Source organism: Barbatula barbatula, assembly GCF_947034865.1.
Source record: "Barbatula barbatula genome assembly, chromosome: 14".
Classification (NCBI taxonomy): domain Eukaryota; kingdom Metazoa; phylum Chordata; class Actinopteri; order Cypriniformes; family Nemacheilidae; genus Barbatula; species Barbatula barbatula.
The window spans coordinates 19,619,631-19,741,526 of NC_136777.1; the positions used below are offsets into that span (position 1 = coordinate 19,619,631).

The 121,896-nt window shown below is 39.4% G+C and overlaps 5 protein-coding genes across 13 annotated transcripts; 3 read left to right on the forward strand and 2 right to left on the reverse strand.

Moving 5' to 3' along the window:
* Positions 1-9,166: 9,166 nt before the first annotated feature.
* LOC306903616 (uncharacterized protein) lies at positions 9,167-36,783 on the forward strand. 4 transcript variants are annotated; one of them, XM_079472926.1, is made up of 19 exons: positions 9,167-10,010; positions 10,655-10,756; positions 10,858-10,994; positions 11,118-11,160; positions 11,359-11,484; positions 11,568-11,666; positions 17,561-17,782; positions 18,143-18,280; positions 18,362-18,484; positions 18,574-18,687; positions 25,546-25,773; positions 26,047-26,184; positions 26,325-26,429; positions 26,664-26,755; positions 28,533-29,235; positions 29,314-29,760; positions 31,534-33,549; positions 34,115-34,205; positions 35,929-36,783. In XM_079472926.1, exons 1-19 carry the CDS (start codon positions 9,444-9,446, stop codon positions 36,579-36,581), a joined length of 6,144 nt encoding a protein of 2,047 aa, XP_079329052.1. In that variant the 5' UTR covers positions 9,167-9,443; the 3' UTR covers positions 36,582-36,783. The 4 variants fall into 4 exon arrangements, with proteins under 4 accessions (XP_079329052.1, XP_079329053.1, XP_079329050.1 ...); XM_079472927.1 differs by having other exon boundaries at positions 9,169-10,010; positions 26,667-26,755; XM_079472924.1 differs by having other exon boundaries at positions 9,304-10,031.
* Positions 36,784-41,825: 5,042 nt separating this feature from the next.
* Positions 41,826-64,316, forward strand: znf318 (zinc finger protein 318). Of its 3 annotated transcripts, XR_013787585.1 has the most exons (13): positions 41,826-42,272; positions 42,549-42,670; positions 45,031-45,661; positions 50,524-51,733; positions 51,814-51,896; positions 52,027-52,126; positions 52,212-52,498; positions 53,933-54,127; positions 54,222-54,309; positions 58,705-58,823; positions 61,184-63,803; positions 63,892-63,916; positions 64,010-64,316. XR_013787585.1 is itself a non-coding variant. In XM_079473364.1 (11 exons), exons 1-11 carry the CDS (start codon positions 42,066-42,068, stop codon positions 63,596-63,598), a joined length of 5,457 nt encoding a protein of 1,818 aa, XP_079329490.1. In that variant the 5' UTR covers positions 41,826-42,065; the 3' UTR covers positions 63,599-64,316. The 3 variants fall into 3 exon arrangements, 1 of the variants encoding a protein (XP_079329490.1); XR_013787584.1 differs by having other exon boundaries at positions 61,184-63,916; XM_079473364.1 differs by having other exon boundaries at positions 61,184-64,316.
* A 3,120-nt stretch (positions 64,317-67,436) lies between these two features.
* On the forward strand, positions 67,437-96,721 carry ppp2r5d (protein phosphatase 2, regulatory subunit B', delta). The gene is made up of 17 exons (XM_079473608.1): positions 67,437-67,895; positions 68,671-68,754; positions 71,603-71,774; positions 85,801-86,000; positions 89,183-89,293; positions 89,787-89,879; positions 90,643-90,773; positions 90,938-90,997; positions 91,113-91,221; positions 91,719-91,772; positions 91,966-92,136; positions 92,343-92,470; positions 92,594-92,695; positions 92,848-92,920; positions 93,469-93,510; positions 94,332-94,448; positions 94,554-96,721. The coding sequence occupies exons 1-17, from the start codon at positions 67,869-67,871 to the stop codon at positions 94,689-94,691; spliced, it is 1,812 nt and encodes a 603-aa protein (XP_079329734.1). The 5' UTR covers positions 67,437-67,868; the 3' UTR covers positions 94,692-96,721.
* Positions 96,111-98,994, reverse strand: mea1 (male-enhanced antigen 1). 4 transcript variants are annotated; one of them, XM_079473610.1, is made up of 4 exons: positions 98,726-98,994; positions 98,197-98,525; positions 98,000-98,111; positions 96,111-97,297 (listed from the first exon to the last, which is right to left on the reverse strand). In XM_079473610.1, exons 2-4 carry the CDS (start codon positions 98,479-98,481, stop codon positions 97,134-97,136), a joined length of 561 nt encoding a protein of 186 aa, XP_079329736.1. In that variant the 5' UTR covers positions 98,482-98,525; positions 98,726-98,994; the 3' UTR covers positions 96,111-97,133. The 4 variants fall into 4 exon arrangements, with proteins under 4 accessions (XP_079329736.1, XP_079329737.1, XP_079329738.1 ...); XM_079473611.1 differs by having other exon boundaries at positions 96,604-97,297; positions 98,197-98,502; positions 98,726-98,861; XM_079473612.1 differs by having other exon boundaries at positions 96,604-97,297; positions 98,197-98,516; positions 98,726-98,861.
* Positions 98,995-101,374: 2,380 nt separating this feature from the next.
* Positions 101,375-118,583, reverse strand: dlk2 (delta-like 2 homolog). Its single transcript, XM_079473609.1, has 6 exons — positions 118,369-118,583; positions 115,751-115,833; positions 107,172-107,268; positions 105,908-106,038; positions 105,685-105,829; positions 101,375-104,141 (listed from the first exon to the last, which is right to left on the reverse strand). The coding sequence occupies exons 2-6, from the start codon at positions 115,818-115,820 to the stop codon at positions 103,349-103,351; spliced, it is 1,236 nt and encodes a 411-aa protein (XP_079329735.1). The 5' UTR covers positions 115,821-115,833; positions 118,369-118,583; the 3' UTR covers positions 101,375-103,348.
* Between the last annotated feature and the right edge of the window lie 3,313 nt (positions 118,584-121,896).

Sequence of the window (121,896 nt, forward strand, 5' to 3'; positions counted from 1 at the left end):
CAATATGTAGCAATAAACAATGAGGTATCACGCAAATCGAAAGTCCAGTACGATGTACCACAGGGCTCAGTCTTAGGGCCTATGCTCTTCGCATTATACATGCTACCTCTAGGAGATATAATAAAGCGACACGGAGTAAGCTTTCACTGTTATGCTGATGATACGCAACTTTATATTTCCTCGAAGCCTCATGAAACACAGCAATTCCATCGAATAGTGGAATGCATAGTCGATATAAAAAAGTGGATGAGTAGCAATTTTTTATTACTGAACTCGGACAAAACTGAAGTGTTACTTATCGGACCAAAAACCGCCCTACGTAACAACCAAGAATACTGCTTAACTATTGATGGATGTTCCATAAAACCCTCATCTTTAGCTAAGAATCTTGGCTTTATATTCGATAGTACTCTGTCATTTGAGAACCAGCTCGCCAACACCTGTAAAATTGCGTTTTTCCATTTTAAAAATATATCTAAACTACGTCATATGCTGTCACCATCAGATGCAGAGAAGCTTATACATGCCTTTATGACATCAAGACTAGATTATTGTAATGCACTATTAGGTGGTTGCCCTGCAGGCCTATTACAAAAACTCCAACTGGTCCAAAATGCAGCAGCTCGAGTTCTTACGCGTACAAAAAAGTATGAGCATATTAGCCCGGTTCTGTCAACCTTGCACTGGTTACCTGTAAAGCATCGCATAAACTTTTAAATCTTGCTTATTACCTATAAAGCGTTGCATGGTTTAGCTCCTCACTACTTGAGAGAACTTCTAATGTATTATAGTCCATCACGTGCACTACGCTCTCAGGCGTCTAGTCAGTTGGTAATACCTAGAATTTCTAAATCAAGTGCAGGCGGCAGATCCTTTTCCTATCAAGCGCCTAAACTTTGGAACAGTCTTCCCTGCACTGTCCGGGAGGCAGACATACTCTGTCAGTTTAAATTTAGACTAAAGACGCATCTTTTTAATCTTGCATACACTACACTATCATAATATATATATTTCAAAGATCTAGGCTGCATTAGTTAGATCAACCGGAACCAGGGACACTTCCAATAACAACTGATGCATTTGATGCATCAAAGAGTGCAGAACAGTACTCTACTCTCAGCCAGTCTTGTCTCATTGTTCCAAGGTTAGCAGAGCGGGCAGGACGCAGTCCAAGGTTACCGGAGCGGGCAGGGCGCAATCCATTCCCAGACCTAACAAATGCTGGACGAAGGACGTGGCGACTCTACAAAACTTCAGTCGCTATTAGATTATTAATGATAAAATCTAAAAAATTTAAATCTAACTTTGTTTTTTATTTTGCCTTGTTGTGCAAGCACTGTCGAGCTTGTGCAGAGGCAGCAGTTTTTGCCAGAGGGGAACTGGAATCCCCTGGTTAGGCCTGGTTTTTTTTCTCCTCCAATGGAGTTTTGGGTTCCTCGCCACCGTTTGCATACTGTTTTGCACTGTTTGCCTGGCCGGGGGGGCTGCTAGAATTTGATAGTCTTATTTAATTAACTCTGCATATAGGAATTTATTTTGTGTCTGATATTTGACCTGTGTTTTGACTTCCATAACCTTTTATGCTTTACTTATAGTCAATGTTTTCTTGTACAGCTGCTTTGTAACAATGAAAATTTTAAAAAGCGCTATATAAATAAAGCTGACTTGACTTGACTTGACTAGTAGAAATAGATTACACCATGTTAAAACCAGAAGATATGATAGAAAGAGCCACAGGATATGGAGAAAATAATTTGTGGCTGGAATGGATAATTACCACAGCCAGAGAACAGAGGTTAGATGATTGTGTAGGATGTGCTAATGCAAGACCCCATTTATATACTGAGCCAGCACCATTGTACAAAAACGATACATGGGGTTATGAGTTTATGCTGGCACTAACAAGGATGGCCAGACCAAAAAATTGTACTACACTAGCAGCAATATTCCCACCAATAACAAACCGTTCGAAGACAGGTCCATTTACACCACAGAAAGCAAATTATATATGTTATGATATTAAACGTCAATCACCAACCAGCAACCTGGGGGAGATAAACAAGGAGTGGTGTGATCAGATAATAGAAGATAATGGGACAAAAATAGGAACCTGGGCTAGAGCGGGATTGTATTATTATTGTGGAGATCGAAGATTGTTTACTAGGATACCTGAGGAAGCAAAGGGAGTGTGTGCTATGGTAAGACTGGGAGCCCCGATAACCCTGATAGGTGACAGAGCAGTCAAAACGGAACCCATGAATTCAGCAACATTGACTAGAAGACGTAGGAGACACATCCTCAAAAAGAGAGCAATAGGTTCAAGTGTAGATTTGTCATTGAATAGTCCCACGTATATCGACGCGATAGGAATCCCAAGAGGAGTACCAGATGAATATAAACTAGCAAACCAAATGGCAGCAGGTTTTGAGAATATACCAATAATAGCTGCTCTTTTTCCATTCACCCCAAACAAGAATGTAGATAGGATAAATTATGTGCATTATAATGTGATGAGATTAGCAAATATGACAAGGGCTCTGGAGATGCTGTTGGCAGAGAAGGGAGGAGCATGTGTTATGTTTGGTGATCTTTGTTGTACTTACATCCCTAATAATACGGCCCCAGACGGATCAGTAACTAGGGCATTGGTGTCATGATCCTGCCTCTCCTTGTCTTGGTTTTCGAGTCTTGTGGCAGGATCATGTCAGTCCCATGTGTTTTGTGTGGAGAAAGAGCATTGTTTTGGTTCGAGAAGCCATGCTCTCTCTCCGGTGTCACGTCCTTTAGTCCCGCCCCCTTGTTTCCCCGGTTAGAGGTCCATTAGTGTTAGTCTTGTCTCCAGCCCTGATCCATCTTTCCCTTAGTGTTTCAGTCCCCTCACCTGCCTCGTGCAATCCTCCTGTTAGCTTTCCCTTAGTGTTTCATCCATGTCACCTGCCGCCACTCTCCCTGTGTCATCAGTCCTTGTTAGTGTTTCCCCTTATCAAGCCCCAGTTTCCCTCTGTCTCTGGTCGGTTCATTTTGCATTTTGCTCACTTTTGCACATTTACCCTAGTCTGTCTGGATTACCCGTGTTCCTGTTCCTGTTCAAAGTTTGTGGATTATTGATTTATTATTCTAAGGACTTGGTTTGTTTTGTCCCCTTGAGGGAGGCTTTTGTTTACTGTCTTGTTTTAGTTCATGTTTTCCCCATCGAGGGTCTTTGTTTTGAAATAAAGTCTTGTTGTTCGACACATGTCTGCCTGCGCTTGGGTTCTGTCCACAACCATGACAGAATGAACCGACCAAGAAGAACCCAGCAGGCAGCAGTGTTTGCTGCAAGGTCCAGCCAGCCTCGTCCCCTCTGCAGCGTTCGCCAGGATAACTCAGACCTGGCGGACTACCTTGATAGGTTTCTGGAAGCTGCAGGAGAGGTGGTCCTCGGAGAGGAGGAGGTGACCGCAGCATTCATCCACGGCCTCAGGGTTCCCCTATCGCCAGCGGAGACGAGGAGGCTGAGACCGCTGGACTTCGAGGGTGTGCTCAGGTTTGTCATGAGCCGACCGGAGCCCAGGGTCTCAACAGATCCATGTTTTGCATCTCCGTTGGGCCCCATCTCCGAGGGTCTTGCCCTGAAGCTCGGGGTGTTGACAACCGCCGCGCCACCAGCCTCTGCTCCACCACCAGCTAGCCTCCGTGGTAGGCGTGGACGGCGGGAGTCGTGGGACTCCCCGTCCGACTCTTCCAGCACGGAGATAGTGGGGTCCCCCACCGCTACTCTGCAGCCGGCCACACGTCCTGTGAGCCGGTCAAAGAGGAAGAAGCAGAGGAGAGTGGCACCATCCTGTCCTGCCCAGCAGCCGGTATCCAGCCCTGCCCAGGCGTCAAGTCCGGTGGTCCCGTCAAGTCCGGTGGTCCCGTGTCCGGCACCCAGTCCTGTCCAGCCGGCCTCTCAGCCGGTCTTTCTGTCATGCCCTACCCCTTCTAGTTCCTCCCACTCCAAGAGAGGTATCCCTACCATGCCCAGGCCTTCCTACCCCACCCCTCCGCCCAGCTCTAGGAAGCAGGGTCCTGTCCCTCCTAAGTCCCCACCCAGTTATTATGTTCCCAAGTTTGTCCCACCCATTCCACCTCCCCCCTTCCCATTGATGTTTATTTTATTGTCCAACCCCAATCCCTTTTTAGTCATGTTAGCCCTGCCCTTAGTGTGTTCTGTTCTGTGTTTATGGTGTCTGTCCTCCTGTCTGTCTGTCTTGTCATGTTTAGTGAGATCTTGAAGAACTCCTGGAGGAGTTCTTTAAGACGGGGGCTCTGTCATGATCCTGCCTCTCCTTGTCTTGGTTTTCGAGTCTTGTGGCAGGATCATGTCAGTCCCATGTGTTTTGTGTGGAGAAAGAACATTGTTTTGGTTTGAGAAGCCATGCTCTCTCTCCGGTGTCACGTCCTTTAGTCCCGCCCCCTTGTTTCCCCGGTTAGCGGTCCATTAGTGTTAGTCTTGTCTCCAGCCCTGATCCATCTTTCCCTTAGTGTTTCAGTCCCCTCACCTGCCTCGTGCAATCCTCCTGTTAGCTTTCCCTTAGTGTTTCATCCATGTCACCTGCCGCCACTCTCCCTGTGTCATCAGTCCTTGTTAGTGTTTCCCCTTATCAAGCCCCAGTTTCCCTCTGTCTCTGGTCGGTTCATTTTGCATTTTGCTCACTTTTGCACATTTACCCTAGTCTGTCTGGATTACCAGTGTTCCTGTTCCTGTTCAAAGTTTGTGGATTATTGATTTATTATTCTAAGGACTTGGTTTGTTTTGTCCCCTTGAGGGAGGCTTTTGTTTACTGTCTTGTTTTAGTTCATGTTTTCGAGGGTCTTTGTTTTGAAATAAAGCCTTGTTGTTCGACACATGTCTGCCTGCGCTCGGGTTCTGTCCACAACCATAACAATTGGAAGGTTTGAAAGCTTTATCTGTTGAAATGAAGGAACACTCGGGAGTGGACAATCCAATCGGGGAATGGTTAGATAAGGCGTTGGGGAAATGGAAAGCATTAGTGATGTCAATTGTAGGGTCCATAGGAGTATTTTTGGCAATCACAATCACCTGTGGATGTTGTTGTATTCCGTGTATTAGATCATTGTGTAACAGGCTCATTGTAACAGCCATAAAAAAGAAGGCCCGACCCAGTACATCATGCCTTTGTTGTACAGTGAGTTAGAAGGAGAGGAAAATTATGTGTGACCTCGTTCGAGGTAAAGAGAGGGAATTGTGGGAATTAAGATCAATCGATATAGAAATGGATGAGTAATTTTGTTTTAATCAAATGAATTTTCCCACGTGACATGATTAAAGTTTAATAGATATGTTTTAATCATATAACCTTTGTTTTAACCATATTGTGTGCTATATAACCATTGAAATTTTGTCTAATTACATGGACACAGAAGGCAATTCAACTTGCAAACAAAGGCTGGTTTCAGAAGATTTCCGGCCAGATGCTCTTGCAGAGAACGGAACGTGGTTAGCAAGAGTCCCACAGGACCTGATTGGTTGCTCAGGGAATTACGACCCGGAGGCGGAGGGGGAGCAGAAGACATTAACATATTCTGTTTTCTGTATATAATGTATGTGTGAAACTTTCTTTTGTGTTGTTGACTGGACTCGTATGGAGACGGCAACAAACCATCGATGTGAAAACCTTTTAAATCTGATGAATAAACTCTATTACTTTTAAAACAGTTTGTTCCCCTCATCCTTCCAAATTTTGAACACGCAGGACTAGCAAAGATCTTTGAGTCCTACAGGTTCCATAGGGTTCCAAGATTTTCACTACAGTTTTAGCATCCTCTTTCGCACATGGAAATGCTTCTGGCCACTTTGAGAATCGATCGATAATTACCAGGAGATATTTCAGATTACCTATTGGCGGTATGTGCAATTCGAACATGTTGGAATGGTGATTACGGATGTGCTAACGCCTCATTCTTAATTGGTTTGTGCGGATTTACCTGAGCACATGTTAGACATGCGTCCAAAACGAGTTTTGCGGTTTTATGTACATCGGCATGCAATAAAATTGATTAATTCCTTGAACCTCTTTTGCACAGCTGGTGTGAAACAACCCATGATAATGCCTATTTAGGATAATTAATCCTAACTTCGGTAGTGCTACCCTATCCTTTTCATCCCTTACAATCCCTTCTTTATCTGGAGCACAGCCATTTTTGCTCCAATGTTTTAAGTCTGCCTCTGTCGGCTGACTTTGCAGAATTTTTATGTCAATGTCGGGTACATTGGTTATGTGCACTGTCATGGCTACCTGTGTTTCATCCTTTTGATGAAATGGCGATTTAATCTGACCTTTGTCTGCTGCCTTTGCGGCTTCATCCGCCCTTCGGTTACCTATAGTCTGTTCATCTTCCCCCCAAGAATGACCTTTGACCTTCACTATAGCCACTTCGAGCAGAAGCTGAACTGCTTCGGTTAACTGTCGTATTAGATTTGCATATGTGCTATGTGTTTTTACCATCAACTGTTTTGAAACTTCTTGCTTCCATATTTTAGCATAATGATGAAGAACACTCCACGCATACTTGGAGTCTATGTAAATCGTTGCTCGCTTTTCTGTCTTCAGCTCACAGGCCCATATTAATGCTACCAACTCTGCAGCTTGAGCCGAATTGTAGTCTAGAGCAAAAGCTTTTATTACCTCACCTGAGTCAGAAACCAAAGCATAACCACAAAGGTAGACACCATCAGAGGGCTTTGAACAAGACCGATCAACATAAATGTGACCCTCTAGAGGTGTATCCAACAGAGAGCAAAAGGTTGTCAGTTTAAAGATGCAATCATGATCAACATTAAAAGTCTGCCATGTATACCATACCCAAAACACCCAGCAAAGCGGAATTTATGTTTGCTGTCGTCTGAATGCAAAGATTTTTAGTTGCCAGTGTGGGACTTAAGATCAATATATGGATCGATATAAAAATGGATGATTGATTTTGTTTAAATCAGATGTATTTTCCTACATGACATGATTGTGAACAAAAGCTTGAAGCTGAGAGTTCTACAGTTGCTAGATGTTGCCAGAGATCAGAATGTGGTCAGTAAGTGGGGGGTTGCATGTTCTGCTTATGTGTGTGTGTGTAACAAGAACCACATCTTCTTTTTGGGGAAGAAATGTGTACACTGAAGGATCTTATTGTGGTATTAAACGTGCCTTTACATTTAATATGCTTTAGGATTTAATTATTGTTAACCAACTGTGCATAATATGTTGAAAATATAACCAAGTGTGTGAGTTGTGTTAGCCAAGAGTTGGGGATGCTTTTGAGAGTATTTTTCCACAGGAAACCAGTGTGTGTGTAAAGATTAGATTACACATGGATTGTGGGGGCCTCTATATAATTTGTTACAGATGGTGATTTGAAAAACAAGGCAGTGAGCTGATTGGCTGGAGACCAGACAAAGGGGAGAAGAACTGATTGGACCCCAGCTCAAGAAGAGACTCGACGAGAAATACATATAAATAGCTGTGAAACTGTTGCTGGGGGTCGATTCTTTGTGAGACGTTTTTGTGTCTGAGAATCCACCGAAACAGCTGTTTGTTTGAGACTTCTGATCAATAAATTTCAACGTTTTCTGAACTGGCCTCTCTCCAATTTTTGAACGCGCAGAACTTTGCATAAATGTTCATCACCAGCAGAATAGCCTTTGTGGGAATTAAGATCAATGGATAAAATCAATGAGTGTTTTTGTCTTTTAACCAGTGCATTTTTCTGTGTGCCAAAATTATGAAGTGTTTTAAGTTTAATAGATATGTGTGCCAAAATTAAGTGTTTTAAATTTAATAGATGTGTTTTAACTACATAACCATTTGTGTGTAATATAATCATTTATGATTGTGCTTCATTAATTCCGTTTAAGTTTCCTGTCACACAGAGAGTTTATGCCCTGAATACCAAAACAGGAAGCAGATGTGCTCAAGAGGAAAGCAGAAGTTTAGTTTCTTAGGAGTGTTGCAAAAGTTGCAAGAAATGTTGTTTTGCAGAGAACAGAAATGGAGTCAGCAAGAGGTCACAGCAACCTCATTGGTTGCTAAGGGAGGATACTGCCCGGGGACTGGGAGGAGTCAGGAAGAGGAAAACAACGTCAGATATTCTATAAATATGTGTTAGAAAAAAGTATTCCGGGTTGTTGACTCGTGTGGAGAAGGCAACCCAGCGCTGTTGAAAAAACCTTTTACATCTGATATATAATTCTATTACTTTGAACCAGTTCAAAGCTCATCGTCCTTACAAATTTTGAATACGCAGCACTAGTAGATTGCTCAGTCCGTCACCTTGTACCCCGTCATGTGTTTTGTTTTCATGTTGTGTAAAATGGCGCCTGATGTGACACATACAATATTGAAACAAAACAGGTCCATTTGATTTGCGATTCAAATGCATACCTTTGAAAAAGTGTGGTCTTATCCCTGATAAAAATGTTACATTATAAACTGTCATCTGCAAGTGAAGTCAGAGAAAATACACTTTACAACACGGAACTTAATAATAATTAATAAAGTCAAAGGGAAACCTTCGTTATATTTTTGTTTTGTCCGCGATATATTTATGTAATCCTATTTGTTGAAATTCTTGCAAAACAAATCATTCTCCTTTGGTGACTCACCTAGAAATGTGTGTTTTTAATTAAATCAAGGAAACAATTAGTTTTGTAAATCTTGCGAATTAATTTGATATATTATTTCTATTGATGGTACGTTTTGTACATGTCTACACATTTGTCCAAATAATTACGTAATTACTTCAATTTAAAGAAAAGTCTATTAAGAGGAATGTAACTGCAAAGCGCCCATCTGTGGTTATTTAGGTGAAGTAAATCTAAAGTATTTTCCACGGCGGATATAGGAATCACAGAAAAACCTTACATTTGTATTTGCACAGACGTCGTCATGTTTTGTCTGGATTGTAAAAAGAATTTCATAAAACTTTTTTTAAAGTTCTAGTCATCATCTTAGGCATATGTGGCAGTACTAATTTACATCTTATTTAAACTGATGAAATCTAAAATGCCGATATTGTCTAGTTTATCCGCAGTTTTTGTATTGTTTCGCTATGATTGGAGGCCTGCTTTAAGATACGTTGCCTGTTGAGTCACGCTGAAATGCACTCTTATTTTGAAACAAGCGTCACGTCCGCTGGCCTTTCCCCATTCTTTTTTAGCTTGAGGTCTTGTTCAGGCGCTCTGTGGACTCTTGTTTATTTTTGGGGAAAGTTAACGGTCTACACTTCAGTTAGAATGTAGTAAAACACTTCCTCCCATGCGACTTTAGCACCTGCGCGATTTATGAAAAGTGCACGATATCTGCACAGTTACACGTTGAAAGTAACGTGGTTGTGAAACGGACTCATTTGCCACTAAGAAACGTGTGGCTGCTGGACGTCGCTGATCGGTAAGCACCGACTTGAGTAAAATGGGCAGAAACAAACGCGGGAAGGGAAGAGGTCAACCCAAGAAGGGGATGCGTCCTCCAGTACCCCATCAGGCTGAAGAGCGCTGGCCCAGGCCTCCTCCTCCCGGCGGGTTTCGGGGACCCGCTCCAGTCCGCCCGATGGGTCCACATGGTCAAAGGTTTCCCATGCATCCAAACGACTTCGGACCGCAACACAGAATGATGATGAACAACATGGGAGGCGATAGGCGATTTATGGAAGATGAACCGTTACACGAGATTAATTTCCAGGACAGACCCGGATTCTTTCCCTTTGAAAACCGCGGCGACCCTCGTTTTCCCCATCACCAGGGGTTTGATGACAGACCACCGCCGCAACGCTTTTACCCACCAGAGTGCGGACCGCGGTATCGTCCTCCGGATTTTGACGATCGACCTCCAGACTTTTACTCGCCCGAGTTTCGAGGCAGACCGCCGAACTTACACCCGTCTGAGTTTAACGACAGACCGACGATGAACCCCGAATATGAACCAATGGAGTGTTATCGTCCAAGAGACCCGAATTATATGCCGCAGATGGATGCACATGTAAGACAGCTATTAAAACAAGTACATATTTCAATGAATTTTTTTGTGTAATGGCAGTGTTGTTATAGTGAACATATAACAATAGATATCGTGAATGTGCCCATTTACGAAAAATATGGAGTGTTATTGATGTGACAATGTATCTTAGGAAAATAATGCTTTAAAAATAACAAAAATGCCTCAAAATTGACTAAACGTGTTTTTCCATAGATTGTGGTCAATACTTATGTGGTTACCTCATGATGTTTTGTATTTGTGTCTGTGACACTGTCCACCGTCCCTCTACATATGACGCACAAATTGTGATATTAATACCCTCAAAACCTTGCAGAAATTGAGAAACAAGTTTTTTGAATAATGAGTTCTAACAAAATCTAATGTGAATCTATTACAGGTTTTACTGTATGTGCAAAGCTTTAACAGTCAACCAATTAACCAGGTTTTCTTTGGTACTTTTGTTATATCTATGTCTATATAATCTATGTCTAGTCTATGTAATGAATTGTTCAGTGTTATTTTGTCCCAAAATGTTTATCATTTAAGTAAATGGTGACTAACAGCTGTACAGCTCTTAACATATAATAACGATATGACTTGTGTGTTCATGCAGATATAAACATAGTTTTTGTTTATTAATAATATAGGGCAACCCTGCATTTAGAGAGAGAGGAGGGTTTGCTGGACCACCACAAGATTTCCAAAGCCCAGGTTCAGTACCAGCGCAACCCCAGACCCTTAAGGCCCTTGTAAGTATGCCTCTCCATTCAAATATTTATTCACTGAACGGCTGACATTTTATAAGGGTTGTAGATTTGCGATTGAATCACTGGTGTGGATTTTGTCTCAGGACATGCCTCCCCCCAGAAAACCCTGTCCGCCGCCACTGCAGAAGAAAAAAGAACCGGCAAAACCTGAAGAGAATAAAACCGAGACTTCTAAGACCGTAGCATCCAAGATATCAACATTCAAGAATACCATAGCAACGTAAATTCATAATGCATGTTCTGTAGAGATAATTTCTTTGTTGTGTTTCAATTGTTTGAGAAAAATGAAATACAAAGAGAACGGTGAAGTAGAGGTGAATTAATCTGCAAAACATTTTTTCAGTGCACCTCGTGGACGCTCATTTGGAGTCATTACATTTATTGGTGTAAGTACTATTGCTTTCAGTGTTTTATTTAAGAATTAAAAAGCCTTGTTATATTGTAAATATGAATGAATGTGTTCTTATATTACCTTTTTATTAGGTGTCTTTCTCCTCCAAATATGACTGTTGTTAGATAACAGTGCTATAAAAATATATTTAGCCTTTTGGTAATATCATCCAATTTGTTTTATTTTTCCACAGAATAGTTGTGGTTTCATCGAGCGTGATGATCTGAGGAAATTTTCTTTCGCTTTTAATGCCTTTTACGGAATCCAAGCTCATCTGGTGCCTGGGATTAAAGTGCATTTTACCGTAGTAAAGACTTTGGTAAGTGTTTGTGTAACTAAGCACTGTTAATGAAGCATTGAATTGGATTGTTCATGTACTTTAACTGTTTTTGGTTATCTCAGGGAAAAGAAGTGGCGACTGATGTGAAAGTGGCCCCAGGAGGAACGGAGGACATTGAAAGTACGGTGTATGAAGGTGTTGTTATTGCAGCACTTACTGATGTAAGTCACATTACTAGCTACCTGTTCAATGACTATAGCAGGGTTTTATTAAAAACCTCGAGTTCAGATTATCTTAATACTGAATACATAGGGTTATACTTAGTGTTATATACACTAAAATGAATTTGTTTGAGTTGGTCGATATACACTGCTGTCTGCATAGTAAGCTTGTCTGAGACTGTTTTAAATGCACTTATCCCCCAAAGCCTTTCAAACACTGTGATGTGATGGTGAGCGGTAAATATATGCAGGATAATGTTTTCTAGTACAGTTTAAGGCTGTAGCTATCGATTATTTTGTAATCGAGTATTCTACCAATTATTCCATCGATTAATCAAGTATTTGGATAGTAGTTTTTCTTATTAAAGAGAAATACAAAATATACAAGAGTAAATGAGACAAGTCTCTTAAAATGAACAACTAATTTGTTTCCTTTTTAGAAAAATTTACATTTGTATTGCCGAAATTGCATACATATCTGTGAAAACTAAACCCATGTAACACATTCCATTGCCATATTACATAAAAAATGCAATACTATACAAATATATAAATAAAGCCCTTTTCACACAGAGATCCCGGAAAATATACTGACAATTTGAATTCACACGCATCGTGTGAAGATCTCGTATACATGGACCACGGAACGCATCTGAACAAGGCGGGGCCATAATTTCAAGTCACGCGGACGGGGTGGGGGCGCATATGCATTGAAACAGACAATATTACTGATGTATTAAATAACGTTGCGGAGCACTTTATTTTATTCCGACACTACACGGTCACAGCTACAGTACACACATGATGAACACGCACACATGCTTCCTCCGATTAACCCCTCTGATCCCACTCTAACATTCACACACAACAGGCCATGCCTATTTACACATAAACGCACAGATGAAACTATAGCAAACAACAAAGTACATCCAGTCCACAACCAAAACTCATCTTGCTGCCTTGTATCTAAATCAACATCATAGTCATTATCATCACAAGTCAACACTCATATCAGACTGATGTGCAGAGCCGCGCGCTAACACACACAAACACCTTACAACAAAACATGCGCAGCTGCGCAGTTAAATGAAAAGTAATCAACACAACAGGACAACGCCTACTGCAGCCATACCACAGAAAATGAAATGTAGGTAATTTGAAAAAACTGACTTACGTTAGTGGTTCTTGAACTTCCCAAAGACCAGTCTGCGTCGTTCATTTTGCTGGATGAATTCCTTTGCAACAGCAGTCATGTCCACTTGTGCCAGAACATTCCGGTGTATGTGGCTGCACATCAAGTCATTAAGCCGTCTCTGTGTCATATTTGAACACAGGTATGTTTTAATACGGCGAAGTGTTGAGAGATCTTTCAGCTGAAGCTGTAGTGACTGGGATCGTGAAAAACAGTTTCAACAGTTTGTGCACTTCCGATTGTAGTTCTTTAGCCACAGGGATAGCATTCATTGCTTTTTTAAGCCTTACTGATGTTATTTCAGACTTTGTTTGAATCCCTGATGTCTTTATGGTGTCTGGCAACATGCTCAACTGCACGCAGACTGTTGAAGTCAAAATCTTCTGCAAATAAGGATGTTACAGAAGATGGGAGCGTCACCTGTGTGCCAGAGGCCGCTGCGACAAGCAGCTTTTACATATCCGTCACAACCCCGAAGTCACTCTGATCAAAACGACGACTCTGTTCATTATTCAGCAAGTCCAACACCTCAAAGTATTGTTTTCTGTAATACTCTGATGGGCTCTCAAATGCGTGCTCGGTATCCCCGGCCCAAGCCGTTTAGGGAGCCTGTGTTGCCTGGGCAACTGTGGGCATTCTGTCAAATCTTTGGAGGCTTCAATCACTGACTTGAAGAAGCTGTCAAATCTGACCTATGTCTCTGAATAAAAGCTTGCGTTACAGCGACTGTACTCTGCGTCTTGTAGCATTGTGTCAGTGGCTTGTAATGTCTTGGACAGCTGTTCGGTTGGATAGAAAACCAGATAAGCAAGGCGTAGACCAAAATAGGTGCTGACATTTTCAAGCATGGCCAAAATGCCTCCAGCTTTCCGAGCGCATTCATTATGGGATTCTTCTGAAAACTCTTCCATCGCAGTGGCGAGTACAGAATAGTTGTCTATAACTGACTTTAAAGCACCAGTTCTCACTGTCCATCGTGTTGGACAAAGGGTTCGCAGGTTTTGTGTGTCGGGTTTCATTTAGTTTTTTAGTGACTGAAATGCATGGTTTCATTTGGGAGATTGCTTAATCAGGTGTGTCACATCATGCACAATATCCAATGCATCTCGAATCACTTTGCATTTTTTCCCAGCGTCTTGGAGTTGTACGTTTAGGCAGTGTGCCAAACAATGCAGAAATATAGCTGCAGGATTGTGCACTTTAAAGCTCGCAGCGACTCCCTTCAAGTGACCTGACATGTTGGCAGCTCCGTCGTAAGCCTGCCCTCTGCACAACTCAGGCAATATATTGCCCCATCTCAAAATGTCATTTAGCACAGTGAAAATTGTGTGTGCATCTTTTTTCGGTAAATCAAAAAGACCCAAAAAATCTTCACGCACTGTGTATGTGTCATCCACCCAGAGAAGTACAGTCACAAGCTGTTCTTTGTTAGCAATGTCTCTGGTTTCATCCTTGAGTATCGCATAGTATCCATCCCGAATAGGTGACAAATCCTTTCATAAAACATCAAGTGAAGTCAGGTGGATCATCTCATTAACAATGTCATGACACATGTAATTCTTCTCCTTGAGCCACCGTTTGATATCGGGACAGTCCTCATATCTCAGCTGCATCAGCTTATTCAGGTTACTGCACTGTGGGTTGTTACCGTCTATGGCTAAACCTTGGCCGGCCAAAAAACTCAGAGAAGTTAGTTGTTTTATTAGCATCTCTCTGTTGATCCTCTGGTTCTCTTGAAACTGGGTATCCAGCTGTGTGGCCAAGCTGGGCTGCTGTGACACAAACACCTGAAATTGAGCCACACACGCTCCTTAAATGTTGGTATAGCATTTTTTCAGTTTTAAAAACCGTGAATGGTGAAAGCAGGCTCGATGTTTTTGTTAATCAGGCCTTTGCTTGTACAGCAGCGACACTGCGTGCAGTAAAGTTTCCCGCTTGTTTCACACAATGTCAGCCAGTTAAAATCTTTGAACCACTGATATTGAACTGATCTTCCTCGTTGTGAAGACCCAGTCCCCTGTACCTTTTAGGTCTTCATCAGCACAGCAGGCTCGTGAGGGTTTTGTGAGATCCCCCCGCAGCACTCACTTGTACAGTGGCTCTCAGCAGCTTGGCTTGAAGCCGGAGGCGAGAAGCTAAACAGGGCTTGGTAGGTCGTCGGAGTCCGTGGTAGAGATGGACGCCCCGGGTCTGTTGATGAGGCCACAGTGGAAGCTGGAGTAGTTTGCTCATTTTGTTTTGCCTGTTTATTAGTAAAAAAATCCCATATTGACTTCTGTCTCTTCATTGTCGCAGCCTGGTAATGCCGCCAGCGGTTAAACAGGTGCCCGCCTGCCTTTAGCTTGCGACGACGCTCATACATGACAGACGTAGTAACTGCATCGACGTAACGTCGTAGTTGATAAACAATGCACACAAATTCAATTCAAACAATTCAAATCAAAATGCAGCAGTCAGTGGGAGTTTTTTTATCGGAAGCATTTGGTGAGAGTGAGTGAATATGTGTGGTGACAAGTATTGTTTGGCTCGTAAAAACACAGATTCAACTTAGGCTTTTTTTCATATCAGATAGTTTGTCAGAGAACATAAGTTGCCTGTGCCCAGGCCCCCCCGTTTCCGTGGTCTTTGCCCGTATAGTCACGTGATGTAATATACTGCGCTGTAATGTAATGTGCATTTTTTTTGTCGTGAAAATTGTCATATGTAACCAATAAAAGCAAATTGTTTGGGTTTGTTAAGTGCAAATTTACACAGCCTTAATGAAAAAATATAACGGAATTCTGCGAAGTAAAATTAGACAATATTTTTGCCATATAGCCTAACTGCAATAGAAAAGGCACGGTATTATAATTGTCCGGTAACATGATGAACAATATTGTGAGTTTAAAAATAAGTTTTTTTTAAGCATTTCGATTTTGTAACCATTTCGGAATAAGCTCAGGAATAATGGTCTGTGGGGAAAAGCAGTGCTCTGTGTGTACTGTAGTTCAATGTATTCAACAAAGCTTTGAGGCAAAAGATTTCGTTCCAGCCATGGTACAGTTTGTTGGGGAAAATAAATTTAATTTTTTCTAATAGGATGAGTCTGTATGAGTTCTGTTTATGCATGTGTGTTGGCCTTGAGTGATAAGAAAGATTCCAGGGAATGGAAACATTATGGGAACGAGCGATATTGTGACAGGTGTTTTTTTTTTTTTACATGCTCCTTGTTAGTAAATCACCGGCAGAAAATTCCACTCCCATCTGTGCTTTTTTTTAATTGTGCTCTTGTGCTATTTTGCTCTGTGTAGTAAATCTGTCCCTTAATCCATTTGTGTATGAAATCATGTGTGCATCACACGTGCATGAAATTCCTCCGTACTACCCAGCTATATAAAAATATAGTATAAAAGCCCCTTTTCAACACTGAGTATATCCTGGTTTACTCTAGGATAAAGGGGCTTTGTGATTCAATATGATGCATTAAAGAAAACTCCCCCCTTCAAGCCAAACCATGCAGTTATCAACAGAACATTTCACAACAAAGTGAACGCCTGTTAACACATTTACAAACCCTGATATGAGCCCTGTTTGTAAAGTGTAATTGTGATCCTGGACCACAAAACCATTCATAAGTTGTGGGTATATTTGTAGCAATAGCCAACAATACATTGTATGGGACAAAATTAGGGCTGGGCATTGATTCCGATGTTTTGAATTGATTCTGATTCACAAGCACTCGATTCGAGAGTCAATGTATATAGATTTAATAAAGAGCCTATAGATATTTCTTAAAATGATCAGTAAATATCACATAACAATGGTGAATTAAAAAAAGAAATGAAAAGCCACAAACCTGTATATTAAACTTTAAACACACTTGGGAATATTGAAACAGATTAGGTTATTTTACATTTATGATTCAGTATAACAAACAAAATTAGCTGTAGAGAGGGGCTGCAATCATATGAACAGCTGCCTTTTATGTGAAGGTGATGTTAAATTCAACAACAGAGGATCTATGTTAATGAAGCAATGAATGAAACATAGCTCCCTGTTCTAGCATCCACCCGTTGTAAAAAGAAAAGGACATCTAGTGGATAGTAGTAGCAATAACATTCACGTTCATGAATGTTCAAAGCGTGCAGAAATATGAATGAAAAAAAATTTATTCCCAGCTTTTGAGAATTGATATTGAATCGACCGCATTTCAAAAATAATTTTTTTTGAGGCCACCTCTAGTCAAAATGATCTATGCCAAAATCATTAAGATATTAAGTTAAAAAAAATATTTTGGTGAGTGGATGCAGCAACATCGTGAACACGCTGCTGCCCATGCTTTACCCCTCAAGTTTGGTATTTACAGTATGTAAAGCTTAAAATTTACGTTCTCGGGTTCATCTACGCTCCACAACGTCAATAGAGAGTGTTAAAACAAACCTGTTTCTTATTGGAATCGGCCTGCTGATAGATGAATGGTCAAATATTGTTGTATCCAAACAAACCGGACATCAATGAAAAGCTTATTTATTCAGCTTTTAGATCATGTATAAATCTCAATTTAGAAAAATTTACCCCAATGACTGGTTTTGTGATCTGCTGCTGAATTGTAGTTGTCTCTCAATAAATCCCTGAACATGTACTTGAAATGCTCACCTAGATCATTTTGCTTGTATTTGAATTTCCTTGAGAGTTTTTCACATTTCTGTTTGTAATTATTCAGGACAACACCAAGGAGCCTTACCCCGGCCGTGTTAGAGCCATTATCTCTGTGGATCCCATTAACCTGGCCTTTGGGAAGACAGACACCAGTGTGACTCTTCTACTGTATGACCGTGTGGAGTTTCACCTGATGTCTAATGTTCTTACTAAGGAACAAAGAGCAACAAACATCAAACCAAAATTACCAGACACTTTTCAGCTCACTAAGGAAATCAGGGAGAAGGTAAGTGTCCCCTCATGACACAGAGGTTTGTCTGTATAAACTGTTAGACGACCATGTTACCATCATGTTCCATTTGCATAAATCCCAAAATATTTTACTGTTACATCGCCCCGAAGTTTGCTGACTTAAGCATGTTGAGGTCATTACATGCTTCCTATCGTGCCATCCGAGTATAAAACTGGGTGTTTCTCTACCTGCCCATTTGTGTGGTCATGGCAGAAGCAAGCTCCAGACACTAATGTGAAAGAAATTTGAACTTTTTCCCTCGCAGGATTAACATATTTAATTTTCTTATATATGCCTTATATAGCCCGATAAGTCAGTTGTGTAGAATAGAATTTTCTATGATTTTATTCACAGGGTGTGATTGTGGAAAAGGCCAATGGAACCCTGACCATTAAGTCAGAGAAACGCGATCATCTGACGGCCTCTGCTGCCGACCGCGTATCTGAAGATGAACTGAATATGAATGATGAAGTGGAATTCACAGTTTTGTCTGTGAGTAAAAGTGACCATACCACCACATCATGCTTTATATTGTATTCAAAACTAAAACTAATACATGAACAATGTTTTAAGGGCAATGACATAAAGAAGGCCATCCGACTGAAAAAGCTTTCTAAGGGAATTTTAAATCAGGACAAAGTGAATAAAGCTATTTCTGAGAAAAACACAGCAGCAGTTTCTCCTGCCAAAGATAGGGTAATTTACATTTTTCATTTTGGCCTTGAGTGTCTTTTGCAGAAACCTGACATGAACTGCTTTGAGTTATCTACATCTTTTATCTGTAGTGGAAGCCATTGACCTCGGAGGCTGGGTGTCAGGAGTTAGTTGTCTCCAGTGAAAATCATGAGGGAACAATTCTCAAAACCGCCTCAGAGAATTCACAAACAGCAGAAAATGAGGTAAGCTATAGCTATGATCAAACGGGATGCTCTTATGTCCGGATGCAAGGGTGTGTAAACATTAAAAAGCACGTTTTTATTTTTGGAAGCTCAAAAAATGTCATCTCCTCCCCAAATTAAACTTTTATCACCCGAATAGGGCTTATCTCAGTCCCAAACCTTAAAAGAAGATTATTTCCTACAAAGATTGACTTATGAGCTACTTTCGCTAGTTCCCCATTTGACCTAGTATCTGTGATGTGTTCACTGTGGCAGACTATTTCTGTTTTATTATTTTATTTAAAACGGTAGGAGATTAACTTGAATGTGTCAAATGACAAAATTGGATTTTTCACAAATCTTGAACATATATACACTCGACTCTTAAATATTAAATCATTTACAGAAGTCTAAAAAGGTCCTTGATATCCAAAAGACCTTAGAATGTTTTGTGGCAACAAGCATCTATGGGAGGATTACTCAGAGCGATGTAGGGGTTCTGCTTGTTGGCTTTGAGTGATAAATGAGATCATGGAGTAACAGACCCTACACTAAAAAATCCAAACCTGCAATATGATTTACTATCAAATCCCCCCCAATCCTACAATATAATTTACGATCAGAAACCCAAACCTACAATGTGATTTACTATCAAACTAATTAATGCAGTATATCAAAGCTTTTATCTAGTTGAGATTTGCAGGTTCTGGTGATCTGAAGCTGCTTTGAACTGTTTTTCATTCTCACTCCTGACACACACACACACATACACTGTTAACTGCCTTATTCTGTCCTTGACTGCTCTAGTCTGTATCTTAGATATGTTGTAAATAGAGCCCGACCGATATGGATTTTTGGGGGCCGATGTCGATATTAACTTGAAAAGAGCCGATTTATAAGCCGATATTTTGATTTTGAAAATAAACTGGATATTAGACCCATTTCCTATAAACTGCACTTACACAACATTCAATAGCAAAATATCTGCCTGTTCTAGGTATGTGGGCTGTATAAACCATTTTCCAGAAGGGATGTTAAAAAAAAGCCTTAGATTACAGTCTCAATGACTAAACAATTGCACATCTAAAGTATATATTTTTCAATGAGACAAAACAGTCTGGTTTTAAACATTTAACACTTTTATTTACTTCCAGTTGAAGCTGGTTTTAACAGTGTGTACTGTAAATAAATTATAAGTTAAAGTTAAAGTAAAAGAGCTATACCAAACAAATTCAATATTCCACAAAACCATAATAAAATTAAAATAAGTTAAATGTATAGCTACATATACAATAAATAAATATAAAATAAATAAATAATACCAAAATATAATTAAAACAATGTAGAATGTTCTCAATATATACAGCACACAGGCAAGAGGTTCACACTTTGCTGCTACATCGTCCTCTTTTTTCAGCCATCTGTTGGGCAGAAAGAGAGACAGAGAAAGAATAAGCATGTGTATTAATAATATCACCATGTATCATTACTTATGTCATCATTACAATTATAATAATAATAAACAGGGATATCCTACATGGGCAAAAATGAGAAATATTTTTTGGTTTTTATTTGTCAAGCAATAGGTATTACCTATTACCTATTTATATTTAACAATATTATTACAACATTTTCCTGTTATGTCTGTGAAGCTGCTTTCCCCTAACGTTGTAACCTTTAGATAACGTTACCTTAACGTTCCCCTAACGTTGTAACCTTTAGATAACGTTACCCTAACGTTCCCTTAACGTTGTAACCTTTAGATAACGTTACCCTAACGTTCACCTAACATTGTAACCTTAAGATAACGTTACCGTAACGTTCCTCTAACGTTGAAACCTTTAGATAACGTTACCCTAACGTTGTAACCTTTAGATAACGTTCCCCTAACGTTGTAACCTTTAGATAACGTTCCCCTAACGTTGTAACCTTTAGATAACGTTACCCTAACATTCCCCTAACGTTGTAACCTTTAGATAACGTTACCCTAACGCTCCCCTAACGTTGTAACCTTACACAACTGTCTGTGCATGAGCAGGAATTAATTATTATATATTGGCAGGAATGAATGAACAGGCAAACTTTAACTTGATTAGCGTTAGAATAACGTAACAGTTGTTTTTTCGAGGCACGCAGTACATAACTTCTAGTCATTTACTACACGTGCCCCCTGCCACAGATACGCGGTCATTATGTGGGAAACACTGCAGATATATTTAGAATAAGTTAAACGCTAACGTTATAGTTTGACCTCTTATTAACGTTCGCGTTCTTCCACTGATAAACATGGTTTTAGTTGGCTTTGTGGCTAATCTAATATAGCAATGCATTAGCGGCTGTAAGTGATGTTACAGAATATTTAGAAGTGATTATGATAGGACCGTTAGCTAGAACTACCACACCGTTTTTATATGCAGTGTATGAACTAAATCTACAATCATTTCACATGACGAACGACAGACTCACCGTCAAAACAGTATCTCCATGCCGGGTGTAATGCTGCCACTGGCTTGCTGAAAGCTTTCTTCTGTAGTGGATTTCTGGCGCTGTTGTCAACTGGGGAGTTGCAGACCGCCCTCTGGTGGGCAAACTATGCAACACTCATAACATGAGTGAAGCATGAGACTCTTGTTTCTCATGTTTTATCGGCCGTTATAAACGCCGATGCCGATTTAAATGCCATTAGCTCATATCGGCCGATAATATCTAGTTGTAAAGCTCTTCTCTCAATACAGAAAGGAATCTCCCAAACGGGCTTCAGTTGCTGGTTGATGATTTAGCAAAATTACTTGGCAAAAGTTCGACAAAAGAAGTGGTTAGTGTTAGGTCTAAGGCCTCATTAAATGCGCACACATATAAATGGGTCAAAGATGTTAATATGTCTGCAGTGATTTTGTCCTTTTGTAAGCACATTAAATGTATGTAAAATGTCTACTTTGTCGCTAGGGGCCTCCACCTCTCTTAACCTTACTGAAACTTTATTGAATAACGGCAGTAGAAATGAAAGAGCTCTTCTGTCTCACCTAGGCTGTACGAGACCTCGGCTTCTAGAGACTCCTCCGAGAAGTCGGCGAGGACTAAGCTGGCCACCAATTCAGCAGTTCTCTCACGAGCAAACCCTTTCCCATAGGTTTTGCCGTGTGTACATGCTGCATAATTCAGCTGTTTTCTCACACAATGAGCAGACCCTCCCCTAGGTTTTGCCTTGTATATATGCGTTGTCAGTCAGCCATTTTTCACACAGGGAGCAGACCCTCACTTAGGTTTTGCCTTGTTTATATATATATCGTGTAGTTCAGACGTTTCTTGCAACTATGAGCTGCTTCTCTTACACGAGCAGATCCCGTGCTTAATTTTCACATGTGAGTGGGCCCCTATTGTAATGGTGGCATGCCATGTCAGCACATGTTGTGATTATTCTTTCACATGGGTGCTGTTTACGCATGTGCTACATGCATTTGTGAGGTGTCCCCTGTGGGACAGTGGTTAGAGCCGTTCAAAATGGCGACGAGCGTTTCCACGCATGTGCTCTGCATTGGTGAGGCTCCCCCTGTAGGACAGAGGTCTGAGCCGCTCTCTTCTACACAGAATCCGTGTTCGATTCCAGTCTTAACCATCTCTGTTCAAATTACATGTAATAAGATATAACGCACACGTAAAACACGTTTATTTGCTCTCATCATTTCCGGAGGATGTCAGCCCTCTCGTAGTATTTGGGGAGTTCAATATCCACCTGGACAACTATTGTACTATTGCTCTTTTAAGACATATCGCTTATTGCTCCCTGAACTCTTTGTAAGTCGCTTTTGGATAAAAGCGTCTGCTAAATGACTAAATGTAAATTTTAATCTTATATTGTACGGATGTGAAGCGTCTGTAATGCCTGTGTAAATCCTTTTGCCTTAAAGGGTGCAGGTTTTCCACCAAGTGGCTTGTGATTCTTTCCATGGAAGCAACGCTGCCCATGTGACTTTATGGGTGTCCGCCATCCACAGTTACGGCTTAGCAATGTTCTCTCGCCCCAAGTCGAATGATAGTCACCATCCTGTCCCTTGTCCATCATTGTATGCTTATTACGCGCCTCCTCACTACTATTGGGTCCTCGCTTTTTGCGTTCTTTCAGCCTTATATGAGGTGCTTATCAGACCCCTTGTGTAAGTTGTCTGCCATTAGTGTAATGTGGCGAACAGCCCCAAGTGTAGCGTCTTGTTGTGAGTAGCTAAAGCATGTTTGTTCATAAGGGTGTAAACATATGATCACGCTCTCCAGACTCAGTCACGGTTCAAGCTCATCTGTGAAGGTTCACGTAGTGAACCTGTGGGAACGAGGACTGGTCGCGTGTTGTATACACAAGGGAGCGTTAGCTCCTCTAGGGGGTGTTTTTTTGTACTCTTGAGTGCGTGTATGGTACTATGTAAGACTATATTTTGACGTTAGCCCTTATGACTGCGGTGGCGAGAGGGCTATGGCATACCGTTTCTAATATGGATGTTGTCACGGCTATTGCTGCTTTTTATGCATGAACGTTCAGTAGAAAGCGCATTCAGATCTGTGAGGGTAACAGAATGGCAGAGACCCTTTGCCCTCTGTCCTCTTCTCCGGCCTAAGATTTTGCTTTGAGAGTGCTGGCTCTCCCTCTAGTTGATCCGATGCATGCGATCTGTTGAAGAGGCTTCCGCGTAAATACCAAGCCTGTTTTGCGAATTTTGATTTACAATGCTCTCTGTGCAGTTGAATGTAATGGTATGTCACACACAGACTGCATGATCATGTGCCCATCAATCTAAATGCCATTTCGTACGCAAATGGTATACTCTCTGAATTATGCTTGATCCAATGGCCTCGTCGGACGCCTTCACTCACCATGCACAGTATATATGTTTTGAGCTTGCGTGTTTACGCGACCGCTTCACGCAACGTCCACTATTAGCAGCTTGCTTGGGTAGCTTGTGCAGTGCTCTGCAGCAGCATACTAGCTTTCTGACTATGCTGTGTGTGTCAGCTAGGTTGTATCACTCGCACGAGCCTGTGCTTTATAACTGCATTTTCGCGGTACAGGTTATGACTCGTGTGAGCCTGTGTCTTATACAGTATGTGGCCGTGTCCAGACACCGTTACTGTCTTTGCTGCTTGGGGATGCAAACATACCAGGTCGCACCCATTTCCATCCTCACTGTGTACACCGGTTTCCTCTGCCCTGTGTTATTTATTCTGGCCAGCACTTTATATACAGGGTTTGTTTCTACCTTGCTCGGCCCCGGCACTTGCTGTTTTTAAACTTGTTATTCTGCTATGTGTACTGCTACCCTGCTCAGTGTAGTAGCGTAGCATTCTTTCAAACTATGGTGGTATGGTATTCCCCAGAGTTCAGTGGGAGTTGTGCTGTGTGCTACTGCCAAGGTTTATGTGGTGCACGGTATGGGTTAGCTCCGTTTTTTGCTGTTCTCACGACGTGATTGAACACATTTCCACTGCGTCACCGGAAATTATGCATTTTGCCCAAACATAGAACCGCAGTCGTAAGATTCTGAGGTAATGTGGTCCAGATGGTGTAATATATGGGGTGGCTACCACGCCCCTAAGCGCTGTCTTGGACCACATTGGCCAGTTACATTTTATTTTCTACTGCCGTTATTCAATAAGGTTTCACGCATTGTCTCGTTCCCTCCTCTTAGGGAACTGAGGTTACGACAAAGTTTTTGGAGTCAAAATTTTGGTTGGTTGGAAATAATGTGACATTCAGTCTAACGCAATATTTGTGTACAAATTCAAACAACATGCTTATCATCCTACATTTTTAAATATATAAATGATAAGGGAGCATTTTACATTTTATTGTGCCTTAAATGAGTAAAAACACTTATTGACAAATGGGCAAAACCAAGGATAGTGGCACATTTAAAAATGTAAATTATTATAATATTTTTCAAAATAATGAGTCTTTTAATATGCCATAATCTTGTCAGGCATATTTACAATCAATTTGTTGCACTGAATGAAAATCAGGGAAAAATGTATTATATTTATTTTATGGTCAGAAATACAAATAGTAGGACAAATTTAAATAGTCAAAAGTGCCCCAGAACTGTGGGCATTCCGCAAAATGTTTTCTTTTGTGTTCAACCAAACAAGAAATGTATACATGTCTGGAACAACTACAGGGTCAATAATTCATAAGAATTATCATTTTTGGGTGGAGTTACCCTTTAGCATCATCCATAAACATGATTTCTAATCCACATCTGATTGATTATTAGTGGTGGAGTTGAAGACCGTTCTCATTATTCCATGCTCCTTCACAGCGTCATCAAGCATGTGCCTTTGTTAAAAACAGGAACATTATTCTATGCACGGTGTTAGGAACATAATATTTTTTTCCGGTGCACAAGGCCACAAACCGTTTCCTGTTTTTTAAGTCTGGTACTTCAGTAACTAATTAGCAATTATTTTGTATAAACCATGACTCATTTAAGTATGCTGACGTGAATATTGATATTAAGTTATTGTCTGTCTTTGTAAAATGGATCAACAAATAATTTGAGGATCAGGTGAATAGATGGTGAAATGTTCACAATCCCGTTGCTTTCTCAGATCAGTTTGTGCTGAATCAATATGTGAAAATAATAAGTACCTGGTGATGTTTGTTGAGAAAATTTCTTAATCTTAAAAAATCTTTGGGATACTTGAGGTTTCTTGGGCAGCTTTGGATGAGAGAGATTTCTTTATGACTGTAATGATAACTTTGTTAACTATATGTATAGCTGGAAAAAAATACCTAAGTGACATTTCTTTAATCTTGTCTATTTTTAAGAACAAAGGATCAATGATGGACACTTTTTTTTTAATGCAGTTGTGTTCCAATTATTTTGCTTTGCGCAGACGGGCAAGCAGGAGCCTGCTCTGGGTCTTCTGGTTACTACGGTGGAGGGTACAGACAAAAAGTTGTCTTTCAGATCGGCTGACGTGATCACAAAAGCCACCATGATGGTCGGTGACAAGGTCCAGTTCAACATCTCCACCAACAGCGTCACTAAAGAAGAAAGTGCTGTCAATTTGGTGATTCTTCCCCAGAGCTTCCAGACAGACTCTAAAGAGCAACGAAAGATTGTGAGTGTTTTAGTGGTGGTTTTACTTCAGGGGTAGGTTTTGGCCGATTCACGCAAGATGTTTTGGTGGCTTCCACACTGCAGAGAATTTGTATAGTTTATCTATCAGCGGAAGTACCCACTTTTTGTCGTGTTCGCCTGTTGTGCATTACACCTTAGTAGATCTTTAGAATTTGGATCTAGAGGCAAAACTAGACAACCGCTCCTTTAAAATGTCAGATGTGCGAAAAACTTTGCACATGCTTATGCTTACGACATGCTTTTATCTAAATAGGGTCACGTTATCAAGCTGGATGATAATTCTGGCTTCATCAAGACACAACAGGACCCAAAAATATTTTTTAACATGAGTGAGCTCATGGAAGAAACCAAGCTCACTTTTTTCCAGAAGGTTGAATTTACAATAGCACCGGTAAGTTCACTGCCGCCAAAACATCATGACTTTTGTCGTTTGACATTAGTTTATCAGTAACTACAGGCTGAAAATTAAATAAAGAATACATTTTGTATGTAAATCATGTTTTCGTGGTGTGTTTTTCCTGCTTTATGAAGAATGAAGGAGCTGCCGGTGAAAGTCAAGCTATCAGAATAAGACGGCTGAATGAGAGCATCTTCACCTCAGCATCAAAGCTAGAGCCCGTTGGGGTTAAAGAGAAGGTGCGGTAAATCATATTTCTTTGTTTAAAAGAGTAGTTCATAGACAAATAAAACTTTAAAAAAGCGTTACATTGTATACTCATGCTCTTATTCATATAAAGGCCTTTAAACTATTTAGGCATGATTTGAAATTGTCGTGTTGATACGTTTAATATCAATAGTTGATCTGTTTAGTTAATATGACTTGACGGATCCTAAATGTGGCTGTTTATACCACATTTGCTTGGCTGCCAGCAGAAGAAATTGACCATCAAATTGCTGCAGGATTCAGTGGACAAAATCAAAGAAGAGGTTAAAACAGAAGGAAGTGACTCGAATACTGAGGCGTAAGTAGATCATGAGCATGTTGCTCATTTTAATAGATAAGCACATTCTCTCAAAGCTGTTTAAAATCTTTTGCTGTTTTGTAAATTGTAGAGCTTGTTTTTTTTACAATGCAAGCTTGTATCATCACAGTTTAGATCTTCAAAGAGACACGGAGGCTTTAAGGGCAAGTTATGGTCGTGCATAGGTTACTCCGTAGGCAACGCACCGGTTTCCCTTTTATACTCGTGCATCGTTGTCAGCCACGACAGGCAATGACCACTAGGCGTCAATTTCCATGCTCATGCTGCTTGTGTGACCATGACAAGAGCCGAAGAAGCAGCTCGTTTGAGAAGCATTGGCCGTTTCTCAATATGCGTTCTTCAGCAGTTTTGGTTCCTCGTGTTCTCGCTTTATGACATCAGTAACCATCAATGTCTGGTTCCAATACTCAAGAACACAAGAACAGGGAGCACTTGAAAGTAGGGATGCACCAATATGTCAATTTTGACCGATAATGACAGCCTATGATTCTTTAACATTGGAAGCCCATAACCAATATATTGGCCGATATAGAGTATCTAGATATTGATATATCAATCCCTAAGACTGAAACAAAGGGCAAACGTTTTATGAAAACATTCACTGCAGAAAACAAGGTGACCATTAGTTTAAAATCATATACCAAGCCTACCTTACACTAGTTAAAGATTATTTCACCTTCAAACTTTTCTGGTATATTTTGTATTCAACAAACAAATTATAGATGTTCTTCCTGAGCAGCCCGGAAAAATTTTCTTAATAGCCACAAGTCTAACAGGTCTTAGACTGGTGCCTGAATGCTTTCTGTCTTGAGTCAAAGAATGCTTTTGTTCCTATAATTTACATATTTATAAATACTGTATCTACATCAACAATGTTTTGCTAATAGTGGTAAGTAAATGATCATGACTGAATGACAGTACTGTACTGTATTTGTACAGTGAGCAGCGTGCAGCTGAAGAAGTTTAACCAGAGGAAATTATTTATGATTTATCTATAATATATATGCCTAAATTGTATTATCGGCGGATACGATAACATTAAAATGACTAATTTATCGGCCGATACAGATATGGACGATAATTTATCGTGCATCCCTACTTAAAAGTACCAGGATGTGTTCTTGATTTCAAGGATGCATCAAATGCAGCCTTGCGTGCACAAGGAATCCACTTGAAGTCACTGCGGCATGTCCATCCAAGTTCGTTCTTCAGAGGCTACCTCACAAGACTGCACGCTGTCCGTTCTTTGCATTCTTGGAATGGAGAAACGGTCACAATCAGTGCTAGCGACAAGTCAACAGTCACTTTTGTTGCAGCTTGAGAACAAGAAGAACAAATAATTTATTTGGATCATTTATTCAGAAACGTGAGTACGCTGTCGCAGAGTTTTTTTTACCTGAGGGATGTGTTCAAACAGACCCATCACAGGACTTGTGGTCTGCATTGAGTTGACGTGGTGTTACATTTTCGGAGTGGTGCACTTCAGTCTATATGCAGAGTAATGCACAGCCTGTGGCGAAGGTATGGCATAGTTCCTACGCACGACCATGAATTATGCTTTAGGAATGTATTGGTGTAATTTAAATGCTTGCAGTGAAATTTTGCACTTGCTAAACATAGTTTTGTGTTTGTTTAGTTGTATGTTTATAATATTTGTATTTCAGTTTCGATATTTCTTTCAATCAAGAAAGATTCGGTTTTCCACACGTTAGAATAAACTTTGTAGGGTTTATCTTGACAATTTCTTGAACTTTAGCAAACCAAACACTGGAACAAACAAGAATCCACCATCTACGACATTGACGGGGGAACTGAAGAAGGAATGTGAAATCAAACAAGTAAAAGCAAAAAAAGACGACAGATCACAAAGCAGAGACAGAGATGCTGGTCATCGCAGGCGGAGTTGCAGCAGAAGCAGAGAAGGTGATCGGCGCAGGCGGAGTCGCAGCAGAAGCCGCAGCCGGGACAGATTTGGCAGAGTTCACAAGAGTTCCAGCCATGAGAGGAGGGACAGCAGATACAGACGCAGTCGGAGCAGAGAGCGCTCAGAGAGACGGCGGCACAGTCGAAGCAGAAGCAGAGAGAGGAGTAGCCGAAGTGCCAGGAAAAGAAGCTACAGCCCAGATTACAGAGATGATCGCTCTAAAAAACACAGCAGCAGCAGTAAAGATGCCAATGCCAGCAACAGGAAAAGAGACCAAAGCCCTAAGGAAGATGTAGACGATGAAATATTAAAGAAAAGGAAAGAGCTGATGGAGCTCAATGAGATGATTGCCCGTAAGAAAGCCATTGTCGCTATGGAGCAAAATGCTAAAAGATTTGAGGTCGAGGGAGAAGGACAACATGGAGTTCAAACCTTCGATTACCAACATTGTGAGAACCTGTGGATGCCTGAAGTAAAACCAGTTAAGTCCATTTTGAAGAAACAATCTGAGCTTCACAGCGATCTTGCTCTTCAGGTTGGTTTCCATTCCGATAGTTTTCATTTTGCATCCCCTGTTCTCTTGCAAGTCTCATCTTTTTTATTTTTTTCGAAGGTTTCTGCAATCGAGGAAACTTCTATGTTCGTACAAAGCGCTGGTATCCCATTCCCGTCTCTAGACTCACAAAGGACAAGTGCTTTCAAATCGAATACACCTGTTTACTCTATACTGGAATATGAACCTCAGAACAGTTTGACTGCTGCAGGGTCTAAGAAGATACATTTACCTCATATCCATGATCCAGAACTGGAGAGAAAACAGAAGCAGTTAGATGAACTCAGTGAATCCATAGCACGCAAAAGAGCAATAATTGCCTTGGAACAGAAAAGCCGAGGTGTTCAGGACTTGACTGCGATGAAAAGGGAATTTGAGATCAACCCTGACGTGGATGGAGAACAGTTTGTGTTAACCAAAAAGAACTTATGGAGCGCCGAGATCAAACCCAACATTCAACCGAAAAAGTCCATTCTGAAGAAACGCACAGAGCTTCTCAGTTTTCAGGTTTGTCTCATTTGTCATAAATACGTTGTATAGATGAGCAAAGGAAGAGTAATATAACACCATCTTAAAGGTTTCTTGTATGAAATGTAGCAGTGAGGTTGCGAATAACAACTAAAGGCTCACTCCTCTTTTACCCTCTCTTTTTGGAAGCACTGCGGTGGCTGACACAGGACAAAGATGTCGTCACATTTTTGCTTTTTGGCCAAATGAGATAACGTATTTAAGAAAAGCCCTATGTAGAGCATTACTTCATTTGTGGATTATTTTATGCGTGATAATGTTTAATGTCCCCAACAACCTCTGTAATCCCATTTAGCAACTGGGGTATTACTGGTGTGTTTTACGTCATAGAATAAAATTGGATCATATTTGGTGCTTTTGTTAACCACAGACCTTATTTTGGGATTTTAACCAAAAAACTTTGCGACGATAGAACTGGAAGTGTCCAAAAATGCTATTTTCTGTGATTTCCCTGCAAAAATATGACATCCTTGTGGCACTTCTGTAAAAACAAATCACGTACAAACCACTACTGGGAGCAGCCAACATAACACACAGTACTGTAGACTCATACTGTATGCTATCGTTTCATGAAATATTGTTTATCAATATGAGTAATTCTCTTTCATATTATCTTTAGTTAAAATTATCTTTAAAATTAAATTTATGTTGATAACAATGATAAGCTTGTGACATTTTAACTCGATAGGGATTATTTTTACAGCCAATCAGACAGCAGAAATAAACACAACGTCAATAGCATGCAGCTTTTAACATGCGCGACAAAGTCCATTTCATACTGCACTTGACAAAGAAAACGTGACATAAGGAGGAAATCATGAGACGAAGCAGCAATACAAAAGTGAAAGTAACCTTGAGTTGTCATCGTGTGGTTTACAAAGCCTCTTATTTTTCTTTGCAATCGCTAGTTAAACAACAAACTGCAAATAGTAACCCAGAAACTCACTGCAAAGACAAGCACAAATGTTTTTATCCGTTAACGTGAGTTTGCACATAAAAAAGTAAAACATGCAATCATGTTACATATACACGGTAAAAAAAAATGGACTACAGTTTATGAGAGATGTCTGTAAGGTTCACTGAATGCATTGAATTCCACCAATCGAGCAAGACATTGCAGTGCTGTGTATGTGTGCAGGTGCTGCAGTTCTTCTTTTCAAGGAGACATGAGCCAATAGCGTTACAGAGTCTTTTCATTGGTTGAATGTACTGAATGAATGCACACTTTTCTAAACGAGTCAATTGAGTCAAAATGAGATTGAATGAACTGGTACATGTTGGCCTAATATCCTCCGTGTTGCAACAGTGCGTGTCCAATTAACAAATTATACTGTATTCCAAAATAAATATTATTTATCGATCCGAAATGCCATATGTTAGATGGCTTGTGCGGAGCACCCGGTAACTCATCCCCTTCAAATGTCAGTCTGCTGCAAGTACCATTTTAAATGCAACGGCTGTTATATACATCCAATCAAATCACGGAGAAAGACAAAAGCGAACGGCCACTATTTGTCATTTTAAATTCCATTTCACTCAGAAATGCACACTCACTACTAATTCTTATATCGTTTATTGTGAGGGGGTTAATTTTTTCATTCCTATGTCATGTATGTTGTAAAATACGTAAGATTGGACCCTCAGATTGAACGTTTTGCAGAATCCATAAAGTGGCCAATTGTACATAGGCAGTAAATGGTGCAGAAAGAGATTTTGTATTATTATTTGTAAATGGCATTTCATGTTTTTCAGAGTGACACAACCTCAGTTGATAATTATGATCAAGTCAAGCCAAGTCAGGATGATTCTCATTTTACAAAAGCATCTTTTCAATCAACGGCAGCCTCCCCATTCGTCAAGTCCTCGAATCCACAACCTGTTCGTTCCGATACTTTAGGGTTATTTAACAAAATCATAAATGAATCACAACCCTCCCTGTTTAACAAGTCCGCCATTGTCCCAAAGTCACTTGCGCAAGCATCAAACCTAAGATCTTTACATGACCAGAACCCTCTCGGCATGTCTAAAGCAACCGGTTGTCAAGAGGGTCAGCTCAGGGTCATCTCTTCTCAACCTCATAGCGAAAGCCCTTCTACAAGTCAGACCTCACCCTCCGATCAAAAGCGTACCATTCCGACACAAATGGAGCGCTTTCTAAGCGCTCTCAACAAGGCCGACTCCAGTGTTGTAAGCTCATTGATTCAAGAAGCTAGAAGGGATTTGCCTGTAGTAAGCAAACCGAAGCCCCCTCAGCAGCAGTTAGATAGAAACATACCCTTCATGGATGACATTTACGATCCTTTTCTAGAAGACGACGACAATGATGAGCCGTCCCTTGCAGTAAGAGACGCGGGTAGACATTCCATCCAAAAACTGGGCAAAAGCCTAATGGAGGCAGAAGACCCCAACCAAGATGACCTCTTGCCTCACGAACGAGCCATACAGGATGGTAGTGGCTTTTCTCAGCTTGTTGGAACAAAATATGGTGAACAAGCCACCGCGAAAGCTGAAAGGAAGCTTCCCTACGCTCATCAAATGGCTCGGGATAATTGGTCCGCACATCAAGCAGAACCAGATTGGTCTGAACAATGGAAAGCATACACGGAGGAAAAAAATCTGTATTCGCCTAAACAAAATGCATATGCTGATAAACCAGATCTGTACAGAGAAAGTAGTCAGTCCGCAGAATACCATAGCGCCAGTCCAGACGTCCAGCGTTCTTATGTAAAAGAGATGCCCGATAGCACTTTTGACAAAAGCGTAGGTCGCCAGCTTTCCGAAGAAAGCAACGAGGTTAAAAATGAGGATCAGTTTGAAAAGATTCAAAGTCTTCTTCAAACAATTGGTTTTCATTTAGACACTGGAGAGGTTAGCAAATTGGCAGACAGGACCAGAGAGCGGTTGTATGGCAAGGCGGTGAAACCTCATAGCATGCCGTCTTTTGACCGAAATAGAGAGTCGTCCGTGAGCCGATCTGAGCGTGGAGGGAGTAGCAGGGCAGATTCCTCCGACGCTGAATGCTTACGATCGGTTTCTCCGGCTCAGTCGTCTAATCGTAAGGTTTACATGAGCTACAAGGACTCTGTTAAAAACAAAGACCAACTCAAAGTGGAAGATGTAGACCTGACCAGCATTAAACGGACCATTTTGAATGTGAAGTCGGAAGATGACACGCCAGATCCTGTCACGACGCCAGCCCAGCAGACAGCGGTTTCTCTGGCTTCTTATCAACCTTTGGAGGTTTTACCTACAGCTGAAGCTGCCAGTTCCCAGTATGCTCAAAACACCAACGTTCCAGCTTTTCCGCCTTCACAATATTCTTACTACAGTAACGAACACAATCCGTGGAGTGCTTATTCTCAGTATGCTTCATATGGCACGTATGGCACTATGCCTCCGCCACCTTTTCCTAGTTTTCATATGCCTCCGAATATGATGCCTGGTTATAGTTCGTATGCACAGCAATCGGTCAATCCGTATCTTGTGGCTCCTCAGCACTTGCCAGTTCCCCTTGTGCCCTCTGTATCGCCCTCCAACAACATTGTCATCTCCCCTGTAGAGACCAAAAAAACCCAGCCATCGGTTAGGTGCCTCAAAACTATACAAACTGTTAACATGACCGCTGCCACGGACGTGAATCCTGACGCAGATGTGACAGCTGACACACATCCTGAAAGTCAACACCCGATGCAGACTCCGTCGAAATTAATGATGGACGAAGCTGGGAGATCACAGGTGGTTACCATAACAGAGGAACAGAAGAAACGGGTATGACATCTTTCCTCAAACTTTCTTCAAATGTGGAATCGAAATCATTTTCTGTGATCCTCTGTCAGGCGAATCCTAATGCTCATGTTGTGTTTAACACGTGTTATACTCATGTCTGCGATGTAACTAGGGGTGTCACAGTATATCGGTATTGACGTGATATTGATAACCGTGATTATGTAAATTGTGTTATTACAATGCATATGATAATATTGTAAATAGTCAAGCACTGAAAAACCCCACTAAATATTTAAGATGCATTTGGCCTTGTTAGTATCCTTGTAATCTTGCTATTATATATTTATATAATCCTCGATAGATATCGCGATAATATCAAAATCTTGATTCTTGAAGTATGCGAGTAGTGAAAGTCTGATATTGTGACAGCCCTAGATGTAACAAATGTCTGAGTATATCCAATTCTATGTTGCTATACGCTTGTTGTTTTAATGGTATTATCACATCTGCTTTCTGTAAGATTGTGAACATGTTATAAATGTACTGGTTGCTTTATCACCATTGTGTCAGTGAGAGTTTTGTTCTCATATAATTGTACTCTGGGCAGCTTGAGCAGTTTAACCAGAGAATGAAGCTGAAGAAAGAGAAGCAAATGGAAGCCCAGCGATCGCGTGGACAAAAACAGAATTCAACTCCAGGTATTAGTATTGCCCTTTAGGTTCAAACATTCATTATCTTATTTTTGCAGTGCAAGATGTTTAGGCACAATTACTTGCCTAAATTTTAGGTAAATATTATCCAGACCAATGTTTAGACCAAAACAGCAGAGGTTATCAGAGTAGTTCTGATGAAACAGTCCCTTGTCAAAAGTATCAGAATTAATAGTCTTCAAAGGAAAAAGTTTCCTGGTGACTCAACTGCTGTAATGTTGTGCTAGCATCGGCAGGGTATATTTCTTTGTAAATGTACAGTATTTTTAACAGAATTGCATTTAATTTCACTGTTGCTGGAGTTTAGCCTCAGGTTTAATGCAGATTAGCTGTTAGTGAGCATTCAGTATCATATGCTGCCTTCAAGTGGAGTGGTAAATATTGTAATTACCAGTTCCAAGCACCCACGTATCAACCAAGCAAAGTCCTAAACTAAAACTTAATGGAGTTCTAGATGATACACAAGTTGCTGATTTGTGACATGGTACAGGACGTGTCATGATGGAAAGCAAATCTGTTGTAATTGGTAATGTATTGTTTTGTTATGCTATTCAACCATGGAACAGCTTATGGAAACAAAATATTTATTTAATGCTAATGTATACACAATCATATGATTAATAAAAAACTACTAGGATTCCCATGACCTATCTAATGGGCTAACAATTTTAGCACTTTATTGTATTTAAGTAGTTATATAAATCGATTTGGTGTCAAATATTCATAAAGTCCACAGGAAAACTGTCACATTATCCATATTTTGGTTTAGTTGACAATACCACAAGTACAGTGTTATTTTCTGACTTGAACTTATGTCATACCAAAGGCTCAATGTGGAGGTATCAACATCCAAATGCACTTGAAGGCAGCATTATTTGTTAAGTTTTATAATAATTTGGCTTTTTTATACTGATAGGTTTCTGCCAGTATTGTAAGTATGATGCATCTCTTGCTCTTAAGATATCATGTGAAATGTAGCCCTTATTAGACAGAAAGGTACGTTTTGTTTGCATGAACCCCTTGTATAGTGTTCATATCTATGGGACCTGTGTTTTCAATCTGACATTTGATTCATTTAAAATGAACATGTTTATTTTTCACACATACCATAGATATTTCTTTATACTACAAACACAAATAGCATATTTGTATATATACATTTAAATAAACCGAGGTAAATGACAAATATGAACCATATAAACTTGCTTATAATTGGGTTAAACATCTGTCAAGTATTTTAACATACATTTTTATTGCTTAAATGCAACTATGATGGGTATTAAAGACACGAACACCATACAGAGGGTTAAGACCAAATCCAGAACTCAGTTCATTTTAAAAGCAGATGAGATGCACATTTCAGTTATATGGGCTGTTAGTGCATTCAAAACAGCTAGACATCAGTGGCAAAATTCCTTTTTACAACCATTTTCAACTTGACACAGGCATCAAACTCAATATTGATTAAATGCTAGCAAGGTTTTCTTAGTAAGATAGCATGAATTCTAGATTCTACAAAACTGGTCTGCAAACCCCTGCTCAAAGGATTATGTTGTAGACGCGTAGCAAGCAAGCCACGGGAGGTTTTGTAGCTTACAAAATATTTGAAATACCCCAACGTTGGAACATGATCCGTCCAGTAAAGAAATGTAATTTGGCCACGTCCGTGGAGATTAATACACACCCTATCTATATTGTAACACATTTACAGGTAAAAATACCCCCAGTGAGAAAAAGAATGTGTGGATATGTGGCCACTCTCTGGTTTTTTGGGCTGAGAAGAGGGCAAATTCACTCGAGTTCGGTGGCCAGTTGGGCATGCACCCTAACAGCGCCCGCATCTGGTGGAAGGGCATGCAGGGCCTGACGAGACAACAGCTTCTGCCTTTGCTGCTCGAGCTGAGAGACAGCTGGCCCAAACCTGACGTCCTCATAGTCCACTTGGGCGGAAATGACATCAGCACAACTCCTCCAGACCTTTTCATTAATTATGTGAAGAAAGATCTTGCCTCACTCAAGAACATATTCCCCGGATGCCTGCTGGTGTGGTCTGACATTCTGTCGCGGCAGTTCTGGCGGGATGTAGAAGACAGCAGAGAAAGGGACATGATTCGCATGGGCATTAATGAAAGCATACATAACGTTATTACTAAACTTGGTGGCACCTTTGTGACCCATGACAATATAAGTCCCCGTTCTGGACTTTATAGACCAGATGGTGTTCACCTGTCTGGGAAGGGCATCGACACGTTCAATCTGAATTTGCAGGAGTTTCTGGAGAAGTGGGAGAGTGAGATTGAGATGAAGGAAAAATCGTCAACGGTTAAGGGGCCGCTTCATGAAAAAAAATCTTTTGTTTCCTAATGCGTTTTAAGTTTTCTCTTGTAAATTGAGTTATTTTTTATGTCTGTCTGCTGTTGTAAATTGTGAAAACAGCCTATGTACAATAAAATGTAATCATACTTTTCAATGCATGCAAAGATTTTGAATGATTTAGTTTCTGTTTTTTACATGTTTTGTTTTATACATTCTCTTTAATGTCAAATAAAAAAATGTGATCACCTTACAGTACACTATAGTGCCTTTAAATAAATAAAAATGTATTATACATACGAGAGATTGGAAATTATTATATATAAAAATTTATTATACATATGAGAGATTGGATTATTTTGGGGTTCACAACTGTAATACACTGCTGTAAATTATTGTTTTAAAGGGACAGTTCACCCCAAAATAAAATTATTTTCATAATTTATTCACCCTTAAATATTCTCATTTACGTTCTGCATAAGAAACAAAGTCATACAGGTTTGTAATGAAATGAGGGGGAATAAATGAAATTTCTAAATAAAAATACTTATTTTATTTTGGGGTTAACTAGCCCTTTAAAGGTGCAGTTAACACTTCTGAGAATATGGTATGATATGTGTAATTGTTACACAAACAAACACTCCTGCCATCAAAATAATGAACATTTGTACACACTCCTTCCCTATCATGAGTTTTTAATCCCCCCCTAATGTTGACTGGTTACAAGTGTTTGTCTGGGTCCGTTCATCCACTTTGTTTTTGTCCTTTTTACACAGCCAGGAATATGTGCAGACAGTACTCTGTCTGACACCCGTAGAACAGATGTATAATGTGTTCATGACTAATATAAATATAGGATTTCCTAGGACTACATTTATTTGAAAAAAGGTTTACAAAGGTTTTCTGGGCCTATTAATAAGATTTTCATGCACAGTTGCCATTGAGGATAAAACATACATGAAAGCGTTATCTGAATGTCATTGTCTTAATGTACAGTTTGGAAATCTGGAGCATAGCCTGGATTCACAACATGAACATGTGTTGTCACATTTTGATTGGATTTTTCCCTTCACTAAATAATAGTAACTCTGAAAAACATAGAATTGCGTTTGTTGGGGTAAGTAGTTGTACTTAATGTCTTTAAAATTGATACATGTGACATTCAGGCATTTAGGAGATGCTTTTATTCAAAGTGACTTACAAACAAATTAGGCAACAACAAAGCAATCTATGGTAAGGAGGCCGTAATACAATAACCAACTTGTTTTCACAAAGCCAGAACAAAACCTGTTGAGAGAGAGTAAGTGTTAGTTTTTTAAGAAGTTAAAATTTACCTGTCAAGTATTCACGGAAAATGTGTTTTAATGTGTGTTTTGAATCTTGTGAGAGATGTGATTAACCACTGCATTTGGAAGACCATTCCACCAACGCGGAGAAGTGATTTAGAACTCGATTGTGAAGTTAATACAAGGCACCACTCATTCACTGAATGCGAGGTTATGGATGTGATGTAAGAAGGTGTGAGAGTATGCCGATACAGAGCCAGCGGTAGTTCTGTTAGCAAGCATTTATGACTTAAACCGGATACAGGCTTCAATCGGTAGACAGAGATATATGACATTTATGCATTTGGCAGACGCTTTGACTTATATTGCATTGCCCTTTACATTTGTTTCTAAGTATGTGCAATCTCCTGGGATCGAACCCATGACCTTGGCGTTGCTTACGCAACTAACTAATAACGCTCTAACCACTGATCCTCAGGAAATAATATCACATTGACATGAACACTTCAATGTTTAAGAAATTATTTAATTATTACGGATAGAGATTGCTCTATGGATTGCAGTTAATGCGTTGCCTTCAAGTTATACATTCACCTAAAGGATTATTAGGAACACCATACTAATACTGTGTTTGATCCCCTTTCGCCTTCAGAACTGCCTTAATTCTACGTGGCCTTGATTCAACAACGTGCTGAAAGCATTCTTCAGAAATGTTGGCCTATATTGATAGGATAGCATCTTGCAGTTGATGTAGATTGGTGGGATGCACATCCAGGGCACGAAGCTCCGTTCCACCACATCCCAAAGATGCTCTATTGGGTTGAGATCTGGTGACTGTGGGGGCCATTTTAGGACAGTGAACTCATTGTCATGTTCAAGAAACCAATTTGAAATGATTTGAGCTTTGTGACATGGTCCATGATCCTGATGGAAGTAGCCATCAGAGGATGGGTACATGGTGGTCATAAAGGTCACATGGACATGTTCAGAAACAATGCTCAGGTAGGCTGTGGCATTTAAACGATGCCCAATTGGCACTAAGAGCGCTAAAGTGTGCCAAGAAAACATCCCCCACACCATTACACCATCACCACCAGCCTGCACAGTGGTAACAAGGCATGATGGATCCATGTTCTCAACCCTAGAAATGGTTGTGCGTGAAAATACCAGTAACTGAGCAGATTGTGAAATACTCAGACCGGCTCGTCTGGCACCAACAACCATGCCACGCTCAAAATTGCTTAAATCACCTTTCTTTCCCATTCTGACATGAGTGTAAATTCAACAATACTTTAAGGTAATCAGGTTAAGATTTACAGTATTCCTACAGGAAATATGAGTAAGGTTAGGGGGTTTCAAAGTTTTTTTTGTTGGGGGCTGCAAAACAATTCTATGTTCACTAGATTTCATGACATGATTCATTATATTTTATTACTGTGGTCAATATGCTAATTTTCTGTCAATTCATGAAAAAATTATCTGTTTGAGTTGCTATAGCAAGGAAGTTGAAACTGCTTTAGTAAGTTAAAGGAACAAAAAACATTTGTTGATATGATTTATTGATCACATTTTATCCCAATGAAGTCATTCAGGACTGTATATCAGAGCCAACACGTCAACTGTAAAGCCTCTTATGGAATAAAGGGATTCATTCTAATAGAATGTTGTGCACATGTCTCTAAGTTCAAACACTGCTTACTCATTTATCATCCAGTTCATCACATCTCATGGTTTTTGGTTATTCAATTTCACAATGTAGGTATGCTATGAGTGAAAAACTCAATTGGTCAACCATAAATAACCACATCATATATACAAAAGTAATAGTTTTAACAAGACAAAACATATAATGTTCATTATGAATATATTTTTGAGAGTAAACACTAAATGAATACCACACATTCACAGTCAAATGTTAAACTGATGTTTTTGTAACCTCAAACTTCAAATCATCTCAAATGTGGTAAAAAAATAGGGGTTTAAATGTGAAAATTCTTTAAACACCCTGCACTGTGACTTTGTGATGAACTTTGATTTATCACCACATGTCTTTTTTATAGTTATATAATACTGGGGACAACTTTATAATGTCCATATTTTGCTGTTTTGAAAGGAAATTAATACTAGTAATTTAATTTGCTAAATTGTATTAAACCGATTACATTGTTTATGGAAATAGAAAGAAAAGGCCATGTTTGAAACAGAAAGACAAAGAATTTGTAAAACAAACAGACATTTGTTATGATATTGAAAGTTGTAGCTTTTCACCCCATTGAGGTTTTGTAAGACCTCCTCAAACATAAGGTATGTGCAGAGAGCCATATCTATGGTAAGCATGAGGTGAAATGTCTGGACAGACTGCTGGAATGCAAAGGATCAGCAAAAGTGAAATTGTTGTATGGAAGATTTTGTGCCTTAATGTATAGGAGCATTTTCACCGTACCATTTCGAATTATAATGTCACTAATGACACAATTATCCACTATTGTGCACAAGTACACTATCACATGATGTCACTCATGCACTGTTGTGAATGCACTGTTTTGTCCAATCATACTGAACTAATAATATACCTTGAACATTCTTTCAATATGATATGAAATATACTTAATATATAAGTATATTTACTGAAGCTTGAAGATCATTTTCAGTGTTGATTCACTCTCACTAGAACAGGGCGCCCTAAAGATAGGAGCAGAGCTGTAATGCTGAGAATTAAAACATTCTTATTTACCATGAGAAAAATAAATAAAAATAGTGTTGAGGATGAAAGCATATTCTTAGTTTACCACGAGAAAAAATAATAAAAATAGTGTTGAGGATGAAAGCATATTCTTAGTTTACCAAGAGAAAAATTAATAAAAATAGTGTTGAGGATGAAAGCATATTGTTAGTTTACCACAAGAAAAATAAATAAAAATAGTGTTGAGGATGAAAGCATATTCTTAGTTTACCACGAGAAAAAATAATAAAAATAGTGTTGAGGATGAAAGCATATTCTTAGTTTACCAAGAGAAAAATTAATAAAATAGTGTTGAGGATGAAAGCATATTGTTAGTTTACCACAAGAAAAATAGATAAAAAAAGTGTTGAGGATGAAAGGATATTCTTAGTTTACCATGAGAAAAATTATTCTTGCTAGAGCAGGGCGCCCTAAAATTAGGCCAGAAGTAATATCATTTTGAAAATATTGAAAACATTTTCTTGTTTACCACGGGTTTTGTTTTATTAAAATAAAACTCCTTGACACCTGGAACATTTGCCTTGAGATTATTTTCTGCATTGAAGATTAATGTACTCCTCATAACATGATAAACTAAATGTAATTTAAAAAATGTAACATTTCATACATGTGACAAGTCTTCATTTTCCCTGGGTATTAAACATATGATTTTTGCTGTGTTGGGCCTGGTTTCACAGACAGACTATGCCTTCGTTAAATTAGGATATTTAAGAAAATGCCTAAGTAAAACATTTCTTGAGACAAAGCAATGACACTGGTATATTTTAAGATATGTCAGTGCAAGTTATTTTCAGTTGAGACAAATTTGCATTTCAATCTTGGACTAGCCTTAAGCAATTGTCTGTGAAGCCAGGCACTAATCTACCCTTCTATTTCACAGTGTATTAAGAAAATTCCATTTGATTTCAACTAAATTTTTAGTTTTACATATGTTTTTACATACGAAATTAAGTAGCCTCTTTTTATTTTTCCATAAATCCTAAAATCCTGTTGATTTCAGTGTTGAGTGTTGTTCAGTTTTAGTTTCTTCCAATTAAACATTTACATTATTAACTTGTAAGACCCTTTTATCCAAAGCGACTTAAAAGTGAGAGCGCATTTTAATGACGTTGCAAACGATTTTATATTATTTTATTTATTTATAATTCAATTTTAGGTGTACATTTTTTATTAAATTTCTCGTCATCTTCAACTGTTTAGTTCAATGAACAATCCAGAGCAATTTAGTACAATCTCTCTCAATGGCTCTTGACCTCATGCGGTCTCGCTGCGTTTGATTGGTCTAACTCCCTGTGAGGTCACATCCTACGAGTGTGGACCAATGGCGGCGCTGAAAGCTAACATAGCAAAGAGTTGTTTGTTTTGAGATTGAGTTATGAATGCGGTGTCTTGTATATAAGATTATTTTACGACTGTTTTGCTTGCATATTTTTCCGTTGCAGGAAAGTGTTGCGGTCGGATAAAAACGACTTAATACCTATATAGAGCGAGCGCTTAAGCGTCGTTATGTATCGAGGTGGTAGGCCGCACAGAGGTGGCTATCATCCTCCGCCGTCTCGTGGTTTCGGTACCCATCCTGGGCCCGACCGCGGATATCACGGTCCACCCGATGCCTACCGGCGTCCTTCTCCGCGGAGGAGATATTCATCGCCCGATGCGAGAGATGCGCCTCATGACTACAGAGGAGGAGGGCGGTCTACGAGAGAGCATGGGGTAACAAAACACTGCGACTCAGTTGTCACACATTCATCACAGTAACGTGATTTGTTAGACATGGCATTATGCAAATATTATGGTACTACCCTCTGATAACCGTACTATGGTACCATCAAAGGCATTTTTTAATGCCAATGAGCAGATGCTCGGACTATGCATATCGTTACATTGCTCTTGTAAATCAGACCAATGTAATACACTAGGTAAAGTGTGTGTTTTTCCATTTCTATTGTTCTGTGCACAAGGTAGTTATGTACTTCTTTTTCTAAACAGAGGTACAGCCCATCGCCTCCTCGTGGTGGGCTCCCTGTTGATCACAGTCTTGTCATTACTGTTGGAAATGAGCTGACTGGGCATCCACCGGGCAATACGGGACCAGAAGCTCCTTATGTTCGGTAAGAAACTTCACACATATATATATATATATATATATAGGGTCCCTATAAAAATAATACGCTAAGGTATGTTGCCCATTTATTGTTTTGTAGTTAAAATAATACATTTATCAATGTTTTTCCAAATAATTTAGTTTCGTTATAGCTGGGTATCCCTGTTAAGATATGCTACGTCAGAGTGCATTGCAGCAAATTTTGCTCGTCTTTTTAATGAACCCTGACATTTAGCATCCACGTCCTTTGCCATGTATTTAGGGTATGTCGATAAGCTGTGTAAATGTGTACATTTAGTGTGTTTGTGGTCTTCAGGGTGTATATTGGTGGTCTAAGCCATTTTCAGGTCTCTGCTGTTTCCACAGGGGTTTTGCACCGACATTTGATGTGTAAAACCAGTGCAATTTTTACCTTATTGTTTTACTTTACAATTGTCATGTTTCAAAACTAAAATTGAACTGTATTCGACAAATAAACTGTACATGCGTATTATGGTGTCACAAAACATTAGAAATAAAACAGTTTATAACATATAATTTTATATTATGCATGTTTATATCTACAGTGGTGGAAATAATTATTTGATCCACTTCTGATTTTGTAAGTTTGCCTGCTTTCAAAGAAATGATGGGTCAAACGTTTTTATGGTATGTTTATTTTAACTGATAGAAACCAAATATCAATCAAAAAATCTGGGAAAAATTTTATATAAAATATAAGTGCAATAAGTATTTGATCCCCTACCAACCAGCAAGAAATCTGGTTACACAGATTAGTCCTGTCACTTTAAGAAAGTACTCCTAAATCAGCTTGTTTAGTTTATAAAAGATGCCTGCCAACAGAATCTGTATCTTTCATTTCAACCTCTCCACCAACATCAAGACCAAATACATTTCAAAGGATGTCAGGGACATGATAGTGGACCTGCACAAACATTGAATAGGCTACAGACAGAAGCTTGGTGAGAAGGAAACAAATGTTGATGTGATTATTAAATATTATTTGGAAATTGAATAAATACAAAATAACTATCGATTGCCCCTGCAATTTTTCCCCAATGGGGTAAAGATGACCATGAGAAAGGTTAAAGATCAGCCGAGAACTACTCAGAAGAAGCTTGTTAATGAGTTCAAGACAGTTGGGACCACAGTTACCAAGCAAATCATTGGTAACACGCTATGCCACAATTAATTGAAATCCTAAAGCACCTGCAAGGTCCTCTTGCCCAAGATGACCCGCCTGGCTCATATGAAGTGTGAGAATGAACATCAAAATGATTCAGACAAGGCTTTGGAGAAAATGGTGTGGTCAAACGGGAAGAAAATTTACTCCTGTTTTTGGAGGGAGAGAAATGCTGACTATGATTCCAAGAGCACCGTCCCTTCAGAGAAATACAGTGTTGGAAACATTATGGTTTAGGGCTTTTTCTCTGCTCGGGTACAGGATGACTTCACTGCATTGAGGGGCTGAGGGACGGGCCAATGTACCGTAAAATATTGGGCAAGAACCTCTTAACTAGATCACTGAAGGTGGGTTGTGGATGTTCCTGTAACATGACAAACACCCAAAACGTATTGCTAAGAAAACCAAAGAATGGCTTAAGGAGAAGCCCATTAAATGTCCTAGCCAGTCTCTAGACCCTAGTCCTATAGAAAATCTGTGAAGGAGGCTAAAACTCAAATTTTCTGAGCGACAGCCAAGAAACCTTAAAGATTTACAGAGGAGTGGACTCAAGTGTATCCTGACACATGTGCAAACCTGGTGACCAACTATCAGAAATGTCTTACCTCTGTGCTTGCCAACAAGGGTTTCTCCAGCAAGAACAAAGTTGTGTTTTGCTCGGGGATCAAATACTTATTTCACTGACTGAAATGCAAATCAATTTATAAACTTTTTTTATATTCTGTCAAAATAAACCTACCATAAAAATTATAGAATCAGCAGGGGATCAAATCATTATTTCCCTCACTGTATAATATAAAATGGCACAAGAGATTCATCTTTGTTCACACTACACGACACATTTACAGTATATTTGTTAACTACCAGTTTATACTTCAAGCTTCAATCAAAACATGATTTGAAAGATTTCAACGGTTAAAAGTTCCTTCCCTACCATATAAACTATTTACTGACTGATGTCATGCTGCAGCCTAAACTTTGAAAATATGCATTATAATAATAAGAATATTATCAAATAATATTATAAACATGTAAATGTAAAATCAAGCTATAAGTAACATTATCTCATAGCATAACACTTAAAGTTTGTGCCTAAAAGACATGTTCATGGAGCACACTCGTGCCAATACAAATGAGGTCACTCTTTTATATCAAGTGCTGTTTGTGATGTTTTCTTTCAACAGAGAATACGGTGCTGGAGATCCGCACTACAACAAGCCCTATTATTCCCCACGGAGGTCGAGCTATGAGGGCCAAAGCGATAGGGGCTCGAGACGACGCAGCGTTAGCCGTGGCAGGAGCAGGGGACGGAGCCGCAGTCCAGGTTATCCTCGCAGCAAAAGTCGTCCACGGAGCAAAAGTCGTCCACGGAGCAAAAGTCGGCCACGGAGCAGAAGTCGCAGCTATAGTTGTGGCAGGAGTCCCGAACGGGCAAAGAGTCGAGGGCGTAGCAAGAGCAGACCTCGTGAGAGGAGTTACAGTAGAAGTTGCAGCAGAAGTGGAAGCCGCAGTCGTAAACAGAGTAGAGCTAGGAGCAGGGGGCGGAGCAGAGGCAGGAGTCGAGGTAGGAGCCGCAGCATCAGTCGCAGTGCTAGCAGTGGCAGTAGTAGCAGCAACAGCAGCAATCGCTCCAGTAGGAGTCGCCACAGCTACTCCAACAAGAGAACCAGGCAGTGTGAAGAAAAAGAGGACTTCAGTGAGCTGAAGAAGGCTCGGCGACGCAAGGAAATTCAGAATACGCTGGTAAAGCCTGCAAAGTCGATTTTGAAGAAAAGGGTGGATTCCTCCGAGACAGACTCTCCGATGGTTGCACAGGTAATGATCTTTCATGTGTTAGGAGATTAATGAAAATTCTTTCATTATATATTTAACCTTGTCATTTCAAACCTGTATGACTGACTTTTTTTGCAGAACACGAACATTTGAAAAAATGTTGGTAACCAAACAACATTGACTTCCATTGTATGAACCCAAACCTCCTGAGACATTTCTCAAAATACCTTGTTTTGTGTTCCACAGAACAATTAGTTTTTAAGCACATGAGTGTGAAGAGAAGATGACATAATTTTGGGGGAACTAGCCTTTTCAGTGTTTCTCACAGATTTTTTTTAGACTATGGGGGCTTAATTTATTTTCCTCAAGGGGGTCTAGGGGCATGATCTCCGTAAGAAAATGTAGCATATCTTGAAGGTAAATGCTGCAATCTGGGGCATTTTAATAGCAAAATTAAGTGACTCAATCTATTAGAATACAATAGCTATAGCAGTAATTTAATCATTGGCTCCACATATAAATGGGGATAATAGGGCAACGCATGGTAAAATGGGAGTTCACAAACATGTAGAGCATGAGCCATCAAAAAATTGTGCAAAAAAGTGTTTAACAGTTTAACTAATTTATTTATTATCATATATTAAAACGCGGGCCGGGGAGTGGGACAGTGCCATTGTCCCTCTCCCCCGCATGGCTGTAGCACTTTACTATCCGGACCAGAGCATACATATAATTTTATGATGCGTCGACTGCTTAGAGTTAACCCGTAAGAAAAGCGCATACTTTCTCAGCATAACAGAGTAATGTTAAGTTTGTGATTGATTGTGTTTTCAACTTTATGCACATGTTGCGCAGACCTATCAGTAACACAAGAGCATTTAATGACAGACGCTTTCTCCCGCGGTACACGCCGATCGGTCTGACAAACCAAATATATTGACAAGTTTGGGACACGATGACACAGAGCAGCATGGAATCTTGAGTCACGCACCCGTTTAATTTATTTTCTTACGGCGACAGCTGAAGCTAAGCCTGAGCAACAAACAAAAATACTCAAAAAACATTTTCTAAACTAACCTAATAAAAATATATTTTACCATTAAAAGCAAAACTATTTTAATACTTTTTAACCTTTTATTAATTCTAAACTATTTTAAGTTTAAACAGTGTTATCTCATCATAATTTAAATTTGTGTTCCAGTGCAGTTTGCAATCAAACTATGAGTTCTGCATCTTAGCCACAAACAAAAATAAACCCAAACATTTTTCAAAATGAACTGAATAACGAAATGAAACAAATTATGAATAATTTCCCATTAAAAACAAAAATATTTAAATGTTTGCAGCAATTTCAACAGTATCATTCACATCAATAAAGCCAAATAGCTCCAGCAGAGCTAGCAACAATCAGACTATGCGTTCTGCACCTGGCTGAGCCACAAACAAAAAATACTCCAACCATTTATCTAAATTAACTTAAAGAAACTAAACAAAACTTGAATAATTTGACATTAAAAACAAAAACTATTCTTAACTTCTAATTAATGACTACTATGCCTGTGTAATGTGGATGTCCAAAAAACAGGTTAAACGAAGTACTTTTGGTGCAAACCCCTGATTGCTCTGCAGTAATGTGCCACTGTAAAAAACTACTTGTAAGTCGCTTTGGATAAAAGCGTCTGCCAAATGAATAAATGTAAATGTTTGTACTGATTGAAATTTGCAGTGAATACTGAGACTAGTTAGATTTTACTTACCTCAAAGGATGTTGTATTCAGTATGGCTTGGCGATGTCTCAAGTTCTGGCCCATTCATGTGTCTGCGTTTCAACCACTAAAGCTGAAAAGTAGCGAGTGTGCATTCGTACGTGTGAACAATGGCACAGCAATGGAACAATGGTGCAGATTTCAACGACATTCTAATAAATACAATGGGTACGAAAAGGATTCAGACCCCCTTAAAGTTTTCATTCTTTGTTATATTGCAGCCATTTGCTTAAATCATTTAAGTTTTTTTCTCGTTAATTTTAACACAGCACCCCGTATTGACAGAAAAACACACAATTGTTGACATTTTTGCAGATTTATTAAAAAAGAGAAACTGAAATATCACATGGTTCTAAGTATTCAGACCCTTAGCTCAGTATTTAGTAGAAGCACCCTTTTGATCTAATACAGCCATGAGTCTTTTTGGGAAAGATGCTACATGTTTTTCACACCTGGATTTGGGGATCCTCTGCCAGTCCTCCTTGAAGATCCTTTCCAGTTCTGTCAGGTTGGATGGTAAACGTTGGTGGATAGCCATTCTCAGGTCTCTTTCAGGACCCATTTCAGAAAGCAGGGTAACTGCAAACTCAGTGTAAGTTAACCCCAGAAAACCGGGTACTCTGGGTTTTCAGTTTCAGAACGCTAGGTATATCAAACCCGCGACCGCGGGGTAAGTCCAGCCCGTTTCAGAAATCGAGGTATCTTATACTTGGAGTAACCATAGTAACCTACTCTGTGAACCTAACCTGGTCCGTAGCAGGTTTTATTTCACTATCCTGAGGTTTGTTACAATCGCCAACCCTTTTAGAAACGCGAGCGGTGTTGAACTTGCCTACGCCGTTTGTTTTTTCATTCATTTTCCTTAATCGCACACAAGTTCGTCACACAGACATTAAAATGGCATGTCCGTTTATTCAGGAACCCGTAGAGCTGCATTAATTCGGAGAGAGTTAAATTTACGTCAGGAGAGAATATATGGTGAAGCCCCGTTTGGATGTTTTATCATATCCGGAGGATTTTTCATTTGTGCGATACCGTTTTTCTTTACAGTCCATTAAATATATCCACAATTTGCTTCATCCTTACATCACAAAGCTCATTCATCAGGGTTGCGCTCTTACATCTGAGCAGATTCTTTGTATGGCCTTACGTTTCTTTGCTAATGGTATCTTTCTATATAACACCGGGGATGTAAAACACGTTAGCAAGGCAACTGTATGCAGAGCGGTAAGAAAAGTGTGCATCGCTCTCAAGCACTTTTTATACATTTTTGTTAAGTTTCCTGTGAGAGCCATCAAAGAGGAGTTTCATAGGATTGCAGGTGACTGGTGTACGTCTTTCTGAATTAGGCTGATCAAATAAATGTGGTCTTGCTGCCACCTCTGGAAGTAAGCTAATAATTCAAATACCCTTTAGGATTTCCCAATATGATTGGGTGCACATGTAACCGGTCCCACTCCCCCCGCTCTGCGCGGGCTTTGAACCGACGTCGGTCAGAATTGGAGACGGGCGCTCTAACGAGGAGCCTAAAGTCCGCAGTCCCTAGCGTCTGTCGCTAGAGCGTCTCTGTTGGTCGGGGAGTGAGGCTTACACACTGCACAGCTCTTCACTAGCTGGCCTCTGTTACACATAGCTGGAGCAGGGGCAAGCATGGCCAGTTTTTTGTCTTCTATTGCTGTCCTCATAACTTTTGTCTTCTATAGCTGTCAAGGCCTGTTTATTAAATATATCAAACATTTCCCAGTCAGGCATCCTACTACCAAGAGCATTTAAACTCACCGGACTGAATGATGTTCTTATATTTCATTTTCAGCTGCTGCCATGTTCTTTTTATTGCAGAAGGATTGCACCTACATGACAAAAATATAATTTATATATATATATATATAGTGCCTCCAATTCGACTGGCGAGAAATAAACGGAACGCTCTTTGTCACGTGGAGTTGCCATGGGGAATTGTGTTATCTTCGCTCAATTGATGATGGCTTTTTAAATCCGCGGTGAACACGCGTAACCTAGAGTGAACTTACTCAGAGAGGATCGAACTCATTGAAACCAGCTGTTCTGAAACAGAAAACTCAGAGTAGCGATTATCTGAGTAAATCAACTCAGAGTTCATATTTTAACTCCGTGTTGCTTGAACCTCCTTATTGAAACGGGTCACAGAGGGGCTCAATTGGGTTTAAGTCAGGGCTCTGGCTGGGCCATTCAAGAACAGTCAAGGAGTTGTTGTGAAGCCACTCCTTCGTTATTTTAGCTGTGTGCTTATGGTCATTGTCTTGTTGGAAGGTGAACCTTCGGCCCAGCTTGAGGTCTTGAGCACTCTGGAGAAGGTTTTCGTCCGCATTCATCTTTCCCTCGATTCCAGTTTGGCCGGACGGCCAGCTCTAGGAAGGGTTCTGGTCGTCCCAAACGTCTTCCATTTAAGGATTATGGAGGCCACTGTGCTCTTAGGAACCTTAAGTGCAGCAGAAATGTTTTTGTAACCATGGCCAGATCTGTGCCTTGCCACAATTCTGTCTCTTAGCTCTTCAGGCCGTTCCTTGGACCTCATGATTCACATTTGCTTTGACATGCACTGTGAGCTGTATGGTCTTATATAGACAGGTGTGTGGCTTTCCACATCAAGTCCAATCAGTATAATCAAACACAGCTGGACTCAAATGAAGGTTTAGCTCCATCTCAAGGATGATCAGAAGAAATGGAAAGCACCTGAGTTAAATATATGAGTGTCACAGCATTTCAGTTTTTCTTTTTTAATAAATCTGCAAAAATGTCAACAATTCTGTGTTTTTCTGTTAATATGGTGTGCTGTGTGTACATTAATGAGAAAAAAATGAACTAAAATGATTTTAGCAAATGGCTGCAATATAACAAAGAGTGAAAAATATAAGGGGGTCTGAATACTTTCCGTACCCACTGTATTTATGTTGTTATAAGAAAAAAATGTAGGCTTGTTTTAAGACTGTTGCGGAACAAAGGAGACTATGGTGGGTCGCCATAGTCTCTTCAATGAATGGGAAACACTGCCCTTTAATATGCTGAGAATGAATGTGAGCAAACTATTTGTAGAATGATTCCCCCAAATAGTGTAACCAATCTGACTATTGTTGTTGCATGTCATGTTATGCGTTCCAGAATAGTGATTCTCCTCGAGGAAACCCAGATGGTGGTCTTTCACATGAGGCCGAACAAATTCTCTGTGCACTGACCAAAACTATAGATCCAGACTTGATAGCCTCCATGCTTGGAAAATGTTCAGACAGCGGTGCTCTTGAACAACTTCTTGGCAAAATCCAGTCAGCCAAAGAGGGTGGAAGAAACTTGCTCCCTCATGAGGAAGGAAAACAGGGGCTAAGCGAGTTCCTCGTAATGATGGGAGAGGCGGTGTCCCAACCACAAAATGTAAAGAAGAATCTAAATGAAATTGAAGATGAAGAGAAATTTCTCTACGGTGATGAAGTAGTGGATGAGGAACACCAGGTGAAACGTGCTGATACCAGTTTTCCGAACATGGGATTCCCACAGTCTCATGATGTTCACATAGGAGAACATTGCGAAAAAGATGATGTGAGAGAGAACAGGCAGCCTGACAGGCGTCATTCTTTGGCCACACCTGAGGTCAAGGAACAGCTTGACTTCCCTCCTGGTGTTGGGCCTCAGGATGACAAGGTGAGAAAGGAAGTGGAGGAGTATGAGAAGATACAGGATTTACTAAAGACAATTGGTCTGGACTTGGGTGTGGCTGAAATCAGCAAGATGGCGGTTAGGACACAGGAGCGTCTCCACGGCAAAGGCCCTGTGCAGAAGACCACCACCCGCCGACAGTCTGATAGAACGCACAAGAGCCGCAGCAGGAGTTACAGCAGCAGCAGCAGTGGCAGCCAAAGCTCCAGCAGGAGCCGCAGTAGAAGCTACGATCGAAGCTCAAGTCGCAATTGGAAGAAGCCAGTTTCACCAGAGCAGAGATCGTCACGGTCACAAAGCCAGAGCAAGAATGAGACTCGACCCAGCGTTACGCAAACCGTGTGGCCGACTACACCCCCTGTGGGTCCCGTGACGCAGCCGTTTCCTCCACGACCCCCTGGCCTCCCGCCACACCCGATGCCTCCGTACCCTCCACCAGGCGCACATGGGGTAATGCCACCTGAATACCCTCCACACGGTTACGATCCATATGGCAATTACATTCCGTACATGCCCCCGGGATGGCCAATGTATCCACCTCCAGGTATGCCTGTTCCTCCTCGTGGTCCCATGGATCCCTACGCCCCTCCTAAATTAGAGAGGCCGTTTCTTAAAGTGATTGAAACGGGAGCGAGTGAGGGAAAAGGCGCCGATAAAAAAGGTTAGTTAGGTAAGCAGTTGATAATGTCTTTTAACTTCACACATCACGGTCAAGCAACTTGACGTGATTTGTCCTTTCAGTACCTTCTAAATTGGATGCTGTGGCCAGTGGGAGTCAGAGGAAAGCTTTGGAAGCTAAGAATACTGCCAGCCAAAAACAAAAGGTAATTCCGAAAGTCAGACTGGAGGACTTATTGGGTGAAGAACACCTTTGTTACTGTCATTTCATATACAAAGTTAAAGTTTTATTTACTAATAAACAAAATTTAATACCCCAATAAAATGATTTATTAGGTCATTGAAGAACTTGACAAGTTAAATGAGGAGAACGCAATACGAAAGCAGAAAAAAGAAAACCTACTGAAAGAGGTGGAGACATTGAGAAAGCAGCAAGGTATTTCCCTCTGAATGAAAAGGTCAATGTGAGAATGTCTGTTTTACCTTGTATTACCCTGTGACGGTTTGTTTTGTTCGTACAGGAGAGCTACTTAGGAAGAAGCGTAGAGAAAAGGACGGACACAAGGACCCTGTTCTTATAGACCTCGGTCGGCTTCAGGAAGATGCGATGGTCCAAATCTCCAAACTACGCTCTGAACAGAGAGAGTCGGATAAAAAACACGAAGAGCTGGTCAAAGTAGCGCTTATCCTTGGTATAGACTACAAAGAGTCCAAGAATTCTGGGGATTATGTGCAGCCGTCCTCTCGGAGTAGGAAGGAGTCAAACAAAAGCCCAGAGAAATCGGCGGCCAGCACATCGAATAATAAGGTAAAGGTAGAGTTACTCATGAAGTCACAGGAAAGGTATAAAGTCGGATGCTTTTTTATCCTGACGGATTTGTCCACTCGCTTTTTGAGGATTGACCAGAAGTTCTCTATATGGGATTGACATCTGGGGTTTTCTTTTGCAATAATTTAACATGCATCGGATTACTCTGATCTTTAAACAATAAAAACCACAACAGCTTAAGCAGAAACTTAGCAAAACACAGCATTTAAACCATTGCCAATACGTTTGGCCACGGCTGTAAGGTCTTGTAAAGTGTTATCCTATAGATGAATATCACTTTAAAAGATTTACCTTGTGTCCCAATTTGCATAATATCCTTTCTAAATAGTTTTCAAAATTCTCAAAGTACCTGGATGGTCTAGTTTTCAGTAAAAAATCAAAGTATAGCTGTGAACACTTAAACAACTGATATTACCCACATCTTACCATGAGAGGGTGGAGTTTAGTGATGCTACACTTCATCAATACAATTTAAAAAGTGATGCATCACTAAATTTATAAATATATTAAACAAAAAGATGCTAAACAAGCTGAGGTCACTTAAGCACCAGCTCATGCACACAGGTTGGCAAACGCCTCAAAGACACTTTAGCGAGGACTGCATATCCCCCATTTTGGTAATATCTATTATCTTTGGTTAGATATCATAAACTAACTTTTTTCATTTACCAAATTATGACAAGGTGTCAACCAGTTGTTTTCATCATTGATCATATTGACGTCTTTTTTAAATGCAAAACAACATATTTTGATGAATACGATTAATGTCAGTATTCCTACATATAAGATGAATGACAGGACCTTTTTTTAATGTTAGGTCAAATTTTAATGCAGTATCCAAAAGTATTGCAGTATTTCTGTATTGCGTTTAGATAATTTGGGCTATGATGTGTCTAAAAAAATATGAAATATCTTAAAAAGAAATTGATTTTTTAAATCTTTCTATTTTTGTGCTAAGGACAAACACAGTTAGGTTGTTACTTAGTCTTTATCTTGAAGATGGAAAGAGATGCAACACAAATGTGTTTTAAGCTGTTCTTTATATATACTGTGTGTGTGTGTATATATATATATACACACAGTATATATACGCAGTATATATACAAAAATGGTGTGTATATAATATATATATATATAAAGTTTGAATTGTCTTTTCCAACTCAAACATTTAATATCAGTCAATTAAATTCAAGTAGTAAACCCATGGGTAACTTCTCGACGACTGGAAACGTATGGACTATTTTACAAAGGTAAGTCTGCTATAATAAACTTTAATGATTGGGAATTGGGATTAATAAAATAACCAACAATTTTTTTAAGCTTTTGCTCATTCATTCAACCTCAACAGATTTTGCTCCATCCCCTTTGCTTTCATCTAATGTATTATTTGTTATTCTTCCTTAACCAATCTAGGTTGCCGCATCAAAATCAGCAGCGTCTCCTGAAAAAGTCAAGTCATCATCTCCGTCGAAAAGCCGTTCCCTGGACACCGCTGCTGAACAATTCGAATACTATGACGCAGGAAACCACTGGTGTAAAAACTGCAATCTAACTAGTGGTTCATTGTTTGACTTTTTCACGCATTTACACAACAAAATACATAGAAAGGTATGTGTAAGGTATTTTTTTGTTATAGTGCTTTATATCTGTATGTTGCATTTTTGTTTTAACTATTCATTGATTTCCCGTCCTAACCCTGTAGACTCTAGATCCCTATGACAGACCTTGGGCTAAACCGGAGAGTGACAAGAAACATCGAGGAGGAGAGAAGACATCAAAGCCAGCCAAGGGTAAATCTCAGTATTGCATGTGGTGTTATGTAATGTAGGCAATGGATAGAATACACTGATTTAATTTAAAATTAGATTTGGCAATGCTTGATTATGATAGTGTTGCTCAAGCAACGTTTACATGATGAAAACCTGAAAACTATGTTTCTGAATTTTACATACACAAGACGACGTCATCAAAACGATCTGCGTCTACACGGATTCAATCCAATTCAATTCAATTTTATTTATATAGCACTTTTCACAATTTGCATTGTTCCAAAGCAGCTTTACAGGGGAAAAACGAAAAACCCAAGAAAGGGTAAAACACACTACATGGTGTGTTATATAATAAATCCAATTATTCTAGTAAATAATATCTAATGTCAGCATCTCCTGGTGGTTTATTAAGCATATTTGCTTTACTGAAAAGATGTGTCTTTAATCTAGATTTAAATTGGGCGAGTGTGTCTGATCCTCGAATAGTGTCAGGAAGGCTATTCCAGAGTTTAGGTGCTACGTATGAGAAAGCTCGGCCCCCTTTGGTGGATTTAGATATTCTAGGTATTATCAAAAGTCCTGCATTTTGAGATCTTAGAGAGCGTGATGTGTTGTATTGTGATAGAAGCTCTGTTAGGTAGGTAGGAGCTAAACCCTTTAAGGCTTTATAAGTGATTAAAAGAACTTTAAAGTCAATACGATACTTAATGGGTAGCCAGTGAAGGGTTGATAAATTGGGATTATGTGATCGTATTTTCTGGACCTGGTTAGAACTCTGGCAGCTGCGTTTTGAACTAACTGTAGTTTGTTTATTGATGATGCAGGACAACCACTAAGTAGAGCATTACAGTAGTCAAGTCTTGAGGTCATAAATGCATGAATAAGCTTCTCCGCGTCAGCAACACACAGAATATTTTGTAACTTGGCAACATTTCTTAGGTGGAAAAAGGCTGTTTTTGTGACATTTGAGATGTGATTTCGAAATGACAGGTTGCTGTCTAATATAAGACCTTTTACTGTATTTGTTGGAGTAACGGTACATCCTTCAACTTGCAGTTTATAATCAGAAATATTCGGTTTGCGTGTCTTTGGTCCGATAAGTAATATTTCTGTTTTATTAGAATTTAAAAGAAGGAAATTACAGGTCATCCAATGTTGTATATCTTTAATGCACTCTGCCAATTTGGATAGCTGGGAGGAATCATCTGGTTTTGATGAGATCTATAGCTGAGTATCATCTGCATAGCAATGGAAGCTGATTCCATGTTTTTTAATAATGTTTCCGAGGGGAAGCATGTATATGGAGAACAGCACGGGTCCCAGAACCGATCCCTGAGGTAATCCATAATTTACTTGCGTTAGATGATTCCCCATTTAAATGGACAAATTGATGTCTTTCTGACAAGTAAGATCTAAACCACTGTAGTGCCTGTCCCTCAATATCGGTATAATTGTGTAAGCGATCTAGAAGTATGTTATGGTCTACGGTATCAAACGCAGCACTAAGGTCAAGCAGGACAAGGAGTGAGATGTTACCTTTATCTGATGCTATAAGCAGGTCGTTTGTAATTTTAACGAGTGCAGTTTCAGTGCTATGATTCGGTCTAAAGCCTGACTGAAATTTTTCGTGCATGTTGTTATTTTGTAAGAAAGAGCACAACTGAGTGCACACTACTTTTTCTAGTATTTTAGACAGGTATGGGAGATTTGAAATCGGTCTATAGTTTCCAAGTTCATTTGGATCTAAGTTTGGTTTCTTGATTAGAGGCTTAATGACGGCCATTTTAAAGGGTCCTGGGACATGGCCTAGATTAATTGACGAGTTGATAATGTTATAAATGGGCTCAATTGCAACAGGTAGTAGCTCTTTTAATAATTTAGTTGGTATGGGGTCTAATAAGCAAGTTGTAGGTTTAGAAGTTGCGATAAGTTTAATTAAATCTTCCTGTTTTATAGGTGAAATACGCTGGAGCCTTTGTTTTGGAGCGATGGTTGGTGCTAATTCATAGGGCAGATTTGGAGGTTGAGTTTTTACAATTTTGTCACGAATGTTTTCGATTTTCTCTGTAAAGAATTTCATGAATTCATTGCTACCGAGGTGCGGCGGAATAGCCAGGTCAGGTGGAGTCTGTTTATTTGTTAATTTAGCGACTGTGCTAAATAGAAACCTTGGATTGTTTTTGTTGGTTTCTATGAGGTTACGAAGGTGCTCAGCCTTTGCTGCTTTTAGTGCCTTTTTATAACAATTTGCATTCTCTTTCCACGCCATTTTAAAGACTTCTAATTGCGATTTTATCCATTTGCGCTCTAGTTTGCGAGTTTCTCTTTTAAGGGCGCGAGTGGTGCTATTGTACCATGGTGCAATATTTTTCTCATTAATCTTTTTTGACTTCGTAGGTGCAACAGCTTATAATGTATTAGAGAAAATAGTACCCAATTTCCTGGTCATGACATCGAGCGATTCTTTATTTATTGGTATGGTTATTAAAGGAGTCAGATCTGGCAAGCTCTTTGCGAAGCTATCTTTAGTAGCGGAGGTGATTGTTCTACCCTGTCGATAACGAGTTAAAGGGCTGATTCCTGACGTGCGCAAAGTACCCGTTATAAGATCGTGATCGGTGACATCGTCGCTTTGAGGCATAATATCTATATTGGTTAGATCGGCTCCGTGAGATATAATCAGGTCTAGTGTATGATTAAATCGATGAGTGGGTCCTTTAATGTGTTGTATTACCCCAAAAGATTGTAGTAGTTCTGTAAACGCCAGTGCTAATGCATCGGTAGCGCTGTCTACATGGATATTAAAATCTCCGACAATTAGTATTTTATCAACGTTAACCAATAGGTCCGATAGGAAGTCCGCAAACTCTTTCAGAAAATCAGTATAGGGACCCGGGGGTCTATACACCGTAGCCAATGTAAAAGAAAGCAAAGGTTTTTTACTTTTGTAAGGAATAATTATGTTCAACGCAAGCACTTCAAATGATTTAAATTTATGCTCTGTTCTCTGAGTTACAGTAAGAACGTTTCTAAATATTGTAGCGACGCCGCCACCCCGACCAACCGGACGTGGCTCATGCATATAACAGTAACTTGGTGGGGTACACTCATTTAGGCCGAAATATTCATTTGGTTTAAGCCAGGTCTCGGTAAGACAGAGATATCAAAACTGTTGTCCGTGATCATTTCATTTACAATTACTGCCTTTGAATTTAGTGATCTAATATTAAGTAGGCCGAACTTTATAAATTGGTTTTGGTTGTTTATTACATTGTCTTCAGGTTTAATCACGATCAGATTTTTTCTCTCACTTTTGCCAAAATTTTTACTTTGTGGTATTATTCATGGGACACATATAGTCTCTATATATTTGGAAGCAGTAACATTTATAGCAGTTGAGGCGCGCATACTATGGTTAGAGTTTTTACTTACCTGAGGGAGACTTACCTGTGGGAGACATAGTCAACCGGTGCGTAGCGCCTTCGAGATGTTGTCGGACAGGAGAGCCGCTCCGATGCTGCTGGGGTGCAGGCCGTCGGGGCGGAAGAGCCTAGGTCGCTCCCAGAACAGATCAAAATTATTTACAAAGAGCAGCTTCTGTTCAATACACCATGACAGCAACCATTGGTTAGTCGAAAAAAGTCTACTGAACTTATCATTCCCTCGTTGGTAGGTAGGCAGCGGTCCTGATACGATAATCCTCGCTGTGGGCAATGCGTTGCGCACCGTCTCGATCAGACGCCTGAAGTCCCTTTTCAGGATCTAAGAAAATTTATGAAAACACGGTATTATGCATGCCAGGCCACTAGTCTGCGATGTTACTATGAAAGAGAAACATCACCCATCTGTGCACGTACACATACGCAGTTTTATTCCAAAATATAAACTTGGCTGGAGAAACATTAATAAATATGTGGCACAATCACACATACTCCTGTATGCTACAATTGTTGTTTTGTGTGTGCATGACGTCAGCGTTTTCAATGAGTTGCATTTTTGTAGTTTACACAGATGATAACAGCATTGTTTTAAAAAAACGTTTGCGTTCTCAGTCTCCCAAACATAATTGTGTAAACAAAAGGCCAAAATGCATAAGAAGTTTACCGTATTTAGTTGAAAGCGTTGTCGTGTAAACGGCCTCCGAATGTCTGTATTGAAATGTTATTGCATTGGCTGATTTTGAACTCAAATTCTGTGCCACTCATGAATCTTTGCTGCCAGCTCCTGAGATTACCAACTTTTTTTCATATTTAAACGTTTTTAAGTGTTTAGTTTGCTACTATAGGGAGGTGGCTTACTGAAAAGTCTTAATACAATAGCAGACTCTGACCCAAAATTTCTATCCCTTTTGGGAACGTACTAAAAGTGTGTGATTGTTTAGGTAGATTGATTGATTTCTTGCTGCCTGTTTTCCAGGTTCTGAGTTTTTGATCCCTGTAAGGGGGTTCTTCTGCCAGCTATGTGAAGAGTTCTTTGGTGATCCCATTTGTGCTGAAGCCCATGTTACTACTCATGCACACAATGAGAAATACAAGGTAAATATTATCAAAATTAATCTCAGTTTAAGGATAACAGTGCATCTGGAAAGTATACACAGTGCTTCACTTTTTCTACATTTTGTCATGTTACAGCCTTATTCCAAAATGGATTCATTTAATTATTTCCCTCAAAATTCTACAAACAATACCCCATAATGACAACGTGAATGAAGGTGGCTTGAAATTAGGGATGCACCGATACCAGTATCGGTATCGGGCCCGATACCCAGCTCATGTACTCGTACTTGTAAAAATTCCCAGATACCAAAGACCGATACCTCACGTGTGAGGTAATTGACAGAACGTTCCAGTGCACACAGAGACACCTGCCATAGCAGACACCACTCATAGAGTGTTCACACCTAAATCGCGCTATTCGCGCAAATTTTTGATAAGAACATAAGATTTATTAATTTTTTCATAATATGAGTTGAAGTTGTTAAAAATAAAGATTAGTCTCATTGTGTTGTTCTTAGAAAATTGCCACAAACAAAAAAAACTGTACAACAGGTATCGGTATCGGCGAGTACCAGGGAAAAAGTATCGGTACTCATACTCGATCCTTAAAAAATGGTATCGGTGTATCCCTACTTTAAATCTTTGCAAATTTATTAAAATAAAAAACGAAATAAGCACATGTACTTAAGTATTCACAGCCTTTGCCATGACATTCAAAATTGAGCTCGGGTGCATCCTGTTTCCACTGATCTTCCTTGAGATGTTTCCACAACTTGATTGGAGTCCACCTGTGGTAAATTCAGTTGATTGGACAGGATTTGGAAAGGCACACACCTGTCTATATAAGGTCCCACAGTTAACAGTGCATGTCAGAGCACAAACCAAGCCATGAAGTCCAAGGAATTGTCTGTAGACATTGAAGGTCCCAATGAGCACAGTGGCCGCCATCATCTGTAAATTGAAGAAGTTTGGAACCATTAGGACTCTTCCTAGAGCTGGCCACCCGGCCAAACTGAGCAATCGGGGGATGAAGGGCCTTAGTCAGGGAGGTGACCAAGAACCCGATGGTCACTCTAACAGAGCTCCAGCATGTCTCTGTGGAGAGAGGAGAACCTTCCAGAAGAACAACCATCTCTGCAGCACTCCACCAATCAGGCCTGTATGGCAGAGTGGCCAGACGGAAGCCACTCCTCAGTAAAAGGCACATGACAGGGGATGTTTTTCATCGGCAGAAACTGGGAGACTAGTCAGGTTTGAGGGAAAGATGAATGCAGCAATGTGTAGACATCTTTGATGAAAACCTGCTCCAGAGCACTCTGGACCTCAGACTGGAGCGAAGGTTCATCTTCCAACAGGACAATAACCCTAAGCACACAGCCAAGACAACCACAGAGTGGCTACAGGACAACTCTGTGAATGTCCTTGAGTGGGCCAGCCAGAGCCCAGACTTGTACCCGATTGAACATCTGGACCGCTCGTTCTCCTTCACAGCTCCTTCCTGGTGGAACATTCTTCCTAATGCGGTCCGGTCAACCACATCTCGCACAACCTTCAAAAAACTACTTAAAACCTATCTCTTCTGTGAATTCTCGACAGACAAATGAGAAAAAAAGTACACTAACCCTCTTTCTTCTCTCAACAGGTAGTGGTCTGGCTTTTGTTGAAACAAGAAACTTTGTATTAGCCCCTATCGTACTATTGCTCGTTAATGAGATATCCCTTTTTGCCAACCTGATGGAGCGTGAGAGATCTTGCAAAGACGAATGTGAGAAACTACTCAAAAAGACTGGAGCAAAGGCTGTGAATACTTATGTTCATGTGCTTTTTCATTTTATTGTCAAAAATTTGCAAAGATTTCAAAAAAACTTCTTTCAAATTGTCATTATGGGGTGTTGTTTGTAGAATTTTGAGGAAAATAATGAATTGATAGCATTTTAGAATAAGGCTCTACTTTCCGGATGCACTCTACATTGCTTTTGTTTAGGGTCTCTTTAGTTTTTGTATTAAACTGTTTTTGCATTACAGAATTTTTGTAATTTAAATGATTTTTTTGGACATGAATTGGTCCAGCCTTTTCAGATGGTTAGGGAAGTTATTTTACCCATAAGGTTTAAATTTGCTATCACGCTGCACATTTGCTAAATAGGTGTCAGTGAACCTCTCCAAATATCCATTGAGGTGTTATATGTGATTTCATCTTTAAGTGCATTCTGTCTTTTACAGTATCCAGAGAGGAAATCGTTTTCTTCTGTTAGACTATCCTGACAGGAGTGAGGTTATAATATAAGAAAAAAATGAAGTTGATTCGAGGATGAAGTGTTGCTTTACTGAGTTAATGTTATATATTTGTTTTTTTATCAAGATGAGATTGGCCTTACTTGTGTTGATTTCTTCAACAGGCAAAAATTTACGAGAATCCCCTCTATGAACAAAGGAGAAATCTGGATCGTCAGGCTGGATTGGAAAGCCAAAAGAATTCTGAGCACAAACGAAAACGTGAGGATGATGATGATCAAGAAAATGTGAAGAAATCTAAACACTCCAAAAAGGGTGGGAGAAAAGGTGTAGAAGAGGTCAAATCACAATACAGCAAGGACGAGGATTACAAGAATTTCAAAGAGAACGAGAACAAACTTAAAGAGGAGCGCTTGAAATATAGAAAAGATGATGTTTATAAACACAAATACATAGAGGATGATGAGAGAATTAAAATAAAAAATGAAGAGGAAGAGAGAACTAAATATAAAAAAGAGGAAGACGAAAGACACCGATTTAAGAAAGAAGATGAATACACATACAAGTACAGGAAGGAGGAAGTGGAAAGATCTAGGTACGAAGAGGACAGATACAAAAACAAGGATGATGAACGGTATAGATATCGGGAAGAGGACGACAGAAATCGCTTCAGAAAGGATGACGATAGAGACCGATACAGTAAAGAAGAGGAGAAGCCAAGGTACGGCAGAGAAGAAGATATGAAGTACAAATACTCTCGGGAGGTTGAGGAGAAAAAGTCAAAATACAAAGATGAGGAGTGGGTTAAGTGGCCAAAGTCAAAATGGGAGGAAGCGGAGGAAAGTAACGGGAAATACGGAAAGAAGGACCAGAAGGGCAAAGCTGGGTTTTGCAAAGATGACAAGGAAAGCACTGGAAAGCCCAATGCTAAAGACTCGAAAGCTGAGCCGGAGAAACCCAGTGAGCCCCCCAAAGTCTTATGTGGGCCAAGCCCGGCCTTGCTGGCTAAACTTCGCAAGAAGAACGAGGAAGGTGCTGCTCGATCCGGCTTTGGAAAGTTCAGTTTGAAAAAGCCACAGAAGACAGCACTGGAGAAGGAGGCTGAGAGAATAGCTGCACAATTCATAAAAGAAGAAGAAGAAAGTGTGTCGACGGTAGATGATGATGACAGAGACCCGTTTACCAAATCTGTGGCAGCGGCTAAGTCTATTGCAATCAAATTGTCAGGAAAGTCTGTGCTCCCCCCCTCCAATGAATGGCTAGCTTACAACGAAAATAAAAGTAGTCCAAACTTGCCTTCTCCAACTACTACATTGGTTATTCGAAAGTCCTTCACTGGTGTGCAGAATAAACCAATGCTGCCTAATAAACCACCTACTACTAACGAATCTTCTGGACCTGTTATAGGAAGACAGACTCAAAAAACAGCTTTGTCAGCAGACCTCATCTTAAAGGCGTTTAGTGGTGAAGAGGTGCAATTAAAAAAACAACAAGGCTCCTCTTCTGAACCTGTAGATATGTTCAAGGTTTCTGCTCCACTTTCATCATCCACTGCAGCATCACAACCTGTAAAAACCACTCTGATAAAACCAATCTCCAATGAATGTGTTGTTACTTTCGAGTCTGATGTGGCTGCTCCTGGAGTGCCCGAAGAGGAGCAGAAGCTCACTGTAGTGCTTCGTCCTCCTCCTCAGCTTTCTTCCAATGCTAAAGACCCTTCCCCAAAAATGTTAAAGCCTAAGACTCTTGCAGCAGGAAAAGCAAAAGATTTGTTTGACATTTTCTACAGTGGCAGCACCACTGTTAGAAGTAGTGCTAATCTTAGCGACAAACAAGAATCTGTCTTTAAACCTCAGGACAAGGACTCGAGCAGTAAGAAGGCCTCTGAAAGTAATGAAACCAACAAAGAAAAACCTAAAGGCAGTGCTGATCTGGTCAAAGAACCCTGCAAGAACCAGAACTTGGAAGTTGCAAAGAGTCAGGAAACTCCAAAAAAGCAAGAATTAGAAGTTGCAAAGAGTGAGGAAGCTCCGAAAAACGATGACTCAAAAGTTCAACAAGCATCTGAGGATGTTAACTCTGACATCTCTGAGGTGGATGAAGTAATGATGGAAGTTCATAGTGGGGATATTATCCAAACAAATAATGACCTAAAGGAAAGCCCTGTGGAATCTGAGGGAAACGCTTTGGAATTTCAAAGAATCCCTCTTGAATCGGAGGAAAGCCCTCTTGAATCACAGAAAATCCCTCTGGAATCTGAGGAAAGCCCTCTGGAATCTGAGGAAAACCCGATTGCATCGCAACTAATCCCTCTGGAATCTGAGGAAAGCTTTCTTGAATTGCAAGCAATCCCTCTGGAATCTGAGGAAAGCCTCCTTGAAAATCAGGGGAGCCCTCTTGAATCTGAGGGAAATCTACTGGAGTCAGAGGGAATACCTCTGGATTCTGAGGCAAACCCTCTGGAGTCTCAGGGAATCCCTCTGGAATCTGAGGAACCAATGTCTTTCTCCCCCCTTCCAGGTTCTTTTACTGAGCAACTGAACTTGGACACATTTGAATTCAGTTTCGAGCCTTTGTAAAGGACCTCCCACCAGTAGGTTTAGGGATGTACATGTTTCATCTGAATGTAAATAACAGTGAATTTATTATTTTCTTTTGATCAAATCTGGTTAGATTGTTTCATGTCTATTCTTAACCTTTTGGCAGGTAATGCTAGTGAAAGCGTGGACTGAAAAGCATTCATTCTGAAGTGGGTGCTGGAAAGAGAGTGAAAACTTTCATCAAGTAATGAATCTTAATACCTGTATAAGTGTCCCTATATTCTTGTCAAAGCACCTTGTGTTTAGCTTTTTGTTCCTTAATCTGTTTCCAGCAGAAATCATTCCTTTCATTCAAAGGTAATGTAAAAAAATATGCATCAGAGATTTCAGACTGTACAAAGCGTTTCTTCTGTTCGTTCCATTTAAATGAATAAAGATATTTTAATACAGGATCCACAAAGATCCCGGCTCAAAGGAGAGAAATGGTGGGGAGTTCTGCTTCAAGGACACATGCATATGCTTTCACAACTCGAACCAGAAAATGTCAAGCTTGGCCTGTATAATTCTTACTGTAATGTGTATCGAAATGTTTTCTTTGCCCTTTGTCTTTTAAAAAAAAAATCCTTTGTTGTTGGTACTCTTCATGTTACCCTGCAAGTTTAGTATCTACAGTACAAATACATTCTTGATGTAATTGCACAAGTTTTTCTGTAGCTCAAATAAATCGGCAACCTATTGTGTTTGCTTCTCGTTGCTATTAGATTTTTTTATTGCCTTATCTTGTGGACATACTATCTTTAGGTTTGAATAACACGTTTCAAATATTAATGCAGAGAGATTAATGTTCACATGTAAAGGTAATATCTGCTCTCTTTATTGAACTATAATTTGATTAACTTTTTTGCATTGTAATTGTGGTGTTTGATTGCAACTAGTTTTCTAGCAAAGTGTCTATAATTACATACATTTTACACATTAGCTATGCATAAAGGTTGTTTTTCGAACAGTGTTGAGTGATTTTTGAATGACTGCAATATAACAGCTGAAAATGACATCGGCAGCTAGCAAGAAACTACAAGCAGAGATGAAGCGGCAGGGGCTGATGAAAGGTATGTACTACACTCTGTTTTGGTTATTTAAAGGACATCATCATTAGGTAATAACTAATTGTACAACCTAACTAATCTTAGAAATAGCCTAGATGAAACCATATTTTATTAATAACTAGGTTACAATTAACATAATTTGCCCAAAAAGCAAATTCATATGAAAATTATTTCTCCTTTTTCAAATAAAATGCTTGTGAAGTAATTCATTTGTGTGTGTGTTGGGTTTGTGGTATTTTACTCTTGAGCAAATGTCAAGGCACACTTGCTTTTATGACAGACTATGACACTTTGTATTTGATCACAATGGGCGGATTAAAAGACAAAATTGGACAGCCCCCAAAAATCTCATCCATACTCTCAGTATACATATGGTTATACTACACAAGTAGATGGCGGTAGATACTTCCGTGGGCCTGTTGAATTTTTTTTTTTAAAGATTATTATAGTTCATTTCAACCTTTTAAAGGGATAGTTCACTCCGAAATGAAGATTGTTAGGAAATACTCAACCTAAAATAGTTCCAAACATGTATACATTTCTTTGTTCGATTGAACACAAAAAATAGTGGTCAAAGGTGCCCCAGAACTGTTTGTTTTCCTAAATCCTTTTAAATATCAGATTTTGTGTAAAACGGAACAAAAATATTACACTATATCCTTTCTACTATGGTAGAGTGTGAGTCATTAAAGGCAGAATTGTTGAGTGAACCGTCCCTTTAAATTCAATAAGAGATGAATTCCCTGTCATTCAGTCGAGGCCGCCTTTGTCACTTTACTTATCATTAGGGTTTCGAGCACGAAGTGCTGAAAACCTATTGTTTTTGTAAGGATTTTTATTATTATTATTATTATTTTTCCGCCTTAAAACGCGTCGCCCAGCCCAAACCGTAAGTCCTAGAAACTCGAGACTTTGTCAGTTGGTTGTATCTGTGCAGGTTACTGAACAGTGAACCAGACAAATCGGCCCATAGGTGGCGCTATAGCGATGGCCAATGCGTTTGGGCTCAATGCTCGTAAACCGGATGTCGCACAACAAAGTGTTTGGTGGTGTCATTGGAATCCTTTGGCTCCAAACTTAAAAAATGGCTCTTAATGAAATCTCCCATTTCATTTCCGGTATGCAAATTTCTCCGCTAATTTGCATTTTATGAAGAAAAACAAAAATGAACTAGTCCCTGGATTTTTGCCCGATCGGAACCAAACCAACGCTGATAAATTCTGTGGAGTGTGATTGTAAATATTCATTGAAAAAAAAGTTGAAATTTCGATTCAGGGTCGCTAGGGGGCATCAAAACATCAAAACCGGAAGTAGCCAGTTTCACTAAAATGACCACACTCCAATGACCAATCGGCAGTGCTTGTTCGACTCGTGGTCCTGAAGGTCTGTAAGAAATATGAACTCATTCGGCCACCGGGGGGCGAAGTAACGGTTTTAGGGTGCATAAACAATTGTGTATCACGTGACATTTGACATATACTCTATCTAACTATTTACATCAAATGATAGCTCTTCTCATTCTGAACAACTTTGCCTCTGGACACGCATCTGTCGATCAAACGGATCGTGAGTTATCGCTGATGACGTTAAAAACCTACTTTCGCGAACTAGGTTTTTCAACCGATCGGAACCAAACCAATGCAGATTCTGTGGAGTGTGAATGTAAATAATCATTGAAAAAAGTTTAAATTTCCTTTCACCGTCGCTTAGGCATGTCAAAACTTTAAAATGGGCGGAGCCTATCACATTAAAACGTCCATAAATCCAGAACGGATTAACACATCATCATGGGGCTCGGAGACCATCACTCCGAGTTCACCTACAAAAGAAGGTGGCGTTTGGACACTAGGTGGCGCTAAAACACAGAAAATGGCTAAATTGACGCGTATTTCATTTCTTAAACAATTGTGCATCACGTGATCGTTTGACATTTACACAAACTAATAATATCATACGATAGTCCTCCACATTCTGAACAACTTTGCCTCTTGATCCATTGTTGTCAATCAAACGGTTCACGAGTTATCGGTGACGATGTTAAAAACTTACTTTTGCTAACTAGTTCTTTGATTTTCAAGCAATTTCAAAATTTCCACCACAGTACAATTCTCTGGACTCTCTAGGTCAATAATGATCAAAAACATGCTGAGTTTTTGTTGTTGTGTGACCATTACAGGGTCCTTTATTGTATTAACGTGAAGAATGTACGTTAAAGGTTGCTACTTCTTAATAAATAATCCAACTGACTTGCAATTAAGTAGTACAATACATATGAAGAACCCTGAAAGAATGTTTGAGACCGCACACTTATGAGCTTCGCGTGATTCCCGTCTCATCTACCCGAGGATTGCTGCTTAATCCTGTCATTTTTCTGTGTGTAGGACTTTGATCCGTCGTGGGTGTGTTGGGGAGTGCCCCCTGAGCCTGTTCAATGATGTCACAGTGCCTTGGATGGCTCAGATGACGAGAAACCCGTTACTGCTTGCAGTTATATTTTTACTTTACTTTACTTACCGACTTTGTCACTTTACTTATCACTTTACTTGACATACTCCATGCCTTGCGAGTAAAACATAAAACATTATAATTAGTAGAATTACGTAAGAAAATTATTATTTAATGGCTTGTTTGGAAGTGAATCATAAGTAATTTACTTATAGTCAAACTAATGATCACTCAGTAACTATAATCAAAATCACTAATTAATTTAAGTCATGCGCTTGCAATTTAATACACTCTTCATAATCTGATGACATTTTTCTGAAGCTGGTCCTGCAACATTGCGCACAACAAAGGACATAAGGGTTCAGGAGGACAGGCTACATCATTTTGCTCAAAGCTCCACTTCAGAAATTCTTACATATAAACATGTTGACGGTCGATGTCACCAACACCGTCATCAATCTATTCCTTTAATGTGAGCACCTTCAGACGACAGATAAGACATGAGGCGTCAACAACAGCTGTACTCCCTTTCATCGTCGCAGCCAGGACCCAGTTCAGAAACCTCAAGCTGTTCTGCTGCGGGGAGTGCCCAATAGGACAAATTAATTGCGCTGTTACTAGGTAGTTCTGCCGAGTTTGGTCCAATCAGATTATTGCTGGTGACGGGAGGGCGCGGGGAGCTGGAGGTAACAGAGTGCGCGAGAGCCCGGGTGCAAGGGAAGCCTATCGCGGAGGCACGGCTAGAGAACATTTGCAAAATGCCGAATAAAACAAAAAAGGAGAAGGTAAAGTACAAATTACGTTGCTAAGAGCGTAACCCCTCGTTTGTGTTAAATTAATGCGTATGAGATGTTAGTTCAAGAGTGAATTATTCTGCAACATTTGCTGGTTATGTTAGTGAAGGCCGCGCTAGCCACTAGCCCGCTAAGTGCGCATTTGTGTCTGAGTGTGCTCAGTCAAAATACTGACAGTTATCTAATCATAAATATTTTAATGAAGACAGCGATTTATTCCTGTTTAAACCACAAATGTCATACATGTGTGGAGAATTATTGGTAGATACCTTATCCGGTTTTTACAAATCATTTTTCCTTAGTTAGAGGTTTATGAACGGCCGTTAAAATGCGAACAGGAAGACGCGTTGTCAGACTGCAGTATAAACGAGCGGTATGGACAAACACGTCTCCTGACCCTGCATGAGTCAGTGTTTTAGTGGACAGAAGTATTAGCGGATGAGCTGTAGGCATCGTTGTATAAACGCTCGATACCTAAATGAAGTTTGTGATGCTGAATGGTGTTTAATTCCCAGCACTGTTCAGTTAGTAAATGTCATTGCCTGATTCTGTGTTTAACGTTAGCTGCTGTGTGCCACCACCTGTCATAACAGCCCTGTCGAATGAGTGCTGCATGATTTGGCCTGTGAGCAGACCATCCCATAAGGCCCCATTTTAATATGTTGAATGGTGCATTTGAAAGTGCCGCTCAGTGAGTAGAACAACACTGTTAAATCAGATCCCAGAGGTTTGTTAATTTCTTCTATTTTATTTTTGGTCTTTGCAGGAACCCACCAAATCTGCAAAAAGCAGCACAAAGAACAGTAATGCTGGAGGCGGGAAGGATGCTGGAATTGAAAATTCCGAAGAGGTAAAGAACGAATGTAGTTATTGCTTATGATGGTGACAAAAATTGCTTTCCAAGTGTTGTTGCTGTGCTTTTTTTCTCTTTAGGGTACAAAAAGCAGAACTGTTTCAATTGCAAGGAGAAATTAATTCTTTATGGTAATATGTGAAGTCATCCTGTTTTTTTTATAAAACCTCCAAAAAGCGTTATTTATGTTGTATTACATACAGCTTCCCTTTCAGTAGCAGGTTTGTTCTGACACACTAATGACCCCCGGGGGGGGGGCCCTGCAACTCTGACAGGTTTTCGCTACTGTCAATTTGTGCACTCCCTTTCTGGGGAAATAGTTCCTGTAAATCTGTGTAGCGCTGTATTCGCTATTACAAAATGCAAAAGGCAGTAGTAGACACGTATATCTGCATTCGTCACATAAACTTGTTTTGTAAGATACCATGCATCTTTTCAGTTTGAGTGAACAAAGTGAAAAATGACACCGTAACGAACTGCTCCGAGTTCAATAACCTTTCATTAAAGTTTACTGCAAGGAATTATGGAGTGGATGGGCAAATAGTATACCAGGAAGGATTCAAGATTCAATATACAAAGTTGTGTTTGGCATGCTAGTAGAACTTTGTAATACATGTTCCTTAATGAAACATGTTCATGAAAAGGAAGTCCCAACAATCTACCTGTATTGAGAGAATATTTGGTATGATCCCAATAGCCTTTGCTATGAATTGTACTGGATTTTGGGATAAAACCAGTGAGGTTTTACATTCAGCTCAACCTTCCATTCCAGTAATATTATTTTTGTTAGGTGTCTGATGTAAACTGTTGTGCCTCTGCTTTGTGTAAAGAAATTTGTTTGTAATGTTTTTATATATTCAGCCAAATAGACCTGTTTTGTTCACTTCAGTTCATGCGTTGGGTTGCTGTGTTTGTTCCTTTTTGTTGCTGTGGTATTGGGATACAGTCTAACTTGTTTTTTTAGACCCTAGCAAAGAAGCATTTGATGTGTTGAAGGAAAAGTATCCTCTGCAGTTTTTACATTGTTTTGCTGCCAAAAATGATGTGCTTGATAATTTTCGTGTTTTTAGCTACATGTCAGTATTCAGTTGCATCCATCTATTTCTGTGGTTGTATTGTGATGTACTGGGTGCTAAGATATTAGTGTTCCTCAGCGAGAGTTTTACTGATGGCTGGAACGAGTGGGCAGAGAGTTTGAAGTAGCATAGAGTGAGGTTTATTGATTTGGTCTATTTTAAGCTTCGTCATGCAACCCCTGTTACTGAGGCCATCTCTGCAATGTTATGGGCAGGCCTCGACATGTGTCCCACAGCGGCAGGCTATTTACACATGCATACAACCCCCCTTGCTTTTTTGCTCGGACATTGCCTCCTTTTTTACAGTCTTTATTTCTTAAACAATAAATATTGTTGACCGGTTACATAAACCTTTTGCCTTTGAGTAAAGTCACAAGGCAACATATTGCTTAAAATTACAGTTTGAGTCTTTATGCTAGTAATGCCGTTAGGTTTAGCTTCGATTTTGTGTTTTTATAATAAATGAGACCTCTCTGAGTAATTTGCTTTTTTGGGACCTGTCACCTGATAGTAATGCTGTACTTTAGGGCTGTGCAATTAATTTAATCGTAAATGAATCGCAATCGTCAATTTTGGCCTTCTTCAATTACAAAAACATAATAATCGAGGTAAATGATTATTGCCACCTTCCATTTTGCAAGGATCCTCTCTTTTCTTGTAGTATAAATCCACAGTGCACCCTTTTCTTTACAGTGGTTCAGTAGTGCTATTTCTTTACATTTATTTTTCAGTTAAATTCAGAGTTTAAAAGCCATGTCTTTTATTTTCCATATTGTTTTAAAGGTTAATGAGTTATCGTGTTAAATAATGGGGATCTCAATTATGGGCCAAAATAATAGCGATTATGATTTTTTTCATAATCGAGCAGCCCTACTGTACTTCTTACCTATGGTCAAAATGGTGACACTCATCTTGCATGAACAACGTACATTTATTTGATAGTGTGGCTCAGGCTACTCATGAATGTTTAATGTAGGCTGAATCTAGATATGGTAATAAGGAGGTATGTAGGTTAGGCTTGTGTGGACTCCAGGGATTAGTTTCTTGCAGATTGTTGACTGATGTGGTGCTTTGTGTTATAATCATTTCATTGAGTCATTTATCTGCGAAATTTACAAAATCCAATCCGATATTTAACATTTTGTGCAGTGTTTACATTTAATTAGATTTTTATAGAAAACAAATTGCTGTCATTATAAAACGTAATTACACTGGTAAAAAAACAACATGATGAGTGTTTAGACTAACATGTGCTATTCCATGTCAATTCAATCAGTGTTTGACTGCTACAATGTATTTATTTGATATTGTATGGTTAAAAATATATTTGAATGATGAATAGAGCCCAAATAGCACTGAGTACTGTTTTTTTTGGAGGGGGATCAAAATGACAATTTTTCGGCTAAAATGTGGAGCCAAAATACATTGAGACCAAAACCAAATTGTGATCTCAGAAATTTGGTAACGTTTTGGCATCAGTGTCATAAAACAGATCAGTCATACCCACTCAGAGCTCACATACTGTAAGGATAGTCAGAAATTCCCAGCAAGCACCAGCAGGCTATTGACCATAATGTCTGAAACAACAGTCAAATATTTTAATTGTTACCAGTGTTGTGTTTCTGTATTTAACTTTTTTCTTTTGAAGCGCTATGTCATTTCGTGACACAGATGCATGTGATACATCCTCTGTTACCAAAAATGGTATAATTACATAGAATTGTTAAACATGCCCATTTTCATTCTGTATGTTATGTTTTTTTTTTCAGGCCCAGCAAACTGCTAACAAGCGTCCGAGCAATAGCACACCTCCACCTACTCAGCTCAACAAAATCAAGTACTCAGGTGGGCCACAGATCGTAAAGAAGGAGCGCAGACAGAGCTCATCACGATTCAACCTCAGCAAGAACCGGGAGCTGCAGAAACTCGCCTCACTCAAAGGTAGAAACCACTTCATACACCTTTTCCTGTAGCTCAGTGGTAAGATCATTGCGTAAACAACGCAAGGTTGTGGGTTCGATCCAAGGGGATTGCAGATTGCAGATACCTATGTAAAATGTATAGGATAAAGCTTGGTAAGTCGCTTTGGATAAAAGCATCTGCCAAATGCCTAAATGGAAATGTCATACTGAACATTGCATGAACAGTCCGTGTTCACAAAAAGATTTCTTAGAACTGAAAAATAATGTGTTGTTGTGTATGTTACAGTTCCTCGCAATGAATGCTTCTAATTGTTCTAAAATCCTGGTTTCTTAGGCTGTGTTTATCTTATTACTCTAAAATACATTTGTAGTGCACGCTGATGCATCCCACCATGATTTTGATGACTCTAAATGCAATGTTATAGTGTTTGATGGCCGCAGAATGTGGTTTGGACCTTTACAACTGTATTTTGTGTTGTTCACCTCTGATCAGATTACTTGAGACGTTAATCCCAGGCTCAAGGGCCTCATATAAATTTTTGTTTTCAATTTATTTAAGGCTGCTTTTCTACAGACTAGGTGTAGACATTTTGCTATCTGTGTTACACATCAGTGGTTTTGAGGCTCTTGTGCAAAACAAGTCATTTTCCACACATGATCAGCACATTCTGACTCAGATTGTAACCCTAAACGTTTTTTTTCACTCTTTCAACTTGCTCTTCAGTTGTTTTAAAAAAAAAAAATTCTAAAAGGTGTAGAAAATGACCACAGTGTATGTTGAGATTTGTTTTAAAGTTGTGCCTCCACGCACTTCCACAATAGTCACCAAAATTTCACTACCCTAAAATACTTCTTGTGGAGCCATGACCAATACAAGTTTTCACTTATCTTAGCAGGGTGCCAAACAGATACCTGCATTAGAATAATGTCTTTGTGTGCTGGTTTCTGGCCTAGACAACACTGCCACGAGTTATCTGGCACTGTTTCGTGGTGTTCACATGGCAAACAAAGCTTGGAAGACTCCCTTTTCCTGTCTTTGTGTGTGAGCTATGCTTCAGTCAAGGCAAACGTTTGCCTAGGAACGCTTTCAAACCAATGGTTTTCCCAGTATGTTGATTTTTTTGGTTATCATTCCCGAATCCAGTTTGCGTGGGTATTACATGGACATGTAATGTTTAGAAATATCTTTATCTACCTTTAGTCCACTGATGTATAGAGAATGCAGACTACAGCAAATTAATGCATTAATTTTTAGGGCTGTATATTATAGCTTTGTGAGTAAGTAGATAGATAAATCCCCTGTGAGCTCTGTGGGTTATATAAGTTCTGCGATGGCTTTAGAGCTAGATGATATATTTGTGTGTTACAAGTTTTGCTGGTCATTTTATACAATGATTTAAGACTACCACAATGATTTTTATGTCCGTTAAGAGCATATCATTAGACAAGTTTCACAGTCCTTATGTCACTGCTGCCATTCATTCACTTTTTAAGAATCAATGTCAGAATTTGTTTCTATAAATAGGTGTAGAAATTTTGTAAAAATCTGTTTTACATGTCAGTGTGCCTGAAATGTCACAGGTTTACAGCTGTTAGGTCACAATGTCTTTCACATGATACATATCACATTTGATTAAGATTAGTGATAAACCGATATGTACATTTTGGCTTATAACAGTAACTTATAATTCTGTTGATAACCGATATAATGGTCGATATACAGTTTCTAAGTATTAATATATTTTTTTCTGAGCCTGAGCATGTATTCTTTATTGTTTAAAATTTTCTGTTATAAGTTTTATTTAATACACAAATTATAGAGTCTTCCATTGCAACCCAAAAATTGTTCTCAGTAGCCACAACTTCAGTCAACAGGTCTCAAGACAGAAAGCATTCAGACAGCAATCTGCTTCAAACAATATGCGTTAGTTCCTATATTTTACATGTGCATAAATATCTACATAATGCTATTAGCAAAACATTGTTGATGTATGTATATTAAGTGAATAATCATAACGCATTAATACTAAATCCTGTATAAAGTTTTTTTAATGTTTAAAAAAATACAACTGGTTTCAACCTGCGCGACCCGGTATAATACAAAAGAAACAAAACTCAATGTATATTTACAGTCTGTGATATATGGTTATCTTGTTTATTTAGTTTTACATGTTCTTGATAAGAAAAACAAGCATATAGGTCTATTTTACTCTGGTAAATGTTCCTCAGCCGGTTAACAAGCCGACAGAGCACTGCTCTTCCTACTCCTGGTAACAAACCCAGACCTGACAAGAATATCTGGCTTTATTGTTTATAATGTTGATTATTAATAACGTAAACAGGCTTGATACATTTACATTTGGCAGACGCTTTTATCCAAAGCGACTTACAAGTAGTTTTTTTACAGTGGCACATTACTGCAGAGCAATCAGGGGTAAGGTGCCTTGCTCAAGGGCACTTCAGATATGACCTGTTGGCACTGAGATTTGAACCGGCAACCTTCTGATCACAAGCCCAACTGTTAAGATCTGAGCCATTGTAGTGCTTTTTTCCCTGTTTATTACGTAATCTGTGGAAGATATTTCATCATTATATAAATATTGTTTTCTTTGTTGTTCATGGTCAGTGTTTGTCTTGTTTAGCTTTGCATTGCATAAAAAAATAAGGTAGGCCCATTAATTTCAACTAAGGGAACCAAGGAATCACAGCCCATTATAAAACAAACATAAAAAGCATCGACCGATATGGGTTTTTCCTCTGGCTGATGCTGATTTAAAAAAATAAGGCCAGTCGATGGCCAATATATGAGGCCAATTTTCTTTTTTCCATCTTCACCTCATAAAATCTAATAAAGTAATAAGAAATGATACAGAATATTGCTTAAATTAAACATTTATTTATTTCACTCGTTCATTTGTAAATTGTGTGTACTTCCATTTGATAGAAAGATCGACCGAAACACATCTTAATACCTTATACTTAATATCAAACACAGTAGTACAAATAGTACAAACAGAGTCAGTTTGAGTCACAGACACATTTAAGCAGGAAAGTTACCGTGCACGTTTCAGCCAGAAGTTTGGACTTTTAACAAGAGTTCCATCTCACACGCAGCCTCAGAGGGAGAGAAATTCTCCGGAACAGAAACAGTATTGATAATGTCTGAGTTTATCTAGCTATACAATGAGGACAAACACCAGGTTTTGGTACCCGTGCATACATGTAGCCTAAACTATGTGGTTGAAGGCTCGCTTACAATAGAATTCCAAAAAGTTACTTTGATTCATTGATATGATGCTACTTGAGAATGCATGAAATATACAAGGCTAGATTAAGAATGAAGTATAAAAAGAATATAAGTCTTAGCGTTTTCTTCAGGTAGTTAAAAAGTTAGCAGGCAAACTGGGACATCACAGTGTTATGCCGGTGGTAATCTATTTGCTGCAAGAGGCATCATCGCATGTTCCACAACAAGGCTTAGCTGCTCACAGATGCACCTTCCTATTAATCAGCCTAATTTGCGGCACACTAGGCCAGCCGATCAATCGCGATGACACTATTCGAACTTCTTTGAAGGAAAATTCAGTCTTGTTAGTATGGTAAAATGTGCTAGTCTTATGCTAAGGCCAAATTCATTAACATTGTTTGCAGTGAAATGTACATTTTCATGTTTCAAATTGTTGAAATTAGCATTACTTAATAATTTTGTAACAAGAAATATGCATTAACAAAGAACAACCGCTCCAAACAAGTTATGGTAATAAATTAATTATAGTTAATTAGGACTGGGCGGTATGATGGAATATTCTGCTACCGTGGAATTAAATGTCAACCATAAGAAATATTTCTATTCCGTGTATTACGCGGAATGTAAAGAAGTAGGCGTGGTCAACTCGGGGCTCTGCAAGTTATTCTGAAAGAACAAATTAATTAATCCACCCACAACAAACTAACGTATACAATATTTTTGTTACATTCTTTCAGTATGTAGTTTTGTGATCCACTCCAGTCCGGCGCTTTCTCTCTCATCTGTGCTCTTGCAGAGATCTGTGTGTGGATTTAAAAAAACTCATTCGCACCACGTATTTCATAAGTCAGATTGCTTTGTGTTAAGGCGAGCCAAGGTGAAACTTGCGTTGAAACGCGCAATGATGCTCGCCGCATGAGTACTTTGACGTGACATGGTGTTACACCTGTTTTGGGAGACGTGTGTGGAGTCACTTGAGACTCGCAGTGCAAAGACAAGCGCAAGAAAAAACAAACCTAAAGACAAAGAGTCGCAAAAAACTCACTAAAAATGGAGAGTGAAGAGCGATGAAGACCTACAGTACAGTACAGACCCCATGAACACCAGTTTATAACACCAGTCATATTCTGAACTCTCATTTTGTGAATATATATTCATACTTCATTGTTATACATGTTGTGTATCTTCATTCTGTATACATATGATATAGCCAGAAGATAAATATAAATAAATCTAAACATCAGCACTTAATCTGATATCTTAAGTACAGTTTCATAATTTGCCTACATTTTAACTATGTTGATCATTTAAATGAACTGTAATAAATTAACTCAATCTAAGAAAAATGTGGTATTTGATATAGAATTATAACGGGAGATTGTTACTGTGAAATATATTGTTACCGTGAAATAAAATTATGCATTCCGTGAAATAGATTTTGGGCCATTCTGCCCACCCCTATTGTTAATAATTTCATATTACGTTGGTATTTTTATATGCTTAGTAAGTCATCATGTTAACGAATTCTGTGGCCCACCAGTTTAGAAACATTTTAATATGGTGATGTGAGCCGTGCATATCACGCGATCCGAGCATCCGGTGTGTAAACTTAAAATATTTAAACTAGCTTGCGGTCTGAGAGAACAAAAATTTAGGAACACATACAAATGATTTTGTATATTTTTTGTATATTATAAAATCATTACAGATGAAGTGAAGAAGCGTTGAATAAGAGGTGACAACTCTAAGGTTTTATTAGATTAGATTAGATTAGATTCAACTTTATTGTCATTACACATATACAAGTACAGTGTAACGAAATGTAGTTTAGGTCTAACCAGAAGTGCAGTTAGCAAGTGCAGGATATACAGTTGAAATAAATACAGAATACAATAGTGAGAATATAATACAGTGGGCATGGACTATAAAAATATTTTGCAGTAGGGATGTTCTATGAAAATATGACAGTAGGTATATACTATGAACAATATATACAGATGACTATATACTATGAACATTAATGTACAGGTGGATATGAACAGATAATAATTTAGACCAAAATAGTGCAAGTGACTTAGGTATGCATAAATTATTGACATTGGCTATTAAAGTTGCAGTGCAATAGGTGAGTTAATGCAGTTGCTGAAGTTGCAGTTATTAAAGTTATTAAAGTTACGGTGCAGTATATGAGTTAATGCAGTTATTAAAGTTACTTATTCATTTTCTAATAGTTATTGCCGATGGAATATTCAAGCCATTCCTGCACATCACCAAATTTAGACCATAGTCAACAAGTCCACAATTCAGATTGATAAATACTGATAATTTGCACTCTCAAAAGAATCTTGTGTCTGTTTGATGCTCAGCTGTGGGGTTAACCTTTATCAGTCTGTAGAGGTTCATTCTAGGTCTTAGGGCTGTGTATTGCCAAGGGCCTCACGATACGATACATATCACGATAGATGGGTCCCGATACAATATATCACAATACATTCGATACGATACAAACGTTCGATATATTGCAATAATTTGTTTTAAATAAATAAAAATTAAGAGTGAGCTAAAAATACATGTTGGTGTGTACAATCTATGGTATTCTGGTATGTTCATCACATTATAGTGATAACTCTGCAGACACAAAAGATTCCATTCAATTTTATTAACAAAGCTATTTATAAGAGGTATTTGTCATCTTGCTTACACAGTGTTACTGAACAGCGAACATATAATGTTTAAAGTGCATATTTAGTCATTAAACATTTAAATGCAAATGCCACAAAAAAAAATTATTTTTTTCAGTATGTTGTTAATAAAAAAACAAAGTACATTAAAATCTATTCATAAAACTGAAATTGTCAGTATGACTCTCTTTTATATCCCACTCCACCAGTGCAGTTTTCAGTAACTCCGCAATGTTTATGCCAGTATGGCTCGTCTCATGCATTGCGCGTGTCTGTGGTTGTGATGTAATCCTAACATACGATGCATTGCAAGTCAGGGTCACTCGCTCTACCAAGCTAAGGGATTTTTTTTACCTCTTCGTAAATCCCGGGTACTTCTACGTCCGTTATGTGCCTGCGAATCGGAATCACATAACACAGCTAGTGTTCACCATATGCCCGAAGCCGGGGTTTTCAACCACACTGTCGCAAATCCTTACAAATAAAATACACCACCGACTCTGTTATTTTCTTTGCACAAGCTAAGATATACGGAAGCTTGTTGGTGATATTATATTAATGAATCTACTTTACGCCATTTGCTTTCTCGCACCCGCTTACTTTTGAGACATTGTCCGTATGACAGCGAATCACAGCGACATCAACAGGAACGGAAAAAATGGTTATGCGATGAAACGTCATTTTGAATCCATTCAAAACATGACTTATTTAAGGTATCGATACTATAGGTTGGACTATCGATACACTACTAGGTCTGCTGCGAGACACAATATTATCAACTTCTCTTTGTTGTAAAAGGAAGCAAGGCCTCTGATAATGAGTAAACGGTTACTTGTAAAAGACTGCTCTAAATAAAAAACAGAAGCCCAGTTGTTTATGCCAATATACAATGTCCTTTCTATTTACCCCAAAAATGCACTGAACCACTGCTGTTTTTGTACTATCTTTGTGCCCTGGGGTTACTGCATGTGCTCTTTAAAAGTTGTGAGTGTTGTTTTTGTAGGCCTTTCTCAGAAGTCACATTATAATCTAATTTTAGAGATGCCTTACAGACAGTAAATGTAACTTGTTGTATTTGCTTGTGGCATAACCTAGTTAATTTGTTGACTGTTGTGATCAATTGATTTGTTTGTGTAGATTAAGTTTATCTGGCATGTTATATATTGTGTAAGTTGTTTGCTCCAACATAACTATATTTTGACAGGGTTTTATTTTTGTTATGTTTTTGAAGTTGATGATAGGCTTTTTTTCACATGACGCCACGCATCTTCCGTTCTGCCGCAAAGCAGTGTATTGTTACTTCCGCTAGCACCCCAGAAATGAGTCCCTTGCACAGCTGCCACAAATACTGATAGATGATGTACAATTTCTTACAAACTAATGTTTGCTAATGACAAGATCAAAGCTAGATAAAGGAAAACAAATTCTTCGTTGAACAGTACCTGCTTGATTATGAAGGTAAGTGTTTTGTTTTCTTTTTGCGTTAACGAAGGTGCTAGAATAAGTACTTGAACAAGTGTTCTGTCAGTCAATAGCGTTACAAAATATTAACATGCCTGATACTAAACACAATAATCTCACCGATGTCTTGACCAATCGTGTTTTCATTCACTGTAACGTCCAAAACGGAAGTTCTTCTTCTTGTTTGTTGCAAATCGTAAGTTATGATACACTGCTTTGCGAAAAGGCAGAAGTTGAATGACGTCATTGTGAAAAGGGCCTATTAACGATTAGTGATTAACTAAAAGGATAAAAGGTATAGTAGCATTAAAAGTAAATCTGTCAAACCATTCATCGCAATAAATCACATCCAGAATAAAAGTTTGTGTTTACATAATTTATGTCTGTGTACTGTGCATATACATTTTGTATTTAAAAACACAAACAAACATGTATCTATTAAAGAAAAATATAAAATATAAAAACTAATAAACTTTTATATTTATTTTCAATTATTGGTAAATATAAATAAATACATCTATTTATATACATGTACGTGTATGTTTTTGTGTTTATAAAAACAAAATGAATATGCACAGTACACAGACATATTATGTAAATACAAACATTTATTCTATTAATCGCTTGACAGCCCTAATTAAAAGACAGGTTTCATTGCAAAAGTTACAAGTATTGTTTACCCTTGTCCACCCTATATTTAGTTTACAGATTATTTAGATAGAATATCAATTGGATTAAGCGTGAACAAACTGAACGTATAAACACACACAATGCAGAAATGCACTAGGTGAGCAGTTCATGTTTTGAAACCCCACCTTGGACCAAAAGTAAGTAAGTAAGTTAGTGAGGGTGGATCCCTTCCTTATTAGAAGCTACAGTATCAGTTAGTCATGTCTGTAACACTGTCTGGTACAGGGCTAAATCAGTCGTATATTCATAAGGGCTGTCCCTCCAGTACTCAGATCTGTCTTCCACCTGCAGGACTCGGTAGGGAACCGCAGGACTCATTAACTAATAATCAATAGGCCTGAGCCATGTGTGTGTGTGTGTGTACAGAGAGCGATAAATGGTCCTGCTCCAGTGCTGCCGTCACATACCAGATTGATTCGCTGGGTTGTGACTTGGAGATAATGAAATAGGCCCTGGGTGAGACTTTTGACTGTTTGCTGCTGAATTATCAGCTTTGTGTGGGCAGAGTCAGTGCTCTGTCACAGTTCTTTTTATATACACTAGCTGTTTGCTTTTCCTGCTCTGTCTCTCTCTTTGGTTTATAAAAAGGGTTCCCACTTTTGGGGGAATATGCCAATTGATACTTTATCTTATTCACTGATATATCTTATATCCGATTGGAGATCATCAGTCATGCGTAAAGAGTAAAAGAGTACTTTGTTTCAAAGTCTCTGTGTTTAGTAGATTAAATGTGAAGCATTGCTTTTCATAGCCATCCAGTATGAGAAGCTGCTGGATAAAGACCATTCTCCATTATCATCCGCCTCCACTCATCTCTCTCAGAGCTTCTCTCCATGATTTGAAAATTGCAGACCTGCTGCAGGATGTTGAGGTTCATCACGCATGTATTTCGTACTTGCAGTCAAAAATTTGTTTTTGATGAATGTGGTTTCAGAAAAGGGCATAGGATATTGAGTTAGCATTAAGTTAATGCTAGGTAAAGAGTGTTGCCATTGTATGAACAGGAAGTCGACATGTTCTGATGGAGTGCAGCTCTGTGCCACAGATTGTACTCTTTTTATTCCATCTTCAGCACAGATGAAATTATCCCCCCTTCCACCTTTTTTACCGTCCGCAGTCCACAATGCCTCCTAAGCCAAAATCACTACTGGGTCTTTCCTTTTTTTTAACAAATATCCCAATCATCTTTAGGAGTGCAACCAGAATGATATTATTTATGTTTGTCTGTCTATTGTTTTGCATAAGCATTTACATTTAATCATTTAGCAGACGCATTTATCCAAAGCGATTTACAGATGAGGAAACATTGGAAGCAATTATTACAACATAGGCAACAAAATACATAAGTGCATCAAAACTAGTCCATTAAAGCCTAGCACAGTATACAAAGCTAAGAATTGTGAGGTTAGTAATTTTAAATTTTTTTGGAATAAGAAGGAAAGGGAAAAGAATTAGGATAAATCAACCAGCAACGTGTTGACGGAAGAGATGCATTTTTTAAAGGTGGCAACCGAGTCTGCTGATCTTGTAGCGGCAGGTAGATCATTCCACCAATGTGGAACAGATCCAGAGAAGGTACGGGAGAGTGACTTTTTTCCTTTTTGGGATGGTACCACTAGTCGTTGTTCCTTTGCAGACCGCAGTGATGTGGCAGTAACATAGGTCTGCATTAGCGAGTGGAGATACGATGGTGCGGACCCGGTGGCGGTCTTGTAGGCCAGGAGCATAGCTTTGAACTGTATGCGGGCGGTTACAGGGAGCCAGTGTAACCTGATTAAGAGCGGAGTTACATGCGATCTCTTCGGTTCATTGAAGACCACTCTTGCCGCCACATTCTGGATCATCTGGAGAGGTGATTGTGCAAGCAGGAAGTCCAGCCAGAAGCGCATTGCAATAATCCAGTTTGGACAAGACAAGAGCCTGGACTAGGACTTGCGTAGAGTGCTCTGATAGGAAAGGTCTAATTTTCCTAATGTTGTAGAGGATGAATCTACAGGACCGGGTAGGTGCTGGCAACATGACTTGATCGGTGAGGTTAAGCCGTTCATCGATTACCACCCCCAGGTTTCTGGCTGTGCTGGACGGTGTAATAGTTGATGAGCCTAGTTGAATGGCAAGGTTGTAGTGCCTGAGTGACATCCCGCTTTGGATGAAGGATCATCACCTGCAGCTGAACCTTGCAAAAACGGAACTGCTTGTGATCCCAGCCAACCCAAAGATTCACTACAACCTTGCCATTCAACTAGGCTCATCAACTATTACACCGTCCAGCACAGCTAGAAACCTGGAGGTGGTAATCGATGATCGGCTTAACCTCACCGATCAAGTCCTTGTTGCCAGCACCACCCGGTCCTGTAGATTCATCCACTACAACATTAGGAAAATTAGACCTTTCCTATGCGAGCAGAGACCGTCGGATCTTCCGGTTGAAATGACAAGTAGAGTTGTGTGTCGTCCGCATAGCAGTGATAGGAGAAGCCATGCTTCTGAATGACCGAGCCGAGGGATGTCATGTAAATGGAGAAGACAACTTAAATTTGAGCATTTTTGCTGAAAGCAATTTTTGCTGAAAGATTGTTTTCTCTGCTCTAACACTGCAGTCAGCTTGTAGAGCAAAATTGTGTTGAACAAACGGAGGATATAAATCTGTTCTCAACAGGTGGGTTGTAATCCAGAAATGGTATCGAGTCTGTTCTAAAAGGGGACCATTTGACAGGGAAAAACAATGCTAAATGGGTTAAATCAAGTGTAGTGAGAATAGGGATAAAATGTTTCCCAATATTTATTGTTGTTGATGTCAGATGGTGTGTTTAATAAAGTCAAGTTCATCTGTAAATTGGAAGCTGCCAAATTTCCTGACATAAATAAAACTGTGCAAGGTTAAAGAAAATGACTTAATGAAATGCAGTTTCTTAAGTATAAATATTGTTTGTACACGGCGCATTGTGTTTTGATTCAGCAATTCGGCGGCATTTGCTTGAATTCATGATGGGTTCGTTTTTTTTCTTAATAAAAACACACCTTTATTGCAAAACGAATAATCACCGCACGCACCATGCAAAAATACAGTTTTAAAAACATTCACGTTAAATAAGGTGGCTTTGTCAACAAAACAATTAACCAATACACACATCATGCAACCATCAAATAAGAAATGATCGAATATAAAAAAATTCACGTTAAATAAGGTGCCTTTATCAACAAAACGAAAAATCACTGCACACATCATTCATCAAACAAAATGAAAAACTAATATAAACTATAAAATGTTAAGCTCTCTTTTTTAAAAGAGGTATTAATGGCATACACAGTGCAAAAAATCAATAAGAAACAAATTCCAAAAATAAATGGCAATAGGGAACAAAACGTAATCACAGTGCTTGCATATTCTTACATATTCCTGTCCAGAAAAGCCAACATATTTACGATCTCTGGGTTAAGAAGGGATCTTGTGGGGGAGATTATGTTTCCCATCATGCCACAGCTTGTTGCACAACCGCAAAGATATTTTTTGGTTCGTTTGGCCAACATGGGGAGCCCATTTAGATTTTCCTTTCACCACACCATTTTACATTTAGTCATTAAGCAGACGCTGTTATCCAAAGTGACTTACAAAGAGTTCGGGGAGCAATAAGCGATATGTCACAAAAGAGCAATAGTACATTAGGTGCTAATACAAAGTTACTAGTTTCAACAAAAGCTAGACCACTACCTGTTGAGAGAAGAGGGTTAGTGTACATTTTATTTCTCACTTGTCTGTCAATTATTCGCAGAAGAGATGGGTTTTAAGAAGTTTTTTGAAGGTTGTGAGAGATGTGGTTGACTGGACCGCATTGGGAAGAATGTTCCACCAGGAAGGAGTTGTGAAGGAGAATGAGGATCCTGCTCTCCGTTAATGGAGGACTCAGGCTCCTGAACATAAGCTGCGATTTCCATGACCACCTTTTCTGGAACAGTCAGTGTTGATGCAGCGCCTGCTTTTAAAAAAATAAAATTGCTAGTAATCTTTTCCTTTTGGGCTGCGGCTCCTCAGCGCCATTCCTCCTTATTTCCTTCTTCCTGTTGTGTCATGGGTTGCGCTGACTGTTGTCTCCTACCCAAAATGACAGCTTCTTCCTCTATTATCCTCTTGATCTCTTAAAATTCATGTGATATTACAAATAACTATTAAATAATTCATTAACTATTAATAAATATAAATATTATGGTTTATTATATGTATTTATTATCATTGTTTTTATTAACAGATGCGTTTGTCACACACTATATGAGGCTACAAAGTAATAAACTTACCGTGATCAGTGAGTGTTTGTTCAGGGAGGCTAAACTCGGCTTGGCCTTTCTGCAGTCCCTTCTTCTCCAGCTGTGAGAGAACAGGCCGTTTATTGCACGACAAACTGCTAGAGCACAGTCTGTGCAGGCTTTCTCTGTCTTGTCATTTGTGTTGGACACAGCTACGTTTAGATTGTGCCCAAAGCAGCTTAACCAGGGCCTGCCTAAACTACGAACAGCTGCTTGTATATGATTGTAACGCCCTGGCAGTTCATATTGGCTGTCGAGGATGGTTATGAGGTCTCTGAAAGATTGCTTTTCAACAGTATTGAAAGACACCATTTCTTTGTAAATTTATTTCGTCACCGCATTAGTTAGTGTACGTGTTCCAACTCACACGGTCCCCCTTATATTTTGTGCATCGCGATTGCTGTATTGATGTGTCAGGCTTTTGCGGGCGTTATTTTGCCGCGGGACCCATTTTGTGGTGCGCTTGAAGGTGTACATGTAAATTAAAGGTGTTACCTCCAGATGCTGCCACCTTGCTCCTCATTGATGTTTTCAGGTTCCCTGTTGGCATTGGGTTTAATTCCAAAATATTTCAAAATAGGCGCTTTTTCATTTCTCTTTGAAACCAAATCTTCCGCCATAGTTTTGTCCATTAGCTCGCCTCACTCTCCTCACGTGATAAAGGAAAGCTGACACCTGCTGCTGATCTTAACTGTAACACTCGTTTCCACTTACGCTATATTGAGAAGAAGCGTTCCGGCGCATTATTGTAGTCACTAACAAGCCCACTCCACAGTTAAAAAGTAAGGCTAGTCTGATTTGTACAGTGTGAGGTTTTATGCCCATTAGCTTTGTTCATATTTGATAACAACGTTATGTGCAGCCTGCAGCACAGAGCAGCGAGCGTCACGTGACGAAAGTGAAACATTTGTTGGAATCACGATGCCGGCTCACCATCGTGATGTCTATCAGCCATCGCCGATGGCATCGTCTATCTGCCCAACCCTAGAACACAGTAATTTCAGTGTTTAAAGTCACTGTGAAATCAAAATCAACATGTTGAACACAGTTTTGCAAATTTATGTTGCAGTGTTTATTAGAAATGATTTATTTGTGTGGGTCATTACTTGGGGGTCACATTCAGCTATACTTCGCATTTTGAAAATAACACTCGCAAGTTTAGTTTCATGTAGAGGTGTTTTCGAATGCACTTTTTGTATCACTTCAAAGACACATAGTTGCAGTGCTCCTGAAGAGTACATTTTGTATTTCATCATTCCTCCCAAAAAAGCATGACTTTCTTTATGATATTACCATTTTCATTGCAGGGCCTTGATTACTACTATATTGTAGTAGTACTTAGTTAAGTGATTCTGTGTCAGCCATTGAGGGCCAAATGTAATTGCAGCATTGTGCCGTCTTGGCAGAACAGTGTTATTTTCTTCAGGTACCTGCGGAGCACACAGTTGACAACACAAAGTCAGAGATGCGCTTACCAGTTAAGGAGGGAGGAAGGTGTAAATGAAACCCTGCTGCACCAGGAAACCTGCTAAATAGGAACTCTAGTTTAAACGTACTTTGGTAAAGCACAGGGTCTCAAATATCTGCCCAAGGAGGATTGTTGTGCTAGTGTGAGTAAATTACGAATTTGAACTAAAAGATGTCACTCACCTCTTTCGTTCCAGATGCCCCACTCATCGACCAAGAAGAATTGTTTGTCCAGAAGCTGCGGCAGTGCTGCGTGCTTTTTGACTTTGTGACCGATCCACTGAGCGATCTCAAGTACAAGGAGGTGAAGCGAGCCGGCCTCAACGAAATGGTGGAGTACATCACACACCACCGCGATGTGGTCACAGAGTCCATCTATCCTGAAGCTGTAATAATGGTAAGAGGGCACTGATTTCTCTTAAGCACACGTAAAGCCTGATGCTTAAAAGCCATGAAAGGCTTAATTCACATCACCCTGACACGGATAACACAAAATAACTACAGCTATAGAACTTAAAATCTCTTGGTTCTCAAAATGGAAATGGGTATAATTTTTTTAATGGAAGATTGGACGTCTAATTCAGTTTCTATGGCAACAGTAATCCTCTCGTACCATTCTGAGATCCCATAGGATCATGACACACTAGGGTAATACCTCAGCTGCACTGTACAGTCACAAGAACTCAAAGTAAAGTGACATGGAGTGATCTTGATCTTATTAAAATAGGATAAAATCTATTGATTTAAAAGAGAAGAGCGAGATTATAACTCGCCAGACCAGAATACATTTCCTCCAGATCTACTCAAGTGTTAATGTACACCTAGGAATTGTAAATAATTGGCTATCATAAATCAAAACGCTTCCTATTAGTCAGTGATAATTCAGAGTGAAACTCACCTGATTACCAACTTGCTTGGCAAACCATGGTCGCATTTGCCAAGTCAGTAAGCTTCCCTCTCCCTTATAGTGTTTGGAGGTGTTAGGCGACACTAGACTATATGTGAATGTGGTCCAGACACATTGCATCATCCGTCCCTCTGCAGCTCTCGCTATTGTCACGTTTCTGTCCTTCCCGTAAGCCATTTTGGGACAAGAGTAATGATCGGGATGTTATCTTTGATTGTCACTTCAGATGGAGTCGATATTTGAGGTCATACATATTTAATGCTGGGATCCACAGTGGGGAGGAGGACATTTTGATGCTTAAAGTTATGTTTGAACGACATATATAACTAAGGCTTTTGGATCATTTTTGGTGTGCAGATTTGATAGTAAAGATCACTGGGATTCAAGAGAGGTGTTAAAGCAAATACTATATGTTCATATTTATACTACTGTTATCAATGCGTTCTAAGGACGTGCAATAAAAAGAAAAATATTGCTGTGTGTCTAAATGGCTTATAGCTCTGGGGTAGGGCTGGGCGATATGGCTTAAAAAAAAATTCTCCGATTTTTTTCACACCAAACCCGATTTTCGATTTTAATCGATTTATTTTTTCTATTTAAAAACAAACTACAACTAACAAAGAAATTGCTCAAAACAAATGTACTCTTAATTGTGTTCTGATTTTCCTTTATACAGTTTAATCTAAATTTCCCATTGGAGCATAAGTGTAACAGGAAACAAGTCTTAAAACATGCTTGTAAAGGAGATGGCAGGCCCTGGCATTGTAAACAGTGAAAATGTAGCTTATCAGTTTTCTAATAACCTCAAACTTACAGTGACACAATGCACCTTCAAAATAACTTATATATAAATATAAATAAATAATTTAATTGTGTGTCCCTTTTTGGTCAAATAAATGCAACAAAAATGACAAAATTAGATTGTACAAAAATACATACAGCGGAGGTATTCATAAAGTGCAAACAAAACTTTAAACAGCTTTCCTGAATCCCTGAAATTGTAAACAAAATGAAACATCTGCATCCATTACTTTAGTTTCAACATTCTTCATTTACACATTTTTAGCCAGGAAGACAAGCCTGTCTACTACTACCTCTGGCTTGAGACATGCCCGGTTACATGTAACAATGCCCTCTCCCACACTGAAAAGCCTATCTGATGGGGCACTTGTAGCAGGGACAGACAAGTGTTTTTTGGCCAGATTACTGAGCCTTGGGAAGTTTGGTTCGTGACGCTTCCACCACTGAAGTGGATCAGTGTCTGGGTGTGCCGCTACCCTCTCAACAAAATCCATGTCGCAATTAGACTAGAGCGGCTTGCCAGAAGCCCCTCCCATGACGCGTATTTCACTCATGAATGGCGCGAATTACACACGCAAATGCACGAATTACACGCGTGAAAGAAGCGAGTAAACTCAAAATGTTCAAGCGTCCAACTACTCGCGAATAGCGCGTTTTATTCGCGCAACTCGCGTTTGGTGTGAACACTCTGGAGCGTCGGTCATAGAAGTTAAAGAGAAAACAGATTTTCATAAAAAAAAATCGCCTTAAACGTCAAACTCGAGTTAATCGATAAAATCGATTTATCGCCCAGCCCTACTCTGGGGTCTTCAACCACTTTTCTTTGAGGGCCAGATTCCAAAAGTATAAATAGGATACGAGGATGCCAGTATTTTACCATATCCTCATTTCTTCTGTTATTTTGTATTTCTGTTATTTATTGCATTTTGTTCCTTTTATACTGTTTTTGTTACTTTAAGGTCACGTATTAAAGCATGCACACACAAATGGCATCCAGTATTTTTATACTATTTAAATAAAAGCAATATTGTCTTTTCAATTTAATTTTATATTCCTTGATGCGTGAAAATAAAATTGCTGTCAATTTACTTACCCCCAGTTCAAGATGTGGGTGGCATTATTTTTTCAAGAACATATTTATGAAGATATTTGGTTGAATTAATGAAAGTCAAAAACGCTACTACATTCAGCACAAAAGTAATCCCTGCCCCTTGTGACTTTGAACTGACATCTTCTAAAGCGAATCAATTGATTTGTGCAAAAAACTGAACACTATTATCTCATCTTTTTGTGAATTCCAATCGCATTGATGTGACCCGCACACTTAGAAGTGCAGATCTTTTGAAGTGCGAGTTGTGGAGGCAGATGAACAGCTGTTTTTTCATAAATTTAGCCTTTGAAATTGTACATAATGAATGCAGTAATAAAAACACAGTTTTCCCTTACCTTAGACAATTGTTCACGTAGTGTACCCTTCCTGCAGGTACTTTCTAGTGCACAAGACATGAACTATCGCATGTGCAAACCAATTGTCTGTAGCTGTGGATTGACGAATATATAATAATCAAATCACTTTATAAGACGTCAGTATCGTTATGAGCCTCAGGAATGACTTTTGTTGCCCATTAAATGTAGCAATGTTTTGGACTTTCAAAGATGTGGTATCTAAATACGTACATTTCTTAAAGCACACCGTTCTTAAAGTCTCTAAACGTATTTGAAATGTTAAGGCGTTATTAAATGTTAGTCAGTTGACTAGCCCTGGCTTGTGGTCATATTTGGAAAATCCCATCAACTGGTCAAGCAGCAATTTTTCTAAAATGGCCTCTTGCTCTGTCCGTGTCCTTGACAGCTAATATATTTTTTTTCAGTTTTCTGTAAACCTGTTCAGGACTCTGCCACCCTCCTCCAACCCAACAGGAGCTGAGTTTGACCCTGAAGAGGATGAACCTACCCTGGAGGCAGCTTGGCCTCACCTGCAGGTGTGTATGGAGCTTCGAACCGAGATGTTACTCTTTCACTAGGATTAAAACGCTCATATGTTTCCAACTATTTCATTGACCAAATGAACATTTGTTCCTTATCGGAAAGGCAACACTACAATGCATTTTGCCAAGCTAATCCAATTCTTTTTATAATAATTTCATTCAAAACCAAAAGAATTGATGATTTTTAAAATCTGATTAAGGCTATTTTATGTTATGACTTTTAGGTTGCCTAAATAGATTGTTCCATTTCAATTGCTTATGAGGTCCCATCATAGGATGAAGGTAGCCTGTATACAGTCAGCAATAAACTGAAGCAGCTCCACTTGTTTTTGGACCAGCGTCAACATTTTGATATGATAATGTCCATTTGTAGCAGAAGCAAAACCATTTGTTGTTTTTATGGCAGAGAGGTTTCTGACTGATGCATGAATTATGTATAACAATCGATTCCTTTTACAATCTCATCTTCACTGCCTCCCTCCCTCAGCTGGTTTATGAATTCTTCTTACGGTTCCTGGAGTCACCGGACTTCCAGCCTAATATTGCCAAAAAATACATCGACCAAAAGTTTGTAATGTCGGTGAGTAGCCTTTTTCACATAACTTCATTAAATTTATCCTCGCAAGCAGACTGTCAGAGGAGATGACACACTGTTGAGGAAACTGAGGCCATCTGGTTCCTGAATTTAAAAAGTGCTTTTTTTACCAGTGGATTCAGTAAAACAGATGCTACACTTTGATCCCTACATGAAAATTATTAGCATGCGCAGCGGGTTATAACTATGCTACTTTGAAAGGTTGCTTAGAGAACAGGATGGCCCATATAATGGTATTATTTATTAGTTTTAAACGAATCAAAGAACTGTTCTCAGTTTTTATACAATGTGTTGTGAAAAATAACAGAATAAAGACATTTGTATTACTGTTAGCAGTTTATGGACTTAAAACAAGGTAATATACTGTATATATAATATATTGTAATATCATTGTATGTTTTTGGCTTGGGTGGGTTTACTTTAAAATACATTTGTATCTAAATAGTTCTGAAAGTTAGCGTTAGAATGGGTCAGAGTTTACACAGAAAGAGATTTTGTTTGTATTTCATGAACATATCCCAATGCTGTCATTGAACAGTTTAACAGGAGCCATTGGAGCATTTACATTTATGCATTTGGCAGACGCTTTTATCCAAAGCAACATTGCATTATCCTATACATTTATACATAGGTAGGTGCAATCCCCTGGGATCGAACCCACAACCTTGTGTTGTTAACACAATGCTCTTACCACTGAGCTACAGGAGCATCCCTAGACTTGCTTTAATATCACTTTATTCATTTTCAGCTGCTGGAGCTTTTTGACAGTGAAGACCCAAGAGAACGGGACTTCCTGAAGACCATCCTGCACAGGATCTATGGAAAGTTCTTAGGGCTGAGAGCTTACATCCGTAGGCAGATAAACAACATATTCTACAGGCAAGCACTCACACTCTATATGAAATGTGTCATTGATCAAAGCCTTACGGGAACCGTATGTAAATAAACCGTAGAAGCAAGTCGTCGCTGACTCATTTGTCGGTTTTTCATTTTCAAGAATAAGCGACTCGCATGACCTTGAGCTGATGTCCTTAATCTTCTAGGTTTATATACGAGACGGAGCATCACAATGGAATTGCTGAGCTCTTAGAAATCTTAGGAAGGTGAGTGGGAACAGTGTCAGTGTTGCCATGACAAACCAAAGAGGAGGTCTTTTCACTCTTTGTTGAACTGAGGGAACCTGTTTGTCACATGACCAGTCTCATGTTCTTCACGCAGCATAATCAATGGCTTTGCCCTGCCACTGAAAGAAGAGCACAAAATGTTCCTCATCAGAGTACTACTGCCTTTACACAAAGTCAAGTCTCTTAGCGTCCATCACCCACAGGTATGCTCACAAAGGTTCAGGACATTTGTCTGACTTTTGACATCAGCATACAAGCCATTGCCCTGCTATAGTGGAAAATGCCGAAAATGCTTCTAAATTTTTGGTCACAAATGTACTTTTTTCTAGTAATTAAAATATAATATAAAATATAAACCAAGTGACTTATTCTAAAATAAGTTTTTTTATTCTAAACAGCCTAATTACATTTTACAAGCAAAACATTTTACAAGCTTTGTTGGTTTAATAAAACAAAATTTTGACCATTTGATTTCTTTGCCATTTTACACATTTTATTGAACTCTTTCCAAAGGGCAAATCTCACATTTCTTTGCACAGTATCAAATTTAAAACGTAGCTGGAGACTTATGATGACTAAATGTAATTGCATAATATAAAATGTATACCTTTTATTAATTAGCATTAATTTAATATATTTTATTTGCAAAACAAATATATTACAAGTTTTTCTGATCTTTGGCTTTTTACCGTTCTTTTAGCTGGCCTACTGTGTGGTGCAGTTTTTGGAAAAGGACAGCAGCCTCACTGAGCCGGTAAGACCGCACCACCTTGACATATTTTGCAGTTTCCTGTCATTATTAATAGCACATTCATTTTTTTATTCTTTCCATATGACTTCCCTATTTATGGTTGATCTCACACCATTTTAATATACATTTTTAATGATTAAATATGAGCCATCTTTGCCTCTCCGTCTCTCATACCTTCCTCTTTTATCTACATTAGGTGATCATGGGTCTGCTGAAGTTCTGGCCCAAGACCCATAGTCCTAAGGAAGTGATGTTTCTGAACGAGCTGGAGGAAATCCTGGATGTCATCGAACCCTCAGAATTTGTTAAAGTTATGGAGCCTCTGTTTAGACAACTGGCCAAGTGTGTGTCAAGTCCACACTTTCAGGTATGATGAAATTCTTACAAAACCCGAATGTGACTTTTTAAGATGTTTAAGCTTAAGGCATTGTGTGAGAGAATAGAATTATAGAACATAATTTCAGTTTTTAACACATTCAATATGCATATCTGACATGTTATATACTGTAGTCATATGATGTTCGGTTAAGTGTTTCTATGTTAATGTGGTTGTTTCTATGTTAATTGCTACAGGTTGCTGAAAGAGCATTGTATTACTGGAACAATGAGTACATCATGAGCTTGATCAGTGACAACGCTGCCAAGATCCTGCCTATCATGTTCCCTGCTCTATACAAGAACTCCAAGAGTCACTGGAACAAGTACTGCCACACTGTTTTTCCCTATGACAAATGAAGCCCCTTTCAAATATATGAAACTAACATTTGTCACATGTTAGTGTTTCTTTGGTTCATTTACTATGAATATTGTCTTTTCTGCTGCAGGACAATTCACGGGCTTATCTACAATGCATTGAAGCTCTTTATGGAGATGAACCAGAAGCTATTTGATGACTGCACTCAGCAATACAAGGCTGAGAAGCAAAAGTAAGTCAAAGAGAGAATATAGATGGGTGTGCTCAGATCTCTGTAGACGTACTAAGCAATTTTTGTGAACAGGTCAGCCATATGCAACCGTGTATTCCCAGTTGTTGTGAATTGTATTCTCGTAACTGTTTTGCCTACCTGTCTGTCCCCAGAGAGAAGTATAAACTGAAGGAACGGGAGGAGATGTGGCATAAAATTGAGGTGCTGGCGAAACAGAACCCTCAGGTACACGCCTTTTACCTTCTGGGGAAACACAACGGTTTAAAACACCCAGGGCTCACATGGGTCATTTTTTTTTAGGAATATCATGGAATTTGAAAAGGTCTATTCCAGACATTCAAAGTCATGGAATATCAGGGATTTTTGTTTGTCACTTTAAATTTTTGTTTGCATTTATCAAAATGTAATTTTTCTATACGGTTTAGAAAATCTACTGTATATTTTCTGCATTTGACATTTGGCTTAGAGTGGGAACCCTTTTAAGTGTATTTGAATAAACAAGCTGCATGCAGCAGTTTCTTTATCATTGATTTGTTAAAGCTTTGTGTGACAGAACGACCTGCTTTAGTTAAATACTGCATTGTGGTTAATTGTTTCGTTTTCTAATCACCTCCAGACTACTCTCGTGAAGTGTAATTATCACAGTTTATCTGTCTCGAGTCGGCATTGTGTGGGCTCTGAGGGCAAACACAGAGAATTTAGTTTAATTAGGATCTGACAAGCAATGATGTGAATATGTGTGATTTTAACCGTAAACCTTTGGATTTCCTCAGAGTACAAAGGTCCAGCTTCGACCCGGTATAACCCAAGAGGAGGTTAGTCACTTTCTGTCATCTTACCTTTTGGGTTACTGTTTCTCTTTTGTAACTAGGGTTGGGTATCCTTTGAATTTGATTGATTCTAAATCTGATTCTGCTTATCGATTTAGATTCTTAACAATTGCCAGTTTCGATTCCACAGTTGGATGTAAAACATTTAGATATCAACCTCTATAGTCATTTAGCCCTCTTATTGACTGGTTTGCAAAAATATTTATGTATTTATGAGCACCGTTTTGTGTATATAAACACATGATGTTTTTCTGATTACTACAATTTGTTAACTTCATCATGGTTAAACTGTAGTTAATATTATGATACTATAGTAAATTTCTGGTTCCTGTGCTTTATCACAAGTTAACATAAGCACATTTCTGAAAATACACAGAGGAATTGATTAGAGGAATTTCTTTAGGTTCCGAATTGGAATTGATTTTTGATTATCAACCCTAGTTTTAACATTGTCAGACTAAACCAAAATCTTAAAATTTAACAAATGGCAGTTTATTACAAAAGACTACAAACAGTAAAATCAAGGTTCTATAGATTGTTTTATTGGACGAACGCGCTGGGCTGAAGTTTACTTATTTTCTGTCTTTGGTTATAATATAACAATTTATTTTATATTTAAACTCAAACTACTCAACAGTTATTGATTCTTTCCGGAGGTCTACCAGATGTTACGTTTGGGCCACATAACGTTTGATTATGTTGTTGCTGCTGAAACGGTCTATTGGTTGAGAACGTTCTGTCATTGTTTAAAACCTTAATGTCTGTAGATGTGTAAACTGTGTGGGTGTGTTTGTGTGTACGTGCAGTATATGATGTATAATGAAAGTTCAGGAGGGATGCCCCTGTATTCAATGGAGACGGAGACCCCTACCGTGGAGGACATTCAACTTCTGAAGAAGACCGTTGAGTCAGAAGCTTCACAGGTACAATAACAAAACTGTTTTTTTTGGTACTCCAAATGGACCATATGCACTCATAAACGTTGCACTTTAACCCACCTGTTGTCACTGATTGTCACGTTGTTTTAGGGAATGAAAGACATCAAGAAAGAAAAGGTGTTGATGAGGAGAAAGTCTGAACTGCCACAGGACGTGTATACTATAAAAGCTCTGGAAGCTCACAAGCGAGCAGAAGAGTACCTGACGGCAAACCAGGAAGCCCTCTGACCGGGGAGCAACGCCACCCTCCACCACACCTAAACTGTCCCTCTCGTCTTGGTCCAAAATTGTCGCCTGCTGTAACCCACCCCTCTATTCCTCGGCCTCTTTCCGTCCTCTCTTCCTCCCTTACTGTCTGCAACAATTCAGCCCACAGAGCAGTGGAGAGCTCCCATGCACGCTGTCCCAACTAAATGCGCACACACAAACACTTTCCAGAAATGCACACGTGTTCATACGTCCCGATCCTCTCACAATGACAGCAACGTTTGGATTGTTAGAAAGAGACGAGGTTTCCAAATAATCAAAGTATGCTCATTTGTATGTCTTTTTATTTTCCTCCACTTTATTTTTCTCCATGTCTCCAGGCATCTGTCTGCATGTTCTTATCCCATTTTTCTGCTGCTTGAGAGCTCCTAGCCTGTGCCATTCACTGCCTCTGTAAATGTATTCATTCTCTCTGACGTGTTTGGCACGAAGGGGGCCACACAGAACTAAATGAATCATGTTGCTGAAGATAAATCAAGATCAGAATGGAGGCGGTGACCCTGTGCTGGATCTCCTGCTCCTGTGTGGGCTGCTCTTTCATAACAGGCCGAGTGGTTTTACTCAGCATAGAGAGTTTTGCCAAATGAGAATGACAATTGTTTTCTGATAATATGGAGAAAACAAATGACAGAAATGGTTTTCTTAAAAAATTGGTGTTTTTGTATCACAGATGCGAATTGAAGATAGTTTCTCAAAAGCGATCACAGAATTACAAAGGGGAGCCCTGATTTACTTTCAATGGCTCTCTTGGCTTTACAACAGTCAGTTAGTTGTCAAGACCTTTAAATTATTTGTGGGACCCAAGACCATGCCAATACAGAAGTTTGAAGAGGCTAAAGCTTTCGACATGGTTCATTTGCTGGTTTGTTCACAGCCACCAGTAAAATGAAAACGTCCATTATTCCAGAATGCACTTTATTCTTTATCCTCACTTTATTGTGAAAAGTAATTGTGTAAGTGATGCCTATTAAACAAATACCCATGAACATCCATTTTCAAAACAGCTTGTGCAAGGTGTTTGCAATTTGCTTCCATATTTGAGGCTTTAAAAAGTGCTTTAAGCACCCAAGCACATTTTTTTTAAATTACGTGTATAGTCCTGTTAGGAGCAGGATTGTGTAGCGCTTGGTCACACAATTATGAAAGAGATACTTGCTTACCAGGCTTAATATATGCAAAACCACAGCCTGGCGTTACCATTGCAAATACTTGTGTATGTATATTGTCATGTATATTGCTTATGATTGCACCCTGGCCCTCCCTCCGATATCCCCTCATTGGCATCCACATTTTTTATTCTGTTTGTTTGTATGACTCCATCCTGATGCATGATGTCCTCTCTGTTGTTAAGATCTTTGTCTCATAATGTCATTTACTCCTATCATTCCAATGGTGAGAGAACATTAACTCCTCCAACAGACTGAACAACACTTTTTGCACAATCCCACCGTTATCCACACTGACCTCCACGCAGTTACACTTCTCCCATCACTCAAACGTGTGCATACACTTTGACTTGTGCATTTACAATCTAAAGTACGCATTGCAGATGTGTAGACTTTATATCATCAGCTGTTTGATGTTAAACAGCACAGACTATCAGCAGACAGGAATGCCTTTGCAATCGAGAGCATGAATTGCCATCCCTACCTGCCTCTTAAATGACCAGAACATTCCAAGAACAATCAGAGGTGACTTCACTCTTGAACCCTCCCTATCTCAAATTTAGAGGGACGAGAGATCAACCCGACTGGTGGACAGCCAGAGTTCAGCTTGAACGTAGAGGGAAATTCAGAAAGTAAGGGTCTCCACACTCGCCGCTCCTTTGCTCTGCCTCTCCCTTCCCGATCCAACACTAATCTTAAGCTGCTTTCCAGGTCATATGTACATATGTTGTACTTTAATTAGGTTGAGCATTACATAGTATGAAAGTCATATTTTGTACAGATGTTCATGTATGTACAGAACAAAAATAAAGGAACACAAAAGATGAGATGTCCATTTGTTTGCTAAAGCAGTGTGAAATGCATGACTACTCATTCATTATACATGTGTTGGTCTAACAATCGTCAGATAAATGTGACTAACACTTCACTAATGCAGCATTTTTTGTCTATATGGCTGAAGAAAAGCAACCGATAGTTCCACTTTACAAAAACTGAATAGGATTTAGGAGTAACTTAAAATAATTAACACTGCATAACTCAAGTACAGACAAGGCTGAAATAGTTTTTGTGGTGTTCTTTAAAATGTAAATTTCAATCCATATTCCAGTTTATATGATTTGAAGCTTATGGGGCATACAGGATGATTCAATGTCTTCAGAGTGACCGCATGTCAGAAGCTCTTTTTAACGTATATGCAGCAAGTCTTGTAGTGGATGAAGATATTGAAACCGTTTCATCACTTGCGTTCCAGTCTCAGGGCTGCAGAGCTTTGTCTGGACTGAAGTGTCTGCTGGACCATATCCTTCCACTGGTCATCAGAGATGTCCTGGGCCCAGGAAGGGATACCCAATGTCGGCAAATTGATGGCAGCCATTGTCCTTTTCACCAACTCGACATGAACTGAGAAAACAATGAGAAGGATTCACACAGAATGTCAGTTATGTTGCTGTCTATAGGTGGAAGTCAGAAAGCTCTTGAACCTCATGAAACCTCTTAATTTGTGTTGAAAATGTACGGATGTCGCAGGGTTGTATGAACAATTTAAGGGTGAGTAATTCATGGCAGAATTGTCTTTTTTGGCTGAGTTTCCCTTTAAGGATGTGATGTTAGCCAGACAGGAACAGGCTTATATCTGACCATATGGAGATGAGCCGCATTGGCTGGATGTTGCACAGAAGTGGCAATTTAGGATGCTTTTATTTTGAGGAATAGTTCACCCCAAAAATAAAAAAATTATTGATTCACCCGGTGTAGTTCAAAATCTGTCTATGATTCCTTCCTTCCGTGGAACACAAAAGTGAAATGTCTCTGTTGTTTCATGTCCATACAATAGAAGTAAATGGGGGTTAATGTTGTTTGGTTTCGAAATTCTTCAAAACATATGTTCTGCAGAAGTAAGTCTAACTTTCACATTCAATATTTGTTAAACAGAGTTTTTTGTATAGTTAATATGTTGCAATGCTCTATATACATTGTTATCTTCCTTATTAGTTGACCGGTGGAGATTTGTATAAGTGCACTGGTTGGGGTTGTTTATAAACACAAACCAATAATACAAAATGAATGACACTCGTTCATTTTAAAATGCAAATACAAATTTACCTTCATCCATAGGAATGGACGCATGACTCCCCGGGGCAGCAGCAGCTCCTTCAGAGTCCTCCTCTTCATCACTGTCAGGAGGTGGAGGTTGGGGTAGGAACAGACCCATGGCCTGCACAACATCGAAACCATGTTAAAATATACTATACACAATATGACCAAACGATAAGACGAGTCACTACTAGCACATCTCTTACCTCTATTCTCTCATGGACGTCTTGAATCTGCTCCGCGGCCGTGCCTTCCTCTGACGGCTCTGTGTGTGTGTTGATCATCCCGTCTGGGTCTTGGTTAAGAGGCTGATAATAATAGCCTCCATTTGCCTCATCCTCGTCTCCAGCACCTCCTTCATCCTCCTCCACGTCTTCTCCGCTCCATTCCTCCGGCACAGCCGTGTCAAGAGGCCGGTCCTGCACCAGATCCTCCTCGGAGTTCGGCAGTACTCTCTCTGGACCCATCTCTCGGGTCCTCTCCACTTCCATTCAAGGGATGCCAACAGCGACCTGGCATAAGACACCTGCTTATGCTTGGTAAAGGGATTCAAATACAGTTCAAACATTGTGTCGCGTTACACAAAAACATATTTTACGTTGTGTATGTTTTGCATCCATTTGACGATACAGCAGGCCTATGTGTTTGAACCTATACAATTCCAGTGCGCTGAACCGATGGAAATACAGTTTAATAGAAAACTACAGAAAGGATCTCTGCTTTTTATTTATTTACCTGTTTCTTTTGTCGTATTCTTGGTATTCTTGTTAGCCAGATATTTTGAACAGCTGTAGCTGTATCTCCAGAGGAATTATTTGCTTCCGGTATTGCGCAGACGCGACACTGCGCATTGTGTGAATCACGTAAGCACGCACAAGTGAACAGACAGATAGATATATAAATTAACACTAATATATAAGTGCTATTACAAGTAATTTAAATGTTTTTATTTATATTGAACCAAATAAGAACATGACTGTATGTGTTACATATTGCCACACAGTGGCGTAATATGTTGTAGTAGTTTTTAAATGTCCACCAGATGGCGCTTGTTATCTTTGTTCTATGTCAAAGTGGACGGGAGTATTTACATTTCTTTGGGATGAATTACAGCGTCAGCAAGGTATGGGTGCTTCAAAGTGATGCGGTAAGCAGATACAACTGTATCCATCAATGAGCATTGTTTCTTTAAATGATGCTATTACTGTAAGGCATAATCTGACCAAAGTTAATCAATTGTATGCGCACAAGTAGTTTAAACATGACATGATCATAAACTCCTGCTTTAGACACAAGAGAAACACCCACAGCTGTTTTAAATCGAATGGTCAGAATACAGCTACTTTTAAACGAGTCTCAAATAGAAAAATACTGTTCGGGTCCATATGGTGTAACTAGATGAGGTAAAGGTTTGTGAACAAACTTTACAGTGGCTTGAAAAAGAGAGAGAGGAGAGAGAGAGGCCACAACCAGACAAAATATACTGTGATCTATTCATTTTCTTACAACTTATTAGGTTTTGTTTATATTACTTTTGATAGGATTTTGTTTTTATTATTAATTGTGTGTATAAATTGTATGAATAGCATGTGTGATAGAATGATCGAGAAACAGAAAGAGGATTATTAGGAACACCATACTAATACTGTGTTTGACCCCCTTTCGCCTTCTGAACTGCCTTAATTCTACGTGGCATTGATTCAACAAGGTGCTGAAAGCATTCTTTAGAAATGTTGGCCCATATTGATAGGATAGCATTTTGCAGTTGATGGAGATTTGTGGGATGCACATCCAGGTCACGAAGCTCCCGTTTCACCACATCCCAAAGATGCTCTATTGGGTTGAGATCTGGTGACTCTGGGGGCCATTTTAGTACAGTGAAGTCATTGTCATGTTCAAGAAACCAATTTGAAATGATTCGAGCTTTGTGACATGGTCCATGATCCTGCTGGAAGTAGCCATCAGATGATGGGAACAGGGTGGTCATAAAGGGATGGACATGGTCAGAAACAATGCTCACCAGCCTGCACAGTGTTAACAAGGCATGATGGATCCACGTTCTCATTCGGTTTACGCCAAATTCTGACTCTACCATCTGAATGTCTCAACAGAAATCAAGACTCATCAGACCAGGCAACATTTTTTCAGTCTTCAAATTGTAGCTTCTTTTTCCTATTTGTAGTGGAGATGAGTGGTATCCGGTGTGGTCTGATGCTGTTGTAGCCCATCCGCCTCAAGGTTGTGCGTGTTGTGCCTTCACAATTGATTTGCTGCATACCTCAATGAAACACAATCCCAGTAATTAATTGAGCAGATTGTGAAATACTCAGACCGGCCCGTCTGGCACCAACAACCATGCCACACTCAAAATTGCCTAAATCACTTTTCTTTCCCATTCTGACATTCAGTTTGGAGTTAAGGAGATTGTCTTGACCAGGACCACACCCCTAAATGCATTGAAGCAACTGCTATGTGATTGGTTGATTAGATAATTGCATTAATGAGAAATTGAACAGGTGTTCCTAATAATACTTTAGGTGAGCGTATAGGAGCTGTAGGCTATAGGAGGAGTTAGATGCAGAAGAATAAGAAAGATAAATTTACTGTGAAACTTTATAAAAGCCAACATAATTATATAGCCTCTACCAGCAAGAACTGATGAGGCCATTTTAACTGTCTCTCTTTTTTGTTTAAATGTATCTGTCTATGAGCAATCTATATACCCATATCAGTTAAAGAGTATTAACTTTAGTATTGTTGTCAAAACATGCTCAATTGACAGTATTTGGCAAAAAATGTATTTCACAATTAATTTATGTATTATTAACATTGAAGATGTTTGTGTAATATTTAGGAGGATCTATTTACAGAAATGTAATATGTACATATACTATGTATAAAGACCTTAAATAACGGTGCGTTATATTTTTATTACCTTACAATGAGTTGTTTATCTACATACACCGCGGTTCCCCTTACATGGAATTTACCATGCTGTTTCTAAGTTACAGTATAGCTCTAAAGCATATATAGCTCCATATAGCTCCATAGTGCATCAAAAGGGAGGGCGGGAGGGGTGTGAGCCATTGGTTGCAACTCGCAACCTCACCGCTAGATGCCAGGGAAAATCTCCACATTAAGTGGTCTTTTGAACTGTGCATATATTTTAATTTATCTGACATATCTTTTCCACACTGTCAGCCTTTTTTACTGAATAAAAACACTTTTTTGTAAGGAAAAAAATCTCAAGAACAAAAAGCCTACATTAAAAGACTTGTATGGTCGGACTTGGCAAGAAAGGTGGTGCTTATGTCGGTGAGTATTTGTGTCATAGATATAATTTACGTAATGTCTGTAAATACAAAAAGACATGCGATAAGGGGGAATGGATTTAGGATTTAATACAAATGTTTGTTATAAATTATTTTAGTGGGTCTTTGACACATGACAACTTGTCTACATTGGATGTCAACTTTGCACCACAATGAGAAGGAGCAATCACCTGTCAGCTCGATATAGGCCAGGTACATATGAAATCAGGAAAGAAAATTATTTGGTGTAAAGAATGGAAGAATTCACACAATCAGGTTTTTAGCTTGTAAAATAACTCCTGCCTGGAGTAGGCGCATGGCGCATGGGGTGACGTTATTTCTCAACCCATCAGATTTGTGCACAGAAACACAAGTAAACTGCAGTTTTCTATTTCAAACAGAGAGGGCGATAGAGAGACAAGTTCTGAAGTAAAACCCTTAAAGTGAGGTGTGCAGATATACATATTAAGCATCTTATGAACTTCTCAGCTTTACTCACACATGACTACTGTATCGTACTTTTTTCCGATGAAAAATCATTTGAGTATTAAGTATTTAATATGCATACTGATTGTTAGCCCTGGTTGGATTCTGGCTTGTGTCAGTTAATATATTGCTTTTATGCCACAATACATAATGATCACCATCTGTGACATATTGGAAATTGAAATTTTTTCAATGAGACATTTGGGTTTAATTAATATAAGGCAAAATTAAGGGGAAAGATTGTATTTTCTTGAACTTGTTTTGCAGTTTCACACCATTGATATACAATCATCATCAGTGTTATGTGCCAGAAAACACAGATGTACACACAAAAAGCACATTTGTGAATACTTTTACATGTTTAGCTTGAATACAATGTGACTAGATTCGAACCTTCCAATTTACAAATATTTTATAAAAAAATCTGGATTGTAATGCTTAGCAGCTTTTGTGTTCGTTGCTATTTTAACCCCTTATAAACTTAATGTCAAGGTGAGTCATGCCGGGAGATTTCTTTAGTATAGATTAACTTGACTTTGCCCAGTCTCTCTTATGTAGCTTTTGCATTAAACATGGAGATACAAGTTTCCACAGTTTACAACTTGAACACACAGTTTTGTATAAAAATGCACTTAAAAAATATATATACATTTCACCAATAAATACATAAATAAATTATATTTACACTTGAGAATACTGTTGTCACAAATTGTCCCTTTGAAATGATTGATATTGCTGTCTAGCTTAAAGAAGAATCACAATATGTTAATAGGAACAAATTACCCTTTCATAGAACATATACGCTACTCAGTACTAAAAAAATAACTTGGCATATACACACACTAACGTTGCAGTATTTTACAATTTAAACAATGTGATAAATGCGTTTGGCAAAAAAGCCCATTTTGAGATAATTTATTTTTTAAATGTTCTCTGATCTCAAAGTGTCTCTAATCATGTGGCCTAAACAAGCTATATTACATTACATAAAGTCCTGATTGAACATGAATATATGGAAGATATATTTTTATGTTTGAGTTGTTTAGTGCCTTTCTTTGTACTCTGTGAGCACAGACATCAATAGTTCCTAGTGCACCTCAAAGTCAACATGAAGCATCAACCCATTTCATTTTGAAAACAGGACCTTTACAGGAAGAAACGTTGGATAGGGTTTACTTTAAATCCCTCAGGAATTGTTTTGATAACAAATGGCTGGAGGGACTTTAAAATAGGAGGTCTGTCACGTCAGTTGCAAAGGACAAATGGGGTAATTTTAAGAATAGTAAACACATGTTCAATTTTGATATTAGACTTGTCTAGTGTTCCCTCAGCAGTCCATGCCTCATTTGTGGCATCTCTGTTTTTTTATTGTTTTCTTTTCAATGTAATCACTCTTGGTAATAACCACTTCATGGTGTCCTTTCACTAGCAACCAACTCTCCAATTTACTTGTACTGTCTGTTGAGTGGCCACTAATGGACATGAATGTCAAAAGTGTCTTTTTTACTTTAACAAGAGCGATTTCTTGTTTTGGCCAATCATCAGCTCATATCCAGCCCCTCTAAATTATGTTTGTGTTCAACCTTTTCTTCTGAAGGTCAGGTGGTGCGGGAGACTGAAGGAAACTGATTTTGCATTCCTGCTGCGCCGGCACAGGCCGTTGCCTCTGCGTCCGACACCGATGGAATGGGTAATGGTGGCTGGGGGGTGGTCTGCACTGGCAGCGAGCAGATCGGTCCAGGCAATGTCCTCGTAGCACCAGACCAGCTGTTAGCGCCACCATGGCCAAAGTCATGCCGCCTAACACCAGCAGAATGATGAGCTGCAACTCTGAAAGCCCAGTAGCCTCGTGTTGAGTCACCACCTCCTTCACTGAAATTTTAAACAAGCGTCTCTCATCTCCGCTAGTGGTGCTAACATGTGATTGATTTCTGGGAGTGGATTTGCTCTGCGTAACGCCACTTGCTCCACCCCAGTTTGGGGCACCTCTAAATGAAAGGAGCTCTTTCGTTTCCCAGAGGGGAACCTCGCAAGTCCTCCCGGTGTAACCTGGGAGGCAGACGCACTGGAAGGCAGAGACTCTATCTATACACCGTCCTCCGTTGGAGCAGGGCTGACTGACACAGTCGTCCAGGTTGATGGTGCAGAAACGGCCGGTAAAACCCACAGGGCAAAGGCAGGAAAAGCGGTTTACGCCATCCAAACAGGTGGCACCGTTGGCACAAGGGCGCATTAGGCAGTCATCCATGTTGGTCTCACAGCGGGGCCCCGTGAAGCCAACCAGGCATCGACAAGACAATTCTGGAGCGTAACCTCCCAGATCTTCACACAGACCACCATTCTTACAAGGGGACCTGAAGCAGCACACACAGGAATATGATAATAAAAACGTGATATCTCAGTTATATACGCTTCATCAAATGGTTAAAGTAGTTATTTAATCATGCGCCCCAAATATTTTACATCTTCGGGGAATCAACCCTTGAATACATTACTAAGTAGCCAAAAGTGATGTATAAATATGCACCGCCGGACGATATTTGCTTTTTATGACCACTCATCTTAGATTAAACCATCAAACTATGAGGCAGTGGTACAAAATGGTCAAAACCCATAAATGCATAGAAGCCAATTTTTATGCATATTTACCTAAATAAAGAGCAACGACATCAATTGTTCAAACATGGACATCACTTTTGGTATTTACTGTATTTTATCATACAAAACATTGCTCTTCTATTTTCATAAACTGTATACTGTAAAGCCAGTCATGTTATGTGCTAAACCAGCTAAACCAAACAGTATAACAACTCATTTGAAGTCATTTTGTGTCTGTAGGGCAGCAGTACAACCGTCCAATCCGATGTAACACAGTTTCCCTGGAAACCAGTCAGTGAATTTGTTTTAGTCCTCTTGTTAGGAACAGTAGGGGTGCAGCTGCAGTGTGTTAGTATCATTGAGCTCTTACAGTGCCACTAATGAACTCATTGAATTACAAAAAATGCACTGCAGAGGCATCACATTGTTCTGCTTGTTGTATTGCCTGTGCCAGTTTTTAGGGGGATTTTACTTCTGCGTTGGATCTACGGTGTAGCCTCTACTCTGTAGGCAACGTACCGGTTTTTGTTTTTACTGCATTGTTTTCTGGGTTGACAGGCAATGCGCGTTGCATTGACACCCTGTTACATTTTTGGAGTGGTGCGTGTCAGGCTACGGCGGGTATGCACGTCTCTGTGTATAGGCAACGGTGTAGGACCGACGCAAAAGTCTTAAAATTGCTTATTAAGCATCACAGTTTAAACAAAATGTTTGATTAAAAAGCCAAACCTATGTACTTATTTCACATTTTAAATCTTTTTTGTTGTATCCAACATGAAATGGGGATAGATATAACGCTGGATTTGCAGATCGTTTGATATGATAGATGGAGCGGTCCCACATGAAACGCACGTGGGAAGTTAAACTGAGTCATATGTCTGTGTTTTTTTGGCAATTGGTGCGTATGTGCATAATGTAAACAACACAAATTTACAGTGAATCAACAGTTGCTGGGATAATGCGATGATGTATTGTGTACTCGTGGTATAGTTCCACTAACGCCTTCAGGAGCTGGACTGTGTTCGGAAATAATAGTACAGCTGTATTTGTCTTTTATATATGTGAACAAACTAAAGACTCTTCGAAGGCACAAAGTATGGAGTACTACTCTATAGGTACTCAAGATTAATATGAGATTGGCCGCAGAAACCACTTGTGTTAACGCTTAAACGTATTTCTCAGATGTACTTTTAGGCATTTCCAGCATTGTGGGTGTGACATTTTCGTTTAAACTGTATATGCATATAAATTCTCAGAGAATGTATGCATTAGCAATGTGTCAATGAAAACCCTTCTCACTTTGTCTTTTGGCAAGGTCCTGTTTTCAATTCACAGTCCCGTCCATGAAAACCTTCAGGACAGAAGCACTGATATTCCCCTGAGTCATTCAGAACACAGGTGGCTCCGTTCTGACACGGCTCCTCTCTGGAACACACGTAAATATCTGCAGGGACAAAACAGAGCTGTCAGGTCAAACAGTGTGTCGTGATTAAATAATTTGCACTCATGAATAATAAATCACCTTTGTCGCAGAATCGCCCTGTCCACCCATCCATACAGGTGCACTGCCAGGGCTGATGACAAGTGCCGTGGACACATCCAGGCATTCGCACACAATCGTCACAGCGTGGTCCACCCCATCCTGGATCACACCTGAAGCACATCACCAGCACACATTAACAGAAGCCAAATCAAATACTTTTATCTAGATACTCTGCAGTATCTGATAAGCAGATTGACCTACTACAAGTAGCCAAATGTGCAGTATACAAACAGAGCATGCTGTCCCACAATGCACCCCAATGTAGTGACTCAACTGGACGTTTACAAAGTATGCTTTGCTCATTATTTGTCAACATATACATTAATATACAGAAATCTGTTGAATTAAAATGGAAGATAACTACAGTATATATATTTTTTAAACTGGATGCCACTGACATTCAAAGTAATGAGATTTGGAAAGCAATTTGTTTTTTACTGCCATGTAGCATACGGTTACCTGAAGCATTTAGCATGGAAATTCCATTTAAAAATATTATTAAATAAGTGCTATATAGTATACAATAATGGCTATATTACTTATACCACATGTACCAATACTTTATTCTGGACTTGGTCAAAGATGCTTTTAAGGAGTGTTTTACCCCCAAAAATAAAAATTCTGAAATCATTTATTCAAAACATGCCCTTACAGAAAAGACACACGAAATTCACAGGTGCAAAAAACACATGTGATCACACATGAAAAGTGCGTTTTTGGAACACTTTTGTGTTAATCCCATGTACATTTTCATGTGAAACTCATGTGATCACGTGTAAAAAAACACACGTGTGATTATAGTCTTATTTAATTAACACTGCATATAGGAATTTATTGTGTGTCTGATATTTGACCTGTGTTTTGACTTCCATAACCTTTTATGTTTTACTTATAGTCAATGTTTTCTTGTACAGCTGCTTTGTAACAATGAAAATTGTTTAAAGCGGTATATAAATAAAGCTGACTTGACTTGATGTCTCCACGTGTATCACATGGGAATTTACATAGGATTCACACAAAAGTGTTAGAAAAACACACATTTCACATACGTGTGATCACATGTGAAAAACTTGAAATCTGTGCAATTTCTGTAAGGGTGAATATGACTCTTTCTTGTGAAACACAAAAGAAAATATTTTGAGAAATGTATCAGTGGTTTTGTGTCCATACAAGAGAAGTCAATGGGGTCCAATGTTGTTTGAGTACAACCGTTTTTTGAAATATTTTAAATGAGCCAGCTCACCTGCATTTGCCGTTTTCAGCACATTTTCCGTGGCCAAGTTCACACGTGCAGTTACTGACTGAAAGCGGTAGAGATGTTTCTACTGAGGGTAATGTCACTGTAAAGAGAAGTCTACATTTAATTGAATATACTGAGCTTCCCCCTACTTAAAACAATAGCTACTTACAGTATTGAGGACCTCAGAGATGACGTATTTTTGTATGCAAACCCCAGAAGCGAGTTAGCATTTTAGGACTTCGGGTTACATCGCTCCAAAGTCTATGGGTTTTTGGTGAATTGCCCGGAAGAAGGTCTGTGTCAAACAAAACCTCTAAATATTGTATGAATTATAACCCACTTGGGATTTTTAAAAGCCTTTATGTGTCTTAAAAACAGCGGTTGCTAACAAGTTGCTAAAAGCGACTACTTCCTTTGGTGGGGACGTTTGACGTCATTGCGCATATAAAGCTCACAACAATGCAACAAAATATGGGCCCAAATCTCTTAAAACTTAGATGCAGATTCATTCACGGAGTAATTACTTAACAAGGAACAAATCTTTTATAAAGTTTGAAAGAGTTGTCGGAGGCTTGGTGGTGATGACGTGGATATCGAGCGACCTTAAGTGTAGTCTGCCTATAGCCTCGTGTTAGCTTTTTTCTTCTGCCGATTGAATTTCAGCTTCAAAGGTAGCAAATGCTGAGTAAAGATTATCGTGATAGACAAAACGTGTCAAAAACATACACCTTTGTTAATCACAGAGCTTATTTTTTACGATCGTCCAAAACTCTGGGAAAAATGCGTAGGCTTTCGGTTGAGGGAACAAGCGCAGCTCTTACTTCTGGATTAGCCTACAAAAATACATCATCTCTGAGTTACTCGATTATGTCCTGATCACTTAAAATAAAAACATGAAACGGTATTGATTTCATGACTTAGACTTTCCTTTAATCCGAAAAAGGCAAAACAGACACTTTGTCAGTTAACACTGCCAATGATATTTCCTCTTCAAATGAGAGTAAATGAGTCCTTTACATAACTGTCTCTTTAAGAGACTCTCTTTAAATCTTTTAGGTGTTTGTCACTTGAAGAAGGCATGTGCGATTGGTGTCAGTTTTCAACAGCTTATGTAGCATAATGACTAGTGAACAACAGCCATAGCCATTGGAAAAACGACTTAATTTCGACACAGAGACACCAACTAATAGTTCTCATCATTTTCCCTTGTGGTTCTGTATTAATGCTGTTTATTATGACTGTAAAATGAATGTAAAACAAACTCACTGCAGGTTAAATAAATAAAAAAATCACTCAAGAATCTCTAGGTCATCTTTCATGTTTTTTTCTATATATGTAATTATTCTAACAGTGATTCTCATTTGTGTAATTTTACTGTATTCCTAAAATATGCTGTAGTTGTTACCAGATTAATCATAACTCTAATGAAAGAAAAAACTAAACAGTTAAATATCATTGTTGTATCCATTGCAATTTACTCTAAATAATAATGATATTAATAATAACATTGAATAATAATTAATAATTTTTACTATTGTAAATAAACATACCATTTCTTAACACAACACATTAATAACATAAAAAAATACAGCAACAAAATGAAGCATTTTGCAGAACCAACAACTGTAAAAAGATCTGTAATTTTTACAGTAATTTTACTGTTTTATTTGACCAAATTTGCACATATTTTTGAAATATGGTAAAAAGTTAAATTACAGAAAAGGTTAAACTACAGAAACAGGTTGCAAATGTGCAAACATTTTACTGATGTTATACGTAATACCTACATTAACGTTATTTTACAGGTTTCTGGCAAAACAACTTCACGTTTTTTTTTAATCAGACGTCTGTGATGTAAGAGAGAGGATAATTGCAAAAAATACAAGACAAATAAACAACACATCCTCCTACCGTGTTATCCACATCACACGCAACAAGAAAAACAGCCTCTGGTATTTTTATGAGTCAGTTCATTTCAAAGAACCTTTCAAAACAATCCACAAACATCTTAAAGCACATTATGTGTAATTTGTCTAGAAATGTAATCTGAACCAAAAGCCTTGAACTTCTCTAACATGAAAAGCTTTATGATGTTTCTGAATATCTACACACCCCCATTTCAATGATTTAGACATCTTGGCTGTGCTTACGCAGTATTGAGTTTTGCAGCAGGGTGTGTAGATGTTTGTCCGGGGTGCGTGTGTACTGTATGTGTGCTGGGGGACGTCCAGGAAGCGCGTGTGTCTGCGGTGATGGGCACGAGAGAAGCGTGTGCTGTGGGAGGAGAGGAATGTGCTCATGTCTCCGCCCGTACGAGCTTTGCCCGAACATCACAAGAATTTGCCATCGCCCAAGGCCCAACCCCTACCTTTAAACCTCTAAACACAGCCCAAGAGTAAAAGCAGCCTTGTTACATCATAGGCTCTATGTATAGGGACAGTATTTATGCTACACCAGAATAAATATTTCAAACAGCCAGGAGGCTGCATGTATGTGAATAACGTTAAGTGTGGTAATCACGTGTGCAATTGTGAGAATCCAATATTTATCATCGGACATGCTCACTAAATCCTGTAACTATATTTGCGAGAACAGCTGGCGTGTGAGACAAAACATGTGTAAGCTCCTGATCGGTCACTGGAGCTGGAATGAGAGGTATTTTCCGTTTAATCAAGCCAACTGTAAAACATTTCTTCCTGGAAACACACAGAGCATTGAACAATGCATGAGCAGATTTATTTGCTATCACAAGAACAGCTGAAAAGTGTTATCTCCTGAAGCAACCTCATTCAACAACATGAAGAGTAAGCTCATAAACAGCTGAGAAAAGCTAAGGAATGTAGTTTGAAACTGAAACAATATTTAAGATCAACAGAATGTACGACATCATACAACAGATTGTCTTGTGGTACATGATTGTTTGCTATGTACATATACAGAAACTGAATGAAATGGCATTGTTTGTACTTTATGAACCCAGTCAAATACCACACAGAAAATGTGTTTTCTTGAAATTCAAACCTTCTGGCCTATTTCCAAAAAATTTAAGTGTGACATGATGTAAACTGCTTTGTGTTCAGATTTCCTTTGAAATTCCTCAGAAATTGTTTCGAAAAATGTTTCAAGGTCACTGGAATAATATGTATAATCATTTTTTAAATAAATAAATGAAATGTTGGTCACTAGTGGTCATTATACACTCTAAACAATAAAGATGCTTCAAAAGGCTTATTCAAAGCTGTAGAAGAATTGTTTTTATGGAACCTTTTAGACAAAAAAGGCACAATGCGTCACCTTTATTTCAAAGAGTGTATGACGTTTTTTCTAATAATCTTATGTTTTTGTACAATTCACATTGTACGAATTGATAAGAATTGCCACCTCATGAAAAATATATGAATTCTTGTTTAGACTAAATAGTCAGGTGTCTGTGGAATTAAAAGAAATCAAATAATTTTGATTGTTGCTATGTCTTTGCCTTTTTTCTTGTGTAGTTTGATTGTATTTGTGTAGCTTTATTACGTGTAATTGTAAAATAATTTGATACTTTCACCCTGTTGAAGATCTATACTGTTGTTATGGCAAATAAATACTGATTTAAGATTAATTGTCAGATCGGGGTCCGGCCGGGCTCAGCCCGAAGGAGCGACGTGGGGCCGCCTTCCCGTGGGCTCACCACGTGCGGGAGGGACCATAGGGGGTCGGTGCGTAGTGGATCGGGCGGCAGTCGGAGGAGAGTGCCTCGACAGCCCGATCCCTGGACACGGAAGCTAGCTCTAGGGACGTGGAACGTCACCTCGCTGGCGGGGAAGGAGCCTGAGATGGTGCGTGAGGTTGAGAGGTTCCGACTAGAGATAGTCGGGATCACCTCTACGCATGGCTTGGGCTCTGGAACCACACTCCTCGAGAGAGGATGGACACTTCATCACTCTGGAGTTGCCCATGGGGAGAGGCGGCGGGCTGGCGTGGGTCTGCTTATAGCCCCCCAGCTCTCCCGCCATGTGTTGGAGTTTACCCCGGTGAACGAGAGGGTCGTTTCCCTGCGCCTACGGGTCGGGGTTAGGTCTCTCACTGTTGTTTGTGCCTACGGGCCGAACGGCAGTGCAGAGTACCCGACCTTCTTGGAGTCTCTGGGAGGGGTGCTGGAAAGTACTCCGACTGGGGACTCCGTCGTCTTACTGGGGGACTTCAACGCCCATGTCGGCAACGACAGTGACACCTGGAGGGGCGTGATTGGGAGGAACGGCCCCCCTGATCTGAACCCGAGCGGTGTTCAGTTATTGGACTTCTGTGCTAGTCACAGTTTGTCTATAACGAACACCATGTTCAAGCATAAGGGTGTCCATCAGTGCACGTGGCACCAGGACACCCTAGGCCGCAGGTCGATGATCGACTTTGTGGTTGTTTCATCTGACCTGCGACCATATGTTTTGGACACTCGGGTTAAGAGAGGGGCGGAGCTGTCAACTGATCACCACCTGGTGGTGAGTTGGATCCGATGGCAGGAGAGGAAGCTGGACAGACTCGGCAGGCCCAAACGTACTGTAAGGGTCTGCTGGGAACGCCTGGCCGAGTCTCCTGTCAGAGAGATCTTTAACTCCCACCTCCGGCAGAGCTTCAACCAGATCCCGAGGGAGGCTGGAGACATTGAGTCCGAGTGGACCATGTTCTCCGCCTCCATTGTCGAAGCGGCCACTCGGAGCTGTGGCCGTAAAGTCTCCGGTGCCTGTCGAGGCGGGAATCCCCGAACCCGGTGGTGGACACCGGAAGTAAGGGAAACCGTCAAGCTGAAGAAGGAGTCTTATCGGGCTTGGTTGGCCTGTGGGACTCCTGAGGCAGCTGACAGGTACCGGCAGGCCAAGCGGACTGCTACCCGGGTGGTTGTGGAGGCAAAAACTCGGGCCTGGGAGGAGTTTGGTGAGGCCATGGAGAAGGACTATCGACTGGCCTCGAAGAGATTCTGGCAAACCGTCCGGCGCCTCAGGAGAGGGAAACAGTGCCCTACCAATGCTGTTTACAGTGGAGGTGGGAGGCTGTTGACCTCAACTGGGGATGTCGTCGGACGGTGGAAGGAGTACTTCGAGGATCTCCTCAATCCCACCGTCACGTCCTCCATTGAGGAAGCAGAAGCTGAGGGCTCAGAGGTGGACTCGTCCATCACCCAAGCCGAAGTCACCGAGGTAGTCAAGAAACTCCTCAGTGGCAAGGCACCGGGGGTGGATGAGATTCGCCCTGAGTACCTCAAGTCTCTGGATGTTGTGGGGCTGTCTTGGCTGACACGCCTCTGCAGCATCGCGTGGCGGTCGGGGACAGTGCCTCTGGGATGGCAGACCGGGGTGGTGGTCCCTCTTTTTAAGAAGGGGGACCGGAGGGTGTGTTCCAACTACAGGGGGATCACACTTCTCAGCCTTCCCGGGAAAGTCTATGCCAGGGTACTGGAGAGGAGAATACGGCCGATAGTAGAACCTCGGATTCAGGAGGAACAGTGTGGTTTTCGTCCAGGCCGTGGAACGCTGGACCAGCTCTACACCCTCTACAGGGTGCTGGAGGGTTCATGGGAGTTTGCTCAACCAATCCACATGTGTTTTGTGGATTTGGAGAAGGCATTCGACTGTGTCCCTCGTGGCATCCTGTGGAGGGTGCTTCGGGAGTATGGGGTCTGTGGTCCTTTGCTAAGGGCTGTCAGGTCCCTGTACGGCCGGAGCAGGAGCTTGGTTCGCATTGCCGGCAGTAAGTCGGACTTGTTCCCAGTGCATGTCGGACTCCGGCAGGCTGCCCTTTGTCACCGGTTCTGTTCGTAATTTTTATGGACAGAATTTCTAGGCGCAGCCAGGGGCCGGAGGGTGTCAGGTTTGGGGACGACACGATCTCGTCTCTGCTATTTGCGGATGATGTTGTCGTGTTGGCCCCTTCAAACCAGGACCTTCAGCATGCACTGGGACGGTTTACAGCAGAGTGTGAAGCGGCTGGAATGAAAATCAGTACCTCCAAATCCGAGGCCATGGTCCTCAGTCGGAAAAGGGTGGCTTGCCCACTTCAGGTTGGTGGAGAGTTCCTTCCTCAAGTGGAGGAGTTTAAGTATCTCGGGGTCTTGTTCACGAGTGAGGGAAGGATGGAACGGGAGATTGACAGACGGATCGGTGCAGCTTCTGCAGTAATGCGGTCGATGTACCGGTCCGTCGTGGTGAAGAAAGAGCTGAGCCGCAAGGCGAAGCTCTCAATTTACCGGTCAATCTACATTCCTACTCTCACCTATGGTCATGAGCTTTGGGTCATGACCGAAAGGACAAGATCCCGGATACAGGCGGCTGAAATGAGCTTCCTCCGCAGGGTGGCTGGGCGATCCCTTAGAGATAGGGTGAGAAGCTCGGTCACCCGGGAGGAGCTCGGAGTAGAGCCGCTGCTCCTCCACATCGAGAGGGGTCAGCTGAGGTGGGTTGGGCATCTGTTACGGATGCCTACTGGACGCCTTCCCCGGAAGGTGCTCCGGGCCCGTCCGACCGGGAGGAGACCCCGGGGAAGACCTAGGACACGCTGGTGGGACTATGTCTCCCGGCTGGCCTGGGAACGCCTCGGTGTCCCCCCAGAAGAGCTGGAGGAAGTGTCTAGGGTGAGGGATGTCTGGGCATCTCTGCTTAGACTGCTGCCCCCGCGACCCGGCCCCGGATAAGCGGTAGAAAATGAATGAATGAATGAATGAATGTCAGATCAACATACTTAGACATCAAATATATTTGTGAGGCCACATGAAAGTAAGTTTGTCAATGGGCATAAAAAGCCTGTATAGTCTATAGACTGTACATTTAAATTAATTTCTTTAATTTTCGCACGACATACAACCTGTACATATTTTGTGAGATGCCTGCTGATTCGATCTGTCGTGTGCTGATTCATTGTGCCTTGATATACACTGAAGAAGGATGTATCAGAGGCTAAAGTGATCATTTCATTTGTTAACAATGGCCAGGTTGCCAACAGCTCACATAGACGCATTTCTGAAGGTTTCTGGCCATGAGTGCAGTGAGACAGGTGCTGTGACCGTCCCCATCCTTCAGTCTCTGTGAATCACCTCTTGGGGAAATCCATGCTCCCCTTTGAGTGGACTCGCTGCATGTGAAAAGCAGAGCGAGCTAAATTTATTCCTTCCCTGAAACCCAATATTCTCCAGAACCTCGTAGCCGAGCTCGGATCCTTGGTGCCAGTGTTACATGCAGGTATGGGGTTTCCCTTCAACTTCATGCCTAGACAGACCACACACTCCACAAGCTTCAGAGAGTGGCTGTGTGCATGTGTGTCTCATTTCAGAGCAGGTGGGGTGAAAGAGAAGGCCGGCCGTACTCTGCGAGGAGGTAACTAGATCCCGGTGAGATGTAGGATCATTCGGCCCCGATGACCACTCAAGCGTTTGCACTGCTAGAAAAACATTTTGCCAGGACAGACAAGTACAAATCAAGAGTCCCCCTTCTCCAACCACAGACCGCTGACATTTCCTCCAGATTGCTTTACAGAGGCTAGGGTTTTGGGCATTGACCTTTGGCCTGACACGCGCGCCAGACACGCAAACTCTGTGTCTCGCGGCCAACAACTGAGACGCAGATTTTTCACATTCTCTAAGCAGAAAGGAATTTCACAGCTGAATACTCGAGAGATAGATCCCCCACAAAAGAGTCTTCAAAGGTCTGATGCTGAGTTTTATGTAATGTGTTCGGCAGGATTCTGTTGCAGTACAGTTGGCAGCGACTGCTTGAGGAAATGAATAGCCTGTAAGAGCGATTCTTTGATCTTAACTGCATCTGCCATTATGATTCATGCTTGTACATACTACATAACTATTTTACTGCATTAATCAATAATAAAATATTTATTTTGGTAATGACGAACATATTACCGATTTATTGAATCCTAAAAACGATAAAACCATCCATAAAACAACACCAACTAGTAGCCACCCATAAGAAAGAAAAAAATCACAGGTGAGATTTCTTTATTATCTAAATTATTTCTCTTAGACATCAATGATTTTAAATGGATAGCAAATGGAAACGTCTCTTATGTCTTAAATATTTCTCCTGAGAAAAACACAAGAGATTTACACAATGCCACAAACTGAGCTCAGATTTGTTTTTTTTACAGATTTTTCATGTGTACTGTAAAAAACAGTAATTTAACAAACATTTGCTGTTTTTACAGATTTAAATTACAGGGGGGAAAACAGGAAAAAAAGCTAATTTACAAGAATAACAATTTTATGTAACAAAACTTCAATTTACACGCCTCAGCTGATGGAAAATTAAAACGTTTTACAGGATTTGTTTTACGGTCAACAACAAATGGTCAAATTACAAAAAAGAATCTTCATTTGTTTGACCAATTACAGTCTCAATTGTTAATATTGTTATTTCTCCAGTAATTTTAAGAGAAACATCTGAGAATAAGTTGATAGCTATTGTAAAATAAACAACTCTATTAAATCTATCTTACTATGGAAGAGCAACCTCTTGGCACAAACATATTGCAAAACGTCATAAAAATATAACTTTATGGTGCATGACTTTTGGTGTATTTCGGCATGAAGTATTTACCTTGAGCTTCACAGTTCTGTTTAAAGAGCGCACAGCAGCCACACAGCAGCAGAACTTCACTGAGATTCATGTTGCAGGGCAATCTGAAAAAATAAAATTAATCACTTTAGCATTCTTAAAATAACACTGTACATTTATGTATCAATTCTGTCAACAGATATTATGAATGTGAAAGATAAAGCAATAAAAAGAAAGGATGCTATAGGGTGGTTGCCGCCCATGACGCCGGTAACCTCAAACATGAGTCGGAATGAAGAAACGCTTTCACACTCTCTCCAAACATCAAACAAAGTGAAACCCGACCACTGAACAGTCAACACACACTCGCTTAATAATTTAAACCCCCGTGTGAATCTTTCATGGTGGACACTTACAACAAAACAACACCACTCCTGCATCAGCTTGTTTGTCTGTTTCCAGTTCTGAACTGTTCCGAGATTCTGAGATGAGGTCTGGCGTGAATCCTTTTGTTTTGTCTATGACTTTTTTTGTTGTTCCTGTGTGTAGGCCTGCACATTATTCCACGTCGCATTACAAAAGGTTGCAGCATAAGCAATGCTGTTTAAGATGAACACACCAGTGGTGAAATATTAGGATAATTTTTGTAACAAACCTTTGTGGGATCGATCCCACAGGACAAAATGATACTACTACAGAACATTCAACACTGATCTTTACAACTATTGAGACGAGATAGAGAAGGAGACAGAGAGGCTGGAGATTTCCACATATTTTGCTGTAAGACCCAGATAGCCATCTGTAGATTGTATAACTGCTTTTTGGCCATCTCTCTGCACCCGTCTTGGTTTTTCATTGTAGTTTAATGGAAGGATTTGAGAACTGCCGATGAGAATTCATTCATGGATTTGTGTTGAACGTGGAACTGGAGGAGAGATACATTTCCATTTTAAGAGATTTGCATTCATTCCACAAAAGAAAGCCATTCATAGTCCTGGCTGGGGATTCGATTGTCAATTATCACTTATTTTCATCTGGTCGGACACCTGACAGTGATAGTAAGCTATATTTATAACACGTGTTTATTTCATGGTCATAAGGATCTATTTCTAACCGTTTTTAATTAATCTGTGTCAGATGTGAAAAAGGTGAGAAGTTGTCTAAGCCATTTCACACATTATCCAGCTGAGATCACAAATATAGAAACATTCGTATTATTTCTGTGGTCCAACTTTCACCTAGCATCAAAGTGCAACAAATCATCCAGAGGTTAGTGTTAAACAGTATTACAACAGTGAAACATATCAATTGAAATGAAGCATCTAAAGTCTAAATCCTGTTCTAAAGGGGTCTAACATGAGGACACAACATGAGGTGTCACCAATGTGTCTCTCTGACTGTTAGGTGTTTGGTTTTCTCTTTTTTTAACTAAACAATAAGCCATGAGAGGCAGTGATTTGACCACTGGTGAGGTGCGGGGTGCTCTGCTTTATAACCACTGTTCTTCTTGAGAAAGCAGCAATACGAATGTGATAAAGGACACCTGTCTTAAATATGTAGAAATTAAATAATAGTGAGATATAGTATAATAAAGAATAAACAACTTATTAATTATACTAATTATACATTTATTACCCAAACGGTAAAAAAATCCTACAAACCATTAAATAAAATGACATGTTTTCCACGGTTTTCTTGTAAATTTGTGGCATTTTTCTGTAAAACTCTGTAAATTGTTGGCTATTTGTGCATTAAGTACATTAATGTAGATTGTGATGTCACAGGCGTGTATTAATGCACTTTTTATGCACTTCAAAAAATGTCATAATTTAAAACACAAATACATTTAATCTTAGAAAACCTTAATGCTGCTTAGATATGAAAGGTACACATGTTGTTTAATACTATTCATCTATAAAGCAGGATGGGTAGTAAAGTAAAAAAAATCTTCTGAACACTATAAATATAGAAATTAGTTATAGTCTTAAGGATATGTGAATTTTTAAGAGTATTGGACAGGCTTGAGCACAGAAAATGTAACCCACACTCTTGAAAATAATAGTGCTTCATGATGCCACAGAAGAATCCTTTTTTGGCTAAATGGGTCTCCAAACCAAAACCTTTAACATCCAAAGAACCTTTGTGTTTCTTAAAAGGTTCTTTGTGGCAAAACATGTTCTTTAGATTATAAAAATGTTAGAAAGAGATGTTTTTTTTAAAGAACCTTTGACTGAATGATTCTTTGTGGAACCATAAATGAATCTCTTATGGCATCTCCATGAAAAGCCTTCTATTTTTTTATTAAATTTTTATCTAACCTTTATTTTTAAGGCTGTAAATCCATAAAATTGTGAACATTTGATTTAATATCTTATTTAGCAGTGAGCTTCAATGGAAACTCAACAGAAAAACAGCACGTGACTCCTTTCATCAGCATCTACCTTAGCAATGGTCCAACACATCATTTCCACTACATGCCATTGTTCATATGAACAAACTTTTTAATAAACTACCTGTTTTTACCTATTTCTAAAAGTCTAGCATAAAAATATAATACATTTTTAAAGTCACGCAGTTGTAAAGGTACTTCTTAACCAATCTCTTCTGTTGGAGATTTTTTAAAACCATCATTAAATCAATAGATATAAAAGCACACTTACTTTCAACCGCTGTAGATGTTACACACCTGAGGTGGTTGGTGGCCCCTCCAGTAGAGTGTTGAAACTGATCTTGCAAACGCATACATACACCATGAGGAAGTCTTTTGAAAACACACACAAAAACTACTCACAACTATTCAGTCCGGTACATGCGCACCCTCAAGATCAGCCTGGTAGTGAGACACGTTTTGTTAATACAAATGCTTGTTTGTAGCAGAAGACAAGGATCCACCTCCCTACTCAACAAGCCAACCTGCTCAAGGACTAGCTCTTAAAGAGACAGACATCCCCACCATCATCCTCTCTAACCTACAGTACTCACACAACAATCTCATGGTTAAAAACTATAAACAGTAGACATCGCACAATGTCTGTCAAACCCACATTTTGATATTTCAAGTTGCACAAACCCACAGCAAGTTCTTCGTTGTTGCATAGCGGCTGTGTAAACATACTTTGGCACAGATGAATAAGAAGATGGACGTGGGCATTTGATACATTTTTGTCCGTTTGCTTAGAATCTGGCAGAAGTGCATTGTGGCAGAATCACTTGCAAATGCCTTTGCGGTAATGGCAGGCACATTACTGTTGCTGTAGCGACAGACAAGACTCCTGATGTTGGGGGCTGATGTGCCCACACGTTCCTCTGCAGGCGATAGTGTGGAGCGGATCATTTTTCAGCAGATTATCTCAACAATATCAGGCCTGTGGAACATTCGAAAACAGGCACCTACATGTCCACACCACTGTGATGGGAGACCGCAATACACATACGCATGCATGCACGTATATACACGCATACTCGCCCGCTAGTGCACAAATATAATACCGTAATTCAGGGCGTACATATGTCTCTACCGTTAATTCACTTTTTTTGAAAGCGGGTTTTCACAATGGCAAGCATAATGGGTTGGGCGAATCCTGATCTATTTGTGAAATAGCCAGATGAGTGTATAGATGAATAGGAGAGCACTCAAAACTCATTTGTTTGGGTTGCCTGCCTCGTGTTTATTGAGATAATGGCGTGCCTTTTATTTCAGCCATTCAGCTTGGCAATTTTCGACACAGATTTGTATTGTGCCCTGCCATGACCTGACTATGATGTCTGTGCTGAAGATGGCGGTGAAATAATTACGGCATTCAAAGTCTCCTGTTCTGCATCGCCGGTCATTTCTGATCTGGCTTTACACCGTTATTCACTGCAATCCCAACAATTATGGCAATTTTGAAAATTGAGGACTTCACCTGAAAAAGCACTTGTAATGTTTTGCTTTTATGAAATAATTGATGAAATTATTTCACATGTTTTGTAATATAATGATGAATGCTGTGTATGGTATATACAGTAGTTATGACAATACTACATTACACTGCTGTAAAAGGAATCGTTCACTTCAAAATCAATTATTCACCCTCATATCAGTACAAAACCTTTATGAATTTCACAAAAGAAGAGTGTTGGTAACCAAACAACATTGCCCCCCGTTGACTTCCATTGTATGACACACAACCACTGAGACATTTCTAAAAATATACATTTGAGGGTTAATATTTTGTGTTCCACCGAAGAAAGAGTTGTATGCAGGTTTTGAACAACATAAGGGTGTTTTAATTATGACATCATTTTAATTTTGGGGGTGATTATCTCTTAACTGCAGTGATAGCTGCTCACTGCTCCGGGTGTTTGTGTGTTCACGACTTGATGTGCTTGTTTTCACTACTCTCTGGATGGGTTAAATGCAGAGGTCACATTTCAGGTATGGTTCACCATAACTGACAAATACGTCACTTTAAAATAAAAATTTTAAATTAAATTTAACTAACGTACACTTTTTTCAGTTTACTTTATTATAAAACTGGCCATTTCATCTTTAAATTCTGATTGGATTGATTAGTTTACTGTTAAATTATACCAATGACTATGTGTACCCAGGAAAAACAGTGTTTTACTGTGTTTTACACCAAGCAATACAGTAACTGTGCTTGTTTCTCTGACATGCACACAAGGGGACATGAATAGGATGTTAGTGGGTGTTTAGCAGCACAGCCTCAAGCTCAGCCTAAGCTGTTTGGTATATTTGGACTCACACACTTAGCCCATGTTAATGCTGCACTTTGATATTTTTGTTTTATATGTGAAAATTTCATCTCTGTTAAAATACGAACTTGAAGAGGAGGATAAAAGCATCTTGAAAGGACTTTAAATGCAACTCCTCCCTTTCCACAGCACATGAAAGAACCCTCACGTTCCAAGCAAAGTGCATCAGTATAATCCTGGTTTGTGTGTCTGTGGCAGTCACTGTTACTATAGCAACAGAGCGAGCATGCCTTCTGTATGTACCAGAACAGTGAAACTTAACTAGTGAACAGATTGACTGCCGAATCTTCCTTCCTATATAGGATTTTCAACATATGGGTTTCACACTCTACATATGGTACACTGTGATTTATCTGCCACATACAGTCTATCTGTCCACAGTATGACCACCTAGCAACCACCCACAATATCTTAGCAGCCCCCCAGTAACCTACATTTCTCATTTACATATTTTTTATCTATTGATTTATTTGGTGCATTATTTAAATTTAAAACCTTAATTTTTAACACATAATATGCATAGTCAGGTGCCACTTTCTGAATGGTCACATCCATAATACTCCTTATAAATATTGTGGCACATAGTCCTCATAAATGTGCACATTTAAACTAAAATATAAAAACTAGAGATTGACTGAAACTAAATTTCTCCACCGATACCTGGTATTCACAGTGATATACCAATACCGATTCTGAAGATTATTGACTATAAATACATCTTAACATTTTCGATATAAAAGCACAAATTTCTGTACATAGATTTAATTGACAGATATATAGATATATATCGTTGTATCTCTAATAATAACTATTGTACGGTCTATGAAGAGCTGTCTCTTCTTTATTTGTTGGGTATTGTTGCTTCTGATCCATGCATTTTAATTCACCGAAGTCCTACAAAGTATGTTTGTAAAAAAAGAAATTCCTTTTGCGTCACATCCACAACGCAATGTTATTTGCCTTTTTAGAATTGAAGACTGGTTCTGTGCATAAACTTTGATATTTTCAGATGTTTAGACTTTATCAACAAGGGTTTGGTGAAATATAAACAGATGGTTCAATGCATTGAAAATATATTCTGTGAGAATCACACCCATAACCCAGAAATGGCCCGCTTTATCATCTTTTACTACTGAACACCTACAGTAGCTTGGCGAGAGCTATAGAGACTAGATTATAGAGTCACAGTTTTATTAAGACGTGACGGTTTTTATGAACTCCATTTACAACTCACTGATGTACCCCATGCCCTACAGACCAAAGCAATGAATCTATCAGCAAATGTAAGCCTATGAATCAGTTGCTGGGGAGCAATAAAGCAATATGTAAGAATTACACCCAAACCACGCAATGTTGCAGATACACACTCAAAACTATCGTGAAGTTAACCGAGAATTGCGAACAGTTCAGAAACTTCTATGTAGACAAAA

Coding starts and splice junctions, on each gene's coding strand:
- LOC306903616 (XM_079472924.1), top strand. CDS start 9,444: ATGGGCAGAAACAAACGCGGGAAGGGAAGAGGTCAACCCAAGAAGGGG. Junction 18,281..18,361: donor TGGAATTCACAGTTTTGTCT/GTGAGTAAAAGT, acceptor CAATGTTTTAAG/GGCAATGACATAAAGAAGGC. Junction 25,774..26,046: donor CTAAAGAGCAACGAAAGATT/GTGAGTGTTTTA, acceptor TTATCTAAATAG/GGTCACGTTATCAAGCTGGA.
- znf318 (XM_079473364.1), top strand. CDS start 42,066: ATGTATCGAGGTGGTAGGCCGCACAGAGGTGGCTATCATCCTCCGCCG. Junction 45,662..50,523: donor ACTCTCCGATGGTTGCACAG/GTAATGATCTTT, acceptor TATGCGTTCCAG/AATAGTGATTCTCCTCGAGG. Junction 52,127..52,211: donor GACATTGAGAAAGCAGCAAG/GTATTTCCCTCT, acceptor TTGTTCGTACAG/GAGAGCTACTTAGGAAGAAG.
- ppp2r5d (XM_079473608.1), top strand. CDS start 67,869: ATGCCGAATAAAACAAAAAAGGAGAAG. Junction 71,775..85,800: donor GAAACTCGCCTCACTCAAAG/GTAGAAACCACT, acceptor CTTTCGTTCCAG/ATGCCCCACTCATCGACCAA. Junction 90,998..91,112: donor CTCTTAGAAATCTTAGGAAG/GTGAGTGGGAAC, acceptor TTCTTCACGCAG/CATAATCAATGGCTTTGCCC.
- mea1 (XM_079473610.1), bottom strand. CDS start 98,481: ATGGAAGTGGAGAGGACCCGAGAGATGGGTCCAGAGAGAGTACTGCCG. Junction 98,112..98,196: donor ACGTCCATGAGAGAATAGAG/GTAAGAGATGTG, acceptor GATGTTGTGCAG/GCCATGGGTCTGTTCCTACC. Junction 97,298..97,999: donor GTCCATTCCTATGGATGAAG/GTAAATTTGTAT, acceptor TTGTTTTCTCAG/TTCATGTCGAGTTGGTGAAA.
- dlk2 (XM_079473609.1), bottom strand. CDS start 115,820: ATGAATCTCAGTGAAGTTCTGCTGCTGTGTGGCTGCTGTGCGCTCTTT. Junction 107,269..115,750: donor ACAGAACTGTGAAGCTCAAG/GTAAATACTTCA, acceptor TTCTCTTTACAG/TGACATTACCCTCAGTAGAA. Junction 104,142..105,684: donor GGACCTTGCCAAAAGACAAA/GTGAGAAGGGTT, acceptor GTGCTGCTTCAG/GTCCCCTTGTAAGAATGGTG.